The sequence below is a fragment of the Populus trichocarpa genome, chromosome 16 (assembly GCF_000002775.5).
Source record: "Populus trichocarpa isolate Nisqually-1 chromosome 16, P.trichocarpa_v4.1, whole genome shotgun sequence".
NCBI classification, from domain to species: domain Eukaryota; kingdom Viridiplantae; phylum Streptophyta; class Magnoliopsida; order Malpighiales; family Salicaceae; genus Populus; species Populus trichocarpa.
This window is the reverse complement of record NC_037300.2, coordinates 13,819,705-13,958,242: the sequence shown is the minus strand read 5'-3', so window position 1 is coordinate 13,958,242 and position 138,538 is coordinate 13,819,705. Positions and strand designations below refer to the sequence as shown.

Sequence of the window (138,538 nt, the reverse complement as noted above, 5' to 3'; positions counted from 1 at the left end):
TAATTAATATGTTTGGTATGGTGTGGTTATTGTTTTATGATAGAAAGAATGATAGAAATAACAGATAAAGTGAAGATAGAAATATGTTAAATAAAAAAGATAGAGATTCAGATAAACGTAAAAATATAAAAAAAAATATGTCTACAAAACTTTTTGAGTAAATTTAAGTATTTTCAAAACAGGATGTGCAAAGATAATATATCTATAAAAACAGTACTTTTTATTTTTTATTCTTAATATATCTTTGTAAAGAACTCTCAATTATAAATTTGTCAAACTAAAATATAAAAAAATAAAAATAATTATTATTATAATTTTAAAATTCAACTCGATGGTTGATCCAGGGCAAAGCCCGAATCACTGATAGAGTTGACCATTGACATTAGTCAATATAAAAAAAAAAATTATTACTATCGTAGATTTAAAACCTGACTTGAGGGTCAAGTCGGGGTAAGGTCCGGGTCATGAGTGAGGAAAATCAACCTGAGTCGACCTAGGTCAATATAAAATAAAAGTGGTTATTATAATAGTTATAAAACTTGATTCGGGAGTCAATTCGAGACAAGATCCTAGTCACAAATCAGGAGGGTCAACCCGGGTTGACCCATGTCAAAGTAAGGATAAAGTGATTCTTATCATAATTTTAAAACCTGACTCAAAAGTCGACCCGAAATAAGGTTCAGGTCACAAGTCGAGAGGGTCAACACTGGTGGACACGAGTCAATGTGTAGATAAAAGTTGTTAATTTAATATTTTTAAAACCCAACTTAAAAATCGATCCGAGACAAGATATGGATCATGGGTCGGGAGGGTCAACTCGGCTGACCCAAGATTTTGTTTTTCAAAAATTCAACTAGTTTTGACTCATGTTTTATCCCAAGTTGACTTGGGTTTTTGACCGGATCAGGTCAAGTCAATCCTTCCTCAATTGTTTCTTAAACTTGAACCAATTAAAATATCAATTTTTTTTTTAATATGCAAGTTTGATAACAATACATATTAAAAGTAAAATATATTTTTTCACCGTAACCAAAGAAGATACGAAGACAATCACTTTATTTTGTATATTATTACCAAATATAATTTTATTTCAGTCTCAATTTTTATTCTATCCTTTTTTATTTTCATTATCTTTATCTTTTCTGTCTCAATAATCAAACTCTAACTTATAATGTTTTTTAAAAAATATATAGTGATTATTTAGTTAATCGTGAAGTACAATCATTAATTAAATCAATTAATTTTATTTAAAAAGTGTTTTAATGAGGTTATATTGAGTTTTATGCTCATTAACAGGTGTTCAAAAATATTTATTAGCAACACCCTAAAAAATAAATAATTGTGGTATTTGGGATGGAGATTGTAGATGATAAAGCTAACGGGTGACCAAATAACACCCATTAATGAACATTAAATGGAACTGGCTAAGTTTTTTGCCTCGCTCTTCTGGGTCTTATTCTTATTATTTTTAACCTGTAAGAAATATAAAGATGCTAGAAACTCAAATTTTTTATTCATCCAAGCCAAGAAAAACTTTTTAAATGCTTCAAAAGTGATATATTGCATAATATATTTTAAAAAAACAAATATTGAGATGGTGGCACCCTTGATTGACTTGGTCTAACTATGATTACTATGATTATCTTGCAAAACTCATAATGTGAGTATGAGATTGTGATAAAATCATGAAACTTATATAGAAGTAAAATAAAAAGCCCAATAATAACTGGCAAAAAAAATATTGAAAGCTGAAAGTGCAAAAAATAATTAATTTTAAAAAAAACTTGAGTAGACCTATATTAATGGTTTGCACAGAGTAATGAGATGGGTCAAATTTTTTTGTTTGTAAGAAGATAAAAGTTAAGGCGACTCTAAGATTTTCAGATAACTGTAATAATATATATAAAAAAACCAAACTCGGGCAAATATTTTAAATTAGGGTTATTCTTGCAAAATCATAACCCGTAAAATCTTAAACGCGGACTCAATCAAAGAGTCTAATTCCCAATCAATTTCATTTTAAAAGATGGAATTGAAAAAAAAATAGCAATAAAAGGAACGGAGGCCACACATTAAAAAAAAAAAGGATGAGGATGAAATCGCAAAAAATAAATAAAATTTATAAACCATTTAAATTTTTTAAAAATAACAATAAAAAAATAAGAATAAGAACCAAATTTAAGAGATGAGAAACTAAAGGAGGATAAAATTAAAAGAAATTCCTAATATGAAGTGATTTTCTTAAATAAAACAATTGTTATTTAAATAATAAGCACTAAATCTGAAGGAAAAGAAATTAAAAGGCTACTGTGATTTTTTTCATGGGTAGTGTGGAAATCAAAGTAAAGAGGAGAGAAACAAAGAGGGAAAAAACAGAAAATTGAATTGTGTCAAACCGGGCAGATTCACCATATACACGCCGTCCAAATAGGAAGAGAATGTTAAGACACATTAAATAACACACTATAACAAACCTTTCCACCAATAGAGTCAGCCGCACTCGTTGCGGTTGACACATGCCACATACTTGTTAGTAATTTTTTATTTATTTTATTTTATATATCAAAAGATAACATAATTGAAGGATTAAATTGTAAATTGTGATTGTTGAAAAAACATAATGAAATGACGAGACAATCTCTTAAACATGCTTTTGAGAATTTTGATTTCAAGGGGGATTGTATCATTACATTGTGTATTAAAAAATAAAAATCCAAGAATACTCTTAGTTATAATTAAGTGATTTTTTGCTTTTAAGTATATCAAAGTAATTTTATTGGTTTAAAAATTTTAAAAAAAACTTAAATACCTCTAAATAATTCTAAAATGACAAGTGAATCATATAAAAATACAATTCTATCCCTGTAAGTCAATTCAATGATATTTTTTAAGGGTAACAATATAAATCCATTGCTATAGTCCACAGTTATTTACTCTTACTTTGGCCATGCGCGTTTAGGTTCTTTTAATTACGTGGAAAAATTGTCTTAATCCAAGTTTTTTTTTAAAGGTTCTTTTCCTTTTTAGTTTCTACCTGTTTTTGGATAAAAAATAAATTGATAGTCATTATTTTTTATACTTTTCAACCTGCTTTTTAATAATAAAAAAGGGATAATACTAAAAAATAAGGCAAAGTTTCCGTAAAAAGATGCTAAAATGTTTGACAACGTAGTGTAAATCATGTTTTTAAAAAATTAAATTTTTTTTATTAAAATTTAATTTTTTTATATGTTTTGAATTGTTTTAATACGTAATAATTTTGTTATTAAAAAAATTATTTTAATATATTTCACCATGAAAATTACTTTAAAAAATAATTATACCAACACTCCCAAACAAAGAAAAACCTAGATCCATGGCAGGAGAGAAACAAGATCACATGAAAATCCCAAAATTGCAAAACAATTATAAGCTACCCATTCAAATGTCCGACACTTACAAAAGTTTATATATGTAAATCAGAAGGCAGTGCCATCACTTTCTATTCGAACACAGAAGCAAGAAGCAAGCAAGATAAATCAAGTGTTTTTATTTTTTAACATTTTAAAAATATTTTTAAAAAATTTATTTTTTTTTCTTTAAATTAATATTTTTTAAATATCAAAAATAATTTTTTTAAAATAAAAAAAATTATTTTAATATATTTTAAAACAAAAAATTCTTTTAAAAAAATCATAATCAGCGAATACCCTATCCCTGTATCAAGCAATTATTTTCACGGATTGAACACCTACTCCTAGCAGGAGCGTGGCATTGTCAACCATAATTTCGAGCGACTAGCAATGAATGCAAGCAAATTCGATTCACCAAGTAGCTGACATGCCCACAGTACAGCCATGAAAATGGAGGCAAAGTTAGGTCCCAGGCTCTGCTTCTCGGTGCCTCATTCATGAGTTTTGGACCCTTTTGTCAACTGCGGTTCGGTGTGTTACTGGCCGCTCATTTTTAATTATTTTTTATCTACATTTAATATTTTCTCAGATATTTCTACCTCTTCACTGTTTTTTAAATACTTTTTAATAATGCTAGTATCAAATAAGAAGTATACACAAAATATATTATTTTAATTAAGAATTATTTTTGAGAAGTACAATGGGCATTACCAAATATACCGGTCTTTATTAATGGCCTTCGAGACCTCGAAATCTGTGCCAATAGAAATGGGACACGGCAGCCGATGCGACAGTGTAACCCAACAAAAAAAGTGTACGTGTGTGTGTCCCATGGGTGGCAGCGTGGGTCAAATGCCTCGAGTCAGATAGGGAGGCACTAGCCAGCTGATAGCAATTAATCACTAGGCGGCACCGATTTTGACAATCGTAGCTCTACATTTTCTGTGGTGAAGTTATTTTTTATTTTAAAAATATATCAAAATAAATTATTTTATATTTTACAACAGCACCTCAAAATTATTAAGAAATATTAATTTCATGTTTTTCTATTCTTAAAAAATCTCAAAAACAAATTTAAAAGCGCTCTCATTAACTCCAGCAAATCTAATAATAATTGTAAGAAAAAAAAAAAAGAACCAGTAAAGTTCAATATATAACTTGATGCTTTTCTTTAACACATCCACCTCTCTATTATTTTTATCTTAAATTATAATAAACAAAGAACAATTTTTTTGAAAAAATCAAATACAAAAACTCTAATAGTGTCGGTGATGAAATCAAATGAAGATCTTGCACCTGACTCTCTGTCTGTCTCTCTCTCTCCCCGCCTCCCTGATCAGTGATAAGTTCAATCAAATCCTATTTGGCTTCTTCTTTCACAGGTCTCATAATTCTTAGGGCAATAAATTGATTGCCGACTTCTTGCAGAAGCAAATGAGCTGGTTCAAGTTCAGAAGTCTATGGCGCATGGGAATTGGTCGTTAGCAGTGACTGTAAATTCTTTGATTGAAAACAACCACACAAGATTGCATCTCATAAGTATAATAAGCCAGGATTGGTATATTAAGGTTTCGGGTTTTTTCTCTCCAACAATGTCCAAATCATGAGGGCTCGAAGGTGTCCTAGAGTACTTGATCTCTAGAGATAAAATTGGATGCGAAGATTGTTGTTTGAAGTTTCTATTCTACGTGAGAATTGCAAAAAATTGTCACAAATAGAATTAAATTTCAATCTCAGTCAAGTTTATAGAAATGCTAAGAAAGCCGCTCATGTTTTATAATCTGGTGTGTCATAATTGTTTTTTTGTTGGAGTCCGCCTCTACTATTATTGTATGAACTACTTTTTAGTAAAGTTTAATGAAGCTTTTTTTTTTAAAAAAAAAAAAAAGGAAGAAGAAGAAAAGAGATTGCTGTATAAATTTGGTGTGTTAGCCATATGTAAAGTTGAAAGAATTAGAGAAAACAAGAGACTAACTGCTGTAAGATTATATATCTCACCATAATGTTATAGTAACAGTACATTCCATGAATCTTTATTAATACTGTGACAAAAACCACTAGAGCATGATAATACTAAGGAAACCAGTCTAATGACGTTGATCATAATACTGTGACAAACCCACATAAAAAAAAATTATAAAGTCAATTTTTTAGTCAACTCAAAGTTTAAAGATTAAATTAAAAAAAAAAATCAAATGAAAATACAATAAAAAAATAATTCAGGTCAGCCCGGATTAACCTGTCAAACCCAGAACAGGAAATCGAAATAACTTCATAGTTAGAAAATAAAAAAAATTATAAAGTTTAATTTCCAATCAACATATTAAATGATGAAATTAAAAAAATTAAATTGAAAAAAAAATCAAAAAAATCCAAGTCAAACATAGCTAATTCGCAAAACACGCAACCTTAATTATGAGACTGTGAAAACTTTATAAAAAAATAAAATAAAAATTATAAAATAAAATTCAAAACCAACCTTAAAATTTGGTAATTTATCTGATCGAGACTGATCCTTTAACTTAAGTTTTCATGCGAGTCCCGCGTCAATAAGACAGGCTTATATGGTTACATGAAAGAAATAGGTTCATTGTACACTGTTAAGTCCTGCAACTAAGCTTTTGATTCAAGGGCATGCAGTACGTACCTAATGTTTGGAAACCAATAGCCTCTAGAACTCCAAAGGCGGAATTTCTCACTTGGCTTGCGGTCCAAAACAGGTTAATTAGCAAATTTCTTACAGCAACGAGCTAGCTAGGGGTTAATTACTGTTGCTGGGAAAACTCAATGCTGCTTCGATCTGTCGCAATACTGGTGGAATCTGGAATATTGCATTAAGGATGTTAATTTAGAGACAAGTGCTAGTTTTATGTAATTCTCTTTCAAGGTTCCGTATGGAAGCTATTGTATTTTTTTTTTCCCAGCCAATGTACCTAATAACTGGCCTTAATATATATATATATATATGATAATCGTTTTACCATTAAAAAAAAGGTCTTAATTTTGAAGAATTGATGTTAATTTGGATACTAAGGAACAGTAATTTTGGCCAGAATTCGATGATCGTATTGTGATTAATCTGACCATGCGTATGTAAAAGAGCACGAGTGTATTAATTAGGATAGCTTGGAGCTTATCCTCTCTTTGATGTTTTCATGAGTATTAAATATCACAAGAACTCTGTCTCCATCTTTAACACACAATCAGCAGCTATGAATATTCACTCCTTTTCCTACCTTTACATCATGCATGCACAAACTTGGAAGGTTTTGGTTCCTATTTATTGAGCTAGCAAGAGAGAGAGAGGACAAACCACCAACCCTAATCGGTGCGGTGGACAAGCCACCAAGCCTTTGAAAAAGTGGAAATGTTTCAATTATTATATCAATCATTTAAAATCAAGAAAATGTTTATGATTACCAAAGAAATTAGATGTATTCTTCACGCCATTAATGGCTAAAATATATGGCTAAATGTTTATGATTACCAAAGAAATTAGTTAAAAATGTGGTGTTGTTGTTTTTTATTCAACCTTAAAGTCAACATGTAAGAGAATTTTTTAAATTTATTTGAATGTGTCAGATCAATGTGGAGGATGAGTCAGTAAACATAGGAAAAGTCGTGTAGGAAACAATTAATTTTTAAAAAAAACTCTTGCGAGACCTTCTCCCCTTTTTTTAATTTCCATTTTAATTTTTATATTTTTGAGATATTGAAGCTTTTGTTAGATCACGATCAACACTCTGTTATATTAATGTAGAGTGTTATTATAAATTGATATAGTGTAGTTATTAATACTTACAACTATAATTATTAGATAATTAATAAAAAAGAACATTCTTATAAACTTAAATTCCTAGGTAAAATTGGTTTTTTTTTCATCTTACTATAATTTTAATAATAAAACAATAATGAGTTTTTAGACAAATAAATTTAGTTGTATACTAGAACTTTTTTATTCAAAGACTTTTTAAATATGATTATGAAGAAGTTTTGTTTATATTGTTAGTAACTGTTTGTTTTTGCGGCAACTACTGATATTTTACTGAACCTTAATTGTACGGTGTTTAGTTATAAAATGAACCTATGATTTGGTTTATGGAACCCATCAATAAATGAAGTATTTGGTGAAGTAACTTTTACATGCTTGTAATGAATCACTTATCCTGTGTTTTTTTTTCACGTACTTCTTTTTTATTGTTAAAAAAACACACGGACCAAAACAAATTTGTAAATTTTCCTTAATTCAAGAAATAACTGTATGAATAAAAGAGCTATAAATTGTCTCTAAGAGTTTGGAGAGTCTGCATTTGCACAATATCAACCGCAAAAGACCAATTTTTTTCATGAGTTTTAATTAATTTCTTTATAAGATATAGATAATCACAAAGTTTAGATTGCAATATGAGAAACTATTTTCTTTTCAGCTTCAAAATTGTTTCTCAACTTAAAAAATTTATGGGTTTTGTTTTATTAGCCTATGGTTCTTGATTTGTGAACAAGAAAGGCATCAATTTTTTGTTTGATAATCATTGCTTTTTAAAAAGTTATATCAATATCATTTTCATATTAATATTAATTTATTAAATGATAAAGTAGAATGAAACAGATATATGAATTTAATTGCTTTTGTTTTTATAATTAAGTAATAATTAACAAGTACATTACAATGAAATACATAATCCTTCTTATATAAATTATGTTCGTGATAAAATTACAGTAAGTTTAATGAGATAATAAAACCAACATTGTAATTATAATTCATATTGTTGTTTTTATAATGGATTAATAATCAAATGCACATAAATATAATTGTAAAATAAAAAATTATTATATGTATTTTATTTTATTTTATTATCAATATCAATTTCAACCACAGTTTTAACAAAACATATATTTTAATTAAACCAATCACAAATAAAAATGATTTTTCTAAACTTATTTTTTTCAAACCATAACTATAAAAACTACTATAATATCAAACACACCCTTACTAAAAGTAATTGTATTACATGTTGGCTAATGTAACAAATGGATTTGCACATTATATAGTTTTATTATATAAATGGACATGAATATACTTGATGAACAATTTTCTAGTAAATACCAAGTTGGAAATTATCTCCGGCTTATTTGATAACTTAGCTAAAAGTGTTTTAGATAATGTGATTTAACTTGTTATTTAAAATGTTTTTAAACTATTTAAAAAAAACATTAAAATAATATCTTTTTAAGATTTGTTTATTATTATAATGTAATTATATAAAAAAATAAAAAAATTATTTTGATGAGTTTTAAATTTAAAAAAACACTCTACATCATATTTTCAAATAGACACTAAATAAATACATGTTTGGAACGTTCTCTTATCATCGTTTTTCTTCAATAAACTATTTATTAAACTTTTTTATTTTTAAAAGGTGAACTAAAAGAGGTATAATATAAAACTTACAAGAACAATCAAATAAAATAAAACTAGAGACTGATCCCATTATAATTACATTATCCTTCGGTGCCGTGACTTTTTGGTTTCTTCTTCCACAACCTGAAGTGACTATTACTTTAATTACAATTATTTCATTTTCTGTAATTAAATTACATGAACAGAAATAAAATTTTATAAAATTCAGTTAAAAATATATATATATAAAAACTGATTTATAAAAAATATATTTCAAACTTAATTTTTTAACGAAATTCGTGGTATAAAACATAATTTTATATATTACCAAACATTTAATTATATTTTTTACATTGAAAACACAGAAGCTAATGATAAACAAACACACCGAAGTAACCACGACGCTCTCGAGTCTCAATCACACCACCAGTCACCGGCCTACCATTCCACTAACAACATCGAAGAAATAGACAAAGAAATTCGTGTCCAAGGAATAGCTAGGCTGCTGTCTCATCCATGGAAGGGCCAAGTTTTTCTTCAACACGATTTCCAACACATAATTGCGAGAGAGATGAGGGGAGAAGATGCACGGCACCGGCTCCGAGGCCAGAAGGAGTAAAGGAAAGTGGCACACGTAACATCAGCCTGATACGTGTCAAGAATTTATTGCATCATGCACATGCAGCAAGAGGGAGATCAGATCAGTACGTGGTCATCTCTTCTAGTCTCGTCCTTAACTGAGTCTTCAGGCTTTTCTGCCATAAAACCTCCCTACCCAGAGTAGTGCTCCTAGACCATAGTACTACTGCTAGGGCCACAGGGTTATAGTGTACGCAAAGTAAATGTGCTGTGATTTTTTTTTTGTTAATATCTTTCGGGGCTCTGAAAAAGCGTTTCTGAGAAATTACTTTTTAATTTTTTTTATGTTTGTTTCCATTAAAAAAATTAATCAATAAAAAAATATTTTTCAATAAAAAATTTATTATAATTAATATATATTATAGTTTTGCATTAGACCATTTTATTTTTTCTAGCGCATGGTTCGGAGATGAAGAACACGTAATTGACACACAAACTTCTCTGATGATTTTATGAGAAATTCCAATTTTAATTTCTCATACAAAGGGTGGGTTTCTCTCTTCGAAGATGTTGTTGTTTGATCATCTCTCCTGAGCCCAGAAAAGGACTGCCATGAACATCATTTGATTAAAAGTAACAAGGCCCCATGAAGAAGACTTTGAATAGAAATTCCAGTTTTTATTTCTCTCTTTTTAGTTTTATATAATCTGATTTGATACCGACAACTTTGAAAATCTCACAACTAATTAAAAGATTGGAGTGGAAACGAATATGCCATAAAAAATCTCGGCTTGTCATGGCCTTCTCCTCCTTCTACTTCCTCCCGCAGCTTTAAGTGTTTTTTTTAATTTAAAAGTATATTAAAATAATATTTTTTTATTTTTTTAAATTTATTTTTAATATTAATATGTCTAAAAATAATTAAAAAATAAAATAAATAACATTTTCTATGTTGATGTTACTGATTAGATAGTACAGCTGAGGGCCATGGCCAGAGTTTTAAAACCCGGACCGGCCTGGCGGGTCGACCCGGGACCCGGCCGACCCGGGTCTGGGACCGGTCCGGGTGGAGGCAAAAACCCGCTTGGGAATTGGCCCGGCAAAACCCGGTCGACCCGGGTAAACCCGGATGAAACCTAGCTGTTTTTTTTATATATGTATAAATAAAACGTCACCGTTTTATCTTTTGACTGTCAAATTATCAAACCATTTGCATTACAATGTGAAGACCGAATCACAAATTCACAATTCACATAAACCTAATCTCTTCAAAGTTCAAGCCATATCAGTTGCAGAGGAATCTCCACCCACAAAAAATCTCAAGGCAAGCCATAGCTGGTAAGTTCCCGTCTCTCTTTTGGTCATAATAACAAGAAGAGGCCCTAAACAAACTCTAACTTTTATTGTTTCTCTTCAGTTTTCTTCTCTCTCAAATTTTTGTTCTTTACTGATTAATGAAGCAAACCAGTAACTATACACTTGGAGAACCGCGTTTTGCAAGTAAACTATATATCCTTTTTTTCTTTACCATTTTTTCTCCATTGTGGCTTTTTGGCTTTTCTAGTTTCTGGGTTTTCTGGTTTTTAATTCGTTGTATTTAATTACATAGGTAATTCATGTTTTCCTTTTTGTATTTGAAAATTAAGAAGATGATCCACTATACTATTTGATGTTGATCCATACCTGTTTAAAATGAGTTTTCCTTTTTGTATTCACTGGTTTCGTTTCTCTTCATGGATGTAAGTTCTATGTCAATCCTTTTGTTACAAACCAGGAGACATGATGAAGGCTGGAAGGAGAGCAACAAGAAGCAACAATAGCACTGAAGGCTTGAATATAGTTACAGTCAGTAGAAGAATAAAAGCTTGTATATAAACTAGTGTATGGAAACATGTGAGGGGAAAGAAAAATACAGAATATTATTCTCGATCTCTGCTTACCCCTTTGTTCTCCTTTCTCTTCTCAATTCTCTGCTCATTCTCCTCTGCTCTCTCTTGTTCTGTTCTTTCTCAATTGTTGTTCTCTTTTCTTTCTATTCTTTCTAATCTTGTTAAGCTGAGCTTAACACCTTTTCTGTTTCTTGCCAGCATTTTGCTTGAATCCGGGCTCTGTTTCTTGCCCTGTTTTTGTTTATGTTAACAACAAATTGAGAGAAAATTAAACTATACCCATAAACAACAGATTTTTTGGGTTGACCCGGGTCAACCCATCTGACCCGGGTTGGCCCGAGTCAACCCATCTGGCCCGTGACCCTGTCATTGTACCGGGTCGACTGCCGGGTCGGGTTTAAAAACTATGGCCATGGCAATGGTCATGGGAATGGCAATAGAGGGCGTCCTGGGTTCTTACATGGGTCAAACTTAATAATAAAAAGGAGCTGGCAGATGACCATCCCACTGTGTTTTTGGCTTAACACATTTAAAATATAACGTAACATGTGAAAGAATTATCAACCTTTACTGACCATCTTTAGTTCATGCACCAGTTATTCCCCATGCTATTGTTTTCGATTGTATCAAAACTTTTTTTAATATAAAATAATATTTAGAACATCGAAATTTTTTCAGTATTTTCATTAAATCTGGTATAGTAGTTCAAATATTAAATTAAATAATATGAAAGTTGTTCCCATATGAACCTATTGACAATGCAAGTTCAAAGAAAAATTCAAAGGAAAAAAAAAATTAAACAAGTCATGTTAGCTCTAGTTAACCCATTAAACTTATATCTCGGATTATGAACTCCACTAGGTTGAATTATTATTTTTTATTTTATTATATGATAAAAAAATTTAAAAATTAATATACAATTAATCTAATATTGAAGGATTAAATTTAGTATATAAAAAAAACTCAACATTACAAGAAGGAATTCGAGAAAAAAAAGATAAAAATATGGGGCAAAAAAACTTAAAGGGCCAATAAAAAAAGCACAAATATGTGGGCTTGAGTGGCCCAACACGGCTGAGACTATTACAAAAAAGGCAAGGCTTTTGGGCTTGATTTAGGCCCACGTGCCTAGGCCAATTTACTTTTTTTTTTTAATATAATGGGAGAATGACTTGTCATCTGCCCCTTCTTTTTTTTAAGGAAAAAAACAATATACGACAGGTTATTTAGCGTTTCAAAGATAATAGGGTTCCTAGCGTCACTTGAACCCTTTACCTTTAAGCTGAAACTCGCGTGCTAACCAACTGAGCTATAAAACAAATATGTTATAAAATAATTTTAAAATATATATTAACCTAGTTCAGTAGCCCAAGACCCAATTCTTGCTAGATAACCCAATACATAGACTTTCAAAAATACTAGTGTTACTAAGTCTTTAAAAAATACTCACTAGTCTTATCTCAACAAGAGAAAGGGAAAAAATAAATAACTTTCCCAGTTTGACCTAAAAAAAAGCTAGGGTTTTAGGTTGTCAGGTGAACTCGAGTCTATCATTTTTGTTCAAAATGTTATCTTTTTTATTTAAAAAAATCATTAGTGTTGACTCAACCACCTTTGGACCATAGTTTTTAGACCTGGCCCGGTAGCCGGCTCGGTCCAAGGCCCGGGCTCCAGGTTTTGACTGGGTCATCGGGTCGCCCGGGTCAATTTTTTTTTTTTAAATCAAAACAACATCGTTTTAGTAAAAAACAAAACAAAAGTCAACGGGTTGCAGCCATGGTTTTTGACCAGGTCGCCAGGTCACATCGGGTTTTTTCTTCCCCTGTTTTTTCTTCAACCCGACCCGGCTCTAGCCCCGGGTCGACCCGCTGACCGGATTTTAAAACTATGCTTTGGACCATATTTGGTTGGGTCAATCGAGTAACAAGTCAACCAAGTTTGGTAGAGTCAATGTCAAAATTGGTTTAACTTGAAGCTTGACTTGTGTCAAAATTGGTTTAGCATTTTTGGTTTTTGGTGAATTTTGTAAAGTTAGCCTTTGTATTATCACCGATTGAATATAGATGATACGGGCATATCTATGCTCAATTTTGAAGGCGTGACATAGTGATATCAAAGCAATGGTTAGTACCATTTGGATTAGTCATTAAACCAAAGGTTATTAAATTTTAGGCTAGTTATTAAAGTTTAAACTTGTTACTAAAGTTAAGGCAAAGTTCTAGGAACATGTGTAGACTATGATAGATTAGGTAACAATGATATGACTATATTGGATTGCGTAGTGTAAATTTATAGTGCATATCATTTTATGAGTATAGTTATGACCTATCAAAGTTATATAATTTTAAGCACTATATTTATATAATTTTCTTATCATCAAAGTTATACAATATGCATAACTGTGTTCTATGTATCTTTATAGAGGAATTATGTTCCTGATCTAAGTCATATGGTGAAGTACAACCCATTGCATCTAATTTAAAAAAAGTTATCCATTCAGATTATAAACCGAATGGACCTAGTATTAAGGCACCATATTATTTCATTTGTGAAGGTGCAATGAACTAATCATTCATAAAAAATGCAATTAGGAAAAAAAAAGAAGGAAGATATATGAGCAAAGTGTCCTTATCTATTTGAGAATAAAGGTGTGTCAAGTTTCGAGGATGAAATGTTTATAGAAGAGGAGAATGTAATATCACAACCTAAATATTTTAGGCTAGAGTATTATAAAGACCAAATTTATATATAATTTTATTTAGGGCTAAGTAGAAAAACAAAATAGGTCCATATAGTCCTATATCTATATAAAAGAAAAGATGGAACCATAAAGTTTATTAACACTAGTTTTACAAACTTCACGATGGTTTAGAGAGAAAAAAATCATGAGAGGCAATTATTCTTTTATAGGTGCAGAGAAAAGGAGTGAAGTGAATTTACCTTGAAGGATTGAATTTCCATTTTATTTTACTTCATTTCAACGTAAGAAATATGAATCTTTTTTATTTATAAAGGTTTTGGATTGATTAAAGTTTTTTTCTATAAAAAAAGGTGCATAAAATTAAGGAACTTAAATGTTATTTGTATGAATGATTATAATGAATATGATACATTCTATGATATTGTAATATGGATTAAGAGTGTTTAATGACTATTTAATAGTATGAAAGTGTTATGTTAACAATTAGATATAAAAGTGAGATGTTGCAAGTTTAAGTGTTTGTCAAAAGCTTACCCGAAAATATATTGAATTGATATAGTTTTTTACCCAAATTTTATATTTAGAAAAAAAACTTATTATTTCTAGTTTCTTATACCATAAACGGTGCATTAATATAATTTTTGTAGAGATAGTTATGGTGAAAATAATAATGATACGTATGTTATCTAACAACAGTGCCCAAGAATAATTTGAGGGCTTTTTTTTTATAAATTATGAAAAAATAATTACTAGGTGAATCATATATAAGTGAAAAGATAATTAAAGCTAGTTTACAATCGAAAAAGCAGAGTGAAATTTGAATTTTTTAGGAGTTATGGTTAGTTTATTAGGTAGTGTACAATTAACAAATTATTGTAATTGATGTTTTAAAGACTTTAACGAGTTATATGCTTTTGAATAGTTTGTTTGAGCTAAGATTTTGGACTTTGATTATTTAAGTAAGGGAGGTAAGTAAATCTTCACATACTCTATTATTTTTAAACATAATAAATATATTTTTTAATTATATATCTTTCCTCTACTATATACATTACATCTTTAAAAAAAGATTAATAATTTGCTATATTCAAATGGTTGCATAATGGCTCACAAATGAAATAATAACCTCTGGCAAGTGGGGTTGTCGATCGTAGAACTAGTTCTAATGGCTCGCCAATGGGTTATAGTAATTGACAATGATCATTACTAATGGGTTACAATAGTTATTCAGGAATAGTTTATTAATAACCTAGGTACGAGTATAATGTGACCGTCATAATTTGATATGAGAGTAAGATAATGTTTATGGAATTGAATGTGAAGTAGAAGAGTGTATTGATGACTTGTTTTCTAGCATATTTTATGAACTATGAATTATTAACTTGTTTTTAATTATTTTAAGATGATGTTTTATTATTGTCAATGCAATGTATTTGTGTGTGTGTGTGAGAGAGAGAGACTTGTGTTTGGTCTGGTAGTGTGTGGAACTTTACTTGCAAAGTTGTGGTTAATTGACCTCTCTTCTTTTCCCTCACTAGATAGATAAATGATTAAAGTAGAGGTGTTAGTGGGTTTTGGGACCATATCAATTAGTAGATTGTCATTCAAACTTTTGACTAGATATTATCGTTCTCGAAAGGTTTTCTAGAGAATCGTCTTAAATTTGTACCCTTTTTTCACATGTACTTGTAGTTTAGATCCCAAAAGGACTCATTCAAATGAGTCTGCTTGTTTTTCTATTTTTTTTAAAAAAAAAACATTCAAGTAGTTTTTAGGACCAAATTAATTTAGATTGTTCTTCAAACTTTTGACGAGGCAGTATCTTTCTCAACAAGGTTTCTAGTAGATCATATGTATTCATGTTTAAGCTCGAGCCCTTCCCTTCACATGTGAATATATTTGTAGATTAAAATCAAAAAACATAAAGAAGAGAAAAAAAATTGACATTGTACTATTTTAAATTATAATTATTAAATCTTACCCGAGTTTGACCGAGTGCAAAGTCTAGATCATGAGTCAGATTATTTTATTTAAAATAATATTTATTTAAAATATATATATTTTTTAAAAAATCACCAGGTTTTAACTAAGAAGACCAAATCATAAGATTAATCCAAGATTTTTTTTATCTAGCTAACTCCTCTTTATATTTTATGAAATTTAAGCTAGAAGACAAAAAAATTGATACTGTAATATTTCAAATCATAATCATTAAACCTTATCCGGGTTTGATCAAGTACAAAGTCTAGATCACGAGTCAGGTTAATATATTTAAAAATATATTAAAATTATGTAAATATTACATGCACAACATTTGATTTTTCATAAAAATTGCGCTTGTTTTTTAAATTATTTTTTATAAATTTAAAGGTCATGCATAACTTGACGAAGTAATTATGCTATTTTATAAAAAAAATATATCATTGTGATATTTAAAAAAAAAAAAAAACTTCAATTATTTAATACAAAATCTAATTAATACAGCCCAGCATTGACATGTCACTTATTCAATCGGCCAGCATGTCAACCTAATCCCAACAACCAGTTGACATGTCAACCAGATTGATCGCACGTGGCCAGCCCTCCAACAACTAGTTGACGTGTCAACCTGATCTTCTCTTCTTCTTCTTCTTCTTCTTCTTCTTCTGGACTGGATACACTTGTCTTAGGTTGATTCAGGCCGCCGTCCCCGTGACTCTACTAAACCTGATCTATCATGACTGCGTCAGGATCATTTGGTTGCCTTTTGCTCACAATCTAACCTTCCCTTGGTTGTCAATGAGTTGTTCTTTGATTTTTTTTCTTGGTGCAAAAAAGAAAGCATGCATGTTATCCTACACTATAGGTAATATACGTGGACATATTTAAGGAAATCTCTTCGCATCTACATTAAATTGTTACAACTCAAACTCTCTTTTTTTAATGGATTAATTTTGAATTCAATGATTTTGCATATTAAAAAAAAAAACAAAAAGATTAAAAAAAATTCCATTACTAATCCCGGTCAAGTGAGGGGCGTTCTTAATAAACTTTAAACAATAATTTTAAGTTTCTTTTATATGACAAACGTTGTGGTATTTATTGGTTTTTTTCTCATCCTTGTGGTACGATGAATCTTGTTTTTATTAAATAATTAATTCAATGTGAGGTTTTAAAATATAATCTGTATTATTATTTAATATTTTTTTAAGTAAAAGTTCTTCGAATTTAAAATTTACACAGACTCATATTATTTTATTTTTAATTTTTATTAAATAAATAAAGATGTTGAGATTCGAACTCGTGACCGCTTAGTCAACCAAGCTCTGATATCATGTTAAAAAACCAATTTAACCCAAAAACTTTAATTGTTAGGTAAAATTTCAAGATATGATTTATATTATTTTTTAACAGTTTTTTTTTAAACGGAACTCTATATATCATGGTCAGTAAAGATTAAGTTTTTATTTATAGGATTGAAATCCAAATTCTTACTAATCCTTGGGGGTTAATTCTGTGTTTCTTTAACAAAGAAACTTTCAACAAGGCAGCCATTGTTAATATTCTGAAATTTGTTATGAGAGAAGGGATGATGTGTGTAAGTAACATGCATCCCCCAGAAAGGCTTTGCCATTTGACGACAGTCCCATGGAATTCATCAAAGATCGAATGAACTTCATCTAAAAGAGACTTACAGACAAACTCACAATTCATTTGATCTGCATGCAGAGATGACAACCACAGCCACTATAAAAATAAAAAAAATAATAATAAAAGAAGAAGAAGAAGAAGAAATCGAAATGCCAAAAACTGTACTTAGAAGGTTGACATTTGAGATGGTGCACACGTTGTAGTTGACACATCCGTACTATTCATTTTAGAAAGTTAGATGGTGTGTTTGTATGTTAGTATGATGCATGATGTTTATATAAAATAATTTTTAATTAAAATAGTTTTTTGATGTTTTTTCAGATGTAAAATAGTTTTAAAAATACTTTGAAATGCAGTAGCAAATACAATGCAAATATAATAAATAATAAATATCAAGATAATTAAACATTATAATTAATCCTAGGTGATATATATATTCTCTCTTGAATTCTAGTTTTTTAAGTTTAAATTTTGGAACAAAACAGAATTTATTTTCTTAAATATATTTGCAGGCAGAAGTAAAGATGCAGTCTTAAAACTATTTGGGAAAAAAAGAGAGGCTTAATCTTGATTTGATTGATTGGTATATAAATTAATAGAAAAAATACTTGAAACCGTAACATAAAAAAATAATTAAACAACATATTCATGTGGGGCTAACAATGAGCTAAATGTGAGGATAATTAAGAGAATGCATGAGATGAGCCGAAGGGCCATGTACGTTATTGGAGAAGAGGACAAAAATTGTTGAATTCAAAGGCATGTGTGTATGCTAAATGTCCCAGCATCTTTGGCAGGTAGGTCGGTTCTAATTATAGTTCTAACGTGATTGCCTCTAACTTGCAGGTTGTAATAATAAACGAAGTCTACTCTCTGGGCTGCTAATTGGGTCACTAGCTAAATCCCCTCTGGTATAAATAGCCAACCAACACGATTTCTCCTACTAACACTCAAGCCTTTTGCTCTGATCAGGCCAGCTACCCCGATATCTTCTACTACTTGTTTCTTAGTAACGACACAAGAACGTAATGGCAATTAAAGCAATGCAAGATTTTGTATTTGTTCAGCTGTATCTTGTATTGAGCTTTCTTCTCCATGGCATTTATGGAGATTATGGTGGATGGCAGGTTGGTCATGCCACATTCTACGGCGGTAGCGACGCGTCTGGCACAATGGGTAAGCTAAAAACAATAGAGTGTTGTTATCGTGTAATTTCAGTTGTACGTGTATGACAAGTATAAAGTCTTGAATGCTTTAGGTCTAGTGTTTCTTACAAGATGTGGCGATGGTTGCAGGGGGTGCTTGTGGATATGGAAACCTGTATAGCCAAGGGTACGGGACAAGCACTGCAGCTCTAAGCACTGCCCTTTTCAATAATGGCTTGAGCTGTGGTGCATGCTTCCAGATACGCTGCAACAATGATCCTAAATGGTGCCATTCCGGTACCATTACTGTGACAGCCACCAACTTTTGCCCTCCTAATTATGCGTTGTCTAATGACAATGGTGGCTGGTGCAATCCCCCTCTCAAACATTTTGATTTGGCACAGCCTGCTTTCTTGCAAATTGCACAATATCGAGCTGGAATTGTTCCTGTACTCTTCAGAAGGTAATTTCAAAACGTCCTTGGTGACATGGTCATGGTATCAGCCATGACTGTACCTTAGTCTAGACCACCCAGAAGCTCTACTACTGTAATTACTTAATGCTTGACTAGCTGGAACAGCATCATTTTAGTTTGTTTGTGTTTTTTTACAGGGTCCCATGTGTGAAGAAAGGAGGCATAAGGTTCACCATTAATGGTCATTCTTACTTCAACTTGGTCTTGATAACCAATGTTGCAGGTGCAGGGGATGTTCATGCTGTGTCTATCAAAGGATCTAGGACTGGTTGGCAAACCATGTCAAGAAATTGGGGCCAAAATTGGCAGAGCAACTCATATCTCAATGGCCAAAGACTCTCCTTCAGAGTCACAACCAGCGATGGCAAGACAGTTACCTGGTACAATGTTGTGCCTGCAAATTGGCAATTTGGACAAACTTTTGCGGGAGGGCAACTCTAGTAAAGCTAAATTAATGTCCCTGGAGATTTGTTTCAAGTTGGAAAAAATCTGTAGTTATATATATGTGTGTGTGGCCGGTTATGCTGAGGTAGCCGCCCAAGGCACCGAGGCTTTCAAGTGCTAGTATGTTTGTTTAGTTCCCAACTTTGTCAGCAACAAATGGCATGGGATGGAATAAGAGCACCTTTTCTACCCTAAATATTTTTTGTCTAGTTTAAAAACAGAAGTGTTTGATAAAGAAATTGCTTTTGAAAAAACTAACGTTATCTCTGGAAAATATGAAAGATGCATGCCTCCTCTAGTTAAAAGAGTGTTTCACTCCTAAACACGGCGATGCCAAACAGACCTTTAAATATTGCAGGCATCATGATGAATCACAGGGGCAACCCAGCACACTGGTTCAGAAGATTAAAAGATAGAAGACTCGGCAAGCAAAAGAATTCGGAGTACTATTATACTGCAGGCATATGAACAATCACATTAAGAAGCCACTCCTACATCTCTTCATATCATTTATAAATGAGAACTTAGCATCTCTACAAAATTCACAGCTTAACGAGAAAACAGACTTGACCTTTGACATTGGGAAGAAACCCTAACCAAAAACCATTCAACTCAGCTCATCATGTTTCAGGAGTTTACACACTTGATGAACACTAGTTCTTCTGCATGAAAAAACACCGCCTCTATAGTGCATCAGCATATACACCGTAATTCTAAGCTCAATAATTCAGCAAGGAGTATTTCACTCTCAAAACTATTCTGCCTTTCTCTACACCAAGCTTTCCGCCTGTAACTAGCCAATGTCCTGGGGGATCTTGTGGCCCTTTGCTCATCTCAGACATATCAACAAACTTTGCCAGCTTGTTCCCTGCAACATTTTCTCTTGAGGCTGAACTTGAGTCACCAGAGTTAGTATTATTTACAGCGGGGACTTTCTTTGACTTATCATTTGGCATGTGGTCCCACAAGGATCTTCGTATCGTGCAGCCCGGTAGCCTAGAATACAAAAGTTTCATGTATAAGACATTTCTTGAACCGAAATCCCACACTCCAAGCTGAGCCCCAGTGACAATGTAGACACAAGATTGGTCACCAATAAAGGTTTCAGGGTTCTCAACTGGAGCAGAGCTCACATGAGAGAAATTCTTCCATTTCACTGGTTCAAACCATCGACTATCCTGCTCCTCAGGTCCCAGCCACTTGGGAGCACCAATTGCAACATGGGTGTCCCAGTATGGCAAAAGGATTTTCGGAAGAGATGCCAAGTGTTGAAGATGGATACGCAGGCGATTCTGCTTGGCTCCTTCCAAACATAATCGCAAACCTGTGACGGGCTTGCGCCCTACTGATATCTGCAGCCAATTTTAAGCAAAAATAAAAAACCAAGTTTTGTCAAGGTTAACCCTTTGCATTAGCTAGTCAAATTGTCTTTTGGTTCAATTAGATAGTTACAACTGAAGAATCATGACTGCTTTACAGAGAATCCAATTAACAGTAATAAGTTGTTTGGTGGTAGAACACTCTCTACAAATCTCAGTTGCTACATATATTTTATGAGATACAACACCAGGCATTAAACTCTTTAATCCTGTTTCCCCCAAAAAAATGTTAATAGTTGAGCCATCTTTCACTTGGGACAAAAAGTACAGTAAGGTAAGAATGTATACCTGCTCCTGACTCACATAAAGCTTTTGCCCCATCATGCTGAACTGCAAAGAAGGGCAAACAGGTTCCTTTCTTTGGTGACCTGGAATATTGTCCTGTACAGGAGCCCAAATTCGAGGAATCTGGAACTCCAAAAAATATCTCAGCTCTTCAATCTGAGGTTTGTCTGGGCACAATTGTTAAAAAAATAAGTTTCACAGTTAAGAGTAGCACTACCTACTAGAAAAAGAGCACATAGGAGGGAAAGGATTCTAACTAGACAGTCATCTACTTGTCTTACATTCAAGATATAGAGCAATTGCACGACTCAGATGCTCCTTTCCAGGCACCCCAACAAGGAGATCTGCGATAGGAACAAAAGTCATCTCAATGACATCTGGAGATGACTCTACAGTTCTTGCCCATCGGATATGATTTTGCTCCAGATCATCTCCTCCCCTCCTGCGGAAAATGACAGTAACATCCTGCATATAGAAGAATAACAGAACAAATTTTTAGACCTGCCGATAAATTTATCGGAGCAAGTTCTAGAACATAAGCCTTACACATTATTTAACTGTATGTAAAGTTCTAGAACATAAGCCTTACACATTATTTAACTGTATGTAAATAATCTATTGACAAAAAGAGAATGCAGACTGCATTCATGCAAATACAAGAGTTAGCCACCCGTGGCAACTTCTTAAATGCAATAAACTGAGATAGAATACGAGTGATCCTTTTTTTCCTGATAAAATCATGACAACAATAGCAAGAAAACGTTTTTGACAAAAACATCAAAACCCATTGTTAATTCATTCCAGATCCAACTGATTCGTACAGGAAAACATCGTTGCAATGGGATTGCTATGAAAAGGCAAAATCCAAACAAGGAACAAATATGGAAAATACAAGACATATTGGCAAGCAAAACTTTTCAAAGAAAAATGATAACAACATGAAATTTATTCCAATTTCAACTAATCAATAATAGAAAACATAGTTACAATACACAGAGCAAATTTAAAGAAGGAACTGGACTGGGAACTACAAGACCAACAGATGGAGTAAAACCTCGAATGCTCAGTTGTTGCATTTGGTTAACATGTTCAGGGAAATTATGTTTGGATGTAGATACTTTGCATCGTCATATAAAGAAATCTTGAATTCATTAAAATGACAACAAAAGGCATCATAAAACAGTTCAACAAAGAGAACATTTAACATCAAAATTTCAGTGAGATAAAAGGGCAATTCTAAGAAAAGAAAAGGAAAAGAAAAGAGAAAGATTGGCTTCTACATACTTCTTTCCCAGTAAGATACGGCGCACTAGTTGGCTGAGGGTATATCCCTTGGCTGTTAAATATACCTGAATCACCACCCTGCTAAATCAAGAATAATCTGGTATAAGTCACAGGTGATCAAGAAGTAAGGGCATGTTAACGAAGGTGGACAAAGAAATAAGGAGAAATCATGGGACTAGCCTTATCCTTGAGTTTCATTGGACCTGAGCTCATATGGCCCTCTGTGTCAGAGAACCTCTGATTTCCAATATCCTGCACGTAGTGTTTAATCTCCATGGTTGACAAAGGCGATGACTGGTGTTGTTTAACATATATCACATCCTTACCACCAATAGTTACAGAAGTGATAACATGCGTCCCAAAATTTTCAATGAAGCTGTCAAAAAAAGGATGCAGTTGTTATGGACAATTTAAAGCTTTGATGCCAATATATTCCTTCAGAGAATTAAAAATTCACACCTTGCCAAGGATGGAGGATCCCAGAAAGTTGGCACGGCCCTTATAACATTTTCATGCAGCACTAAGGGGGATCTCTTAAGTTGGACCTTGGCAAGTGGGATATAATATCCATCCATCGAGAGGGTCTTCGTAGCTGCAGCATCAATATGTTTTGAACCGGTAAAACTAAATGCAGAATTGAAGCTACCAAGAGGAAGACCTCCTGATAGATTAGCCTTTTGATTAAAGTACTCCACCATCTGCATTATTTGTTGTGAGAAGTGCATTAGAGCAACTACAGCAATCTCGTTCATTAAAACAGCTTGTATCAGTATTTCAAGAAGGGAAAATATAGAAAATGCTAGTTTAGCAGTCAGTTCTTAACACCAAGGAATTTTGGCTAGTGCTATTTCATCTCAATCAATTTTAAGATTAAAAACAAAAAATCCTAGTCGAGCAACAGAGCTAATGTGTTAACTTGCAGTTTGCATTTTGAAACTCTGGACATCATTCACTGCTCACACTCAAACACTCAAAGATGATTAAAGTCCTCTGGCAAGATACAATCCAAAAGTTCAAGCATGGGTCTTGACCCATCCTCTCAAGCACAATAATTAAACACTATTAAGAAAAAAAATCCAAGAAAGTATCAAATAACTAGGCTTGAGACACATGCAACAACCCAGTGACAATAAAATGCAGACGTAATGCAAGAGACAAGTTAAATTCTCCACCCACTTGGTACTGGTGGCAAAACCAAACCAATCCAATCCTAATCGGCGTCTTAAGCAACTAAATTGATCAATATCAATTCAAGCTATCATCAATACCACCCACTATAACCTAGTCCTCAAAGCATGGATTCTTACAACACAGGAAAACAACATCACTTTCAAATCAAAACAACAAAAATTCAAAAACCCACCTCATGAAAGGTGCAAACACCTGAACTCTGGCGGCCAATTGGGTCCAAAGAGCTCCTGATGTCCCTGGAAACATTAGGCAATAGAATCCCACCAGCTAACAAAAGATCTCTAGTATGTTCACCATCAATCTCCACCACTTTAGACCCAGCAACTCCTTTACAATACAACAACCTTTTATCATAGTTCACATCAAATCCTCTCCCAAGAGCTTGCACAGCGTTCATGGCTGTGTGCATTGCTGCAGCATTAACGCTTCCTCTCTCTCCCATTTTAGCTAAATACCCAATTCTTTGACAATCATTTAGACCCTAAAAAACTTATCTTTTCCTCCATTCCCTTGATGGGTTTTCCAAAAAACCTGAAAGATCAAACTCCTATCTCAAAAACTCATAAAAACAGATTTTTCCTCCATTTCTTGCTTCAATTGACAAAGATGAAGTCTTCACAGAAATCTCATTGATCGGTATCTTCCTCTAGATCTTGAATCAATCCAAAGAAACCAGACTAAAAATCTAATCTTGAATGCATCCACTAGCTAGTACTCAACTTTCTTTCTTTTTCTCTCTCGGTATTGGTAAAAAATCTATTTTCTTGTTCCTAGTTTTTCTACTTTCTACTATGTTATCCTGCCATGTAAGAGAAGAAAGCATTGACTTCAAGTCTTTAATTTTTACGGAAATGGTTTCAATGTTAGCTAGCGTGTTGGTTTGCCTAAGAAATTGACTGCTAAAACTTCTTTTCATTCTGACATGTAAGTGGTAATTACTTATTGGAAAATTGAAAAAACGAAAAATAAAAATAAAAATAGTTTTTTTGTTACTAAATTGATTTTGATTTTATTTTATCTTGCTGAATTTATAAATAAAACACTTGATTTCTTTTAAATGATTATAAGACAATGATTTACGACCTTTTTTTAATTTATCTATTTTTTATACAGTACTCTATTTCAAATCTTGATTCTAAATTGTTTAAATTATAAACTCATGCATTTTTTAGAGAATCATTTTGTTTAAATTATGTTATTGATGAAGATTTTATTTTATTTTTATATTTAAATCCAAATTAATAATGTGTGATGCAAATCCAATAATGATGAAAGGATTACATACTCATTAGTGGAATGGATTTTTCGCAATTTTTTTTTGTTGACTTTGCCTTGATAGCTTCCCCGTGAGAGTGATAGAATCCATGCCGTCTTGTTTAGATTCGTTGATTATTAGATATAGACTTGAATTCCAAGTTATTGAATTTTCAATTATCACTTTAATTATCCTAGAAAGAAAATTCCGATTAGCACATCCTACACGGTTGATTTCACGTCTAGAGATTTAAATGATGATTTTAACCATTTGATCGGGTAGGAGACATACCATCAATGCATTTTGCAATTGTCATCATCAATGTCTAAGGACTATCGTCCACATATTTATGCTAATTGCATGAAAAGATTGCTTTTTTGAAATTATTTCCTCAAGAATTTACAATATTTTAGATGTTCTGAAGTCAAAGTTTAAGAATGAGTTTACAAAGACTTTTAGGTGTTTTGAAAGGTAAGAACAAATTTAAAAATAAGGTTTGGAATCCGAAAGCCTTAGCCTTGATTTTTCGAGAAACCAGAAAGAAGAATAATCAAATGATATTTACATGAATTGGATGGATGTTGTTGTGATTCAATTTCAAACCCTTTTGGCTCGTTTCGTTGTGTGGTGGTTGGGATTTGTTCTCCGCCCTCGCCTGCTGCCATCCACATGTCAAATGCTGTAGTAAATGCAGTGGGACATGGTTTTACTTTTGATATCCACAAAATCACGAAGAACTATTCAGCTGATTGCATCTCATGGAATCCAACAAAACACAAGGAAGGGGGGGATGATGGATCATGGACTGTACAAAAGGGGATGTCGCAAGAGATAAACCTTACTGAAATAACTCATGAGCTGCCTGGCAAAGGAATGGGCATGTATCTGTTCAGAACAGGAAGAAGATGATGGATTCTTTCCATATTGCCAGCCAAGTCATGGCCACTTGAGCAGAGCAATGGCATCTCCTATTTGGACCATGATGAAACAGTGACCTTTCACAGGACAGTGAGTGCATTGCTGACCTTCATCGTTATCCTCCCCACCTCTCAAAAATGGCACCAGCCCTCGCACAGCAGTCCAGCCAGCGTGCTCGTTCTGGGTGCGCACAGTTGCATTACAGGCTAAATAGATGAAGGCACCATGTAGGGAATGGCAGGTCCATTTATTTGTCAGGGAGTCCAGGCGACATGGTCCATGGCTGATGCTTCACCAGCTAAAAGACAGCCCCGACTTTATAAGTTTTCCCTATCACAATCAACCTCTATATAGTTGTTTCGTCAGTAACTTTGTCAGTAAAGAAAAGATGTACATTATTGACACAAATAATGGATAGCAGTAGGTCTTCGTGTGATGCGGAACGCCTGTCAACAAGTGCTAGTACAGGAGATTCTGCCATGATAATTTAATGATTTTTAAAGTGTTTTTTTTTTAAAAAAATATATTAGAATAATATTTATTTTATTTTTTACATTGATATATAAAAATATTTTTTCACCATAAATATATATAGATAAGCCAAACAAGTTTTCTCATTAAAACAAGCATAATTTTTTATTTGATTTTCAGATCAATTGAGATTTGGTTGACGTGTTCTACATGTTCAGTTTTATAACGAATCGGTTGGCTATAATAGCTAAGATGGAGATAACATTCAAATCATATTATATTCAAATCCGATCTAAAAATATCTAAAAAAATAATAATTTAAAATTAAAAAAAATTCAAAATTTTCAGAAACATGGTTCAACCAATAATCATGCAGGCAAAAGCTATAAGACAGTTTGCATAAGCATGCTAACAACCTGCATTGAGGAAATCTGCAGGTCTTGGCAACCAGTGCTCCATATCACATACACCATACACAAATCCTGTCTGTTTTACCATGCCAGCAGCAAAGAATGAAGAAGCCACCATCTAGAATCGATCCAGCTTAATCTAAAAATAGTTCTTAGCAACTGGATTAGTGAAAAGACACCCTCCCCCTTCTCTGCGAATTGCATCTGTGGGAACTAACTGCAATTAGAGGCCAGATGAACCATCGGTGACTGCAGCTATTGCCGGAGTCAAAAAGATCTTATAAATTCAAAGCTATTCTCCAGTAAGCATTGGCGTACCACAAGAACTTGGTAAAATGCATGCCATCATAAAATCTACAAGTAAATAATGAACCGTGATCATTTAACTCGTTAGCTACTATTAATCTTTGCAGAGAAGCATTGTAAATACCATAGTGGTTTCACCTCCGACTGTAAGTCCAAAACTGTGAAGCCAGATTGAAGTATGGAAACCATATTCGAAAAAGAAAAAACGATATGAACATAATTGCTAAACCCATGTATTTCCTTTACAAAAAGATCCACAGACCATCTAAACAGTCTAATCGTCGTTTTATTTTCCGACCAAGTTTCCTCATTAAGTCATTTCTGTTCAGCATTTGTTTCAATCCTACACTAATCACCATCATCTAAGCAGTTAATAAAATTCTTCTATGACAGGACAAGTTTCTGTGAGCTGGTTCAAAAGGAAAAATTTTGAAAAATTTAGCCAGTCAATGAGTGTTCCTGGTCTTTTTAGCTGTGAATAGTTGGCGAAGGAAAGCAAACTTTCCTCTTGTGCGAGAAGAAAACTCGGTTATGGTGCCATTACTTGATGATGCTGCCTCATTGGTGTCAGATTCTGGTAAGGATGGTGTGGGTGAAGGTGGTGAGAGTGTGAAGAGAAATGCATTGAGCATCCGGATGATCTGGTTGAAGCTAGGCCTCAAGTTGGGGTCTTCAACCCAACATGACTGCATGATAAATGCGAGGTCAGGGGATACATCCTCTGGAAGAGCAGGCCTCTCTTGCTGTATCCATTAAAAACCAGGTTAGTTGTCTCCGAAAACAAATAAATACCAGGTTAGAAGATTTGATAGCAATAATGCAGAATAACATCTGCAAAGATGGTCCTAAAGTGGCACACATCAGAAGCGCACAAGGAAAAAACAGCAGACTGCATTTGGATTGCCCTTGAAGTTGCAATCCAATATTAATATAACACACACAGAGAGACTTGTTTGCAATCAATTCTTCACCTTAAAAGCAGCAGCATAGGCAGCTTGCAAATTTGACATGCCTTCAAATGGCATGCGGTTGGTCAACAACTCCCATAACACAATTCCAAAGCTGTAGACATCAACTTTGTTATTGTAATGCTTCTTTTCTCCCTGACGCAGTGTCACGGTGCTGTACAACTGCAAAGGAGCTGTTAGTAAAACAGATGGAAAACTGAAAAGGATTTGTATCCTACAAGCAAATCAATATAATATTCTGAAGCGGAAAGCGGAATGCGGTATGCTGATAACATATGATGTATGCAACCTAAAAACTGTGTAAACCTCATGCTTATGAAAACCAGATATCAACTAAAACTACAGAGTAAAGAACCACACTGCTTATGAAAACCTCATGCTTCTATTTGTCAAGCAAATGCCAAAAACTGTGTTTATGTGATCCATCTGGAGCAACAAACAAATAAAATTGATGAAACAAAATGAATCAAAAATAGCACTAAAGCATACAGTACATTCGTTGTTGAAGGGTGGTGAAATTCAGAATAAGATCTTCTATGTAGTTTCTCTGCATGTCACTCTTGATGAAAATCTACAAAATGATGAACTAATGGCAAAAAATGGAAGAGGAAAAGACTCTTGATATAAAAGACACGTTCCCAACCATCAATATTGGTTTCTGTTGTTTCCCAGCAGTTACATGACTGATGTGTAACCATCACCTCTGTTTTAACAGAAGAATATTGACGCACTGCGGGGCTTCTTATGCTGCTAATATCAGGTGATAGTAAACCAAAATCAAACTATGTTAGCAAGAAGGCACAAACCTCAGGAGCCATCCAACGGTATGTTCCAGTTTCTGCAGTCATCATCTCAGTCACAGTTTCTTCTCTTGCAAGACCAAAATCTGCGAGCTTCACAGACTTCTGATTTGCCGTAAGCAACAAATTGTCTGCATCAGGAAAAAGGCTTTCCAATCATTTTGGTGAAAGGGATAGACAGTGATTATAAATTACTTGAGGGGTGCAATGTGGTCCAGGAAAACAACATTCTTTTTTGACAGCACAAACAACATGAAAGTCACAAGCATCATTAACCCTGACTCAAGATGCAAAGGTCAATTACAGAACAATTTAGAAGACCTAAAAAGGAACTGGACTCAAATATCATGCAGTGCCCATGGCCTAATTGAATTAAACGCAGAACAAAGTCATAAGACTAAAAAACAGCAATCAAGATGACATTATCCCAAAAATTTAAAATCACAGACCTTAATAGAATGTCACTTTCCCAATCGCAGAATCATAGAGGTGATAAATAAAGGTTGCATGATTCCAAATACATGCTCTTTTTGATAAAAGGCTAGTGCAAGGCCTGATCATAGTAATATTCAAATGTATCCACATTATAATGCTAACCATAAATGAACTTTGAACTCTAAATTTTGACACCAACATAAACGTTAAAAAGTAAATCCTTGAACATATTCTTACAATACCTGGCTTAAGATCTCTGTGTATAATCCCATTAGCATGCAAACAATCCATAGCTCGCGCAACATCAAGAGCAAAATTTATGGCCACATAGAGGTCTAACTGTTTCGGACGAATACTAACCAAGTACTTCCGGAGTGACATCCCTGGTAACAACTCTGTAACAATCACCATAAATGGATCCTTACAAGCCCCAATAAACTGCAAAATCAACAAACAAAAGCACTGTCCTGACTGATACATACATAAAAATTACATTACATTACCCAAAAATTAATCATAATCACACACTTTACCTTGACAAGATTCTCATGTTTAACTCGAGACATCATATTAACCTCTCTTGCAAACCGATCCTCAAGCGCAGCTCTTTCCTCCGACGTGGTCCCTGGATGAAGAACCTTAATGGCCACAATCAGATCACCGTACCTAGAAACACACAAACAAACATTTTCAGCAATCACCTACTACGTAACTAACAATAACTAGAAATAGAAACTACTCTCTATTCAGTAACTACAACATATTTTTTTCTCAATAAAATAGGAACCTACACAATCTTTTATAAAAAATTAAAAAAGAAAAATCAAGTTTCAGCTGTCATCAGCAACACTAACCTTCCTTTATAAACTTCACCATGGGCTCCTTCGCCGATTTTATTTCCGATAAACAACAATTTAGGGTCAATTAGCAGATTCTGATCAATAGAGCCGTTTTCCTCAACGGAAGTTCTCTGCTCGTAAATTTCCACTCCTCCTCTCCTTCTCTCGCAACTCATGTTGCTCAAAAGCTTACGAAATTGTCAAACTATCCCTGAATTCCTCATTTCTTGAACAAAATATCTCTCTGTTTTTCCATATATATATTTTCTGATTTCACCTTTACCAAATTATACATCCAGGTATTTCTACACGGCAAGATTGGGTTAAAATTAATTAATTTTTCTCTCCTTTTAGCTTCGGAGAGAAGTAAAAGAACAACTTGAAATCTTTTTCACAAAAAAAATAAGAAGGAGAAGAGAAGAAGCGTCGTGAGATGGAGTGACGAAGAAGAGTTGAGCTCCGGCGATATTTTCCGACGGAGATGGTGATTTTCCGAGGCGATGAGGAGGGTTTGTTTGCTTGTTTACTAAAGTTTTTGAAAGTGGAAGGTGAGAGAGGAGGGAGAGAAAGAGGGGAAAAAGCAGCGAGAGAGGAGGGGGAGTGGGGAGGTATTCTTGAGAGAAATGTGAAGAACCACTGAGAGGAGAGCACGTGGAGAGCAAAGAAATCAGGCGCCTTTGAGGTAGGTCAGCACAGCAGCAATTCGGACGTTGCTGGTCCAGCAGCCGCTCAGATATGGTCGCAGTCACGTACTCGTAGTGACAAAACCAGGCCTATTCAGCTCGGCTTACTTCCTAACTTGGCTTGGCTCGCTGCATCAGCCAGTCGAGTCTCTTTCTTTTCCACATTTGTCTCGTGCTGATATAAAAGTTAAAACTACAAAATTAATTTATAATTTAGCCTCTTTATTTTTAGTGATTTTTTATGTTAATCCTGTTTTATTTATTAAGTTTATATCTAGTACCTCCGTCCCTTCATCCTTGTATAATTAATTAATTAATTAATTGGATCTTAACTATTAATAAAGCAGTCAAACTTTCTTCACCTAACAAAATAACTTGATTTAGAATCTCTTTTTTTAAAAAACATCTCGTGAGCAAGCGGTTTTCATTATAGAAGAGACATTTAGCGATAAGTTTCCGAGGGGAAAAGAAAAGCAAAGTGATTTAAGTGAATAAATAAATAAATAAATCATTTGCTTTTCTGCTAGGGGATAAATTATAATGGAGAAAGTATGGGAGACAAGTGGATTTGGGACCAGAGAGTCTCCATCAATCTCAGTTCTAATGATCTATGATTTCCATTAACCATTCAATGGTGGTGTCCTCGTGGCCCTGTGTGTTTCCCGTCACCTTCTACACAGGAGACGACGGTGAAGCTCAAAAATACACACAGCAGGCCCAGAAAGCTGCCTTGCAAATGGGTTTTGTTCTTGTTTCTCTTGTTCTATTCTTTTATTTTGATCTTCTTGGAGGGATTGTCTAGGGCTCTGCTAATTTGTTGTTTATTAGGAGATATATTTTATTTGGTATTTAATTTATGATATTTTGATAATTAATATTTCTATTATGAATTTGATATTTGATATATATATATAAGATAATAACTATTTTTAATGCCCTAAAGTTTCCCTGTCCTTCCTTTTCGCTATCACATGGAAAACTGTCACGACTCACAAAGCCCTTGAACTCCTCCTCCACGCTTTCCTTGATGAAGGCAGCACCAAGCCACCAACCCTTGCCGCGTAAGTTTATTACAATTTGGTGCAGTATCATAGAAGGCAAAGACGTGCAAATTTGTAAGGGTAATTATAGACTTGTTCTTGGTGGTTATTAAAACCATAACTATAGTTACAAACACCCTTAGGATGGTCAATCCTGGGATGATTATTTTTATTCAATTCGGTTTTACATATTATTCTATTTGTATTTTTTTGTTACAAAAACATTTTTAAAAGAATTTAAACTTTTTTATTTAAAAAAAAGAAACCGGCCGGTTTCGGTTCAGTTCGGTTTTTTAGAACAAAAACCGATTTGACTCGATTTTTTTCGGTTTGGCTTGGTTTTTCGGTTTGGGTTCGGTTTGGTTTTAGGTTTATAAAACCAAAACCGAACCGAACGGTTTTTTCAAAATTTTAATTGGTTTAATCGGGTTTTTTTCACGGTTCGGTTTTTTTAGTTATTTTTTTTCTGGTTTTCTTGGTTTTTCAGTTTTTTTGCTCATCCCTAGTTAATTTATTGGTTAATAAATTGATAAATATTAATGATTTTTTTTTAATTTTTATAAAAAATAATGTTATTTAAAAAAATAATTAATTAAGCCTAGAAGTTTTCGAAGTGACTCATAAGAATTAAAAGCAGGCACGGTGCTTAAGACTAAGGAAGAGGAAAGGTTTTCAAAATAAAATAAAGGCAAACTGGCATTCCACGCTAATCCATTTGCCTTGGAATTTTTGAAAGTTGGACAAGTTTAAAAACTTTCTGACATAAAAGAGAGAAGCAAAAAAGTTGGAAGTTAATGGTTATCACTTTGGTGGGTGTGCCTACTAGCCCCTCATGATTTCCTCAGCTTTATTGGCCTGATTTTCTAGTACGGATTGTTTTTAAAATTTTTATTTAAAAATATTTTGAAATAATTTTTTAAAATTAACTTATAAAAAAATTTATTTTAAAAAAAAATACTTGTGTAACCCAAAAAAAAACCCTCCACGTAAACTCTTATTGCAAAGACCCATGCTGTGTCGTTATAGCGAATTGGGAAACTCTCAGGTACGAACGGTACCTCCTCCTCAGGCTCAGGCTTTCTTTCATTAAATGCTTTGTTCTGGGGAGCATGATTTCTTTATTTTGATGGACTGTTCGGCAGTGAGGAGCCAGTCATGGAGGAATTGCAGAGGAGTTGAGTTGTCAACCACGTCTTCGAATTCGAAAACAAGTTAAAAAAGAAAGCTACAGGATAAATTGATGATAGCAGCAGAGCTGTCTGTTGCTCAGGATTTCTTTGGAGTGATGCTATGAATTGCAAGTGTCCAAGCTAGAGTTTGTTGCCCAATGGGTACTTGGCTCTCTAATTAGCATGGAATCTAACTTACTTATTTGACCCGTTTTGCTGTATGTGAATATATATATATATATATAAAATTTTCAATCTTTTTCTTGGTGTTTTTTAAAAAATAAGAAAAACCTGAAAGTGGAGTAAAACTTTGATTAATTTAATAATATGATAAAAATAAATAACAAAAAAAATATTAGATCGAGTCAAGCTGGTTTAACACGTGAAACATGTAACCTGACACTTGATATTGAGATAATCTCATAGAATGATGAAATCATAAAAAATAAACTGTAAAAAAAGACCTAAGCAAATCTAGTTCAATCTTTCAAACTCGTGATTCGAAAAAGTTAATAAAATCCTAATATATAAAATGTTGAAGGAAGAAATCGAGAAAGAAAGTTCCAATAAAAAAAACTAAAAACAAAACAAATAATTATAAAAAAAATAAAGGTTAAATCTGAAAAAAAAAATGAACTACAATATTGAGAGATAAAATTAAAAAAATAAATCAATTAAAAGGATGATATAAAATATTAAGGAATGTAATTGTAAGGATAATTTAATCAAGAAAATAATTAAATCAAAACTTAATAATCATAAGAATAAGAACTAAATGTGAAAGATAAAACAATCAAATAAGGGTTAAATTAAAAAACAACCAAAAAAACAAAAAAAAAAAACAACTCTTGAACAAAAGCAAAAACAATTTTAATATAAAGATATTTTGATAATTTTATTGTGCATTTAAAATATAAAGAGTAGAAAGTGTCCCTTCCTGCAGTTAATTATTTTTTAATCCAAAGAGAACACTACTCATTTAACTGTGCAAATAAATAGAAAAAAACTAATACACCCTGCTTCCTATCCCATATGTGTTCTGTTATTAAGGAAAAAATCATTGTTTTACTATTCAATTTACAATGCCAATAAGCTTAGAGCAACGGTAAAAAATACACTATAATATCATTACCCCTTTTATTTTATTTTTAATATTAGGAATTTATATTTTGCTTTAATAATATATTTTGAGCCTTGGATTATCCATAATTTGTTTTTATTAACATAAGTGTCCGGGCCAGCTTGTGCGTACCTCGACTAATTCCACGGGCCCTAAAATTTACGATCATATAAGTCTCCAATAGCTATTATATTAACAATCACACAACTCAAATTTAAAAACACAAAAAAAAATAATTTTTTTAATCCCGAGCTCTTTACGATGCTATATGGTTAATTTTCTACGGCTTGTGAAAAAATCAGTATTGAAGTAAGTATACACTTTACAATAATGAGCTAGCTCCTCTAAGAAAGTTTTCTAGGTAGAGAACTTAAATCCTTCTTGTATTGGTCAACACACAAAATCATGAAAGAAATATACGATTGCCTAAGCAAGTAGGTAGGCCATATTTTTCATGTAGCTCTCATGTCCGTGGGCTTTATTATACCAACCCCATAAAAAGAAAAAAAAAAGAAAAAGAAAACAAAAAACAATTAAGCAACGTCAATGCCTTGCTCCATGAATAATGACTTTTCGCCATAGTTTTAAAATCTTATACATTATAATGTCCGGGTCATGTTCATAAGAGTTTACGCCGATCAACGCTAATTTATTTTTTAAAAAATAAAATAAAATATTTTTAATAAAATTTATTTTTTAAAAATCAACTAGTTAATAACCGAGTTTTAATTAAATCAATTTAATTTTTTTAATTTTTTTAATTCAGACCAACCAAAACCCATACTCAAGATGGATTGTAGAAGTTTTTTAAAAAATACTTTTAGCCCAAACATGGTTATGGTACAAGATTTGAAATTGGATTAGATGAAAAATACCAAAGTTAAATATTAATCTTGCAAGCTAGTTAGATACTTTATATAATAGAGTGTGTTTGGAGTGATGTTGTGGTTGCTTTTAAAAGTACTTTTCACTCAAAAATATATTAAAATAATATGTTTTTTTTTAAAAAAATTATTTTTGATATAAACACATCAAAATGATCTGAAACACAAAAAAAATATTAATTTAAATAAAAAAAATTTAATTTTTTTAAAAACATTTTCAAAACACAGAAATAAACAATACCTCATGAAAATTTTCACTGCTTTTTATCTCATTACCCAATAATCTACAAGTATTCATCTCTGTTATTTTAATTAAACTGCAATCATCTAAAGCACAATAGTATCAATTTTGGAGTACGTAAGAGATCAAGGCATATCTATGATCAAATTCATTACAAGCCCCACGTATCAAATGGCATTATATATATATATATATATATGGATCGGCCGGTTCTCTATGAAGATCTTGATTATACCGAAATTAAATCTAGAAAATGTTGTTCCAAGTCTTCTCTGTTTAAGTTTTTGTATATTATTTTTTATAAGAAATAATTTAAGATTTTTGACTTTTAGAAATTGAACAAGGATAAATAAACAAGAAAGAGAGAAAAACAAGACGAAAAAACATTAGCTTTTCCGGCCTTCCTCTTATAAGAATTAAGTTGTCAAAAACCATATGCCATAAAATATTATAATCTTCTAGCATCTTGTTTATTTAATCTTGTTACGTGGAACCCATCAAAGTAATGATTCCTTTCATAAATCATTGATGGCCCCCATCATCACCCCTATAAAATGGCTAGACTCCATTGATGATATCTTCTAGTTGCTTCAATAATGCATAGATGACGATGTTTCATGTCTCTCTCTACAGACAAACCCTTTGATGGACTACTGGTGGTGGGAGCTGGAGATGGGATAAGGTAGTTATTTTCTGGTATCTTCCAAACTGACCAAAGACAAGAGACTTTGGGGGGTTTGTGTTGTGTTGGGGTCTCTTCGAGTGGACGCCATGTCGGCAGCCATACTCCTTTCCTTCCTCCTACTTACTGTTCGTGTATTATTTTTTGCAGGAGAATTATTTATATAATATTAAAATACTCTTGACTGCTACTGTATACCTAACCCCAAGACGTGACAATTTCATCAGCTATCAGCGGAGAAAAACGTGAACAATTCTGTAATCTTTTCTATGGATACATCCAAATCAGTCCCCGACCTATATAAATGTTAATAGATCAGTCCTCAACCTTCGAAATCTTGTTAATTACCTTAGCTTATCCCTATAACTCTCTGGTCTATTAAGTTTAACCCCTTCAATTATTTTATTAAAAGATTATGATGTTATAGTTAAGAGTATACGACCATGTAAAGAAGTTTAAAAATAATTTTTTTAAAAAATATCATGATTGTACAATATTTGTATTTGTGTGATGATACTTGTCTTTTTTTATTATTATTAACGTGGATATCCAGGCCAGCTTGCGCGCACCTCGACTAATCTTATGGGCCCTGAAGTTAACGGCCATATAAGCCTCCAGTGACCATCATATTAGCAATCATAGGGCTCGAACGATGATACTTGTCTCTTGAATGATATGCAACTAGCTATTGGATAAATTTTGTTATAAAGATAAGTTAACAGTTTATAATAAATAAAATAAAATAAAATAAAATATTTTCTTTTACTTGACAATGGAGAGTTGTGATAGGAATAAATCTTTTGAAATTTAACATTTTATATTTGCTACGAGAACATTTCATGTTAATTAATTACAAAAAAATCAAAATAGAACTACTATATCATACAGTTGTGATTCTCAATTTATAAATTTTCTTACCCATATACTTGAAGATAGAAAATCTCTCTATAAATCAACTATACGATAAAAAAAATGATGGGGGTGACCTTGTTAGATCAAATAAAGTACAGAGAGAGTTGAGCAAGATCTTGGATTTCGAGGGCTGAAATCTTGGTGAGCATACAATTGAGTATTGATTTGTAGTCATCCCTTTTGTTTTTTTTTTTTTTTGGTGACATGGTCAATAAAACATCAAGTTGCAATGGGTCCAAGAAAATCATAGACGTTCGAGGACAGTGATGGGAAGCCATGGTCAATGGCTATAAAACTATCTATGCTACAAACTATGGGGATGAAAGTCACCTACCCGGGTTTCACGTGCTTCGATCCAACTTGTTTCCCTCGAGGAATTCTGGTCGAGTGGCTTGGTTTTTTTTGGAGATTAATGGGAAGAAAAAGACAGAATTTGGGGAGCATTAATTGTAGGGTTTGAAGATTAATTTGTTTTTGTTAGAAAGCGACTATTGTGTTTGGAAGTGTAGTTTTAGTTGTTTTTTAAAGTATTTTTTATTAAAAAATACATTAAAATAATATTACGATTGTTTTTTAAAGTATTTTTCACTAAGAAATACATTAAAATAATTTTTTTTATTTTTAAAAAATTATTTTTAATATCAACACATTAAAATGATATGAAAACACTAAAAAATATTAATTTAAAGTAAAGAAAAAATAAAAAAAATTCAATTTTTTTCAAAAATACTTTTGAAACATAAAATCAAATAAGTTTTCAACGACTCCTATTCCATTTTGTTTCTTTAACTTTTGGAAATCCCATTTTAATAATTCCTATTTGCATAAAATTGATAAATTATATTATATTCAGATCATTTTATGCATTCATTTGTAACTTTATTGTAATTAGATAATTCGATTTAGTTGAAATTAGTTCTCAATAGATATCCACTTGATATATATATGTATATATATGTATATATATATGTGTATGTGTATATATATATATCCAGGCCAGTTTGTGCGCACCTCGATTAATCCCACGAGCCATAAAGTTAACGACCATGTAAATCTTCAGTGGACCTAAAGTTTGTGGGACTCGAACTAGTAACCTCTAGAAAACAAATCCAGGATCTTACTAGTTGAGCTACACCCCTCATTATTTATCCGCTTGCTATATTAAAGCTTAGAAAGGTGGAAAATATGAAGTTGACTAGTTTTGATTTAAGTCTGCTTTCTATGAAAGTATTTTCATAACTTTTTCACATTTAACATATTATTTTAATAATTTTTATAGATAATCTCGATTTTGACTCTAAATTATTTTGTTTTATAATATTCATCCTTAAACTAACATGAATCTTCAATTAAAAACTTTCATCCAATTTCTAAGATTTTCATTTGTATTTCTATCTTAATTGTACTTTTCCTTTTGAGTAAAAAACAATATTATTTCATAAGAAAATCAACATTTTTTCATTAAGTTATTTTGTAATCGATTTATCAAAATAATAAAGGGGGAAATCGATAAAAAGAAAATTAGTTTGAAGGTAAATCAACACTATCCTATAATTTGGGGGATATTTGAGATTTTTCTGTTATAAGTGTAATATCCCTTAATTTCTTAATCGACGTAGGATTGAGCATCATCAACTTCAGTCTGCAATTAATTATTAACAAACCATGTGAATAGCATTAATTTAGTTAAATAATGAGTTTTTTTATAATGAAAAATCGAGTTTTTAATTCTTTATTTGGTTAAAAAAAGATGGGCTCACGTGTACGACACCTGAGGGGTGTGGGAGGCACCCTCACCCTTGGACGGTGCAAGCGGTGTCTTCCAACATCTAAAAATGCCCTTCCATATTTTTGTTGGAAGCACCTCCATGTTCTTTTTCTATTGGTGTGGTGTGTATCACTGTTGGTGGTTCGGTTAGGTGCCTATAGGCTTTGTTTTTGTTTCTTCTCTCTCTCCTCCCCTAAGAATCATAGCTTGACCTTCTTAGTTGTTGGCATTTCAACTTTAGTTCTTATTCTTTTGATTTTTAATTTTTGATCTTGGCTTTTTTGTATAATTTTTATTTATTTTCAATTTCATCATTCAATCCCGATTTATAAAATATTATATTCTCCAATGAGGTCCTTATTCTTTGGATTTTTTATTTTTTTCCTTGGCTTTATTGTAAGAGTTTTAGTGATTTTCAATTTTATCATTCAATTTAAATTGATGGTATTATTTTTTTCAATTTGGTCCTCATTCTTTTCAATTTCACCCTTCAATTATAACATTATTTTATTTTTATGTCAATTTTGATCCTTATTATTTTTATTTTTTTGTCATTTTACTAAATTGATTTTTTTTTCAATTTTACCCTTCAATTAAATATAACATTTATTTTGTATTTTAATTTTCATTCTTATTTTTTCAATTGCTATTTTTTAAAATCCTTTTGTATAATTAATTATTTTTAATTTCATCCTTTAACATTTGATTGATTGAGAATTGAACTTCATGATTTTTCCAGATTAGATCCTTTAGGTTTAATGACTCGGATAATGAGTTTGAAAAGTTAGCATGATTTTTTTTAAAAGGCTTTATAATCCTTTTTATTTTTTTACCAGGTTATTTGAAACTCATGATTTAGACCGTGAGTTTGACGGGACATCATGGGTTGATCTGGCTCTGATTATCAAGGTTACAAATTTTTCATTACCAGTTTTTTTATATCATTTTTTACCTCATTTCAGCACCTGAACATTATTTTTGGCAAAATAAATAAATAACCTGACCTCACGACGAACATGGGCACCAAAGATAGTACATAAAAACAAGCACAAAGAATAACAAATGGTTGAAGTGATAACACAAGCCTAAAGTAGGAATAAGGATCTAAACCCTCTTACATATCATTGTACCCAATAAAAATATCTTATCCGTAAAACTCACCTTAAAAAAAGCACTTGTCATTGACTTGATCCTCAAATATTCTTGGTCATCGACTTTTTTTGTGGATCATGTTTCCTATCTATGTTGAGCTTCCACTTTCTATATATATAAAAAGGATTGTCTCAATGATGAAAGAATTTTACTCTATAATTAAATTTAAATATCAAGATCAATACCTAAAAAAAATTAATTACTTAAAGATGCTAGATTGATGTAGATAAAAGAACGACCCTTAGTAAAGTTTAGGGTGTTTGTTATTATAGTGTAAGGTGTTCAAAAGTACTTCTGATTTAAAAATATATTAAAATATATTTTTTTTCATATTTGTTTTGACATTAACACATCAAAATTATCGAAAAGTACTAAAAAACATCAATTTGATGCTTTTAAAGTGAAACACACTCTTAAAACACATTTAAAATTAGAAGCTACCGCACTCCTAAACTTAGTATTGTTGTAGCTTTTATAATCATGGTTTCAAAAAGCAAGTTAAAGAAAAACTATAAATTATCGATTCTCTCAAACCCAAGTTTTACTACAATTTAGGATAAAAAACATGTTTAAGCAATGCAAATTAAATAATTTTTGAAGTTGTGGTTAGCTTGAAAGCATTTCTAACCATACAATGTCAAATGCAACCTTAATTAAATTAGTTCAGAAATACTCTTTATGGATAATTAAGTTGATATCTAACTAGATTTTGACATTGCTATTATTTATTTACATATTTTATAATTTACTTATCATATATAATTAAATCTCGCCAAGGTGGAGATTTATGGGAGTTTGTCTAGATTCTTCCTATAATTATGTCTTTATAATTGTGCCTATCTTCAACTACTTACTTACAAGTTACAACCTCCGCTTTATCTCTCTAGCTCCCAATCTTCATTCACTATCATAATGGATTCATTTATATATAAGAAGGCTCCCTCCATTATTGTATAGATAAAAGAGAGGAAAAGAGCACATAGTGTAAAGAAAATGTGTACTGAGTGCAAGTGAGCTGAGAGTGAGGAAAAAAAAAACAAATTTGAGAGAAGTACTGAGTGTAAAAATGAAACACTGGATTTTTAGGATTTTATTGTGGTTGAGTTGAGTGTTTGTATCATTCCTCTAATAATATACAACATGCTGCCTTCGTGGATGTACCTGATTTAGAGAACCACGTAAATCTACTTGTTTTTTTTTTGTTAGCTTTTGGTCTAGTATACACAATAAATTGGCATCAGAGCATCAAATAAGCTAGAACACTAGAAAAACATGTTTTTTAGCTCTTGGTTCAAAGTTGTAGAATTTTCAAAGTCCTCAGATCTGAATTTTGTTCACACCCATACTCTTTTTATTGATACAATTCTGACAATATAAAATTCATTAAATTGAATTTAAAACGAGCCTTATAAAGCTCGCTGAAGTTTCACCGAAAAACTTATTAGAAAAACTAGTTAGTGCTGAAATTCTAGCCTCAAAAGATGCTGAAATGTAAATAGACATGTTGGCACTGAGTCATCTCCCACATCATCAACAAAGAGGTCCTATAATGCCACATCAGCATCCATGTCATTTAATAGTGTGGAATATTCTTTCAGAAGTTAATAGAATATTCCATTTACAAAGATATAATATTCTTTTCTTGAGTCTACTTAGTTAGATTTGGCCAAATAAATGATTTTTTTGGCTCGTTCTGGGCCGAGTCAAACTCGTTCCTAGAACTTTCAATCATTTTGGACATAAATGTGGTGTTTGTTTTGTAAAATAGCGCACCAAAGTTACTATTTTGGCTCTTTTAAACATTAACGTGTGTGTTTTAACAATTTCAGGAGTCCATTTATAATTCAAATACGTTCTAATTGTTGATATTCTAGAAGAAGAGGTAGAGGAAAATGCTAGTATCCCTCCACAATATATCTCGGTATCGAATACTAAATTTGAGGTGGAGAAGTTTGATGGAATAGACAATTTTGACATGTGGAAATGTAAAGTTATGAATATGTGTGTCCAAATGATTTTTAATCTCATTCTAGAAGATAAAACCGAAAAATCTAGATGAGAAAAGATGGGAAATGATAGGAAGGATGGGAATAAGCATTTTCTTAAAGACCCTCAAAGAATACACAACATCCATTGAAACCTTCCTAAAGCTTTCCAACTATGTTAATAACTCCGACTCGAAAATACAAATGAATTGGTTGGCCTGCAGTTCCATCCAACTTCATCTGGTAAAGGATTGAAAGCACACCTTTTTAGAATGAAACTAGCAAGCACTAGAGGATAAGTTTATAAAGAATAATATAAAGAATCATCTCTAATTGAAGAAGAAGATCTTTAATTTCCAACACAAGAATGATACTTTCATGAATAAGCATCTTAATGATTTTAATAAAATAATAGCTGATTTGAAAAATTTGGTTATGGAAATCGATGATGAAGATAAAGCCCTGCTGTTATTGAATTCCTTGCCTGACATATATTGACATCTTGTTGCCATTTTACTATATGGTAAATAAAATATTAAATTCATTGATGTGTCTAATGCTTTGATGAACAATGAGTATTGAAAGAATGACTAAATTGTTCATAAGTAGTCAACATTAGAAGCATTAATATTTAAAACCAAGATAAACACCTGAAGGTTTAGAGGACAAGGGAAATCTCGCTCAAAATCAAGGAGAGAATCATCAAATATAAGATATCTTATAAAAGATGAGTGGGTGTTTTATATATATTGAAAAACACTTGAAGAAAGATTGTCTAAACAAGGGCAACAAGAACAAGGATGAACCAACTATGAAAGTTGAATGAGGTGAAGATGAATAAGACTTTACATTCATGATCTCATCAATAAAAAATCATTTAGTGAATATGTTCTTTATTCTGGATGTTTTTATCACATGTGCCCTAACAAACACTTGTTCTCGAGACTCGAGGAGTTTGATGGAGGAATTGATGGGTAATGATGATGTTTGTGAGATAAAAGGTATTGAGACTTTCTATCTTAAAATGTATAATGGTGTAGTCAAGACACTCATAGAGGTAGGGTATGTACCTGACTTAAAAGATAAATCTCTTTTCACTTAGAGTTATAGAATCCAATGGTTACAAGATTATCATACATGGTAGAATTGTAAGAGCAATCATTGGTGTATTAGTTGCTTTAAGAGGCACGAGGAAATAAACTTATATTTTCTAGATGGGTCTATAGTTACTGGTAGAGAAGTCGTCTCCAAGAGTTTATAAGATGATGATGCAAATAATTCTAGATTTTAACACATATGTTTAGAGCATGTTAGTGAAAAGGGCTTTACAAGCAAGGTCTATTAAAAGACACCAAGACTGGGAAGCATTTATGATTTCTCAAGACGAGTATAGATGTACATGATGAAACACAATGACGAGGTCATTGATATCTTTTTGAAATGGAAAAAAATGGCGGAGACTTAAACTAGAAGGAGAATTAAAACTCTTTGATAAGATAATAATGATGAGTACATTTAGGGCGAACAATAAAATCCATTATGTTGTGGTGTTTTGCGAACAAATATTAAAATCTTTTTTTTGAAGTTTGTCAGAATAAAGGGATTAAATGAGATTTTATTGTTCGCAAAACACCATAACATCTCCAAGAGCTTATAAGATGATGATGCAAATAATTCTTGATTTTAACACATATATTTAGAGCATGTTAGTGAAAAAGGCTTTACAAGCAAGGTCTATTAAAAGACACTAAGACTGGGAACCATTTATGATTTCTCAAGACGAGTATGGGTGTACATGATGAAACACAATGACGAGGTCATTTATATCTTTTTGAAATGGAAAAAAATGGCGGAGACTTAAACTGGAAGGAGAATTAAAACTCTTTAATAAGATAATAATGATGAGTACATTTAGGGCGAACAATAAAATCTATTATGTTGTGGTGTTTTGCGAACAAATAATAATTTTTTTTTAAAGTTTGTCAGAATAAAGGGATTAAATGAGATTTTATTGTTCGCAAAACACCATAACATCTCCAAGAGCTTATAAGATGATGATGCAAATAATTCTAGATTTTAACACATATGTTTAGAGCATGTTAGTGAAAAAGGCTTTACAAGCAAGGTCTATTAAAAGACACCAAGACTGGGAAACATTTATGATTTCTCAAGACGAGTATGGGCGTACATTATGAAACACAATGACGAGGTCATTGATATCTTTTTGAAATGGAAAAAAATGGCGGAGACTTAAACTGGAAGGAGAATTAAAACTCTTTGATAAGATAATAATGATGAGTACATTTAGGGCGAACAATAAAATCCATTATGTTGTGGTGTTTTGCGAACAAATAATAAAATCTTTTTTTTGAAGTTTGTCAGAATAAAGGGATTAAATGAGATTTTATTGTTCGCAAAACACCATAACATAATGGATTAGCAAAACGCATGAACCAAACAATGGTGGAGAAAATCCAATGTATGCTATCACATTCGAGACTAAGCGAAACATTTTGGGGCGAGGCATTAAGCTATGCTCGTCATATTATTGATCGGTTGCCTTCAACAACATTAAATGGAGAGAACCCCTTTGGAGGCATGGTCAGACTCTCCTACAAATGATTATGACTCCATGCGTGTATTTGGATGCTTAACATATTATCATGTTAGTTAGTCCAAACTAGATCCTAGAGCTAAGAAAGCTGTATTTTTAGGCTTTAGTGAAGAAGTAAAGGGATACAGACTCGGGTATTCTGAATAAAAAAAATGATTTTGAGTAGAGATGCCAGTTTTGACGAGTTTGGCATGCTACAATAAGAGAAATCACATGATAAGAAGAAACAACCAAGTGATGCACAATAAATGGAGTTTGAGACTTCAACCATTCTTATAAAAGACTGTTAAGACAATCCCTACTAAAAGAGATTTAGATGAAAGTTCAAATGAAGAGAAAATTATAACTCAAGCAACCACACAAAAACAAGAACCTATTGCAACAAGTAAACTGAAAAAGGCTTTCAAGAAACCTGCTCGATATTATAACATGGTGGCCTATGCATTTCTAGTGATTGATGATGGAATACCCTGCACCTATAAAGAAGCAGTACAAAGTGTAGAAAATGCATAATAAAAAAAGGAAATGGATGAAGAGATGAATTTTTTTTTACAAAAATCAGACTTGGGACAACTTCCTAAAAAAAAAGACAATTGGTTACAAGTGGGTCTATGCCAAAAAGGAAGGCAATCCTGAAAAAGACAATATCCAATTCAAGGAAAAATTAGTAGTAAAATGCTATGCTCAGAAGGAGAGGATATATTATAATAAGGTATTCTCTCCAGTTATCAAGCATTCATCAATTCGTATTTTGTTAGCTTGGTTGCATAGTTTGATCTTAAGTTAGCCCAACTTGATGTGAAAACTGCCTTATTACATGAAGATTTGGAAGAGAAAATTTATATGTTCCATCTAGATGGTTTCAAAGTCATTGGGAAAGAGAATTAGGCTTGTAAATTGAAGAAGTAATTGTATAGATTAAAACAGTCTTCGCGCTAGTGGTACAAACAATTTAACAAGTTCATGGAAGAACATGGATACACACGAAGTGAATTTGATCATTGTGTATATTTTCGCAAGCTTCTTGATGGTTATTTCATCTATTTGCTCTTATATGTTGATGATATATTAATTGCATCTAAGAGGAAGATGAAGATTGATAAACTAAAAGCTTAATTGAGGGAGTGAGTTTGAAATAAAGGTCCTGGAGTAGCTAATAAGATTCTTAGCATGGAAATTCAGAGAGATAAAAGGAAAGACAGAGTCTGCTTGACACAAAGTCAATATTTGAAGAAAATTCTACAGAGATTCGGGGTAAATGGTAAGACTAAACCCGTTAGCACACTTTTAGCTATTCTTTTTAAGCTAAGTGCTTCAATGTCTTTGTGCACAGGGGATGAACACAAATATATGACTCAAACTCCTTATGCAAATGCAGTTGGTGCATTAATATATGCTATGATTTGTACAAGACCAGATATTTAACATGAGTGAGTAGGTATATGCATGATTCAGAAAAGGGTCACTGATAGACAGTAAAGTGGATTCTACAACACATTCATGACATAACTGACATTGATTTGAAGTTTGAGAGAGATGATAGGCTCGAGCAGAATTTAGTTAGTTATGTGGACTCAGATTATGTTGGTGACTTAAACAAACGTTGTTCCATAACAGGCTATATATGTTTATACTTGCTAAAGGGCTTGTAAGCTGAAGGTCAACGTTACAGTCAATGATAGCTTTTTCAACAACTAATACAAAATACATAGCAGTAATGGAAGTCTTTAAAGAAGCTATTTGATTATATGGGTTAACTGAAGACTTGAGAATTGTTCAAGAGCACATGGATCTCCATTGTGATAGTCAAAATGTTTTTTTTTCTTGTAAAGAACCAAGTTCATCATTCCCACACCAAGCACATCAATGTTTGATTTCATTTTGTTCGAGAAATTATAGAAAAAGGGAATATTTTGCTACTAAAGATTGACACTGCAAATAATCACACCGACATGCTCACAAAAGTTGTCTCATGGATCAAGTTCCAACACTGTTTGGACTTGGTCAATATCTCTTAGTGTTAAACACCCTCGAGGTGTATGGCTCATTAAAGGCAACATTAATGACCACTAGGATTAGATGGATAAATTTAGCCATGGTGGTGATTTGTGGGAGTTTGTCCAGATTTTTCCTATAATTATGTCTCTATAATTATACCAACCTCCAACCTCCAACTTATAACCACGACTTTAACTCTTCATCTCCGAACTTTCAACTATTATCATAATGGTTCATATAAATAGACTCTCTCCATTGTTGTATAGATAAAAGAGAGGAGAAGAGCACACAATGTAAAGAAAGTGTGCAATGAGCTCAAAGTGAGAGAAAAAAATAATTAAGAGAAGCACTAAGTGTAAGAGTGAAATACTGAGTTTTTAAGATTGCACTGGAGTTGAGTTAAGTATTTTTACTATTTCTCTTATAATATATAATCTGTTGTTCTCCATGATCGTACTCAATTTGAGGAACCATATAAATATACTTGTTTGTGTGTTTTTTATGTTAGCTTTGAATAACATAACTCAATACTACATTAAACATAAAAACATAAGCATATTAAAATTTGGGCCCCTGGATGTAGGTCGTAGGTCGATTTGATGTACTCAATTTGAGTAACCACATAAATGTGTGTATTTTTGTGTTAGCTTTTGGTCCAGAATACGGAACACAACTCAAAACTACATTAACCTTAAAATCATAAGCAAACTAAAATCTGGGCCCCTCGATGTAGGCCATAGGTCGATGTGGTCCAAATAAGATGTCGTGCCATGACGTGTCGTTAGTTAAAGGAGAGTGACCGCCGTTCCCACATACAAACGATCTGTCTCCTAAAAGAGGACTGGAAGTTCGGGACACTGCCACTATGAACGGTAGGAGTTCGAAGACTAGTACAGATCCAAGGCAGTCAATTTCACGCTAATTATATCTGCTTTCTCGTAATTTCCTAGATTTGAACTTATAATCAGCCAATGTATGTTAACATAGTCAATAGACTTGATTGAGGATTTTAATACTAAAATTTGCACCTTTCTTCTTTACATTTAACAAAATGGTTTTGGAGCAATTAAAGGAGTTTTGGGTATCATTCACCGTTCTGTTTTCTATTTTTGTTTTCAAAACCTCGAGGCTTTTTCCCTTGTTCGTTTGGACCATGAATGTGACATGCGATAGGTAATTCGTGGAATCTAGCAGCTGTAGGTTTCTGCTTTTACATGTACAAATGTATCAGTTAAGAAGTAAATGATGTTCCTGTTTCTAAGACATGATTCAATATATCATTCAATCAATTTTAACAGAGAAGTTCTTTGCTTTTCTCCAGTATCAAAAACATGGATCACCCTGCAGTAGTTTCTGAACACAATAATATGTTTTTAGCTCATTTTGTATGTTATAATCTAGCCTGACTCTCTTTGTTAGATGTTGCCTGCTCACCAACTTGATTTTGGGGAATCAATTAACAGTTGCAAGCAATCCTGTTTCCAAATCATCCCCCATCTCGTCGTCGTCATCATCATCATTATCTTCCATAGCTGCAGTTAGCTCCTCAGCCCTTTTAGCCTGGTGCCTCCAATCTGTTTGAACCACAGTATACAGCATCATGCATAGACAGCAAATCTGTGCTGCTAGTAGCCCAAACCATAGCCCCGGAAAACCAATTTTACATTTGAAAGTTAGGAGAATTGCAGCCGGCAATCCGACCAAGTAGAAGGAATATAAGTTTATTCGTGCGCCATCTTTAGGACGGGCAGTGCCTGTTAGAACTCCGCAGGCAGCTGTTTGCGGAGAGTTGGCAAGCTCACATAACCCGAGTAGTGGAAGTCCGGTTGAGATCAAGTCAAGAATCTGTGGCTCGTCGGTGTACAGCTTCCCCCACACTGATCTCAGGGCTGCTGTGATAACAGATGCAGATAGGCCGAATGTGAACGCGAGACAGATACCGATTATTGTTGTCCATTGCGCACGAGACGGTTGTCCAGCGCCCAATGCATGGCCAACTCGCGTAGATACACCGATGCTCAGGGAAAATGGAAACGAGTAGATTATACCCGCTGTTTGAATGAGGATGCCTGTAGCTGCCACACTTGCTTTCGGGTTGCGGAGTAAGCCACAAAGAAACAGCATGATCTCATACCACCACCACTCCAAGCATACAGAGATGACACTAGGTAATGCTAGTGATAGCAATGGCCACCAGCTGTGGAAGATTGAGAGAGCTGTAACCCCATGCCAAGGTTTCAATGGTGTTTTGGAAACTGTGACATAAATCAGCAAGCCTAAGTTTAAATTTAACGTGTTACAAGAAAGGGCTAATCCAACCCCTTTTACCCCCATCTTCAAGTATATTACCAAAAAGTAGTTGATTGGAGCGTGGAGGATCAATGCAACTACTGCTGCTACAGTAAGAGGAGCTGTCAAACCTTGAGTTCTAAGGAAGGATCTCATAGGGTGAAGAACAGCTTGACCTATTAATTCAGGAATGCAGGAGGACAGATAAATTTTCGCAACATGAGTGATATCTGGATCCTGACCTAGGCGTATAAAGACTGGTTCCACATTTAGCCATAATAAGGAGATGGGAATACAAACAAGAATCAGAAGACAGAGAGTTTTCTGGTAGGTTTGGCCAAGAACTGACCATCTCTTGGCCCCATACGCTTGTCCACAGATAGGATCCATTCCCATGGCTAAGCCTTTCAGCACCGAGAGGCCAGTGATGTTTGCAAACCCAAGTGCTAGTGACCCTCCTGCTAATTCATTTTTCCCAAGATGACCCAAGAAGAGCATAGATATAATAGACCTTGAGAAAATAAGCAGAGTTGTCATTATTATAGGGCATGCTATCTTGGCTAGAGACACCACCTCTTCTCCCACCTGCATAGAATCCATAATGTTCATGTCAAGGAATTATCCCTCGTCTGTTGGCATAGTCCCACTACAATACCAAGGAGGTTTCTACAATATATTCAGATTTGGTATTAAGCCATCATGATCATGTTGTGTATGATATGATTAAATCTATATCACTGAAAATGAAAACTGAATGAAGTATGGATGGACAACATATTTACTGGGTGTTTGAGAGTGTGGTAGATGTTATTTTTCAAAGTGTTTTTTGCTTGTAAATGCATCAAAATAATATTTTTTTAAATTTATTTTTGATATCAGCACATTAAAACGATCTAAAAATACTAAAAAAACTTAAAATTTAATTAACCAATAACATATTCTATATACGAAATTAATATTCTGATCAATCAAGTGAATTTAAAAATTAAATGACAAGGACCTAAAAAAAGGTAACGAGCCATTTTACAATATGAAATTGGTGGAATTTCTACTTCTTGTCCATAAAGCATGTAAGCTAGCTGCATTAAAGGTACCTTAGTGTCCCTTATAAAGTGCATGCCTCAATTATGCAACCTTAACCCCAAATTATATTTTCTTAAAAAAAAAATGTTGTGTTATGAAATATAAATATAAATATAAATACCATAGTTAAGCATATTTTCATAATAAAGCTTTGATTGAACTTTCCATTATAAAATCTTTTATGTTACTTTTTATAATCTTACTTGCAATATCATAAGATCTGTGTAATGATGAAAAGTGTGATTAAGGAATTTCTTTCCACATAGGATATTAAATATATATAAAAAAGAATTATAGGGATAAGAAAAAGCTATAAATTTAATAAAAAAAAATAGTAGAAGCTACTTTTGACATTACTTGAAACAAAATCAAATGAATAAAGAGAGGGGGATATCAGCAAAGTTGTTCTTCAATGTCATTTTTCTTGAGATTTAGGGCAGTCCATTGGTCATGGTCTCTTTAAAAGTTAAAAAAGGAAAATTCTATATGATTTCTTATTTCACAATTATATCATATGTTACATAAAAAAAATATTAAATCTAACTTGGCTCACGGCTCGACCCAAGATTTAATTATAAATTGGATGGATTGACCGGGATTAATGAAACAAAGTAGTTTTTTATTTTAAAAAAAATATTCGTTTTTTTTAAAAGTCAAATTAAATTTTGAATGAGTAAAATCTATAATAAATCAACTTATAATGTCGATAAAATCGTACTAAATTCACTCCTGTTCATTTATATTTTAAATCCAGCTCAAATCAGGTCAGGCCTGGGTTTAATAACAGTCTCTAGCCGTACGTATTATAAGCCTATATTGATATTCGCCACCTACCAGAAAATGCGGTTGTGCTGCATTGTATGCGTATCTTCTTAGTCTTATGATGACAAAACAAAATCGGTGGCAACATGGTTTTGGTTTCTAAAAAGTAACTGAGCAAATCTCTGTTTCTAAAGTGTCAGCCCAAAATTTGAAGCACTGAAAAGTAAGGTAAGGTCTATTTTTTGAGGTTTTTTTCGTGTCCGCAAATGATCATACAACTTCAAAAACCCATGTCCTAAGTACTTTGTTCAGTTAAAAAAAGAAGAAGGTTCTCTACTCTTCACATCCATTGATAAAGACAGACAAAACCGAGAAAGAACACGACATTAGAGCGTCCAAACATAGACGATGACAGCCAAGATTGAGGATTGGAAAGTGGTAACGATGACAGCCAAGATTGAGGATTGGAAAGTGGTAACGATGACAGCCAAGATTGAGGATTGGAAAGTGGTAAAGTTAACCTTTTTTTGACACCTATTTCAATGAGGAGGAGGAGGATGAGGAGGAGGAGGAGGAGGAGGAGGCTTGCTACCTTGTTTAGAAACAAGTATGTCCCCCAATTGAATTTCACTAATGTCATTAAGACGAAGACATTACTTCTTGAAAAGGAGAAATGCATACACAAGCAAGACCCACACACACATAAATAAAGAGAGAGAGAGAGATGGAGAGGGAGAGAGGGGAAAACTTGCCTCTTGCAGTGGCAAACTTTCTACATTTCCATTGACACTAAACCGTCTGAGAAGACCATGTACAAACTTGACCTCTCCTCTTACTCTCATTGTATCTTCATTCTTGTAGTCTCCTCCTCCTCCATTTTTTGAAATCAAATCATCACAAATTATAACCCCTCGAGATTCTGTATCAGTACTGCCACCACTACCAGGGCACATGTTTGCTTGCTAGCTATAGAGGCAAGATCAGTAAACAAATTAACCTAATAACACAAAAAACAGACCAGTTCCAAAGATGGGTCCTTCAGTCTTCGCTGCTTACACAAACAACTGCAATGCCAAAAAAGAAACAACACCACAAGAAAAATATAAGCAGCGAAATCTGTGTTTGTTTTCATTATACGTAAGCATATATATGCCTAAGAATATTGCATATAGCTAGTATACATTACAGAGTAAATGAAAAACAGACAAAATACCTTAATAATATTCACAAATTCCAAAGCTGTGTACAGTCATGGTGAAGAGGTTGTTGGTCAGGGATCCTCGGCCATGGCATTGGAACTATTGCTTTGCAGGGAGGATGGAATTAGAGCAGAGAAAATGGTTGCATTGGGACATGAAAAAAAACAATGGATCTAAAAAGCATGGACCTACAGATCCCTAGGTCTTGAATGATTTATGACACTGCTCCAACTACAGCTTCAATGTATGTATAGTAATAGTAGATGAGGAATGCTATGTCCACTTCATTTTTTGCTATCTCCACGAATGGTGATTGTCAAATCCAGTCCTCCTCCATGTAAAGTCAATGACCCTAGAAATAAATTATTAATTAGAGTATATATACAACACAGTGATTAGTGAAACCAAGGACAATTTTCTTACCTTTTCTTTTCTATTGTGCCTCAGCAAGTTAGGACATCTTTGTTCTCTTATGTGAATAAAGGTTTCTCTAATAAAATATGGGCACTAAGGTACATTGCCTACATTATGGATGCCTCATGAAATAGTACTATCTTTGATTTTAGTATATGTAGTTGCTATTTTTTTTTAAGAATCGAAACTCATAAGAGGAATGTTTTAGGTTGTCATATTCATGTTCATGAGGAGATGTTTATGATCATGCATCTTGAGGCTTTGTGTGATGGGCAAATTTAATACAATTGATATATATGTACGATTTGCCATCATATTTTGCGCACCCCGATCGCCATTCTATGAGTTTTTTTCTGCAAAGCCCTAGGTAAGTAGTAGTTAGTATTTTTATACTATTTAAGCCTCTCTTTTTTTTGCATAAAATGTACTCCAATGTGGCCATATTTATTGTAATTTGAGTTGTTCTTGTTGTTACTCCTTGCTTTGATGGGCCTGGTTTTTAAATATATATATATATATAAAACATGTAAAAAAAACAAAAATTAATTTATAGTACTTGTTAACAAATATAGATATATATAAATATAGGCAAGAATCAATCCTTTAACTTTTAAATAATTTATTGCCTATTGATTGCAATATTGTTTTTTAAACTTATTTTATTTTTTTATTCCTAGTAGCATATACAAGAATAAACAACGAACCAGAATTTATACATTATTCCCTACAAAAAAGTTTGTAAAAGAAAAAAGTTATTGAAAAAAACAAAAGTTTTCTTCATTATAAAAATCTTGTCAGAATTCTCTCCATATATAAAGATAATTTTAATTTTCTGTTTTACAAAATCATTATATATAACTCTTTAAAGAGTACACAATTCTTGTTTAAAATGACATAACTCTATTTTAAATAAATTTTTAAAGAGATATAATTATCCAAAAAAAAAAAAACACAAATTTCCGTTAACTCTAATAAATACTTAACAAGAGGAATGGGCTTGTGGAGTTGGCTCTTCTTTACTGAAATGGTAAACTATGATTTGTAAATGTTCCAAGCTGGTTGAATATATATATATATATATGTTAATCATGGTCAAGGGTTTACTATATGCATGTCCAGCCAGCCCGGACCACTGAACCTTATTTAGTTATTTTAAGTCATGCCATTTAAATTAGGTCCAATTAAGGAAGACCCACCTTGAAGTTCCTCGAGTAAATAAATAAACAAGAATCCTTTTGAATTCTCAAGGAATAAATTAAAAATCCCACTTACGAGGATGAGAAAAGCTTGAGATGACTCTAATGGTGTGTGCTGCGCGCGCGGTCCCCTCGGTTAAACTTATCGGTGCCTTTAAATAAGAAAAAGAAGTAATCAACGAATAATCACAAAGTGGAAGAGAAGGTATTCAAGTGTTTCCAGCTTCCAGAGTTAAACTTTTACGAAGACAAAAAAAAGCAGAAACTAAGTAGCTTTTGGAATCTATGAGCGGCTTTGATGCAATTTTTTTTGGGGGGTTAAAGCCAAGATTAATACATGCAAGGCGGTGTTGGGAGCTTTAGGACACACTCCGATTGTGTCCAAGAGGGAATCCAAATCGTTCACTAACTAACACATGAAGCCATGAAAGAAATAATTTCAAAGGACTTCCTTCCATCATCATGCCTTTAATCTTTCTTTTTTTCTTAATGGCTAAGATTTAATATAGGGTTTGCAATTCTTCTTCTGCAATGATCTCACTTCAAATCTTCTCCTAATTAATAGCTTTAATGCCACATTATAAGGAGAAAAGATGATCCTTTTGTCGGGGACATAAATTTGTGTATCATGTATTTTTTTTAATTTAGTTTTTGCCAATGGAAATTAGATTTGATTTGTTTGGAAAAATCATTAGATTTTGTGAAACATAAAACATAGGGGCATAATTTTAGAAATAATCGTACATTTTATTTTATTTCCTGTAAGTGAGGTTTTCATAATTTTAAGTGATAAACTCAAATTTAATGAGTTCCAAATCCCTCCCAGAAGATCAGTCCTCTAAAAAAAAGTCTAAAAACATTACTATGGACTCATGTTACCATATTTGAGCTTAACTTCTATCAAGATACATAGATATGGAAGCTCGAGCCCCCCAGGAACGTACACCCACTATTACGTACATGGACGCCCAACCTTGCTAGGTGTGCTGCCCAACACCCCTATGAACCCGGGCTACCACAACCGAGCCCAACATGTTGCCTAGATGGTGGTGGGAGTATTGCCCAGCACCTCAACACCTTTGTGGGCTTAGGCTACGTGTTTGAACTTATTTTCACCTATAATAAGCTCATGTATTTTGCACAAGCTTAACACTTATTTGAATACTTTTTCAGAATTCCATGTAGGTCACTCGATATTTTATACTGATGCAATACATATTATTTTAAATATAATACAACTCAAAATATATATCATGGGGATAAAATTACACTTCAGCCTCTCTTCTTCACAAAATAATAAAACTTATAGGCTATAAATACATAATGAATCATTCAAACTCAAAATTCACAATCTCTTTATTCTTAATAATTGGTGCTTAATCTAATTAATTGGTATTTCAAGTGATTTAAATTATTGATCGGAGGTCAAGTTCCAGGATTCAATTTTTGTACAACCCACCATATGTGTTTGTCCTATTTCATTGTAGCATAAAGTTCGATTTTTTATGTCAACGATGAAGGAGAAGGATTATGTTAAATAGACTTCAAGACCAAGTGATTTTATGGTGCTTAGTCTTCTAATTAGGGAAAACATATTGTAGTTGTATGGGTGCATATACTATTGTTTAGATTTTTTGGCATTAATTTGTGTAGAAAAAAAGGAAAATTTTGTTAAGACTTATAAGACATATTCTTTAAAAACATGTGTTTAGATCTATATTTTTTTTTTAAGAATTAGTGATCTTGTATGCTAAAAAACATAGCTCACAAGAAAAATTCATAGTATGTGATGAGGACTGAATGAATTTAAAATTTGGGTTTGAGAGTTTCGAAAAAACTTGTATTGATTTCTACTATATATTGTAAATTTTTATTTTTCGTTAATTAATATAAACATACTCGAATAATGAAAAGTCATTATATTATGTAATTATTTATTTATAATATTCTTTATCTTTAAATATTTCAATATCCTTAACAATTTTTCATAAAATGTCTACTTTCTCTCTAAATTTTTTTATTAAGATTTGTTCCTCATTATTTTAATAAACTTGAAAAAAATAAAACATTAATAAGTTATTTTTCAGCTCATTTTCCATAACATAACCAAACACTGGAAAATGTTTTCCAATTTATTTTTCATTACACTACCAAATATCGAAAAATTACTTTTTCGGAATTCACTTTCCCCGAAATTTACTTTAAAAAAAAACTACTTTCCAGCAAATAAACGAGTGCTAAAAGGTTGAAATCATTTCCAAAAGTCTTATTTATGTTGATTTATGAGACTCATCAACGACGTTCATTCATCCTTTTTTTTTCTTTTTTTTTTCTATTCCAACGTACAAGATATATTCTCGAATAACTTTTACATATCAAAATTGTATATCTTATTTCTGATTGGAGGACGAATCTGTTTGCCATTACAAGCACTTGCATAAATACACACACACACATACATGCACACACTCATACATACACATACACATATACATATACATGAATACATGTATATGTATGTCCGTACTATTTTGGTACTTGTGCAAGTTGAGAAAGGAAAATTAACGAGGTCACGTGGTTATTAGCTAGATAGCCACAAAGAACGATGACTCTTTAATGTGCTAAAAGAGGTGTAAACCATGCCAGGATTAGCATTTTAATTTATTGCATCATGGGCAAAAAATTACTCTAATAATACGTACATTCTTGGCTTTAATTTTTTCCCCTAATTAATTTTTTTACATTACTAACTAAAAAGAAAGGTGTGATTCTCCCCAACACGCATAGATCGAGTCTTTTTTGGTTGTTTTAATCTTTTAACCCTTGTCCTATGCTACGTGACTATGTACTTTAAGGCTAAATAAAAAGAAAACCTCAAGATTTTTGGTTTAATTTAAACTCATGAGGTTATGGGTTTATAGTGTTGTTTATGCTCACGAATGTTCAGTTTTATTGTACTTGTAGGAATATATATAGTTCCTTATTGGACTAATTAATTAATTAAGAGTGAGCGCCGGTGATATTTTGGACAATGGTTAAGAGTCTATTTATTTTTACATTTTAAAAATATTTTTGAATTTTTTTTTTGCTTCAAATATTTTTTTTGTGTTTTTAGATTTTTTTAATATGCTATACTAAACATAAATTTAAAAATAAAAAATATTATTTTAATATATTTTAAAATAAAAAATATTTTAAAAAACAACCACTGCCACAATATTAAACAATATCCTGGACATCTGGAACATTTAACTAATGAGACACCTAGTGATAGATTGCAAGAGTTGCTTGCTGAAAGAATATATATTTTTCTTTTACCAAGGATCTCTAATTAATTTATTAGTTTTTTTGCGGTTGTTATTATAATAATTTGATATTTAAAAAATTTAAAAAATATTTTAAAAAATCACTACTATAATACCAATCAGTTTCTACAACATCCAAAACATTCAACTATTGAGACAGCTAGCGGTCGATTGTAAGAGTTGCTCGCTGTAAATAAACATTTCTCTTAGTAATTACTAAGGTTGTCCTTGTTCATGCCTCCAATTAATTTGTGTTGATTTTTTTACACTAGTTATTTTAATAATTTGATACTTAAAATACTTTTCTTTTTTTCTTTCTTTTATTAGTGGGTTTGTTATTCACATTTATTTTTGTTAGTTTCAAATCTAAATCTAAGGGAGACAATAAGAACGAAATATTTAATAGGCTCCAAAATGATATATTGCTCAATCTACAAGGGCCAAAGCTGTATTTATCTTTTATTAGTGCGTTTTACCACGAAGATCTCACAAGGGAAACAAAAAACCAAGCCAACATCGACAAGTCCTCCTCACGTTGGGCAGTTGAATGGAGGATAAATCGTATTTTATATCATTTTTGGAAAAATTATATATTGCCTGAATTAATTACTTGGATTTTTCCATATGCGTATGTTAAATTATTTTATATTAAAATTCAAAATCGTATCTTAGGAGTGGGATAGCACTGTAAAGAAGATTTATTGGCAACTTTGTTTCTCAGCAAGTGGGTTTTTTATTAGGTCAAAAAAGTGAGTCCTAAATAAGAGTTGACTGATAATTATTTTTAAAAAATTTAAATTGTTCTGTCTAATGGATTTTTGATTAATTTATAGTAGATAAGTTTGAAAATACTGAATAGAAATAAAGGATGTTTTTAAGAAAAAAAAAACAATGATATTAAGAAATTTTATTTGACTAACATACGATGCTAAGAAAAACAAATAATAAGATCTTCATATAAAAACTAGGGATCTGGAATGAATATTTAAAATATAAAAATTATTTTATAAGTGGACAAATAAATATATAACACATTTTTTTTTCAACAGTCCATTAATTATAACTCTAATCTTTCACTTGATTTTTTCTCTATACGAAGAATGATTACAAAATTCAATTTTGGGTTTTTGAACTACCAATTATTAATGGCAAGCTTGGCCAAACCCTAATTTCTAACAGTAACCTGCATTATATGTATCGCTATCTTTTTCAGTGTCTGCTTCACCATTTTATTTGCAAAATGGCTGCATACTTACCATCAAATCATGCTCCATTGGCAATTTACCTAACTTGATGAGTGCTTACTCTAGAATTTTGCAAAAAGAGAGGGTAAAAACAACAATAATTTAAAAGGGAGTACAGGTAACGGCCCATGGCACACCATGATACTACTGCTTTCTCGAAAAAAAAATTGGCTTAAAACAGCAAGAATCCAAAAGAAACGAACTCCAAATTGATCACATATCTTTTTAGTTATAAATTTAATCAGTACTCCATATGGTCTGCCCATCAAGCTTGAACTAAGGTAGCTCTTGAGCCTCTATTAATTTCATTTAATCGTGCCTTTGGTAGCTAGAAACTTTTGCAGGTTGCCTCTTGCATAACACCACGGGTTTCGATTCCCATTCATGCTTAAAGGAGATTTAGTCTTAGCTGTGCCTAAGTACGGAGTTTCTTTCCATGGTAGATGATGGAGGGTTTGATTGACTCGTTGACTAGAATTGGAAGGGAATATTTCTTCTTTTAAACCCTTTGCTGTCTTTTTTTGACTTGCATAGTGTTCCTAATTATCTTCGACGTTAAACATTATGCTATGATGACATATAGCACAAGATGATGATTTGATTAGCGCCTTTTTTAGTCTTTAAAAATATTGATTAAGACGTTCCATTCATGTGATTGGGCTAGCTTTATACTTAGATTATTAATTATACCTAGCTAACAAGATATGTTTGTTGCTAATCACTTTTGTTCTTTACACCTAGGAGAGGCTGCTTTTAGAAGAGCGCGCATTATGTGTTAATGGCATTTTGTGTTAGCAGGAATGGTGCTTGAGAGACTGTAAATGGCTAAGCACCGGTTTTTCTTGGTCATGGGCACTAATAAAATAGAAACAAGAAAAGGGTTTATCATCATGTCTAATTATTCACTTAGTTACCTTTTTCCTATTGCTTCTTTGCACTTCAATTATATGGGTTTGCAAAAAGCACAATGATAATGATCATGTTAATGTCTCCTTTTCCACCCACAATTGTCCCTAATTATTAGTTTTTATCAGGCTTAAACGACGACAGCTTCTATTATTTTTTCTACCTGGTCTGTGTAGCCTCATCATAGCCTAATGTAGGGGGGTTTCCCTCCACATAGCAGCCAATGAGAATTCAACGAACTCAATTACTCGAACATTCTGCGTCTATAGATTAATTGTGGGGATCTTTCTTTAAGCATCACCGTCAGAAAAGCAAGCTAATTGGATCATCGATGTAATTAATGCAATGTTCCTTATTTATAAAAATGGGCAAGACTCGATATTAGTCCCCCAACTATATATAGTTTCTTAAATCGAACACTTCTAGGGTTTCTTCACTTCTTCCAAGACTTGAGAAAACTAGGGTTTGTTAGAAAAGAAATGATAAGCGCGAGTACTACTTAGCGACGTCGATCTCCGATTACTTTGATATGAGTATTCAAAAGAAGAAATGTATATAGATGGAGGATCCAATTTATAATTTGGTAGTTAGTTGACTCAATCAAGAATATTTATGTAATGTTAGAGGACTGATTCTAGGTTAATTTGCCCTCCAATAATTGTTGCATGGAGGATCATGCCGAGTTTAAACGAGAGCAAGAACCATGATTCGCATCCTTTTAAGCAAAGTGGGTGGGTGCGTATGTTTGATATCATAGTAGTTTTTATGGGATGACTACAATTTATTTAGTTATTATTAGCTATTAGACCAGATATTTTTATTGAAGAAAAAATTATATATGCAGGTTTTTTAATGTATTTGTTTTTACATTATATATATATATATAAATTATAAATACATGTAATTAAATAAATAAAGAACTATATGTGTTAATAAATTAAAAAAATTATTAATGATAAATGAAGATGAAAATAGAAAAATCAAGAGACATATATAGATTAAAATATTTGATCACGCAACATGAACTTTTGACTCGGATGTGTTTAATGACTTTATTTACTAAAATGAAATTTTTATTAATCAAACGGTAATAAAAATAAACACACATGAAATTAATTGAATAAGATAAAAGGGGAAAAAGCTTCATGTAAGGTTGTACATATTAAAAATATTATTCAAAAATAAATATTTTTATTTGTATAAAACATAGAAAGAAAAAACCATAAATGAATGAAAATAATCTCTTCAAAAATTAAATGCATATAAAATAACTAAAAAATAATTGCTATTTAAAAGAGGCTAAATAAACAAAATAAAGGAGAAAAGGAGAATTTAAATATAAATTAAAAGATTATTTTGAAAAAAACATATAAATAAGGCATCAATTAAAAAAAAAGATCATGCGTTATTGGGCATGACAAGCTAGGCCAACGCGCCTGACCTCTTTAGTAAGGGCCTGCATGCTTGGGCTCTTAATTTTTTTATTGCACACGGGACAAACAACCCACCCCAATTCGTTTTTAAAAAATTAAGTCAGACAATGTGTCGTCTGATTTGCCTATATCTCAGCTACTATAGTGGCAGAAAAATCAGGATTGAAGTTTTTTTTTATCTAAAAACTTATTTTTCAACTCATTTTGACCCAAACCACCTAGAAAATACTTTATGCATCTTAATAAACCCATCAATGGTCTCAAAAGGCCCAAAAAAAAAATTCCAAAAACCTGAAATTAATCCGAAATTATTTCTAAGCTTAGATCTATTTTTTATGCACTTTCAAGATAAAAAAAACACCTAAGTTAATCTCCCTTCATCAAAGGAAACCATTTTACACAAAGATCGATTGTTTTGTGGCTAGATTCAGTGTCAACCATATTTTTTTTCTTTGCCGTCAGAATTCAATGATTTTCTTTCTTCTTTCTCAAACTAGGGACTAAAAAATTAAGAATAAATAAAATTTTGGATCAAAATTAATTTTTGTTGAAACTTTAAAAATTGGAAGGACCTAATTCTTATAATTAGTAAAGAATGAATATTAAGTTGAACTTTTCACAAAACATTTCAAAAACACCACTCATCTTCTCCGTGTGATTCATTTTAGTTGTGTCTTTTAATTTCATCATTCCTTAATAATTTTAGCTAAATTAGTCTCTAATTAGGCCCTTAAAGGAATTTTATAAAAAAAATTACTCATAGACACTGTGAGTTCACAGTGCCCATGAGTGTGAGTCTACAATGTGTGCGGGAAAACTATTTTTCCACACCTTTTAGAATTTTGTATAATTTAATTAGAGAGAGTTATCTCCTATTAAATAGCCAAAACCTAATGAGCCTCCGAGAAAAAATCAAATGGATCAATTTAGCACATATCAATCCATATTATTATTTATAATGAAAAAATCAATATTTTTCCATGCATTAGAAATGTTACATTGAAACATAAGGGAAAAGAGATTTCAAAATACCTATAAATTATTAACGAAGCATTGAAGAGAGAGGAACAAGAAGAGGTTTATTTAACCAAATACTTTGAGTAAAGATTCTTAAAATATGTTTGTTATTTATAATTTTTACTTTTAATGTACTGCATATTGTATTATATATATAAGATCAAGAAAATGAAGCTAATATCAAGTCAATGTGTTTCAAATTATTTGAAAGATCATTGTATTGTAATATAATAGTACTTGAATTATGCTTTAATTACTCATTAATCACTGATCAAACCATGTGTTTCCATGTCATTATTATCTATGGAACCTCTGTTTCAGGAACTCCTACAGCTTCTTCATATTGATTGAGTGCTTCGTCCTTGACGTTTTTACAGAGAAGGCAACTGCTTCACTAACTAGTTAGTTAATCAAGGACTTTTTTCTGCTATTGGTGGGCATTTTCTTGATTTCTTTCCTACAAGAATTTATGTCATTCTATATCAGGATATGAATAGGGTAACTATATCCCTCCTATAATCTATAGTTTTTGTTTTGGATTTTAAACCCCTTCATTTATCAAAATAAATAACAAATCATCTCACGCAAACTCTTTCTCAAAGACATAGACACTAAAAAATCTTCAAGAATTAATGGTTTTCGTGACTAATGTTCGGGTGTCTTGCAATGAATTCGGGCTATTCTGATTTTTGGTTTGGTTGTGATTTGATGAAGGGTTGGGATAGCTTTTTTTTCTTGTTGATGAAGCATGTACTTAGCAAGAACAATAGACTTATTTTCAGAAACTGTTTGTTCAAGGAAATATTCATAATTAGGTGATTGTTTACAATGTTAGAAATGAGATTGAAAGAATTGGAAAGGGTTTTTTTTTTTTCCTTCATGAAAAACACAAATTTGGAGATAGCTCAATGCTTAAATAAAGAAAAAATGTTGAAGGGACTAGTTTATAAACAAATTTAAAAACAAAAAGTACTGAATATATGATTTTTTAAATTAAAAGCACTTGTTAATTTATTTTTTGTATTTATCTTTTGATTCACAAAACAATTATACATGTGTATGTGTTTGGGTGCGCGCGCGCGTGTGAAGTAATTTTCATATATACCCCCTAACAATTTTCCCAATAAAGTATCATAAAATTAAGAACACTCGGTCTCCAATCATCAAGTTGAGGTCAAATAAATTAAACAATCCAAAGCAAAATGGACAATGTGGTAGCAGGCAGCATACTTCCATTAAATACCGACACAACTAAGTCTAAACCATACGTTGTACAAAGTACCCTACCTCTTTAATATGTCTACAACTGACCATTTGCAATGTCTCCATTCTGTCTTTTGGATTTATTACTTTCTTTAATTTTGTTGGATTAACAAAGACACAAGCATGGATTCATGGGATTTACTTTTACATCATTTTTGCAGGGCGTGCATCAGTGCATATAAATCAGTATTTGGGACCAGCCAGCAAAAGGGATCCCAACCCCTTCAATATTTGTACGAAAGATACCAAATTTAACCAACCAAATTTAAAGCATATGCGGTCTGCAGTTGTGAAACAGTGCCAAGTCTCAACTTGTTAATCTTTTTTATAATTTTAATCAAAGCAGTTTGGAGGTTTTTCAAAACCCGTCCTGATAGGTTGAATCATGATCCAGGTGGCCTAGAGATTCGATCAGGTTAGGTTTCAACAAATATAAAAAGAGAATTTACCTAGCATCATCGGATGAAAAACCCTGAGTTAACCAGTCATCCAATTAGCCCGGAAAAAAATATATCAAAACTCGTTGATTTTTTTTGTTTTTAAAATAATATCATATTCATTTTTTAGAAAACAAAAATTCAGGTCAACTCAATTAACTTGGAACTTACCCGACATCACCCCGGGTCTCTTTTAAAAACTATGGTATATATTTGGAGTGCATTAATTCTAACATGGGGGTTACACACTACTAGTGTTGTTTGATTGTCTACCCGAATGTCAATTTCCTTGAGAATACCACTCTCCTTACATTGTGGGAGAGGGAATTGATTTAATTTAATGTAGACATTAGTTTATAATATCTCATTTGATGATTAATTGAAATTAATTCAATGAGTGAACTAGGATTTGTCATATTCTTCGTTCTTTATATTTATGTTCGAATGATATTTGCTATCAATTTGACATTAACATTAATGAGTCTTGGAGTTTTCTGTTGGGATAATGTTTTTTTTCCTTTCTCCAGTGATAATGCCAAGAAGATTACAATGACATTAATTAAAACCAAGTGCGGCTCAATATTCAAAATGAACTATGGAAATGGTTTCATAAATGGCCATCACATGGCTAGTAGCCCATGGCACCGTAGCCAGATTGAGATCTTATTTTATTTTTATGTTGAAAGATGAACAGCATATTAACCTGCAGGGAGGTTACAAGGAACTCATGATTTTTTGTGAGGAGCTAGGGTTTCAATTCGAATATCATCCTGACTTGCAAGCTACAAGTATATCTTCAAGTGTTGACTTGGATGATGATTGACATACAGCTAGCGTGGATATAGTTTTTCGATTATGAAAGTTTTACATTTGTTAACTTAAAAAAAAAAGAAAAAGAAATTAAGGATTTGAAACTCTAAAGTTACAACGCTTTACTATAGAAAAAACTCTGAAAATTCTGATAGTTTCTAAAATGTGTTTTTCCCCCCAAAACAATTCTCCTAGAAAAAAAAATACTAATTAGAAAAATTCTAATAAAATGTAAACCTTTAATTTAAGTGGAAAAAAGAATCCAAAAATAATAAGAAAAATAAATAAAATTTCAAAACAGTGGCTTTCGAGCCTATAATTAATTTGACTTGAAAAAAAAGATAATGAAAATAAACTTACAATGAAGCATATAAAATAATCTGATAAAATTTCAATTTAATTTAATGATAAGATCTAAAATTATATTTATTTTTATTAAATTGCATATTGAATTCATTCGTAAGTCCTTAAGACTTAAAAAAATCTTAATAATTAAGAAAAAAAATACTAATTAGAAAAATTCTAATAAAATGTAAACCTTTAATGTAAGTGGAAAAAAGAATCCAAAAATAATAAGAAAAATAAATAAAATTTTATTGATAAATGAGTGCAGAATGCAGTAGATCTCTTAGGTTTATATATATCACAACTTTACATCGATCTTATTAAAATATTTTTCTTGAAATCTTAATTACAAAAAAAAATATAATTTATAATCCTTTTTAAACATATTTTGAAGTATTATAACAACAAAAATTATCACAACAGTGAACACACACTTCGAGGTTTCAGGTATACTTCCACCGAATAAGTATGAGTTAATGTAGAAGTAGTAATGTACACATGTTGCTATTCGGAGAGTACAATGTACCAGTACGCTGATGAACTTGTTGAGGCCAAGAAAGAATAAAAAGAAGGGAAGAACAGTAATGGGGACCAACCAACTCTCCAATGTCTTTCCACTTTATGTCACCCATGTAATATAATTTTGTAACTAGTGGGTTATCACTTTTATGCTCTAAAAAGAAATATATATATATTTTTTATTTTTTTTATATTTTATCTTGAAAAAATATAAGGTCCTGTGAGCTACTCATGATATGACAAATAGCACTTTTCCTTTTGTCAACCCTAAGGGCTCCTGCCTGCCTTGAATTCTCACAGCAGCACCCGTACGTGTCAAAAATCGGGTAGCAAACAAGCAACTGCTAGTCAGTTAGGGTTAAGTCGAGCACTGTTCCATGATACCAATCCTTTTATTTCTTGGAGGAAAACATAAATGGAGTTTGTCCTTTGCACTTTAATGATAGCTTTAGACTCTTCACTTAACAGCGAAAGTTTTCTTGTGACTTGTGGTTAGGGGGTCGAATGATGATTACTATAAGCTAATCTCAACCAATTAGACAAGAAATATATGCTTAGAGATTTGATTAGTGGAGAATCATTGAATTCTCTATCTTGGTCACTAATTAACTAGCATCATTGACTTGCAATCACCTAGGAATTGGAAGCATCTATAGGAAAAAGAAAAACATGAAATATGAAAATTTTAATATTCTTTGAGATCAGTTCTCATTTTGTTACCTTAAAAAAAGATCAAGAAAAAAAAAAAAAAAAACTTAGTGAGACATTTTGAAACATGTTGTTCAACGGAAGGTCTGCCGGCCCAAACACAACAAGCACAACCATGGAGGCCCTTGAGCCCGATGATGTTGATGCTTCCGATAGGTCTGAGCTACTATTGCTGCTAAAAGTGATTATGACCTACCAGCTGAAGATCGGACTCGGTGAATTAGCTTGATGACCTACCCAGCCTAGCACAGTAGATCAATCTGGTAGACCTACTAGCCCAGCTTGATGACCCACCAACAACCCTGGTCTATGCCTAGTCAATGAGAGAACTTGATTCTTTAAAACTTAAATAATGCGTTTCTGGGTTTTTTTTAAAGAAAAAACGAAACTTGATTTCATTTGATGATGATGGAAGATCTGTATTGTTGAAGTAACCAAGATTTAATGGCTACCAGAAGTTATGGACTGCATGCAGCAATCGGAGTACGGTGATGAAATGCATCCCCCCTACCATAAAACTCAACCATGGATATAGTGCATACATTCATTTTGGAAATCTATGAAAGTGTAGCCTGTATTTTCTACGCATAATACAATTTTCCGGCTATTCAACAACAGATGATCTTATCTGATAATGTAAGCAATTTGTTAGTTGTTACATGACTATCAGCACTTTCATCACCTTTTTGATACCTTCAAATTCTGGAGGATTTCAATCTCATAAGTCACTCTACCAGGTTCAATGCGGATGTTCACGTTCCAAATGATATGGTCTGAGTCAAACACAACCACCACCTTGCAGCTTTTTGGGTCAGCACGTATTGAAACTTTTTGAGGTCCCTCATTCAACCTTTGCAACTCCTCCCGCAGGAATGCTGCTTTCTGCAACAGTCTCCCTTACAAACCTAGAAACAATTGCAGATGAAACAATAAAGCTCCTAGGCCATTTTAAGTACACTGCCGAGAAGCTCAGACTCCATCATTTAGAAGGAAAATGTGCTTTCAAATGACGATGAGAGAAAACAATATACCTTGCTAATTTGTCCCGTGATGACTGCAGGATGTAGATTGAGAGAATAAACGACAGCATCAAACCTGTTTGCTTGTACATACTATATTAGATATAGTTTGTGTATATGTGCTCTTCTAAAAAAAAAAAATCAACCCGTGGAAATAATGGAATGTAAAACCTAAAAGCACAACCACAACAGATCTACTGACTGAATGGCAAACAATTACCCGATCCAAACAAAACGTAGAATCCAGAACTCACATCTATCTCTGATTGTTCCTTCCTGCCATCCCAGAACAAAAACATAACCTATGTTATTTGAGATCAGAAGTTGCTTATAGTTTTTACTAAATTGCAAGAAATGATGAACTTTCCAAGGCACCTCCATACATGTCAGTCAGTTGAATCAAAGAAGGAAAGACTTTCTATTATGTGCTTCAAATAGGATAATACCATTAAATGTGAACTTTAGGACACAGGATATGTTACTCCTGAAAAACTATAACTTTAGTCAAGTTTTAACATCGACAAGTACTGGGAGATGAAAAGAAAATTGGATTTGAGAACTAAATTTTTTGCCTGTGTGCAAACAAATCTAGGAATGCAGATAAAACCAAATCCCGAATTATATTTTCCACCTAACCTAGCTGGCAGAAGAACAACTGTGGAAGTATTAGCTGGGTTGCTCAGTAATTAGTGGGTATGCATAACCAATAAGTAGAAAAGTGTGCTACACAGAAAATCACTAGGTGAATGTTTGACCCAATTTAAACAGGGAAGATGGCCCACGGATTGAAGATTAGTACATCTTTAGATACGTTAGTATCATCTTCACACAAAAACTCAAAGAGTGCATGCAAAATTCTGACATGATACAACAAAGCAGGAAATGATAGAAACAGAAATGGTTCCCACACTTCAAAGTAATTAAACTTACATAATCATTACTTATTAAGTCAAGATGTTCAAAATATAGAATAAACCAAATACACGCCTATCAGCCAATGGAGATAATAATAAAGAAGTTAACTTCTGGAGAACCGATACTAACCATGTGTATCTTACGAGAATGTGTTTAGGCCAAAGTTCGGCATCCCAGAATTTCTGATGAATATCTGGATGGATTTCAACATCTGTTCAAGAAAAAGATAATAAAGTGCTGTGAGAGAACCTATCAGGAAAGAATTGGATGGCATTACAACAAGTTACCCAAACCAAAAACTATTGAGAAGGCTCTCAAAGACTTGGAGCCCGTTTTGCATTGTGGTAACGGTTTCTTTTCAAAGTGTTTTTTACTTGGAAATACATCGAAATAATGTTTTTTTATTTGTTAAAATTCATTTTTGATATCAGCACATCAAAAAAATCTAAAAATACCAAAAAAATTATTTGAAGAACAAAAAATCATTTTTTTTGTAAACGCGCTTTCCAACCGCAAAAACAAACGAGGCCTATAGACTCCGTTTGGAATTGAGGTTGAACTTGCTTTTCGTCAAAATTTGAATGTTTTTTGCTTCAAATTATTTTTTTAATGTTTTTGGATCGTTTTGATGTGTTGATGTCAAAAATAATTTTTCTTTTTTTTTAAAAAACATTATTTTGATGCATTTCCAAACGAAAAGCACTTTGAAAAACAACCTCTACTATACTCCCAAACACCCCCTTAATCAAACAGTATGAAACAAGCATAGTAAAGTACAGAAAATATAATAGCGAGATTAAGAAACTGAACAACAAGCATAATAAGGAGCAGTAAATTAAATCATCAAGAGCAAATTGGAGACAATGTGCACAAAACAGTGTTCGAACTGGGAAACATTTCCAATCTATCGAAAGTTAACATTTGACATGAATCAGTGCCGGGAAAAAACTTCTTGATCGATATATTCAAGATTGCTCATATGAACTGGGAAAACATTTTCAATGCACCAGAAGTTAACATTTGACACAACATAGTGCTGGGAAGAAATATTTTGCACAAAATCTAGGAATAACTTGACTTGAAAAAAAAAAAAACAACTTTGTGGATGGCATCAATGATATTCAAGAAGGCTTATAGGAAAAAAGGGAAATAATGCAAGAATGATGAAAACAAAGTGATTTAATTGAGGGTTAAATGATCTTAGTCATTTATGATGAGAATCCATGTCGTACTAAATGTTCTGTGGATTGTGTTGAGAAGCTGGAAAAAAAAAAAAAAAAAAACCACAACTGAGAGCCTCATAAGCACTTTTCTGGGGAAAGAGACAATTTAAATGGCCTCTATTATATCTAAAAATGCATACTGAATGAGGATGCAGCCCAGATACTAGATACATAGCCATATTATACACTATACAGAAAACAACAAAAAATCTTGCAGAGAACAGCAATCTCTTTGATGTTCAGCAGACTCAAAAAGAAGCACAATGTAAGTAAAACTATAACACATACAGTGGTGAGGCATATCTATAACTTTAGCCATGACCCCATGCAGATCACTCCCTGAATACCTCTGCATCACAAAAAGCCGACAGCCATCAAAACTTAGTAGATACTCTTCATGAAGCATACCATTCTGTGCAGTTGCAATGCGCAATAAAACCCAGTGACCATGAAAAAAAGAAAAAAAATAACGAAATGCAATTTTTACCAAATGCACATCAATCATTGGAACCTCAGAACTTTTTCGATGTATAACAAAAAGCCAAGGAATCAAAAACTTCTCTTTTCCAACTTGAAAAGATCTGCATTAGCCAAAAAAATCAAACATTCAACTCTAAATCATATCACCTCAAAGCTAACAAAAGCACACTTAACCTCCAATTCAACATAGCAAAAAACAACCTAATCCAAAATTACACATTTAATACTAAATCACCAACCTTAATTAAAACAAATGAAAAACCATTTCCTCAACATCAAATCAGTTCCCAACAGACCAAAATAACCAACTACAATAAAAAATTCACTCACAATTTATAGGGATCAGAGCCTGTATAACCAGTTGGCTTTGCTATAGGAATCAACACCTATAAAAATAAAATAAAACACCCATTACTCTTTCAAAAGAATAAAATCCATAAAACCTTTGATTTAAACTCAAAAATCTTAATTAAAAAATTAAAAAGAAGAAAAAGTACCTCGCGATTTACAGCAAAAATGGGACAGTGTTTACCGATCATGTCATGCCACACAGTTCTTGACTGGAACCATAAATAAATCAAAGATTAATAGTTAAGAGAAAATTAAAACATGAAAATCTTAAAAGATAGATAGAGAGGGAGAGAGATCGGACCGAGTGGTATTGACCCATTTTGCTCATAGGCACGATGTCTCCAGGCCGGTAAGCAAAAGAAACAGAGGGTAGTGAAATTAGAAAGAAGAATACTGAAGCGATTCGTGATTTTCTGTTAGTTTCCATCTTCCAATTTCTTCTGCTTCAGGGAAGTGCAAAGAGAGGAGACGACAGCAGCAGCCAGCAGCTCTTGTGGCTTTTCCTCGTTCTGGTGTTGGGTTGTGAGTTTGGGCCGTTTGAATGGGCTATAGGTGGTGGGTACTGAGAAGGTTAGTTCCACTTTAGGCACCGCTTGATATTCAGTTTCGAATTATTTTTAAATATTTTTTATCTAAAAAGATATTAAATTAATATTTTGTAAAAATATTTTCTTATGGTTTTATCTTAATTTGATAAAAATCTTTGAGATCACAAAAATGATAGTTAATTTGGTATTATTTTAGATAAAAACATTTTTAATTGTATTTAAGGTAGCTTTTTAGTCCTTGCTTGGGCTAGCCCAATGATTTTCAATTTTTGCATTTGGATATAGTAGCTTTCAGGCCTGTTGTTTGGGGCTAAGACAACCCGTTACTTATTAGGCCCTTACCATATTTTGTAATACTTCATTCAATTTTCAAACAATGTAATTTAATAATTAGATTATGAGTTTGTTCCAGAGATCTCGAGTATGATAAATTTTAAAGCTATTAAAAATTTATATAATTGTTAATTTTAGAATTTTAAGGGATTAATAAAAAAAAAACAATTTCCAGCTGCAGCCTAACTTCTTCTTATAATTTCTTTAAAAGATTGCAGGTACACCGTCCTACTATACTATTGCTTTGCTAGGTAATAAAGTAATTATTTATTTTTGTAGTATTTTTAGAGCTTGAATTTTATTTGGAATTCAATTATTAATACTTATTCCAAACATGAAATTATTTATTTATTTTTGTAATATTTTTAGAGTTTGAATTTTTGAATTGAATTGAATTCAAAGAATTCTAAATATTCAAAGACTATATATATATATATATATATATATATATATATAAAAGGGTGAGAAGAAACTCCTTGAGTCCATAAGACCCACACCTGATGATGAACACAAATTGGCCACATTTGCTAGCTTCCCAGCCAATGTCCGGCAAAATGTTAATTAGTTGAATATGAACAAACTTCTTAATTTTCTTATTAAGAAAAAAATTAAATACTTTGTGATGAAGTTTGAGGGAAAGGAAGCCCAATCAATTAGGAGTGTGGTTGCAGTTACTTTTCAAAGTGTTTTTTTATCTAAAAATACATTAAAATAATATATTTTTTTATTTTTTAAAAATAATCTTTTACATCAGTACATTAAAATAATCTGAAAACACGGAAAGAAATATTAATTTTAAAATAAAATAAATTTAAATTTTTTAAAAAACTTTTTAAAATGAAAAAACAAACTTCCAAAAACACGTCGTGCTTACGATTACAATTAACAAATAAAATGTCTCTCTCTAGTCTTCTGCCTTCGCCATTCAACTATTTTGTACTAAATTACTTATGATCTACAGAATCAATGCCCTTTTTAAAATAATTATTGCCAATTGCTCAAAGCCACACGACATGGGAGGAAAAAAAAAAGGGAAGGAATACCACAAAATTGTTTTCTAAAAAATTAATAATATTATCTGATCCACAAAAACCAATCCACAATATATCGACGTGCAATGTCAACTCTTACACATAATAAAACCAGAGAATGTGACAAATTATATGATGTCAAGTAATTGCTCAAGTCAATTGAAAAATAATTAAAGTTTTTGTATAATTAAAGGATAAGAATAAAATAGGCAGTGGGGCTACTAAAATTAAAAAATATATATATTTTTTATATTAAATGGGAAAAAATTAAAGAGGAAAAGTTCGTAACATGTAAACTGATTACTCAGTAACTTTTGCAGGGAGTCAATATTTCCACAGTGGCAAATTTAATATGTGTTTTGGATTGGTTCAACATGTTTTTTAAAATAATATTTTATTTAAAAATATATTAAAATAATTTTTTTAAATTTTATTTATTTATTTATTTCTAATATCACACCATCAAAATTATAAAAAAATATTAAAAAATATTAATTTAATATATTTTTAAGTTAAAAATACCCCAAAGAAAAAACAGTACTCCCGAAACAAAAAATTTTTTGGCTTTTCAAGCCAAGCAAGAACTCTTTTTACTAATTATATAAAATGATATGGTAGAGACTTGTTGTGATAGTTGTTTATTTAACATGTCAGTATATTTGATTTAACTGCAACATATTTAATCTCGACAGATATAGTTCAACTTGTTAGGTTTTGGGTTTGTTCCCTAAAGATTATCAGTTCGAGTTCTACAAACCTCAGAGTCACTGGAAACTTATATGGTCATTAACTTCAGAGCCCGTGGGATTAGTCGAGGTGCACGCAAGTTGACCCGGACATCCACGTTAATAAAAAAAACAAGAAGAAAAATTATAAACCCTGAGAGGTATAGCTTAACTGGTCAGGTTCTGAGTTTACTTCCCAGAGATCACTAGTTCGAGTGCCATAAATCTCAGGGTCACTAGAGGATTACCTGGTCGTTAACTTCAGGGTCTCAGGGGATTCGTCGAGGTATGCATAAGCTGGTCCGGACATTCACGATTAAAAAAAAAAAAGAAGAATTGTGGGATTTCTCTCTTTAATTTTTATGTGGTCTTAATCCTTTTTAAAAAAAATTAATTGACGAGATATTTGAGCAGAATTGTTTTTTCTTTGATGTGCAATGAATAGACGAGTGGCCCTTTTCGGACCTCCAAAATAATATATTCATTTATTAATTTGTTTCTTGTGTGATTAATTCCACAATGGCAATAAAATGGTGACTATGGTGATATGTTTGTTTTTGTATTTAAAAAATATTTAAAAAATATTTTAAATTTATTTCTGTTTTAAATTATTTTTGTATAATTTTATGATGTTTTGATATGTTGATGATAAAAATAAATTTTAAAAAATAAAAAATATATTATTTTAATATATTTACAAATAAAATATATTTTAAAATATAACCATTAAACAAGCACTAAATGATTTTAATTATGTGTGGATGACAAGAATGGGCAGATGGCTTGCAACAACAAAGCTAATGTCTTTTTCTTTCTTTCTTTTTGTATCTTCCTCTTCTGGACAGCCATGTAGTTGCTTATTATCAACAGTTAATGACAATTTGCCATAATTTAATCGGATAAACTGGATCATTCCTCTGTTAAGAAGATTTCCAGCCATTAAATTTAATATTCTTTGTTAGATTATCAGCTGATGCCAGATTCTTTCGATTCCCAATCAAGGTCTCTTTTCAAGACAATTTACAAAAATTTAACCAAACTTAAATATTTCGCGATCGGATTCTCAGTGGGTCATCATCAACCTTAAATCCATACACATTCATGAAAAAATATGAATAATATATATCTCAATTAAATAATATCTCAATTAATAAATAAATCTTCATGCTACCAGTAATAAAGGTTTAAGTACTGTATTTATTTTTGATCATCTGCATAGCGGCATGCATGATTCTGAAACATTAGCTGAAACCCTGATGCTCTACAGCATCTAGAGCCAATGCATGTGTTATAGTCACAGGCTGCATGCAGGTGTTGGAATCTGAAAAATAAAATCACTTATAATTAAAAAGTATGGAACAGTAAACATTTAAATGCACAGACATGCTGGGATAGGGCAAGCCACAGGCCACCAGACCAGACTTCTCTTCCCAGTACACACCCAGAATGACTTCAACTTGTATTAAGAAAGCTAATCGCCATTAATTTTCTCATTTGGACTTCGTCAAATGGTGTCAGCTCCTCTTTTCCATCGGGGACCGCAGAGCTATGATCTCTACAATCAGGGGCGGAACCAGGGGAGGCAAGCAGAGGTCTGGAAACTGCAAAATATTTTAATTTTTTTTATTATTTAATGTTTATATATAGAATAATATAGTATTATTTTATTTTAAATAAATAAATTTTCTAATAATAAATTATATCTTGAGTTTTCACCCGCCCTCCCTCCCCCTGTTAACTAATCCCAGCTCCGCCCCAGTCTCCAATAGTTTTATTGTCTTTATAATCCAATATGTTATCTATTATTATTGTATTATTATTGTCGAGAAAACAAAATCAGTATATTTTAGATTATAATCCAATTAATATAATTACTAATTATGAAAAAAACCAAATACTGGATAATATATATATATATATATATATATATATATATATATATATATAATTAATTAAGAATTGTAATTTATTGATTGTATTCCTATATATATTTTTTAATTGGTTGATTGTAATCCCATGTTTTATTAATAAAAAAATTTCATTTTTAGCATCTATATTATTAATTGGTTGGTGAGTGAATTTATATTCGTATTATTGTATAAAGGGTGGTTGATTGTGGGATGGGGTTTTTTTTATAAACACACTAGTTTCGATAACGGGTTGTTTATTTAAGACTTAGCTAAGAAAAGAAGTTAACCTCGCAGTTAAAACAGGAGATTTCACTATGAAGAAAGACTATTCTCATTATTTACTTCAAAGTCGGATAAACCATAAAAATAAAAATAAAAAACTTAGACTTGAAATATAAAACTAACAAGAAAATACCTCCTTAAAACAATAATTAAAAAGCAAACATTACAGGGCACCATCTATGTAGGAGGATTTTTAAGAAAAAAATATTTTTCTTAGTTGTTATTATTATTATTTATTTAGTTTAAAAAAGTATTTTTATGGTGATTTAATTTTTTTCTATTTAGTTTATAAAATTAAATATTGAGATTGGTAATTTTATTTTTACTAGTTTGTTCATGATTGTTTTTTGAGTTTTCTATTTTGTTCAGGTTGGTTTTTGAGCTTATTTAAGAGGTTGTAAACCTCTTAAAAAGACAAACCATAATTATGTTTTCTCTCCAACAATAAAACTAAGAATTAAGGTTCTTGTGTTCTATCATATTTAAGTCATTAATATCTTTTCTCTTACTATTGCTCTATTTTTTGTGCTTCTATCCGTGTCAGTTGGTATTAAAGCCCAACAATCCTAGGTTATTGTTTGTTGTGTGTTGTAATTACATGGTTATTTGTTTATTTTTTATGTGCTACTAACAACTATGGTTGGAATAGGTTGTAGAGCAGGGTGTGGTCAAATAGAAGAGGATGAGGAGATTCTCCTTCAATAGAGAAATGTCCAAGAGCTCATGATAAAGGACATGCAAAGACAAATCATAAAGTTAACTCATCGCTTTGAATAGAAGGACCTACGAGAATATGAGCAGGACGAGAGTTATCATAAGTTATTATGTAGTACTATAAACTCGTTCTAGAAGCAAAATTAAATGAGGTAGCTTCTTGATTGGGAAGAAGATAGAACTGGAGATTTTTTACTTCGTATTAAAATCCCTAAAGTTGTTGGAACTTTACAAACAAAAGAATTCAAAGATTGAATGAAGAAAGTTGAAAGAATTTTTTAGTATAAGGAAGTTCTAAAATAAATGAGGGAGAAAGTGATTGCGATAAGATTGAAGTGTCAGGTTTCTGCCTAATGGAAACAATTAAAGAGTTCACGAGAAAGGCAAAGGAAGCCAAAAATTAGTGACTGGGATAGAATGAAGAAGAAGATAAAAGAACACTTCATTCCTTTTGGCTATGCTAAAACCCTATACCAATGGCTCTACTTGTTGAGATAAAGAGGTGAATTTATCAATGATTATAATGATGAGTTCTATCAATTAGTGGCCTGGAATTACTTGGCAAAAATAAAAGAGCAATTAGTGGCGAGATATATGAGTGATTAATGGCAGTCCATTTAGGACGTGTTGTACTTACTGTCTTTGTGAACAATTTCAAAGGCATATCAGAGGACTTTGATAGTTGAGAAACAACAAGTTGTTAAGGAAGTTAGTAGGGTTTTCCAAATAGATCATTATAATAGAGGAGGACCCAACAATAATTAAAGGCCAAACACCCTCCTGATCTAGACCTACTTAGCAAACTAAGTAGACAACAAATCAATGTTTTGGTTAAACTTTTTGAATTTGTTTTTATAAATACAGTGAATTGAGGCATTGGGCTAATGAGTGTAGCAAATCAAAAAGTTATCCAAGTAAGAATGTGTTAATGGAGGAGCCTGTAGTTGATGCAATTAATTATGTTTATGATGACTCGGATAATAGTGAGGAGATTATATATGAAGATGGTGGTGCTAACCTGGTCATCAAAAAAAGTTTGCTGACTCCTAAAGGTGATTCAAATGAAGATTATCGACACATTAGCTTTTTCCGCTCAATATGCACCGTGAAAGATAAGGTTTGCAACTTAATAATAGGGTACAATGGTAGCTGCAAGAATATGGTGTCCACTGAGATAGTAAATAAGCTCTAACTAAAAATCGAGACACCCTAAGCTTTAGAAACTGACCTAAATAAAGACATTGAGATAATTGTGAATACACACTGTCTTGTTTTGTTTTCTATAGGCAAAAGATATTTTGATGGTGTTCGATGTAATGTGGTGTCTATGAATGCGTGTCATTTACGATTGGACAAGCCATGACAATATAATAGGAATGCCATATATGATGGACGATATCATATATATACCCCTAGTAAAAAAAAAACAGAAACGTATTGTATTAGCGCCCAAAAGAGAGGAGGTGGTTGCTAAAAGAAAGGGTAAAAGTATGTTGTTTTTATCTAGAATTATAGAGAAGGGAAAATAAAAAGAAAGAAAAAACGTTGAAAGAAAAGAAGGTGGAGACTGAATAACATGAATAAGGGTAAAGTGTGGAACACGTCATTCACAATTAATAATGATTTTATCAAGATTAAGAGTATTTTAAGAATTGATTCTTAGCCTACTTTATTTGAGTATGTGTGGAATAAATAAAGGGAACATAAAGGCACAAACATCGTTTTAAGTTGTTGACAACAACAACAACAATGTGATGATCGAAACTCAAGAATGAGTTCTCTTTAACCTAGGAAAACTGATGCAGGAGGATTTTTTGGGATTTTTTTTAGTTGTTATCATTTCTTATTTAGTTTAGTAAAATAATTTCTTTTATGGTGATTTTATCTCTTTCCTATTTGATTTTCCTATTTGGTTTAGGAAATCAAATATTAAGATTGATAATTTTATTTTTTCTAGTTTGTTTAGCACTTTTATTATCTTTCCTTTATTTTCGGTTTCCTGGCTTGTTAATGTTGGTTTTTGATCTTATTTAAAGAGTTATAAACCTCTTAAAGAGACACCAACACCATTTTAAATGGTTGACAACAATGACAACATGATTACAAGAACTTGAGGAGAGTTTTTTCTGGTTAAGGGAGGCTAATATAGGAGGATTTTTTAGGGAAAATTATTTTTTTTAGCTATTATTATTTTCTACTTAGTTTAGAAAAATATTTTTTTTTATGATCATTTTATTTTTTTCAATTTAGTTTAGAAAATCAGATATTAAGTTTGATAATTTTATTTTTCCAAATTTGTTTAGGATTTATTATTATTATTTTCTTTATTTTTTGAGTTTTTTTTATTTTGTTTAGATTAATTTAAGAAATTACATATTAGTTAAGTTTGATAATTTTATTTTTCCAAATTTGTTTAGGAATTATTATTATTATTTTCTTTATTTTTTGAGTTTTTTTATTTTGTTTAGATTAATTTTTAGATTTATTTAAGAAATTACATATTAGCTACAATGTTCTACCCTCTTGCTATTGTCGTTTTTTTAATTTTCGCTTTCACACGCGTCACAAGCACTACCACCTTCTTAATCTTCTATATTATTCATTAGCATACTGTTGTTGTTTGCCTTTACATCTATCAAAGATAACTCTCCAAAACTTTCAAGTCTCTCTCAAATCTCTTGAAAATTTTGTCCTTCCAGATTCCTTGTTTCCATCTTTCAATCCTGGGTTGCTTCGTATCCACAAATGGTGCTATCAAAGCGTGGCCACAGGTTTTTCAAGTTTAGGGGCCCTGTTAACTCATCATTCTCAAGTCCCATTTATCATGATCTTTTGAATTTCTAAACATTTCCTTCTTGAAAGTAATCTAAAACACAGTTCTCTCCACAATCACATAGTCTTAGCTCTTCATTCTCTCACCAAACAACCAAGAAAAAGTTGTTCTTATTCGTTGACGGAAACTGTTCTCTCCCCTACATGACAGCATAGCTAGAAACCTACCATAGATTCAATCTCAAAATCAAATTATCTGCATCTATATATCAAGCTTTCTCCATCTCTACATCCCAAGACAGATGTTTCCCTGGGTCTACTACGAGTATTCATGCGAAGTTGTTGGAATGGCTTGGATTTTGCTGAAAGTGGACTATTCAAGGCTGTTCTGGTTATTATTTGGTGTCTTTTCGTATCAAAATCTAGGAAAACCTCGGATCATCTAGCAACTAGCTAACCTCTCGCAATCCCCACTTCCATAACCATTATATTCTGTAGTGTGTGTTTAGTATTAAGAACTACTACGTGCTATATTTACAGCAAATAAACTACTATAACAAATCAGCTTGAAAAAGAATCAACTGGGGTCTTGTTTTTAGGGTAATTCATTGATTTCTGAACCATGTATAAGACTCGAGTTAGAGCATGTGTTGATGGAGCTAAGGCACAGCTTGGATATGTTGAGACCGACCCTTCTGGTCGGTATGGACGTGTAAGTCAATTTCTTGCTTAATCTTCTTTCTGAGATTTTATGTAGTTTGATCTTCAATTTCAATGATTTGCTAGATATATATATATAACTATAGCTTCAAGTAAAATAAAATTCTAAGCAAATTAAGATCCAACGATCATATATTCTCTAACATGCAATTGAATGATCTATTAATTACAATTTCCTTCTTCACATGCATGGTTTCTTCAACAATTTTTGCAAGTATCAATGGTTAGTGGCCTGTAACATTAATTTTTCTTCGCACGAGAGAATAGGAATAAGATATGATCAAAACCCTTTTGGCTTGAATAATCTTCTTTCATTTTCAAGAAAACAAAATTGTGAAGGTGGTAAATTTTGTCCGTCTCAATTTTTGCACATGCCAAAGTAAATTTCAAATAAAGCAGTCCAATAAAGAATCATATAACTATTGATCATTTCCCTCAATAAATGATTATTTTAATATTTAATTAATTAATTAAACATAAAACATCAACTTGGGGTGACAGAGAATTCTAAACCCACATAATTAATTACTCTCAGTATTTGTTTTTAGTCAATGGCCTATAGATTCTCTGGCCCTCCTCCCATAGGATGATGAAACATCCCACACCAACCCACTAGACAATCTTATTTCTAAACCAACCCTGTCTCGCCAATATGCTGAAGAGCCTCCCAATTTTAGTTAACCCCAACACCCCTTTTATTTACCACTAAATAAAAGATAATAATTATTAAATAGTGTTGACTTCTATTTTCTGCTTGTTCTTCTATACCGACTAGTATTCCAAAATATAGTCAACTTGTTGGATGAAACAAAAACGGGAGGAATAGTTATTGAAAGCAGAATTTTAATATAATCAAACCGCAACATTGGATTTTTCAGTCCCTTTTATAAAATTCAAAACCTTAGAATCCTATCCAATATTTAACATATATATGAGCTAAGCATCTAATATATATATATATATATATATATATATATATATATATATATATATATATATATATATATCTAATATTTCTGTTTCTTTTATTATGATATAATAACTAAACGGTACTGTAATGCTATACAACATGAAATATATATTAGATTAGTGGGATTTATTTGTAGGATCCGTTAATATAATAATCTATATGGATTTTTTATTTTATTTTATTAATATTTAGTATTACTAGATTGTGCCAGCAACCATGAGGACTGGAGATATCATTATGATAATATTAACTTTGATTTCATAGACTGCATCATATGCTCTAAGAATTAGACATAAAACGACCACACTTAACCAAGTCAACAAATATCTTCAAGTGTTCTGCACCCTCTAGGAACAAAATGCAGAGTTGTGAAGAGAATGCCTTGTCACAATTATTAATTTCTATGGCATGTCGAATACTATCTGATTAATTCACTAATTGTGACTGATCCATAATTTTTTACATAATTAATAGTTGAAGTCATTGATGCAAAAGTATAGAACAAATGGAAGCTGTGACGATGGTTCATATTGATATACTTAAAGGCCATAATCAATACTAGTTTTATGCAGTTCAGAGAAGTTCTTGGCAAAGGAGCCATGAAGACTGTGTACAAGGCATTTGATGAGGTTCTTGGAATGGAGGTGGCATGGAATCAAGTGAAGCTTCACGACGTCTTCCGCTCACCGGAGGAGTTGCAGCGGTTATACTCAGAAGTTCACCTCCTTAAGAACCTCAATCATGACTCCATCATCAAATTCTACACATCTTGGATTGACATTGATAGAAGAGCCTTCAACTTCATCACTGAAATGTTCACCTCCGGCACCTTAAGAGCGTAATGAAACCAAAGCCTTAACATTTGCCAGATTTTAAAATCAAAATTTGTTTGAATGTAATCCTAATATGTGATTGAATCTGTTAATAGGTATAGGAAAAAGTACCAGCGTGTAGATATTCGAGCAATCAAGAACTGGTCGCGCCAAATCCTGCGCGGTCTTGCTTTTCTGCATGGCCATGATCCTCCTGTGATACATAGAGACCTCAAGTGTGACAACATCTTTATCAATGGACATCTTGGACATGTAAAGATTGGAGATCTAGGCTTAGCTGCTGTTCTTCAGGGCTCACAACATGCCCACAGTGTCATAGGTAATTTCTTTCTCAATTTCAGTTCCTGGTTATATCCAAGTAATTTTTAATCTTTATCGAATGTTTAGTTTCTGTTTTTGGATTGGATATCAGGTACACCTGAATTTATGGCACCAGAATTATATGAAGAGGATTATGATGAGCTGGTTGACATATATTCCTTTGGCATGTGTGTCTTAGAGATGCTCACTTTTGAGTATCCATATAGCGAGTGCTCCAATCCTGCTCAAATATACAAGAAAGTGACTTCTGTAAGTCTTGAATCTTCAATTCCATGAACTCTAAATTTGATCATTTATGACAAGAACAGTCTCTGAAAATTATTATGTGATGCTCCCTGACTTAACAGGGAAAGTTGCCAGAGGCATTCTATCGGATTGAAGACGTCGAAGCTCAAGAATTTATAGGGAAATGTTTGGCGACTGCTTCAAAGAGGTTGCCAGCTCGAGAACTTTTGTTGGATCCATTTCTGGCTTCTGATGAAGCAGAATTGGGGACTATCCCCAAAGTTCCAAGTCCATGGTCAAGTCCTAAAGTAACAGAAGAGAAGATCATGCCATCTCTTTTGGCTGATCCAACAAAGGCCACAGAGATGACTGTCACAGGGACAATGAATCCGCAAGATGATACAATTTTTCTCAAAGTGAAAATTTCTGAGAAGGATGGTAAATAACATCACTCCTGCACGCCTGGTTATGATTTTAAGAGCTTTTCGTGTTTCATATCTTATTAGATTTATATCAATTTGATGTTTTTGGTTGGTTAGTTTTTTCTAATTAGCTAAAATGCCACTCTTTTTTCATAATTCAGGTCAGACCAGGAACATATACTTTCCCTTTGACATCATGAATGACACTGCAATTGATGTTGCAATGGAGATGGTGAAAGAACTGGAGATCACTGACTGGGAGCCGTTCGAAATTGCTGATATGATAGAGGAGCAGATATCATCTTTAATTCCCGGTTGGAAACAATGCAGCTCATCTCAAATCCATCATCCACAGCACTGCTTTAGCTATGAAGATGATGATGATGATGACCACAACGACGGACCTCGCCATCCTTTCTTTGCCAGTTCTTCTCATTCCTCTTCACAGGCTTCTCTTTTGGCTTTCAACTGTTCCTTTCAGACAAAACCTTGTCAAGGAAGAAATATGACTTCTGCCCATGACTGGTTTGAAGGTAGAACTAGTTATTGACTAGCAATAGATAGTGGTTAATTTTCTTCCTTGGAGGAATTAAAGAATGTATTGAGCATATAGATAACATAAATTGTGATATGTAATTGCTAATGCAGGCGAGCTGTTTATCGATGATGATGCAAGTTCTCAAAGTTCTTTGAACTCTTTCAAGTACTCCACTTTGAATTACAGCTCAGGAAATGAAGATGATTATGATGCAAGTTTAAGAGAAGTGCCCTTAGGCTTTGGAAAGATACACAAGTCTACAAGATTCTGTCCTGCAGACAGCTTGAGTGCAAAACAATATAAACATCGAAATGCGCGATTGGATTCAGGGGGATGTTGTAGCTCCAATCCACAGCGGAAGCTAAGCCGGATTCGCTCCCAAGTCGACGTGCGCAGCCAGTTGTTGCACCGGTCACTACTTGAGGAGATAAACAAGAGGCGCTTGTTCAAGACAGTTGGAGCTGTTGAAAATATTGGATATCATGAGCCTGGTCTTCAAGATGATGATGAAAAGAAGAGATTTAAATGGTGAAGCATCATGCTATTGATCTCTTTAGTTGTTGATGATTAATGCTTTTTGGTGTGTTTTTTTATGTTAAAAATGTACCAATTATGAAGCTTCAAAGGTTTTGGTTTTAATAAAAGAACTGCCAATGCATGTGGCATGTCCAGGGCTGAAAACGTTATGGTGTGAAATAAAAGGTTTGATTCCATGCAATGCCTCAATAACCAGAACTGGGATTTTACCCCAGCTCCTTCACTGTTGATATGAACAGTTAAGGAGCGCTACTTTCTTCTTCTTCTTCTTGTTTTTTTTTGGCGATTGAATTCTTCTTAGTTTTTTTTTTTCTTTTCAATTTTATGATTTAATATTTCATTAATTTTAAATTATTTTTTATAATTTATTTGTGTTTACTTTTTATGATGTTATCATTGACTCAAACAAATGTCACTACCAAAACTTTTAGATTTATCGACAGAATTTTCTATCGGTATTTATACTCACAGTCTGTCGGCACAAAACTTACCAGCAGGCTCATGGACAGAAATAATCAATCAAAAAAACTCTCATTGGTAATTTTTGGTATGTCGGTGAGTTCGTTGGTAATAATTTTACAGATAGATTTACTAACGGACAAAGTACGCAAAAAAAAAAACTTTACTCGCTTCATTCCATCAATATTTCCATTGTTGAATATAACATATCATCGATAGAAAAATCATGTCATTCCATCAGTGATTTTTTTTGTTTATTGGTATGCCTGTCAGTGAATTTGACATATAACCATAAAAAAACTGTTTGTTATTCCATCAGTAAGTAAACAATGACAGTGATATTTGCAATAATTCTTTTTCAACTCTCTGAAATATACCGACAGACTATGTCAGTTGATAACCCCTTCAATAATAATTTAAAAATATATATATTTAAAAAAAGTATTAAAAAAATAGAAAAAAATTAAATTAATATAAAATACAAATATTTATTACAAATTTAAACATTTATAAGTTCAAATACAATTAATCTAGAATAAAGGTGATGGAGGAGGAGGAGGAGGAGGCGGGTCTTCGCTAGACCGTGAGGCGAATAAGAGGGAGCACATATATCATCCATCTGTGATCTCATCTTCATTACCAATCGATGGAGTTTGGTTGTCTCAATACTAAGTCGTTCATAATTAGCAATAAGATGGGTTATTCAATCTTTAACTCACTGGTCTAAAGTCACCCTGAACTCTGGATTTTGAGTGCTTGAAACCGATTACGAGCATACAAGATTGAAACACCACGGGTTGTCCGCAAGTCCTTGGTTATAGTGTTAGAGAGACTGTATACTCGATTTTTATCAGGTCCACCAGACGATTTTGCCTCCAACCACAAATCCGAATCGAGATCTGAATGGGTCGAAGGATCGTCACCGTATCTCTCCTTTAACCGGGTGTTATATGTATCTTGAAAAAAAAAAAGAGTCAGCAAATTCAAAAAAATAATAATAACTTAAGAAAAAAATGGTTGAAAACAACATACCACAAAGTGCTAAGCTCAGCTATCCACGAGCTGTTGCATCCCTTTTTGGCGGTCATCAATCTGCACGTGTGTTTCCACAAAGCCTCAGATGACCACAACTATTTCAACTCATCAATCAACGGACAAAAACAAATATCGATATTCTGACTTGGACTATTAGAACCGGGTATAATTGTAGATAAAAACATGAACTTCAGCCTCATACACATCCTTGGTGACATGTTGTAAATTATGAGTATCACCATCCAACAGGAATAAGGAGCAACAAATGACCTGAATGAATTGAATCTGTCTAAACATAACCCAAGAAACACATTCATTGATTCCATTGAAAACTGAGGATGCACCCTATTAAAATGTTTCCAAGCTTCACTATCAAAAGGGTGCACCATCACTCTATCTACCGCATCATGTGAATAATATCATGTGATGTGTTCAATAGTCTTTGGTGACATGAATAACTTTTGCAATCTAGGTATAATTAGGAAGCATTTAAGTTTTCTATGTAAGATAAGAATCATTCACTTGCCAATTTTGGGTTTATAACGAGCATGCCCACATGTTTTGCACTCGGTTAACTCTGTATTTTCAAGTTAGTACAACATGCAGAAGTTTGGACACATGTCAACTTTCTAGTATCCTAAGCCAAGAGATTTCATGATGGATTTAACAGCATAAAATTTATCTTTCAGTCTATTCTCTTCAGGTAAAATGCTTTTCACTCATTTAACAATCTTGTTGTAACCAGCCTCACCTAACCCATGGTTTGACTTGATAGTGAACACATGTGCAATGACTAATAATTTATTGTGATTTGTGCATCCATCCCATAATAATTCGTCTTAGTCTTTCAAAAGATGAAAAAACCCGGCCGCGTCTGCATTAGGTTCTTTATCTACTATTGGACATTGACCGGCACAACCCTGATTCATTCTCATCGCATCCATAACTATATTCCTATAAGGATTACTATTGTTATCTACAACTTTATTCATATTACTAGAACTAGAAGTTAACCCAACCATCCTTTCTACCATGGTCTCATGATGAACATATAGTTCTCCGTGTGTAAACCAACATAAATATCTCTCCATGAACTATTTTTGTAGAAGATGCATTGTTACAACATTTAAATCGATAATTTTTTTTTTACAGCTTTTACATGGACATCTAATATTTTCTCCACTAATATTTCTTGGATTAGATAGTGTGTAATTAATAAAACCTTGAACCCCATTATAATAATTCATTTTACACAACCTTTCAGGTGAATCTCGATACATCCATGAACGATCATCCATTACTTATGTCAAACCTATATAGAATATTGATGACAACATGTATTAATTAATTACATAAACTAAATAAATAATAGAACATTAGTTTAACTCAAACTTATTCAAATTATTTTAATAGTACAACTAATTCATTATCAATTATCTATATAAATTCAAAATTTCAACTCAACAATAAAATTGATAAAATATAAAACGGACTCGTTAAATAAGCCATTATTTATTTCATCACAAAACACCTAAGTCGCAAATGCAAATTATATTTCATCAATTTACAAATAAATATAATTTTACAAAATCTTAAATAAACTCTAACATGTACAAATCATACATTTAAACAACAAATTTCTATAGAAAAAAGCTATAAAATAAGTAAATATACAAACAAAATACATATAATATAAAAATATGCAACAAAAATTAACTTTTTAAAATTAAGTTTAAATAAAAAAAATAGGTAGTTTTGCTTACTTAAAGTGAGAAATCCTCAATAAAATTTAAATTAGAACATGGATGCTAATAAACTGAGTATTGGGGTGGTCAAATTTGTAGTGGAAGGTTGATTTGGGATAAAATTAGGGGAGGGTGTGTTGTTATTGCAGAGAAAAATTAAGGAAAAAGGAGAAATGAGGGGGTGGGGATAGAGTAGGGTCACTCATCAGGTCATAAATTAAATATTACAGATGAATTTTCTAACGGAATTAATCAATGAATTTAAATTCGTTAGTAATTTTGTTTGTAAAAATGACATGTTATCATACTTGTTGGCATTTTTTTTATTCCTTCTTTTCCCACTATATTTCTCTCGATATATACCAAGAGAATATTTCCATCGGTATTTACCGATGACATATTTTACGGATGTCTATTTTTGTTTTCATATCATTAAGTAAAAAATAGTTTAAAAAACAAAATCAAAGTTGTTAAACTCGGTCGAATGCATGATCCGGGTCGTGGGTTTGACGGGTTAAGTTATGAAATTTGAGTCTATCCAATATGTTATTGTCTTAATATTAAAATAAAAATTACTTCAACTTTGATTTTTTTTTTAAGTCAAACCACACAATTTACTAATTATCTGTGTTCTTTTAGGCTTGACAAGTCGACTGAGTTATATTAAGGCAACTCCTATATGAGTTGATTTTAAACTCGATTTAGGCAAGAAGTCGGGTCGAGAGGTTTCAAAGTTAACTTGCTGAGTTAGGTTTAATAGCAATATCAAATAGTTTTCTACAGTTTGTACGTTTTTTTTTTTTGTGTTCAAATTTTTTTTTTATCCTACCTGTAGTGTAGCGTGAGTCGACAAACTAGTGCAAGCTTAAATGGTCTAGTCAAGTTAAAAATATTTAGACATGCATGTAATTTTATATATTCATTTATTAGTATTTATTTCTATCGTTAATTTGATCCTGAAATGAGTGGAAAACTCTGCTTAGAGAATAATTAGTGGTATTCTATTAGTTACTTTTAAGAACTTACTTTGAAAAAAAAAACAGACAAAAAGGAGAGAGAATATAAAATCCATGACTAATTTTTCTACTTAGAATTTTTCTCTCATAGTTGTAACTCTATTTTTTTAAAAATGGATCTAAGAAGTAACTAAAAAGATATGACTAATTACTTCCTTAGCATAATGATCTAAAAACCTACACTAATCCTTGTTCCGACCTCGCATTCACACAAATGTAAGATACTCTTCTAAAATTTATAATGAATTATAAGTAGTGTTATAAAATCTTGGCTGAATTTCATATTAAGCTGGTATGAATTGACTCGATCAAATTTAATTGATCCAATAGGTTAACCTATGCCTTAATTGACAAAATTAATACCTAGATAAAAGCTTAAATTGACTATTTTTAAATAAAAAAATCCAAAACAATATCATTTGTATTAATTCGAGTTGACCCACCTATGGTATAATTTTACAAGTTAAGTATAAGTATGACTATAACTGGAGATAAAATAATGGGCTTATATAATGCGTTTGATTTCAATCTCGGGGTCAAAGGTTCCTTTTGTACATTCACTTAAAGCAATCTGGAAAAGATTAGCTTCACTTTTGCTCTTTTGATTACTTGCGCTGATTGATTAGCTAGGAAAAGTTGAAAGGAATTTGGGCCGTGGGGCATGCAATTGAATTGTAAACATAGAAACCAATATCTATTCGGCTTTATTTCTCTGTGGGCTCATTACTCATCATGATTCCTTGCTTTTTAGCCTAATTCCTGCTATCCACTATAGTGCAAATTCAAAAGGCACTTCTGACTATGCTTGGAGGTGAATCCGCAAGCATAAACGACCTAGATTTTTAGTTTTAGATTGAATATTTTTACTTAATTTTATATTATTAATTTGGATAATATAATAGTTTTAAATTTGATTCAAAACTGACAAGCGAGAGAGCTTGTATAACTGGATTATTGTGCCATTACATGAGTCATTCGTCAATTTGAATTAATTATTTTTAGTATAATAATGTTATCTTGTTTTGTTTTTTAATTTTCTTGATATTAATCCTGTAGGATTTGGATTAGATTTGACTAGCTCAATCAAATCACTAAAAACTTGATTGAATCAATCGAGTTCCTTCGAGTTAATGTTTAATTTGTTCAACTAGAAACTCAATATCCTATTTTTTTTTTTTGAGATAATCCACTAGGTCGTGTTTAACTATTATAGATAATACATCTTAATAATATTGAGAACTTTGGTATTGTTGAAATTTTATTTAAATAACAAGATTTAAATAAATTATGGGTTAATGAGAAATTAATCTTAAAAAATCCTTGATTTTTCTAGATTTAATTATTGATTTATGGTTGTTAATAAAAGGTTGATAATGGTGAAAATTATTTCTTATTAATTTTTTAATCTTTTAGCTTCTAAAACTCACTATAAAAAAAGGGATGAAAGAATAGCTTCTAACTTTAGATTTTTATATACTTTTACTCACCTTATATTTTAATATTTTATTCTTATTTTAAGCTTTGATTTTCCTGTCAAATCTAGAGTTTAGGTTCATCTTGTTGAGAGATATTTTAGTTTTATATTCTTTTGTTCAAATATCTTATTTAGAAGTGTATCCAAACTAAAGTAATATTGTTGGAATCTAGGGAGACATATACAAATATCCTAATTGCACAAATAATGATTAATAAATCTTTAAGGACAAATGACTCATTCTTGACAACAACAAAAGTTTCATTCATTTAAAGTGCTTCAACAAATAAATACATTTTTTTATTTTAATTTAAGTATTTTTATTTTTATTATTATTATACATGCTAGGACTTTGATCTTATATATATTGCGAGTTTAAATAAATTCTTAGTATACATACTAGTATTCTTTTTATTATATTTATGTTGAAAGCATGCTTGTCTTGAATTTTATTTTGCATGTTTATAAATTTAAAATTATATACACTCTAGACTTACCTTGAACAATTTTTTATATTTTGTATGTTATTGTTATGATAAACTAAAAATTCTTGCTCACTAATATAATATAATATATTTTGACAACAATCTTGTTGATATAATCATGCATTTATCTTTATTGTTTAAACATATTGTTTTGACATAATGCATGTTTAATCTGAATTAAAATAAGCAAAAGTGTTTGTTTTTTTTATATCTTGCATAATTTAAATATTTGTTTTTATCAAGTTGTTTTATTACAAGTTTTTTTGTAACATCCTCCATAATTACATGCAATCATTACTTAATTTCTCATGAATATTATAATTTTTAGAGTGAAAAACACACACACACACACACATATGAAATTTTAGATTTGAAAATCTACTGAAATTTCGACAAAATTTTTCTTATAACGAGAGATTCCAAGTTATCGACTAAAAACCTATTACACTTCAATATTCAAGCAATTCATATTCCGTTCATTGTCCAATCATCCTGTACATATCATATTACAACACATCACATCCATCAAATTTCATTATAGATCACTACATACATATACTTATTAATATAAAATGTTCAAATCTTCAAAATATAAGAAGCATAATCACACACTAATTATCTAAGACACAATAAAAGAAACTAATACGACATCATAAAATTACATAATTGAGCCGAGTTCAAATTACATAATCTTTAGGACAATTAATATTTGAATACAAAACCCATTACAATACATAAGAGGCATCTAATACAAGTTCAATCAAAATTATCAAAAAATATCTTGCATATCTATCATTCAGCTTGTGGTTGTTAGGTACTTATAATTAATTTATAAAAACAATTAATTATATAACATGAAAAAGCTTAAACAAACAGAACATATGTAATAATGCATTTAGAATGTAAGTCATCATTGTCAATAATTCGCCAATTATTAATCAACATAATCATTCATTTCTTGACATTTACTCTCTAAAAACTCAATATTACCAAGTAATACTCAACACCAGGTAATTCCCTTCTTAGCCTATGTCCAGGCGTTATTCCAACTTCCAGAAATCTAGATTTGTTCTCCTATTATCAGGTATTATTTTCACTTTTAGGGATCTAGATCCATTACTTAGTATCTAGATCCATTACTTAGTATTAGGCGTTAGTCCCAACACCAGGAAAACTAACTCTTTATGCTCATTACTAGGTATTAGTCTCATCATTGAAAAACTAATTCATTCACCCTTTATAGGGCATTAGCCCATTACCGGGAAACTAATTCCTTCGTTATAAACCATTATTTAAATACGTTATAATTTGAAATTTCCAATATGCTACTATGATAAACTAAGTAAGAAAATGGCAATGTGTATGACACGTACTTGTTGTCGAAGCTCGAGTGGTACCTCCCTACTGTTGCACAGCTCTCGCGGCCTCTCATGTATTAACATGCATACCATATTATTCTTCCATTGTATGTTCATTCCACATAATATTATCCTAAGTTTACTTTCATTAATTTAACCTTCATTTTCAATTAAATTCTCGTTTTACTCATTTGTTTTTTCTTTTTCTATTCATTTTCCTTGGTTTTCTTAACAAGAGCAAATTTTATAACTCACCCACACATGTATGCACATTCAAATTTCTTTCTTATAAGCACCACTATATCAAGTCTCGCATCAAAACAACTTTTCAAATAAGGTAGAAATTTGCCAATTTCAGTCAATTTAGTCTATTCATTCAAGAATATTGTCTCTCATTTAAATCATAATTATTATCGCACGTGGACGCGCAATGTTGAGGGGTCGTGGGAGTCGTCATCTAGTTGTTTGGTTTAGGGTTGCTATGAAACTCATGTGTACTGGTCTTATTAGAAATTCAAAGGGTAAATGACTAGTTATGGTTAAAGAAGGTATTAGCACCCCTAGCGCATCCTACCTGAGGTAAGCTGCATTGCGTGGTTTGAATGTGATTTAAAGGTTTTGTTGGGTTTCTAATCGGTGGTTTGTATATGGCTTAGGATGAGGATTTATTCATGTGAATGAATTTGATTTTTTCAAATTCTAATGGGCTTGTGTACCCGAATAAATTCTTATGAAAAAGATCCATGTAGGTTCCCTGACAAGGTTCACCTATCCTGAAAAGCAGAAAGGTTTTTCACAACTCGTGTGTTGTGGTGAAAAATACTCTCAATTAAAATTGGTGAATATTTAGAATAATTTTGAGAATTTCTTAGTCAATTCCTGATATTTAGATATCAGCCTCACTTGTAAGTCCAGTATTTACACCAGAATATTGACCATTAATTCTCATGAATTAAGATTTGTAGGGGTTATTGAAATATTGACTAAGTTCTCATGGATGTTATAAGCTGGACTATTAAATCTAAAATGTATGCTAATATATATATTATATATATAAAAAAGCTAAAACATAACTTATATTTTTATATATCCATATTTTAAGTGAAAACATATTTTTTTGTATTTTTTAGAGACTTGGCTGATATTTCAATAACCTCTATAAATTTTGAATTTGTGTTTAATATGCATGCTAATAATTTTTTATTATATTTATGTTAAAAGTATGTTTGTCTTAAATTTTATTTTGTATATTTATAGATTTAAAATTATATACACCTTAGACTTACCTTTTATATTTTATATGCTTTTAATATGATAAAATAACATAAAATATTCTTATATATTCACAAACTTTGATTTACATGTGTACGCATCATATTTTTTAATTCCAAAACTAACGATGGACAATAACAATATTGATTCACTCTCCAAATACACCAAACTCCTAATCTTTTCCAAGTCATTCTCTGGACCCGTCATGATCCCACCCTGATAAGTGAAAATTTATCTGACAGGAATGATCAATCGTGGCTACTACTCCAAACGTGCAGACGCAACAGACCCCACGAACCAAAAATCCTTTTGAACTAACAAAACCAAGAAAGCCCACCACCTTAACACCTTCTCATTCTTTCTTCTTCATTCATCCTTTCGTTTTGACCGTACACAGCTATGCCTATAACACGATGCACAAGCGAACTAAACCTCCCAGCACCACCTCCTTCACCGATCCCCACAGGCAGAGGTACACGTTCTGCTGCCAATGACATCTTGATAGATTACCTCGAAAAGTCCTTAAACGTCCCTGACCTTACCTTGCCTGGACCATATATTCCTCTTAACAAACATCAAAATATTCCTGCCGCAATCAGTTACCGATTGTTGAAATCCAGAGATTATGAGAGTCAAGATCGGCTTTTGAAGTCGGTTAAGGAATTCAGGGCGTTTAAGGTTCTTGATCATGGGATTTCGGACGAGGAGTTGGGGTTCTTGGTCAAAGAAGCCGACCTGGTTTTCCGTGTTTTGGAGCCGACAAATGTGGGATTTCGGAGAAATTATCAACAGGAGATAGTGTGGGTTTTGTCTGGCAATGAAAGAATGTCATTGGCGCGAGAGTTTGCAGGAGCTGAAAGATTTCGTGATTTTAGGTAATCTCTTTCTTCCAATCCTTGCATTTGACCCGAGATATCGGCTTTGTTGGTTAGAAGGTATTCAACATGGTGGCACTTGAGTCTATGATGAATGCAGCCCATAAGTGAATGTGATTTTTATACTTAGCCCAAGGTGATTTATCCAGTAGCCTATTTAAGGACATTTATCTATGCGGACAACCGCGTTTCAAATTGCGGTTGGTAGAAAAAAAATAAAAAATCACTGCTTATTTTAACACACCATATCTAGCTATGGCAGAACATTCACATTCTTCTTCTTTTTTCTTTTGCAGCGAAAAGATGGACAATGTAGCAAGTAAACTTGATGCAATTGCACAAGAACTGTGTAAAGTTTTAGTCGAAAACACAGGCAAACAGCATTTTGGGAAGACAGTGACAACGCAAGGGAAAGAGTCCATCCTTAGCTTGTTCAGATACAACCACAAAAATGAAACCAGATCGAAACCAACCTTGCTCAATGACGAAAACAGGAAATCTTCTGATCATGCCTTGTGTCTCCATTTTCCCACGATGCAATCTCAATTTTCAGTCCAGTCAGACCAAGGTCCTCTGTCTTTTGATGCAGGGCCAGACAGTATTGTTGTCACTGTTGGAAAACATTTAGAGGTAATTAACTAGAGCATTTCATTGTTTATTTTTCCTTCTCCGAGGTCATTTAATAATCAAAATAGTTAAGTTTTTCACTCATGAAACCAGGAATGGAGCCAGGGAGATTCCGAAAGTGTTTCTGGGGAAATAATCTGTGAGCCACACCTACAAGATGGTCAAGCTTCTTTCTTGATAGAGCTCCAGTGTTTAACTTCAAATTTGGATATCAGTACAAAGAGAGATTATGACACAATTTCTCTAAGGGATCAGATTCTAATTGGGTTAATCATAGCTTTCTTGTACAATGTTTATGCGTTTTTATGGTCATGATTTGCAAGAATGGAAGTCTGTGCAGAAATTGTACAAAGAGAGATTATGACACAGTATGGTAATGCTCAAGTTTGGTTGTAGTTAGATGGGATTATTCTTTCACACAGGCCTGTTGATGTACAGCTTGGGAGTTGGGATAGATGGTTTGGATTTTTGAAGGGTTTGAAGTTTGATGTGAGGGTTTCTTGTGCTCAGATTTCTTTTATTTTTTTATTTTATTTGTGTGCAGAAATAAAAAGCTTGTAGTGCTGCTTGATTTGAATAAAAGTGGCATTTTCTTGGTGTCAGTATGCAGATTTTGTTTATCAAATTGGTTTTTTGTTGGATTTTTTTTTTATTTTTTTTTTAAAATCAACAATTAGGTGTTTGCACTGCCTTATAAGTTGCCTTGTTTGTTTATGCAAAATTAGTGAGCAAAACATTTTAGCTAAATTTTGTTTCAATAATTTTAAGTACTACTAGTTTGCGTGTATTTAAAATAAATACACCTCTTCCAAGATAAATTCTTTTTATAATATTAGGTTTTTGAAATAAAAAATATTTTAAAAAAACAGGTTATTATAAATTGCTAAAGTGTAATGTAATATGGTAAATACTTTAAATATTTTCACTCAATATTTATATTCTAATCTTATCATAAATGGAATGGAAATTAACAACAACTTTGCTTCTCAACGATTACATATAATAAAATATATTAAATTTTAACTCATCCATGTCCAACACCAAAAATAGAAATGAAAAATATAATAGTTATCTGGTCTAAGTGGGTAATGGAGGCCCAGAGTATTACACAGGACAATATTTGATAAGGGGAGGAAGCCTCTAAGATCCTAAAAGACTTTCTGTGAGAAGCCCTGCTCCTTACAAGTTTGAAATTGGGCTGCACATTTTATTGGCAAATCATGTCATTTGCGCCCATGATATGACAAAAAGGCTCAAAGCAATAAACATTATTATTATTATTATTATTATTATTATCTAAAAAAACTAAATGAAATGGGTGTTCTACTGTAACTCAATTCACACTAAAATAACTATAGTAAAATTATCTTTGTATTCTTTGATCCAAAAAAATTAGGTCTCTTGAGTGGGGGTGTTAATATCTTTTTCTTTTTCTTTTTTGTACAATATAAATACTTTTTTGTTTCCAGGATCATTTTGGATGGGTGGTGTTCGCCCCATTTAAATGACGAGTGTGACGTCTTCTGGTGGACATAACAGGTCTTTTGTTATCTCTCTAGATATGCCGTCATGTCATCTTTTTTTTAGAGTGGTTGACGCCAGCTTACAATAGTTGAATTATTGTCGGTAGTTGTTTGATTTTTTTTCCCTTTTTTTTTTCTCTATCTTGACAAGTAATGTATACCATTGTCCTTTATTTTCATACTTTTCAATTTCAGTCCTTATTCTATTAATGTCTTATTTCGTTCCTTTTTCGTTTATAGTTTTTATTCTTTTCAATTTAATCTTTTATTTATAATTTCTCATATATTAGATTTTTCATTTCAGTCCTCAATTTTTAAAGTTTCTAATTTTTCCTTGGCACTTTTGTTAAAGTTTTTCTTTATTTCAATTTCATCTTTCAATCAAATTTTTTGTTGTTTCATTTTTTTCAGTTTGACCCTCATTCTTTTAATTTTTTTTCTTTTATTAAAGCTATTTTTCAATTCAATTAAACCTTCAAATTGAAAATTTTTATCCCACTAATTAATGTTTTTTCTCACCCTAGTTGTTTTCGATCCTTTTGTATAGTTAATTTTTTTTTCTGGTTTCATTCTTTGACATTTAATTTGTTGAAAATTCAGCTTCATACGATCTTATTGTTCAACATTATTTTTTTTAATATTGGTTTTGTTATTATCTTCAAGTTTTTTCTATGATTTTATCTTGCTCTCGTGATATAGGTCATGATTTTTGCATGCCATTTTTTAATATGAGTTTTTTAGTTGTTTTGTTTCTATTTTATTTTCAAGATATTATTCTAATTCATCTATAAATTATTTTATACAAATAAAATTTATTTTTCTAAATAAACAATATTTGTTTTTAAATTATATTGCTAATGTGTTCGACCTTGTGTAATATTGTTTATGGCGTGGGTTTATTCAGTCAGTTTCATTTGTGTTTATCTTTTAAGTCATAGGTTTTTTAAGGTGTGGATTTATCTTTTATTTATTTAAATTAATAAGTTCAACAAAACTCAATCAGATGTATGTTTCATTTTATGTTATGGAATATCTTTATCTTCCTTACATAGGCTTTTCAATTATTTTTTGAATTTTTTTATGTAAAAAAACACATTGAAGCAACATAAATGAACAATTATTTTCTACCTGATATTTTTTTGAAAAAACAATTATAACTCGTGGCGAAGCGCAGGTTAAATAGCTAGTATAACTATAAATGGTGTGGCATTTTCACTGTTCATCATCTCACATATTACTATGCATTACAATTGTTCATTTTTTCAAAATTTTCACTTTGGTCCTCTAACTTTTTTTTTGCACAATTGAGCCGTTTTGAGCTCAAATTACAGTCTAATTGCATTTTTTTAGGTGAGAGTTGAATCGAAAGACAGAGGATTGAAGTGAAAATATTAGGTAAAATAGGTGGCAGGTCTGCAATTCATTTAAAAAGTTCATTTGCGTCCATCATCTTTTTAAGCTATTAGTTAATTGGTCCCTATATTTTTTTTAAAATATATTTTGGTACCAAACTTCATTTTCCTTTTTTTTTAGTTTTTCTTTTAGTGGAGGAGAGAGGAGGGGTTGCTGGATTCCGGCTTAGAGAGAGAAGTTGGCTTGGGGAAACTTTAGCCACTAGAATGATAGATTTTTGCGTGAAATGATTCCATATGATGAGAGGGATTACCATTAAATGTTCTTTTACCTTGAAAACACATTAAAAAAAAAACAAATCTAAGTTCAGGAAGAATTTTTGTTTCGGATTGATTTCAGGTTTTGGACCGATATTTGTTTTTTGTGTTTTTAAAGGCTATTGATTGGTTTAACAAGATTTCTAAGGTATTTCCTCAATGTTTTGGGTAAAAAATGAGTTTTTAGGTAAAAATAATAACCTTGTTTTTCCAGCAACACCAATGGCCAAATTATGAGATTTCTAGACGACGTATCGTCTAGGAAAGCCAATGACGCGTCATCTGTTTTTTTTTTTCAAAGAAACTAGGGTGGACCATTAATTTTTTTTAAAATTATATGCTTGCTCGTATGGGTCTTTTCTTGATTGGGCTAGGCGCAAGCCAAGTCCAGCATGGCTTCATTTCTTTCTTTCTTTCAAGTTTTTTTTTTATATTAATGGGTTTTTTATATGTGTTTTTAAATAATTTTTATAACTTTTAAATTTTAATTAATACCCCTTCTCTATGATTTGTTTTTGGATTTTTTAGCCTTTTTTGAATAGCGATTATTTTTTAATTATATTGGGTGTGTTTAGTTTTTCAAAGGTTAGTATGATTCATCAATATTTTTTAATATTTTATATAGATTAAGTATTTTTTTATAATATTTTTAATATGTATAACCTTGCATAATATTATTTTTTTACTTTTATTTTGTTTAATAAATTTTATATGTGGCAATCTCTATTAAAAATTGATTTTCATAAACAAATTCATTGGACACAAGTAATTAAATGGTTTATGTTGTGATATTAAATATCTTTATCTACATTGGTATCTTAATTTTTTCAATTATATTTTAATTTATCATTGATTATTTTTTTCCATTTATTTACACAATGGTTAGTGGTTTGTTTAATTGGATGCGTGCATAAGTTTTTCAATTTACATTTATAATTTTTTATGTAAAAAACCGCATTGAAAAATTTAACATATTCAAGTTTATTTGATCATGTAATGATGTTTTCAATTTGATCCTTATTTTTATGATTTTTTTAAACTCTTTTATAAAAGTTTTTTTTTTTAATTTCATCCTTCAATCCAAGTTGATAGAGTATTGTTTTTTTTTTTTGTCCTCATTGATCGTTTTTTTTTTATATCTATGTTTTCTCGTTTTCTATTGTTTCCTCTTTCTTTTTTTCCTATATGATTCAAATAAAACCAATTTATTTAGTTTGTTTGGACTAAAATATGTTTGCGACGTTGAAATATTTTACTGGAAAAATAATACAAACTTGCAATGTAGCGTGAGCACCAATAACTAGTTTGATTATATATTTATTGATGCATGGATTCGATCCTACACCTTTCCAAATGAAGAAAGTTATACTAGTTTACAAGCCATGCACTATGTTGCAAGTCAAATTAATTTTTTTTAAACATAATAAAAAATATTCACGCCATCATAAAAAACTTTTTAGTATTTTTATTAAATTTAGTTTTGTGGGTTAATTTTAAAATATCTCGATCCAACTTTTTGTCTATTCCAAACTTATAATTAAACTATGTGAGGATAAAAGAAAATGAGGATAAAATTAAGAAGAAAAAAAAGAAAAAATTGACAGAAAAACTATCTTGTTCTGATTCCTTGTCTAAACAATGTTTAAAATTAAATCACATGAAAGTTACCCGAACGTGCTCTAATTAACTTAACCTTGGGTAAAAAAAAAACCCAAAATGAGTATTAAAAAATAGGCAAAATTGAAATAAAAAGAAACCATAGAACTCTGTAGTGCTAAAATTAATACTCTACCCACCCCCCACCCACCCACCCCTTTCTTTGGTTATTTCTATTTGAAAGGGTGAAATAAGTGATGTTGTTGCATGAAAAGAAAGAAGATCAATCAAGTGCGCACACAGAGGCACCTAAAAAGCACTCTACACCCCCATCTTCGCCTGCCTAACACCCTTCAATCTATGAGATGTAATCAATCGAGGGACCATCCGTATTAGACAACACTATCTTCTAAAAGATTTGTAATTGACAAAGTCATTAGATTCATTTTATTTTAAATGTAAGAAGTTTCATTTGCCATAACATTGTCTTCATACATTAACAGTTTTTTCACCAAGGATGCAAGGAAAAAGATTTTAGGCAGTTGAGAGTTGAGACGTCCCATTTTATATATTAGACCCGTCATCAATCCAATGATTAAACAACTTAAGATCCCATTTGATTGCTTGGTTTAGATCATGGCTGCTAATACAAAAACAAACACGGGAAGTACCTTGTACTCAAGGAAAAAGAAAGAAAGAACCGTAAAAAATACAAAAGTCTACCAAAATTAATGTCAGAGATTTAAATGTGGTCGGGTGGCTTTTATTTGTGTCGCGTCTTGATCAATACTTTGGACATTATTTGGTACGGTCCGTAAAAAATCATCAATTATTATTGAACTATATGTTATACAGTACCGTTGATTGTGAGATAAGGAGTGTCTGTAATAAATGTTTGTTTGGTGTTATATATGGTGAAAACTTTTCTTTATTCTTTGTAATTTCGCCTAGTCACATCAACTATTCCACCAGCCACCCCCTCACTTTTTCTAGCTCATTAATGATATTTAAAGCCTGTTAATATTTTTTAAGTGTAATTCTTATATAGTTTGTCAAGATTTCCGCGTTGGAATTCTTAATTTGTTCCTATGTCAACTTTACTATTTAAAAAACTTAATAAACAAATATTGAATATTAATATACAAAAATAGTTTTTTTTTTATATAAAAAAAAAGCGAAGTAATTATTGCAATATTACAACGGATGAGGACGGGTTATACATCCTCATCTCTCAGCCACATATTTTTCCTATGAAAAAGAAAAAGAAAAAACTCTCCATTGGATTCTGAGATTGTTCATGAATAAAAATACATGTTCTTCTGCAATCACGGTATATAAAACACAAAACAAAATATGAAGTCCTAATAAATATTTACTCTACCATAATTTGGTATATAATATATAAATTATTAAAAAATAAATCCACCGATATTTGCCCCCCTCTTTTGTGCATGTGGTGGTGTTTGGTCAGAATTAAGAAAGAAAGAAACTCGTGATGTGGAGAAATTATGGACGCAAATGTTTTTTTTTGTCTTTAGTTCTGGCGTTTGGCTGGAACGTGTGCATGTATGGTTACAAAACTGGAAAAGACATGCCCACATGAGAAGGAGAGTCAGCCATGTTTTACTATACTGTCCACCATTGAACATCCTACACAGAGAACTTCCCCCACCATGTTAGATTTTCCTATGATTTTTGTCTCCCATTCGTGCACTGAATTATCTCTATCGATCCATCTCTTTCGTTCTTTCTCCGTAGCCCTCATCCCATTTCTTCATCTAATGGTAAGGGCTAGGTGTACGTTGCAACAGAAGAAAAAAAAGAAGAAAAAAGAAAAGGTTTTGAAAAAGCTCAATAAGAGATCTAGTAACCCTATACCAGTAGTTTAGTAATAAAAAAGTTATAGCTTTTTTATCTAACCGTTGAGTTTGATTCGAATTTCTGAAGAGATTTTAAAGGTCTTGTTATATAAAGGATTGGACACCAGTTGCGCTCTTAAAGCCCCACAAATTAGATTTTGAAAATGTAGTTTGTGTCAGTTTTGTTATTTTTTTAGTCTTGAATTTTCTATTAATTTTAGATTTTCTGTTTTTTTTTTGTTTTAGAATTCTAATTTTTTCATTTTATAAGGATTGTTTTTCATTTATTTAAAAAAGTGTAAATCTCGTAGAGAATTGAAATACATCATAACAATATTTCAGGATAAGACTACGACACAGGTTCCTTGTATGCAAACCATATTTGACCAAAACTTTGTCTTTCTTCTTTACTGTTTTTCTTTTATTTGTTCTTTTGTCTGCATCATTTGACCAAGACATTGTTAGATAGTACTGTGTTTTGGACAATGTTTTTACCGTGTGAGTTACCTAGCCCATTAAATAATTAATACTTTATTTCGAATAAGAAAGAAAAAATTATGCCAACGAGAATTATTCTATAGAGAGAGAGGGAGAGAGATAAAGGGGTCTAGCGTCCAAAAAGTAAGATTATAAGCAACAATGTCATGAAATAGAAATCTTGACTGCATTCTGAAATAAAATGTTCATAATTTTCATATAGAGAGAATAAAAATAGTGCATTTCAGGAATAAATATATAATAGTTGCTGATCGCTAATCAATTATCTACACAACAATTGTTTACAAGCCCCCACCGAAAGGAGAATCAATTTTGAAATTTGTACATGATTAGAAAATATATGTATATATCGAAAATTGTAGCGTGTAAAAGATACTGTGGCTCTCTCCAGTCTCCATGACCCAAAATAATTGTGACTCTCTTTTACTCCTTACCACTCGAAATTATTACATATATTTCTTCATGTTACATCAAATCGATTTAAAAACGAACTTTGACGCATGGATTGTGACAATTCAGATGTCTAAGTCCATCAAAGATTCGAAGTTGTAATTGATGTGGGGTGAAATATGGTAAGGATTGAAAACAAAAGAAGCTGTCAATGCCCTAGAGCTTCATGCATCTTAAAACAAAATGGCATAAACACTGGTCACACACGTGCATAGATTTAGTTAAACTTCGTAAAAGTCCTTGAAATAATTGGCATCCATGTAGGTTAGTAGTAGCCTGTAGGCTCTAGTATGCCCTATCTGATGTCATAGGTAAAAACTTTGTGGGTGCAAGAGGCAAATATTCAAAATACTCCAAACCCAGAATCTGCGGATAGATGTTGGTCGTTTGGCCTTTAATCACTCTCCTAGCTATTCATTGCTTTGTATCGATATCTGCTGTTCTAGACTTCGCTTGCCGACACACTCGTGAAACTGCACCCATTCTCTTGTATTTTACAATCATTCTGTGATCAATTATGTACTGGGTTTGGACAGATTGAAACCACTCTTCCCAATTAGATTGACCCTCATCAGCATCTGGCCTAACAGCTTGTGTGCCCATTTTGACATGTCACATAGGGCAAGATGTGGGGATTTTTTTTTCAAACAAAGGTAAGATATTGGATGCTTGAAGGAGAAGAAGCCTCTCATCATAATAATTTTTCATAACCCATGCCGCTAGTTTGAATATATTTTGAAGGGTTGTATAGATGCATGCATAGGTGGGTTTTTAATGGGTAGTCTTGATTCCTGTGTTACTTGCTTATTTGTTTATGTTTTGGTTCATGTTTATTACATGCTTAAAGTTTTGTTGTTTTTATAAGGTATTTTAATTAAATAAAGAAGAAAATGAATTTATTATGAGTGTAAAAAAGTATGTTGTCTTTTGTTCATATACATACTTGTTAATGTTTGTTTATCTATATGTATGATCTATATTAATAAAATATATTTGTTGTGGAAGAGTTTCAGTGAATGAACCTACCCAATTAAATATTATACCCAATTAAATATTATAGGTTGTGTGCTATGTAGTATTTAAAATATATTGATGATGTTTAAAAACAATTCAAATAGTTTAGGGGCAAGATTTATGTGTCTTGTATAATTGATCAGTCTCTTGGTTTTGATAATCTGATTTATTTTTCTATATCAAGGTGACTAGTGCTTAGTGTCTGGTGTTTGGGAAACCAAGGTGGTTGGTGCCTGATGTTTGATAAGCTAGCTAAGGTGGTTGGTGCTTGTAAAAAGTCTTCTTTAGTGAATTTATAGACTTTTTAATGCTTAAGTAAGTATTTTTTTTTAGAGAAAAGACAATGATATTTTAGAGAAAAACTCTGGAAATAAATATGCAATAAAGAATAAAGATTGAAAACCTTTTTCTTTGAAGGATTCATATTATTTTTATATCCCGTGAACCTTGTCATTTTTTTTTTGTAGAAGAAGGGTTGAAATGTCATCTTACTCTGATAGCATTAAAAAGGGATAAAATATCTCTTACACATAATTAATAAGGGATAAATATATCTTACATATCATTAATGAGGGATAAATATCAGGTCCCTCTAAAGACTTTTATACATTTAGGGATATAGAGAGATGAATATCTTTGACCTTAACTTTCTATGTTAAAGGTTATAATAAAAACAAATAGAGTCTTGTGACCCAATAAAATGCCTAGAAAGATCATCAGTTTTACATATATCTAGGCTCGACAAGATGTTGAGCCGAAGGATGTTAGGTCTGATAATTTTTTAAACCCGCATGTACTTGGACTTAACGTGTAATTAAACCTAGGGATGTTGGGTCTGGTGGATTGCTAGACCTATATGTACTTGGGCTCAACACGTAGCTGAGCCTAAGAATATTGGGTCTGAAGGATTGGCAGACTTATATGTACATGAGCTTAGCGCTTAGCCAGACCCATATATACATGGGCTCAACGCGTAGCTGAGCCTAAGAATATTGGGTTTGATGGATCGCCAGACCCATATATACTTGAGCTCAAAGCATAGCTGAGCCTAAGGATGTTGGGTCTGACGGATAGCCAGACTCATATATATATACTTGGGTCTGACATGTAGCTAAACCTAGAGATGTTAGGTCATTACCTTGCATTTGGTCCTTTTTTTAACATGGTTTTAAGAAAAAATAACATGTCTAAAACACATTGATCCATCAGTAGCCCCCCGAAGTCTTTGAGTATTTGTTACACAATGATTTTGAAAGGTTATCAGCCTTAAAGAAAGTTCTTTTACTTGAGAGTTGTTTGTCTTATTAATGAGAGCCTTTTTATCTTTCCTATGAGATTTGTCTTTGTAGAACTGTTGGGATTGTTTGTGTCCATGTGTCTCATTCTTTTACGAAAGAGATGATCAAGTGACTTATTTTTTATAAGAGGTGTCCATTGAGAAATAAAATGATAGTGTGCATTCAATGCAATAATTAAGTAGAACTATGGAGATATGAGATGACATAAAAAATCATTCATCCAACGGTGAGAGTGAAAAGATGTTTTCTCTATAACCCTAGTCATTCTATCTTTTCTTTTACTTTCTGAAAAACTACTTTGTTTAAAAAAACCGTGAACTAATTTTGCTCTAATTGAAGGAAAAAAACTCTCATTCTAGGTATTTTCATCAAAAGTTTGTTTTTCCTTTTCTACTTTAAGTAAAAAAATAGATAAAAAAAAAAGTCAGATATGTTTATAGAAAAAAGGATATCGCTACCTCTAAAGAGGAGCACAAGTTTCAACCTGAAAGCAAAGGAAACAACAGGAGATATAGGTCCATCAAACTAGGTCCTAGAATTAGAAGGAATAAAGCCTCAACACCCACCCACCCTAGGCAGGGGGAGAGCAATTATCCCCACAGGAAGAGTCCTTCTCTAACCACTACTAGAGAACCTCAAGAGAGATGAAGGCTACCTTAGGCTCCTGAAGATGATGCCCCTAGTACTCTAGGTGTAAAGGACATTGAATTCATTAATATTTGACAGATAGAAGAGTACACAACTCAAATGCATGTTAAGGCTGAGCGTATCAACCAATCGACCTTAAGCTCTACTCAAGGTCATTTGGAAATTACAACCTCTTTCTACATGTATACATTAGGGTACACCTTCCCTCTCCAATGATTTATGAGGGAGGTTTTTAGATATTATCAATTGGATCCAAGCCAGCTGCATCTCAATAGGTGAATAATTTTATATGTATTTGATAAAAAATTTAGGCTTGTCAAAATTGAGCCTACAATTAGCATCTTTAAGACCTATTATCATCTAGTTGTTGGTACCGATTGTAATAATGACATGCATTGGTTTTTTACATTTTACAATAGACCCCCTGGATTTATGAAGGAAACCCTATGGGGAAAACCTACCCATGTCAAAATATAAAAGGAAAGGTGGTTGATACTGAGGTATAACAAGTCAGTCAGCCCTAGAGATTAGATGCAACAGATTTGGAGTTGCTCTCACTATTAAAGGATACCTCCCACTAATATCAACAATAAACCTCGTTTGAGCTTGGGATGAGGAGAAGATATATGTTGTATTTGTATCGATCTCAGCCGAGTACGAAGTCAATAAAATGGTCAGATGACACTACCACACCCTGTTGCAAAGTATGCACCTTACCCTTTTAGTTTTTGTTACATCTAAGTTCATTACTGACTTTGTTTTTATCCAGGATTGATAGTTGAAGGAGAAGGAGAAACTTCAACAAGTTCTATAAAAGAGAGTTCACGAAAAGGGTATTCGTCTCTTTTCTTGAATAAAAAAATACTAGAAAAAGATGGAAGATGACCACATCATTGCCGATGAACTCCCTGTACTTGAGGATGTAATGGCGAGAACCAGAATTCCCATGGAAACAAAAGCTAGAGATAATCATACTCCTCTGTCTGGGAGTCAAATATATTTGACTCTTCCTGAAGTGATTACGAGCACTACTGCCCACTTTAAGAGAAGGAGGGTCTTCACCCCTATAGAGAACGATGTGCTAGCCTTAATCATTGAGGTTCATGTGGTGGCATTTCCTTTGCCTCGACTTCCAGTTTTGTCTGTAGAGGTTGCAACAACTAGGACCTTTACTTGGGATATTTTTGAAAAAGCTGAGTTCGAGGATGCTTTTTCCAACATCATTCTTGATTGAGCTCCCTTCAGCTTCCCCGCCATGACTGAGGAAGAGAGGCAACTTATGAAGGTTGTTGTTGGTGGAAGGTCGGGCCTTGAGAAGGTTGGCCTTAAGGTGGTGAGAATGTTGAAAAAGATTCTCACCATTCCATCAGACATCTCGATGATGTCTAATGAGACCTACAACCACTATTTGATTTTAACCAGTCAAATGACCTTTAATGTAAGGAACTTTCTCATTTCACCTTTTAGTTTGGTTTTATAACCATTGTTCCTAACACTTATTCTTGACAGACTTTCATAATGCGTGCCCATTCTAAGAGGTGCTAGATAGGGCAAACCAGGCTGCCTTCGAACAGCTAAAAAAGGAAAAGGTTATTGTGATAGCCGAACTGATGAGCCTTAAGGTGGCCTATTCATCGCTAAAAGAACAACTCAATGTGGTTTATTCATCACTGAAGGAACAAATACAAAGCTTTGTTCTCCAGTTAAGCTCCAATGATAAACTACTTCAAGCCAATTATAACCAAGTAGATACCTTGAAACGGGAGATCCTTGAGGCGAAAACCACCCAAGATGGTCTAAGGGTTGAGCTTCTCACTTTTAGAGAAGAAGCCTAAAGTTCTTAAGCTCTGCTGGAGGCTTTGAGGAACTCTCTTAGGGAGTTCCAAGAATTTTTCAAGGGGGTCTATAATTTTAACTAAGATGGTTGGGGACAAGATCTTTCTTACCATGTTCAACCTGTATTTCTTCAATCAATTAATAGGAATGCAGATGGACTTCGACACTGCCTTTTATTCAGTCAATATGCTTGATTTTACAGATGTGTTCCCATCAATAGAGAAATACACAATTGCACTAAGGGGACTATATCGATCCTTTTTCAAGGTATATTATGCAATCGCATTAGAGAAACTAAGTTCATCCCATTCATAGAAGGTTATGGGGATGTTGCCCTGTATAGATCATGTTCATTCCCGTTGTTGAGGTAATGTTTATCCCATCATTGGAGAAATGTGTAATTGCATTAGAGAGACCACGTTGATCCCTTCCAAGATAGATTATGTAATCGCACTGAGGAGATGATGATCCCTTATAAGGTAAATTGTGCAATCGCACTAGGTAGACTAAGTTCATCCCATCTTTGAAAGGTTGTGGGGTTGTTGCCTTAGAGAGATCATGTCTTTCCTCGTTGCTGAGGTAGTCTATCTCATCCATGAAGAAGTGTGAAACCACACTAGGGAGACCACGTTGGTCCTTTCTAAGGTAGATTGTGCAATCGCAATAGGGAGACTTTGATCCCTTCCAAGGTAAATTATGCAATCGCACTAGAAAAATTGAGTTCATCCCATCCCTGGAAGGTTATGTGGAGTCTTTCAAGCATCACCTGGAGAAAAATAAAAAGTCATTTTAAATAAGTCATTCATATATAAAAACTTACATTCTTATTCTCATTGGCTACGATAAATGTTTATTTGATCAGAGTGCCAAACGTGAGGGAGGCTCTTCCCTTTCACTTGGATGGTTGCCAAAGATACTTCACATATTTTATGGTTTGAAACAACATTCCACTTATACTTATTGAAGGCTTTCCAAAATATCGAGGCTCTAACTGCATTCGTGAAGTTGATAAATGCATAACCTAAATTTTCTCGCCTCACTAAGTCCATGGGCAAGTAGAAGAAATTATACTCGAACTTAGAGCAATCAAATTATTGCATTGCCTTTCCTACTTCTTATTGAAGAGTTGTTGAAGTTATGATGGAGCGGATGTACCAACAATTATAGAGAGGTTTGTGACATGTCTCATTCTATGAGTGTATTGATTATTCCTTTAATGGTGATTAAGGATGTCAATAAACTAGTTTTGAAAGAATAATCGATGACTTTTTTATCATTTCCCCACAGACGATACCAATTGATGATGTTCCAAAAATTTCAAGTAGTTTGGGGGCAAGGCTTATGTCTTAGATAATCAATTAATCTCTTGGTTCTTGTAATATGATCCATTCTCCCTAACCAAGGTGGCTGGTGCCTAGTGCCTAGTGTTTGGTAAGCCAAGATGGTTGGTGATAGGTAATTGCAAAAGGTTCTCTTTGGTGAATTTAAGTACTCTCCGATACTTAAGTAAATATCTTTCTAAGAGAAAAGACAATAATATTTTGGAGACTCTAAAAATAAATATGCAGTAGAGAATAAAAATTGAGAACCTTTTTTCTTTGAATGATTCATAGTATTTTTAAAGCTCGTGAACCTTGTCATTTTTTTTGGAGATGAGGGGTTGGAATGTTATCTTGCTCTTATAGCATTTAAGAGGGATAAAATATCTCTTACACATTATTAATGAGGGATAAATATAAAGTCCCTCTAAAAAATTTATACATGTAAAGATATAGAGAGATGATTATCTTTGATCTTAACTTTCTAGGGATATAGAAAGATAATCGGTTTTACATTTATCTAGGCTCAGCGAGATGTTAAGGGAGTGTTTGGAAACGCCGTGCAAACCATGTTCCAAAAAATTTTGAAATTTTGTTTTTAGCTTAAAATAATTTTTTTATGTTTTCGTATCGTTTTGATGTGTTGATGTCAAAAATGATTTTTAAAAAATGAAAAAACTTCATTTTGATGCATTTTATAAGCGAAAATCACTTTGAAATGTCACCGCTATCACAGTCTCAAACAGGCCCTAAGCCTAGAAATGTTAGGTTTGATAGTTTTTCAAACTCGCATGTACTTCAGCTCGACGCGTAGCTAAACTCATGGATGTTAGGTCTTACGGATTATCAGACCTAAATATACTTAGGTTTAATGCATAGGTAAACCCAGGGATGTTGGGTCTAACGGATTGTCAGGTCCATATATATGTAGGCTCAACGTGTGGTCAGATCTATATGTACTTGGGCTTAGCGCGTAATTGAGCTCAAGGAAGTTGGGTCAGACCCATATATACTTGGGCTCAACGCGTAGCTGAGCCTAACAATATTAGGTCATCACCTTGCCTTTGGTCTTTTTTTTAACATGGATTTTAGACAAAAAAAAAAAATAGCGTGTATAAAACACGCCGATCCATCATACACACACAAACATTTCCTCCAAGTAGGTTTGGTTCAAGTATCTGTTATGCATAATTACATGATTTTGATGTGGGATTTGAACTAGTAAGTAGTTTGGTTATTGAGTCATTAGATCAACTCAATTTTTTTTTTGTCAAATTGATATCTTTTTATTTTTTAAAAGAAATTCCTTGGTTTTGACTAAACCAAGTTTAAACTGAGTTTGACATGATCAACTAGGTTGTAAATTAACTCGTTTGGTCACTTAAATTTAGCTAGGTTAATATTAAAATTATTTCAAATTAAAATCCAATTTATATTAGGTTATGAGTTAGGAATTTGCTGATCCACAAGCATACAAAGATAAGCATTTAGTATCATGCTAATCATATTAATCCAAACTATGTTTGTGTTTTTTTTTTTATTATTATTATGGACACCATTGTTCATGTAGTAGTTTTTAATTTGATGCCAGTTTCTTTACGGGGAGTTGTTCTGAAAGAGCACAGAAAGCAAGAAACTGAAGTCCAAGGCATTAAATGTAATGTAAAGCCTTTTTTTTTTTTTTTTTTTTGGGGGGGGGGGGGGGGGGGGGTTGGGGGTAAACTATGGAGTATTTTACTCTTCATCGATTAACAACATTTCCATTTCAATCCATATATGTTCGGAAAAGTTTCAATCTAACCCCTAGCCTAAAAAGCTAATAGAATCTGAAGGAGTGCCTGTTTTTATCACTTACCTTTTCTGCTACTTTCTCATAGTTATCTCTCACCTTTTCCCTTCAAATTTATGTGTAAGTGCTAGTATATATGTCATAAAAACTCTTTACAGTTTAAAAAATTATTCAAACTGCATTCGGAATTTGTTTCCTTTAAGTATTTGAGGGCCAATGGATACATTGGAAAATAAATTAGGTTACAAATATAAATTTAATTTAACTCCTTTCATATTAAATAAGTAAATATATGTGGGTCACTCATATCATCAAATAAAATTAGAGTGACTTTATCATTAATCACCTTGCTGAGCATTCATAATATTAATTAACCTTTTAATCAAAGTGCAATTATTTTTATTTTCGATGATGTTATTTCAACTTCATCAATTGTCAAATATTTCCCTTTATTAATATTGTAAAAAAATTCCACTTTATAATTCTATAAAGTGACCACCCCCACTACTTTATTTTAACATTAATTAATTGTGCCTTAATTTGCTTACATATAAACGCACTTCTAAATTATTTCTTAAGTTACTTCACTCGTGATGAAAGTTGGATTAGCAATTGTGAGTCTTGTCCTCACCCTCTCGTACAATGAGACAACTTCATAGGAAATTTTATGGCGCATAGTTGTAGTTATAGAAAAGAAATAAGCATAAAAAGATGAGAGAAAATCATGTATAATCCCACCAAAAATAATGAGAATTCTCTTTTTTATTAAAAATATATATTTTTTTGTCTATCTTTTTTCTATACCGTAAATATTCAATACTTACAGTTTAAATACGTAAAATTTAACATATAATTTCTCGAGTTATGCATGCGAAATTAAAGATTAGAGAGGTGGTAGACAAACACAAATCCACCCTCCACTTTGACAAAATTAAAACATGAAAGTCAATGGCTTACATATTTCTAATTAAACAGTTGAATCCGCAAAATTAGGGACCTTTAACTGCGGATTTTGAAGTGAAATATTTATTTATTTTCCCTTTTGTTTGGTATGACAATCAAGCATGGAACTCCTTGTCCCACAAAGATCCAACACTCAGCCTTGGTGCTTTCTAATCAAATAATGAACAATTAGTTTTTTTTTTTTTTTCACTTTTAAAATGGTAAACTAGTTTTTCTTTTTTCCGTCAGTGACTGTGGACTTGCGCATGCTTTAACCCTAATGTCTTTGAGCCATTGAAAGTGAATTCAGCTTTTGACATCTCCCATGCATCTTTAACTTTTCAAGTGAGCAAATTTTCAACTTTAAGGCAAAGCTGTGAAGATTTTGAAAGCTTCTTGTGATAGTATACCATATATAGTGCTCATCAAAAGTTGTTTTGGTTTCATACTATGTGTAGAAATTTGAATTTAGTACTCTTTCCTTTCCTTCTTTATTAATTGTTGATCATCTTTAAGTATTTTGAATTTGCAGCTTTTGTTTTCTTTCTTTAGTGTTCATCTCTAGAAATGGGAGTGTATGAAAGCTGAATATTCTGCCCAGAGAGAGAGAGGGAGAGAGGGAGGGAGGGAAAGGGCTTCTAGATTTTAAAGAAACAATAGAAACTGAATCTTGTCCTTAAAGGGTGTCTTCTTTTGGGTGAAAAAACTGAAGTTTTGAGTCAGTATTGTATCCAAGGGGGTCCCTTGTATCCATTCGCATACCTATAATTTACAATGCTGTCATTTGTTCATGTCCATAGATGCATTGAGAAAGCAAAATTTCTTGTCACGAGGCCTCTTTGGGATTTACAATTTAGGACTTAAGAGGCCTAAACCTTAAGCCACTCTTAAAAAGGATGTTAATTACCTTTAATTTTCTGTAGCTTCACATGCACAAAATTTTAGTAACAGATCTACTGAAAAGATGCAGAATCAAGAGGAAATGAACAATATTAGGCTGCTTTTGGGACTGTAATATCTAATAATTAAATTGTTGGTTTGTTGGCAATTAGTCAATTGAGGTTGTTGTTAGCTAGCATGCATGATTTAGCAGGGCAATCTTGCATTTAACTTTCTTGTCCCCTTTGGAAAGTTAAAGGAGCCAAAAATCAAAATAAAGAAAAACCATGGCACTGCAGTCATGCACTTTCCCAAAGTTAGCAAAATGCAACAGTTTCTGGTTTTTTTTTATTATTTTAATTAAATAGTCCAAGTCTAATATCATGAACAGCCTTATATTCTGTTTTTTCAGAACAAAAGCTTGATAATCTCTCCAAGATTTACTATAATATAAGTATATTAAAAATTACAGAAGACCAGCTCTTTATAAATTGGACCTAATTAACTTATTTCTGCTAATATGAAGAACTGCTAGCTCATGATAAGAAATTATATCATAATAACAAGATGGTTATTCGGAGAAATTAAAAAAAAAAGAAAAAAAGGGGTAATAATATACAATGGAAAGATTTCACTGCAACTTGATGTCAGAGAGATCAAACCAGATTTGCTTGAACACCTTAATAATAAGGTCATGATATTCATCAGAATTGAGTGAAAGATAACAAGCAAGAAGGTCTTCTAAGTCCTTTGATGCCTTGATATTGTTCTCCACTATCATCTCCATCATTGATTCCCTGAAATCTTTCTGAGGATCAAAAGAAGATTTCACAACTGCCAAGCTATCCGAAAGGCTTCTTCGCGACCGAGACAATGAACTTGTAGTTGATGACACACTCTTTCGACCATTATTGTATGCCTGGATTTTCCTATTTGAGATTCTTGGAGAATTGACTCTTAGCCTAACTCCTGGTGAAGTGACAGAATTTCTCCTGACAGTAGTATTAGTCTTATGTTCTTTCATTGCAGTAATGCTCCCTTCTTTGACAACCTTAACAGATAAAGAAGCATTAGCGTTTGTTTCCTCATATTTAGCTGAACTCCTTCTATACTTGACTGGTTCCAGGGTGTCTTTCTTCTTGAAATCTTCCACTTGATCATCAAATTTAGGGGGCTTTGTTATGATGGGAGGGAGATCAAGATCAGATATTTTGTGAAACACGTCCACATCATCTGATCTCCTAGCAATATATTTCTCATCCATGTTGATAACAATATCATCATAGTTATTAGAATCTAGTTTGCAGTCACAATTAGAACTTGACCAAGACAACATTTTATCAAATGAGTCAGTAGCAAGAACACAGTCAGACCTGAATTCTGGTGGAAATGAGTCAGAGAAATCCGTCTCCTGATCAAGAGAACTATCAGAAAGAGAAGCTGAGTAGTCTGGAGGAGAATTTGGTTTAGTCCATAGGGTAGCACGGCAGTTGCAAACGGCAGAGACAGAAGAGGTGGCTAGCTTAGGAGAGGAGGACTTGATGGTCCTTTTCCTAGCCCTTTGTTTCGATGATCTTCTTGGTGGGTCAGGAAAAAGGGTGTCTGTGGATTTTGAGTTTCTTGGGGAGGTGTGAAATTTTTGGTCACTTGAGATAAGCTCCCTGGTGTTGTAGTATGATTTTCTCGGACAAGAATTGTAGTGAGGATGTTTTGGCTTGGACGGTGGTTGCTGAGATTCAGCTACAGCTGCTGCTGCTGCTGATGTAGCTTGTTTTTTCTTTGTGGAATGAGTGGTGGTGTTGTGGTTCCTTGTTTTGCCCATGTCTTTGAGCTTGTAAAACCAAGCATTGGGCATCATATCTGATAATCTAAACCTATTGTTGCCCATCAAAAACACCACCCTTCCCTTCCCCTCACCCTCTTTTTCTGTGTATTTGTGAGTGAAAATAGTGGCTAGCGGAACAGAAAAAATTGTTGGATTGTCTATGTCAAAAGCTTTGGCTGAGCCTTGAGAGTGTTGAGAGGATAACTAGAGGGACAAATTGGAATTGGAGAGAAGGGAGGTGTGGTCCATAAAGGGAGAAAAAGGTAGCATCAAAGAAATGGGGATGGGGCCAAGTGTAAATGACTTTCTGTGGCCACGACTCCTAATTCACCTAAGCAAAACATAAAATCTGGTCTCTTATAATCATCACAGTTTTTTATTACTTTAATTTATTAAAAGAACCAAGCTCTTCAATTTGTTATCCCATGTGACAAAGCCTCTGTGATTTTTTTTACTGCGAAATGCCAATCAATGTCTTCCATGATTTTCAGCTTTTTTGTCCGATTTGCTGGCATGCAAATTACCCCCACACGGAGTTCATGATAGGTTGAGCAGTGTGTCGAGTGTTTGTTTCCGATAATTTTAATGTGTTGATATATATATATATCAATTAAAAAGTATTTTTGTAAAATACTCTCTCATAATATTAAATATACATACTCTTGTACCGAGGCTTGTGGCCCAACAGCAGAGGTAAGGTTTTCTTGCCTCTGTCACCTGGGTTCGAGCCTCAGCGTGCACGCCTGTCACCCCCGCGGTGTCTTACCTGCCTGCTGGGCTTGCAGGGTGTTCAGTGGGTCCGGGGATTAGTTGTGGTGCGCGTAAGCTAGTCCAGATACCCCGGGTTACCAAAAAATATATATATACATACTCTTCATTATAATATCAAATATGTCAAATACACATTGATGAAAAACATGTGTTAGTTATTCTTTTCTTTTTAATGTACCAAAAAAAATCATTTTAAATGAATAAAAATAAGTATTTTGAATTTTTTTTATATAATTATAATATTCTTGATTTTCAATGACTTTGACTTCTAACAAAACTTGCGTTCCCAGCAATTTACTTTCTTCATTATACATACATAGCCCGACCATATAACGCAATAAAGTTCATGTACTTGAATATTTTTGGCATTATAATTCGATGGAATTTTAACTATATATAATTTAATTCAATAAAGAAACTGTTGCATGCATTTTTGCACAAATAAATTATCTCTTCATCTTTTTTTATTCTTAAAATTTAACCTTGGAGAGCTGCAATTGATCTATCTTATTATTATTATTATTATTATTATTAAACGTCACATAGAAAAGTGAGCATACATATATTTAGTTTATAATCATTTAATATATAAGATCATGGTATCATTACTATAAAATATATAAACTTGCATAAAAAATTAAAATGCAATCACAACATGCATATTAATTAAAATAATGCATAAGAAAATAAAATTAACTAATAGCATACATTCTAACAATATATTGAAAATATACTTAAATAAAAAAAATAAAAAATACTTATTGAAGAACTTAGTATATAATCAATCTGAAATTTAATATTGTTGTCAAGAATCAAACATTTGTTTTTAAAGTTTTATTATTTTTTAGTTGGTGTAAAAGGATTAGCTTTAATAAATTTCCTAAGATTTCAATAACTCCTCCTCCTTGATTATGTACACTTTTAAATAAGGTCCAACAAACTCAAAAAAATTATATTCAATGTCTCTCTATAAAGGCTGAACCTAAGCTTTAGATTATGAGGGGGGGGGGAATAGAGCTTTAAAAAACCATAAGAGTTAAGATGGAAAAATAGATAAAGAAGAGTGTCAAATTCTGCAGAAAAAATCTATCCAAACAGTGCAAAAAATCAACCACACAACATTCTTCTTCAACCCCTTTTGTAGAACTTAACTTGATGAAATTTCTCTATTATCAACTTTGATTACCCTCCATAAAATTAGAATTAAACCTTAACGTTTTTTTTCTTTAAATCATATGTATTTTGAGTTGAGAAAATTATTCAAGCTTGTAGAAAATCCTTCTTGATAGAAATTGATTAGTTCTACTATTCATGGGCTGGACTAGATAGTGCTGTGGGTTGGAAGAAATAATTCTTCAAGGAGTAGATCAAAGCTCTAATTTAAATTGGCAAAAAATAATTTTTTATAGTCTAAAATATCATTTTACAATAAACTCAAATCTCAAACTTTTTCATTAACTAATTTTCTAGTAAAATATTTTAGAGGAAACAAACATAAAAATATATTTCTGAAAAATATTTTTTCTAAAACAAACAAGAAAAAATCTAGAAAATACACAAAATAAACAAACCTAATAAAATGAGATAGTTGCGGAATTGATCTCAAGTAAATCATTCTGAGAACTGAAAGTAGTTGCAATTTTAGTGCAAAGAAAAAAATCAACTTTTTTCTATCTTGTTAGTGAAATGTATCCCAAATAAAATAAAATATAAATATTAAAATATAAAATTTAGAAATAGTCACCAACTTCAATACTTAAATATTTTAAATAAAACATAAAATCAATTATCAAGTTTAATATGATAATGGAGTCATTAAAATTTAACTATATATGTAATATCTTTGAGTTCAATTTGTTAAACAATCCAAAAAAACAAGTTCATAGTGAAGGACAATATTAATCTCAATTTATAATATCTTTGGTCTAATTGTTAAAGATATTTTTTTTCTTCATTTTTTAGATTCATTTCATGTTGGGATATTATCTAGAGAAATTTGTTAAATACTTCTAAATACAATAACGGTTATAGGGGTGTTTTCTTAAGATTATTTTAAAAAATATTTATTAATATATAAACTACATAAAAAATTATTAATTATCATCGAGTCAGAAAAAAAAAAGTGATCACATATGCATTAAATAAAGAAAATGACACGAAAATAATAAAAAACATTAAATCACATTTAATGACATTTGATGATTAGCTCACAGCCTCACACTAGATTCATCGCCCGTGTTACATCACAGACTTGACTAGGTTTTTCTCAACACAGAAAAAGATGTTGAGCCTACGTTAAGTTCTTTAAAAAAGTACAAGTCTGAGATTTAAGTAATTGACTCGACTTGGCACAATAAATAAATTTAATCTAACAATGTGATTTTAAAAAATTAATGATAGTAAATAAACCAAACTAAAAAAAATACAATGATCAACTTAAAAATAAATATTTACTAATATTATTGAAATATATTCTCCTAATATTTGATAATGAAGTAAAAATCAAATGAGTACATGATAACTCACAGAAAGCAAAATGAAAAGAAAAAAAGAGCTTAATTTTTAACAAATCAAATATCAAATGATGAAATTAAAAACAATGAAAAAAAAACCAATACAGGTCCACCCGAGTAAGCTTGGCAAATACACAACTTAGTTGTGAGATCGGGATAACCCTGTAGAAATTAGATTTAGTAAAACAACAAAGCTCGAATATCAAACAACTCAATGTTGAAGGGCAAAAGTAAAAAAAAATCTAGTATAGAAAAAAAAAACAACAAATTTTTTTTTATTCAACTTAGGTTAACCCGTTAAGCTTGCGAGTTGGGACATGAAACCAAGATAACCCTTTAAAGAGAAAAGTGAAAACAAAATCATGAATCTCAATCCCCAAGTCAACTCAAGTTAATCTTTAAAATATGTGACTCGGGTCATAAGGCTGAGACTAACATCTTAAAAGGCAAATCTGAAAAAATTATGAAGCGATATCCTTTATTAACTAAATATCAAGGGATGAAATTGAAAAAAAATTAAAATTAAAAAAATATTAAAAATAAAAATAAATAGTAGTAAAAAAATAAGGAGCAAATTTCAAATAAAAAATAAAATGAAAAAAAAATATTAAAAGATAAAATTGAAAAAAAATAATTAAGAAAATGATAAAAATAAATAAATAAATAAAAATTAAATCTGATTAAAAATCAAATGAAAACAAATGCTAAGAAAAGAAATTAAAAAAAAATCAATAAAAAAACAAAAAACAAAATCAATCTAATTAAAAATCAAATGAAAATGAAATGGCTATTGTGGAAGCCACCGTTCTCTTCTGTTTTTTACAGTCGCTAATTGCAATAATGAAATTCACAAGTAATTGAGGAGCATTCTTCAGTATAAAGTATCAAAGTATCCAGCTAAATATCTATTAAATTAATGAATTTGAATAAAAAAATAAAACATATTATTAAAATCAATTAGGATATTGTTACTGATATTTGCATCGTACATGTAGATGACGTGTATTTATGCAACCACCGTATTCTAATTTATGAAAAATAGTATCCATGTGAAAGGAAATAACGTGAAGACAGAACACTTAAAGGAACTCTTGGGAGTGCAAATCTTGTTTGGACCCTCCCTCGCATTGTATCAATTATCACGTGTGCGTGTGCGTGTGCGTGTGCGTGTGCGTGTGCGTGTGCGTGTGCGCTTGCGACATACAAAATTATAGGTGGTCCATCAGAGTTAAGCCTCAGACTGACAATTGACAACGTGTCTAATGCATGAGCATCGCTTTCCTTCGGCTATTTTGTTTGTAGCCATGCCCTAACGGCGTGGTCCTCCCCGGCCCCTTTTTTTTCATTTTAAAGATATTTTAGTCTATACCTTATGCTACAAAAATAAAAAATATATATTTTTCTCGTCAATAAACTCTCAATCACCAACATTTTCATAATATCATGGGAGCAAGATAAGGCATCTACTACAACTCTACTCTCCACTCATAATAATAAGACGCTAGCTGCAATATCACTCTCCATCCATAAGATGAGCATCAATCTCTACATCCACTTACCATGAGGATCTCCATCATTTCTCCATTCTTGGTAAGCTACACACCACCGGATAACTGTAACTATTCCATGTTTTTTACTCTCTTGTACAATGATTCCCTCGTATATTTTTACTAATTTAAGTATTGAAGGATTTTTTATTTTGACAAGCAACTTGTTTTGTAGAAAAACTCGTAAATCAATGATTTAAGCCTAACCACTCAACCAACCTAAAATCGTTACCGTGAAAAGCCTAATCTAAGCTAAAATTTACATGACTTCAACGGGTATGATCCCAAACCTAAATCCCGCCCAGGCAAAACACATTTGCACCCTTGAAAATCATGGTTGTAAATTCTTAACAATTAATTTAAATAACTTCATTCATATGTAGTAATAATTATAAAAACAACTAAATTATAGAATTGTCCAGGTAATTTTCCCCTTCTAGATTGTTAGTCAGACCATGTCCTGAACTGCACCATGTTGAGAGGATGGACCAAACACTTCTGTTTGTAGTTTTCCTTGTTGGTTTGCTGAGTTCAATTACGCACAAAGTATGTTTCTATGCTCAGGTGCCCCCCCTTCACGGCATTCTGCATGTTTCTTGAAATAAGGAATTGTCCCATGCCCTTTACAAGCATTACTGGTCCTACACTTGAAGACAACATGACCTACAAACTTTCGGTAGGAAGGGCCTAACATTTATAGATTTAGCAAATTCTCACGATGCTCTTCCGAATCAGGGTAGTTTCTAGCTACCGAAAGCATTATAGATCACTATCGAGGGGCATCTGTCACTCGCAGGCATGCAAATTTTTCATGTGGGGATGGTAATTATTGTCTCATTTTTCTAAATTGGAGCAAAACATTACATGGTAGCCCACAAGAAATGATTGCTCATATAGGATGTTTGACAACTAGAACAATATGCTTTTCATGCTATCGATCAGGATTTAACCTTTAAGAAAGAATGAATAATAATCTACTTAAGATGTGATTAGAAAATAAATCAGTCTTTTCGTATCAAAACTAACTTAAAAATACGTTTAGTTTTAAGAGGAAAAATACTGTCCATATCAAGTTCAGAAAAAGAAAGATTACTTATTGGACTTTTAGTACTTAATTTTCTCCTTGTAATACTTTGCTAAAATAAAAGCTAATGCCTTGTTGGGTAACATAAAACTTTTTATTTATTTATCATTATTTGAGAGAAGTATTTTTCATCTGATTAAATTGAATGAGATGCAAGTATAAGCATAACAATAATAGATGATTTTCAAAACATGTAAGGTAATTTAACTGATCAGATTTTGAACTTGCTTTTCAATTGTTATAAGTTCGAGTTCCCTTAGGGCTACTAGAGGTTTACATGGTCGTTAACTTCAGGGTCTGTCGGATTAGTCGAGGTGCACGCAAGATGGCCTGGACACCCACGTTAATCAAAAAATTCTAATAATAATAGATGATTTTGACTATTAAAATGTATTAATAATGAAATTTCATTTCATTTTTATATTATATTAATAATATATTAATTAAGATTCAATAAAATTCTTAATAAATATTAGAATGATTATTATACAAGTGGAATCTACATTCCAAACTGAAAATACATATAAAACTTGTAACAATTAATAACCCAAAAGCACTGCATTATTTGACACACAAAAAAAGGCAGAAATTGGTGATGGATTCACAATTAAAAAAAAAAAACTTGATAAGTCACAACTCAAGACCATTGAAGGAAGTGTCATAAACTAGCTGGCCTTAAACGATGTCGTAATTCCAGAAAGTTTCAAGTATCTATCAAGCAACACCTTTTCTTTTCGGGTACACTCATACCTTATATCAATGACTCCATATATTGCAATGTCAAATACTGCATCAATGGAGAGGAGAAGAATGACTGTACAGAAAAAATATATAGATGGTATAATTGTAATCAGATGAAGAATGTAAGGTTATTTTTGTCCGAAAAGTTCTTACTAAGGTGGAAAAAGTTGGAGAAGCGCCTTTTCCAGCATCAAGTTTTGTCTTGGGAAAATGGAGAAACTTGTTTTCTTTTTTCCTTTGTAAAAAGACATCATTTAAACAAAAATTACTTTTTAAATGTTAATTTTTCTATTTTTCTTGAAACAAATGGAGTAATATTTTATTATTGAATTTAACAAGTTAAACAACCTTATTTATACTAGTACTAGGTCTATATTTTAAAGAGAAAAATTATAATAAATAATTATAGAGTTATAATAGGAATTTCTAAACTAAATAGAAAAAATAAAATTATCAAGCACAATATTTGATTTTCTAAACTAAATAAAAAAAATAAAAATAACTAAGAAAATAAATATTTTTTCTAAAAATCCTTCTACATTAATCTCTCTAGTTAGAAAGAACTATTCCTTGAATTTTGGTCTTTAAATCATTGTTCTTGAATGAATTACAATGTTATTGATGATGATAATATATTAGAGCTATAAGATTGGAAACACCTTTATTTATGATCCTTAGAAGAAGAGTTATTTCAATGTCTTTCCATGAATGCGACATGTAATTATATGAGTTGAAGAGTACTTTCATTGAAAGTTGTGTTAGCACTTTTGAACTCTATTGACCTTTATTGTGTTATTATATATGGTTACTCAACTCATATAAAATAGGCCAAGTATCAATTCCTATAACACTCTTAATTTCTATAGAATCATTAATAATAGTTAGGGTATATGTGTTACATCACCTGTTATGTATGACCTTTCTATCATATTGTTATGGTTTACCTAACAGTAGATGACATATATCCATAAACACCACATCATACCAAATATTATCAAAACATCTTACCATAAAAATAATGAGATAGTATTTATTCACAATTACCTTGTTATATTATTTTAGCCAGTTTAGTTTGTAGAACTTTAGAATATTTTCTATCATGAATTGCTACTTATCTATTGCCTCAATCGATACCACATGCTCACAGCTACCTTTATCAATTATCATATCGTATACCTTATCCTTGATTATACAAGTAGAATGGAAGAGGCTAGTAGATAGACAATCCATACTTGAATCACCTTTACGAGCAAGCAAGCTCTTTTAAATGACAAAGGTAGTATTGTTATCTCCTTGCAAAATCTTATCACTACCATCCGAATCATCATAAACAAGATCACTTACTTTCTTCTCAGGTTTTTCTATCAACAAATTTTTGTTCAAATAACTCTCTGACTTATAGAAATCAAAAGATTGATGCTCATGTTCACCATACATGAAACATCAAATTTTATAGCCAAATTCAAAACCTTGATATGTAGTTTGTTAAGTTGCTTATTCAAGTCGAGCAGATGATTTATGTTAGTTAGTGTGCACCTCTTTATTGTTTTTTGTCAAACCAAAAGCCGTATTTGTTAGTTAACCTAATAACCTATTATTTTTTTATAGCCAAATCCCTCTAATATGGTTCTAAAGTTGTCCATAAAGACTATAAACATAGCATATCCTATATGAATTGTTATGATCTACTTAGATACCTGAAAATTAGCTATTATTCTATCTCTGACAAATTCTTCCTAGCCATCAGTTGGTAAAAATTATCAATGCATTCATCAATAGTCCTCCTCTTTATCTTAATATATGGAGTCATTGATATAAGGTATGAGTGTACCCAAAAAGAAAATGTGTTCTTTCATTTTTTACAAATCATTAATTTTTTATTTTCCCCATGTTTTCTAAGACCTTTTCATTTTCTTCCATTAAGTAGAAGCTCGCGCTTTAATCTAATAGTGATTAGTTCACCCTCATCTGTTTTGTTATTTTCTTACACTGAAAAAATCATTTCTACTTCATTCAACCAATTGATAAATTTCTTTGTCCATAAGGTGTTTGTGTGTGTGTGTGTGTGAAAACCCGCTAAATTATAATCTGAGTAAAATAAATAAAGTACCGAATAGATTAAATAAAAGGATTCCAAGTATTGTAATTAGATACAATAGAATAAAATATAAGATGTTAAGGTGAGAATTAAGTAAAAAGAAGAGTTGAGTGGCAAAAATAGAAATGAGAAGAAATGAGGGCCAATGTGTAAATAAGTAAAAGTTAGACTATAAATGCTCCATTTTTTTCTCTTTTAGCCGTGAGCTTCAAAGAAAGAGAGGGGGAAGAATGGTGTGATTTTTCTACTTAAATGCTCATTGATTTCACTAATTAAAGTGAGTAATTAGAGTGAGTAACTTAATTAAACATAAAGAGGGGGTTGATTTTAAGGTGGTGAATGCATTGAAGGAAGGATTTCAAGATAGGGTTTGAAGAGGGAGAAGAAGAAAACTTGATTTTTCTTGCATTCTTTTCTTAAATCCTTATCAAAGTGAGGTAAATAACATGCTCCAAATGATTAGTTCCTTTAATTTTATGTTTGATGAAGGATTATGCAAAATTATGATTATGTGAAATTGTGGATTTATGTTATAATTTATAGGAATGATGCAAATTATGTTTGAACCATGTTAGAAAGCATGAATTATGATTGGGTAAGTGTTTAATTTTAAGTAAAAGAAACAAAAATTATTTTTCCTCATTTTAATTGAATATTTGGCCAAAAGAGGAATAATTTGGGGGAATTGAGGTTAAATACAATTGTTTGGAAAATAAGGGAAGATGAAGGTTTATAAGTGTTGTTATATGAATGAAGTAAGAATTTTTCAAAGAGAAAAGAAAAATCTTCACTTCCTTCCCTAGGTTGTTTTTGGCTAAATAGAGAAGAAAAATTAGAGAATGAAGTTTATATGATATTATTGAGGAGTTTTTGGCTAAATAGAAAAGAAAAATTAGAGAATGAAGTTTAAATGATATTATTGAGGAGTTTTTGGCTAAATGAAGAAGAAAAATTAGAGAATGGAGTTTAAATAATATTATTGAGGAATCTTACCAAATTGAAGACAATTGATGTTGATAGATTAAATTGTATAGGGACTTTTGTGAGAAAAAAAAGAGTAAATGTTTCATAAAGGAGGGTTTTGTCCTCCTTGAATTAAAAGTCAATTAAACTTAATTAAGGGTGTTGGATTTAATCAAAGAATATGTAATGGGTATTAGAATTTTTACCGGTTCGAATGAATGAACAATGACAAAGTAATTTTTATTGGTACAGAGGAGGCCGCAGGACCTAATCAGCAACAAGGGACATCTTCACGCGCACAGACACCAGGTAGGTGTTCGACACCTTTGAGTAATTAATTAGTTTAAAATTTTTTATTATTATTGTAGAATGAATTTTTATAGATTGTAAATTCTAGTGCTAGTTACTGGAAATAATGCCCTGGTGAATGGGCAAGCCTTGAAAAATTATTTCCTGGTTACTGGAAATAATGCCCTGGTGAATGGGCAGTTACTGGAAATAATGCTCTGGTGAATGGACAAGCCTTGAAAAATTATTTTCTGGTTATTGGAAATAATGCCTTGGTGAATGGGCAATTACTGGAAATAATATTCTGTTGAATGGGCAAGCCTTGAAGATCATTTCCTGATTTCTGGAATTTATGCCTGATTGCATGGCCATGTTAAGAAAATTAATTTACAAATTAATGGGAAAGTCACTTTAATGTATATGAATAATTAGTCCTTAATCAATTACTTATTGAAATGTGCAATTATTTTAATCATGTTTTATGCGATAATGTTTTTAGGTACATCGCACCCTCGATCTGGAAAGTAGATGCTTTGATAAATAATTTTGTTATGTGATTAATGTAATTGGAAGAACTAATATTTTGTTGTAATATACTTCAATATCTAAAAATGTAATGTTTAACTTATTATCTTATGTATGATGTAATTTATAATGTTATTATTATTATTAAGTTGAATTATGGTTGGTTGTGTATATATTTGAGCACAAATACAAAAAAAAAAAAAAAAAGAGACGATGCATGTTAAGAATTTATTAGTTTTATTATAATGTTCTATAGAAAATAGATTTGAGATATTGAAATATGCTTGAATTTTTTTTAAGTCCAAATAATGGGACGAATATTGTGATTGATGTTACAGGTTGAGAAATGATTGAGTCGATAACTTGGTATCTAAAGAATACAAAGGAAACTCTGCCGAAATTTCAGGAAAATTGTATATATATATATAAAAAAAATTGTAGCTACGAATATATATCATATATTTTGAGTTTATAATTTGAGACTGTTACAGTATGTGTGAAATCCTAAACCTCTACAATATTCATCTCAATCCAAAGGTTATTTCCTCTACTCCCACCTCTAAAACGAGTTCTTTAAATCCGATCATGTATCCATGATAACTCTCCTCACGATCCGCAAAGGTTTTCAGCTCCGCTTAATATCAGGTCAATTCTATAATCTTTATATACATGTTCTTTATCACCAGTTTTTTAATTTCCTTTTCTTATGGGAAAATCACCTCATCCTCTATTATAGAAGCATGTCCTGTTTTGTATCATCTTTAAACCATGGTTATACCAACACAATACTAACCACCAAAAATTGTTAGACTCCACTATTAACCAACAGAAATAAAAACAATACAATAAATATATTAAGCATAAATAAAAACATAATTCTATCAAAAAATATCTCAAAGCATAAGAATTCTTATTGGACTTTATTACTCAATTTTCTCTTTGTAATGCTTACTGAAATACAAGTAAAGCAACTTGTTTTTACCAATGCTAAGTTTATTTTAAAGAGGAAAAAAAATTGTAATAAATAATTATAAAATTGTTATATAAATTTCTAAGGGTGTTCAAAAAATCGAGGTATCTAAAATATTTGCATTAACCCATTAAAGTCAGATAATATGAATATTAAAAATGTTAGTGGGTTAAAAAAACTAAATGAATGAATATCATGAGTCGGGTGACGAGTTGGGATATTTGAAACCCACTCATTCCGACCCAACCCGTCCATTCCGACCCAACCCGCCAATTTAGTTAGTAATAACCCTAGAAAGTCTTTAATATAAATAGTATTTTTTCTACTCTTTAATTTTTTTTTTTCTTTTGTCTTTATCCCGTAACGCGTTGCACAACTATACCACACCCATAACTCTCATTCTCCTTTTATTCTCATTGTTTCTCTTTTATTTAGCCACACCCACAACCTCACTCTTTCTAGTTTCTTCAATTCTTGTTTTGTAGGTTAGTAATTTTTTCTTATAATAGAACAGCTTTGATTTTGTGTTCATTGGTATTTAAAAACAAATTATGTTAAAGATGAGGTCGATTGAATCCTCGGGAAAAAGGGATAAATAGGACTTGGTAATGTCTTCAGCAAGTATTGCCCAATCTAATTGTAATGCCTTGCTTTTTTCAATTAACAATTCAATTTCTCTTTCATTTTCCAGAAGAATTTTGTCAATTGATGTCTCATAGTGGTTGAATTTTAGGATTACATAAAAGAACATACTAGCCTTTCCTTTTGGTGATGGGAGGTGGGGGTGTTGGTGGGGATTTCAAGTGATTATATTTGAGTAGGCCCACTTCATTTTCTTTTTACTTAGATGAATTGTCTTACTAAAACATAATTACAATAATTAATCATGCATAAAGAAGAAGTCTTTTCCTGGGAGGACTATAAATCTATTAGAATTTTCTATTATATATTTGGCATCTCCCTTCATCACTAATTTGTCTAGAAAAATATAGTAGTAATTTTTTTTTCTTCTAAATATCTCTAAATTTGGTTTTCTATACAAATCAATTAGTGCCTTAATTTTTATTCTCGCTCGGTATCCTCCCTATCAAACTTTACTAGGAAAAGGTTACAGAGGTTTGTATTTCTTACTAAATATATGTTCATACAATTATATTTGTTCTCATTATAAACAACTATTAAACATCAATCCAAACTTGTTGGCATCAGCTATATGGATCTTTTTGCACCGTTCAACTTGATCATACATTTTCTCATTATATTTCAAATATTTTAAACCAGAAAAGAAATTCATTATATTTATGCTAAACATCAATCCAAACTTATTGGCATCAACTAAGTTATTAAATAATTTATTTATATTATTAATAAATGAAAAGGATAAATTATATCAACTAAATTCTCTACTAGATGTGATTTGAGGTATTAAGCATTTTTCCTCTTGTATTGTATTTTATTATGTACAAAGGCCAACTCGTGAATATGTGTAATATCCATAAAAGTTTATCACAACCTAATATATCTAACTCGCTCGAGTCCAGGCAAAATTTGAATGGGTCGGGTTTAAAATTTGTAAAATATCAGAAGTTAGGTTTGATACAATTATAAGCCTAAACCCAATCCAACTATATCCATGAATACCTCTATAAATTTCTAAACTAAATAGAAAAAATAAGATTATCAAACATGATATTTAATTTCTTAAACAAAACAAATAAAAATAACTAACATATAAAATATTTGGCTTTTCACTGTAGCAATGAACAATAAAATGCCAAACATTTTTTCACTAGGATTTTTTTTTTCAATTTCATCCTCAAATATTGAGTTTACTGGATATAGGGCTCCAAAGTTGGGCTTGCTAGGTATAAGGCTTCATAATTTATTTTGATTTATTTTCTATAAAGTTATTCTGGTCTCGTGACCTGAGTCACAAATTTTACGAGTTAGCCATATTAACTTGGGTTATTTTTTGTTTTTTTTGTTTTTTTATTTCATGTTTCAACATTAGGTTGATTAGGAAGTAGGATTATAATTTTTTTTATTTGTTTTTTATAGGGCTATCATGAACTTATGACCTAAGTTGCGGGTTAGGCTGGTTGATCTGGATTTTTTTTTATCCTTTTTTAGTTATTTTTTTAAGTTCATCGTTTAATATTAGGTTGATTGGAAAGTAAGCTTCATAACTTTTTTTTATTTGTATTTTATGAGGTTATTTCGGTCTCATGACCCGGTCACAGGTCTGATTGGTTGACTCGGGTAATTTTTTTTGTCCTTTTTTAATTGATCTTTTTTTTTAATTTCACCCATCAACATTGAGTTTATTGGGAATTAAGTTTCATAATTTGTTTTGATTTTTTTTCTATGTGGTTATCCCGGTCTTATGACCAATATTTAGCAGGTTAATTCGAGTTAACTTGACTCATTTCTTTAGTTGATTTTTGTTATCAATTTCAACATTTAATATTGGGTTGATTGAGAATTAGGTATAATAATATTTTTTTTATTTGCTTTTTATAGGGTTATCAAGGTCTCATGACCCGGGTAGCGGATTCGACAGGTTAATTCTAGTTGACCTGAGTCGATCTAATATGTATTCATTTCAATCTTTTTTTAAAAAAAAAATATTGTCCTGATTTTTTTAAATCAAACTATACTTTTATTGGTCGTTAGGGTTATTTTTTTATCTATCAAGTTAACCAGGTCACATCAAATCAATCTCTATATATTTTAATTTATTATTTTTTATCCAAGAATACATTAACAACACCTAACTTTTCTTACGTTAAAAAAAAAATTTCAATCGCGCAAAGATCTAGTTGTTTTCTAAAAACGTTGTTGCCTCAGGTTTTAGCGATAATATAGGTCCAGGTCAGGTGCCTATTCATGGATATTTGTAAGAATATTGGAGATGCAGCCCATATCGTCTAGCCCATGATATAATGAAGCTTTGGCAAGCGGCACAATTTTGATGTGGGCCGTCAATAACTTTATATTATAAATATGATGTCCGGGTGTCTTCCTCTACAACGTTGGATATTGTCTAATTTTAGTCCTAAAAGAAAACTTCCAAAAACTAATTTAATAAAACAGCAATTCGTTGTTGCTATTTACGATTCCATAATATTAATTAATTCAATTATTAATTTCAAAACCTAAATCTTATTCACTCCCGCAAAAATCTTTCCTGAATAATAAAATGGAATGTTAACATCTCATTTGCTAGAGCAAGCAACTTCATTTAAATTTTTAATTTTTTTAGTTTATATATATATATATATATATATATGATGCTACTGACCTATGAGGATATTTTTAAATTAAATAAACAAAATGGAAAAAATAGCCCATTGGAACTCACGGCAGTAGGCTTGTTTAGAAAGCAGCAATTAAAATTGCTATGCTGAGGAGACCATCGGCCTAGCTCCATGGGCTATGCAGCTCAAATTCTGCTAGTTTATGGACAAGAATTCTGGAAAGGCATTTTAGGTAGAGAATTACATCAATATATTGCACACAAGTATCAATATTCACTCCCATTTGTCACGCTTACAATGGCACATCAGCAATTTCTTGTTCAGAAATTCTACTGTTCTTGAGTTATTGCTAGTAGCTGTATCTTACACCAGCTAGCCTAAGAATTTATAGGCATGTTGAATTAAAGAAAGAAAGAAAGAATTAATGAAGAGCATGAAAAAATAAAAATATGAAATATCGCTAGAATCTGATGACATACATCGACAAAAATTAGTTAACGACATTGTTGGTGCGCTTGCTAGGGCCAGATGGGGGTAAGGGACCCTTCGGAAGGAGATTAAGCAGCAAGGGCCTGTACTTGTTAACTTCCTCCCCTTCTGAGACATCATTTCCTCCCGAGAAAGCTAGGTCTGGTCCTTGCTGGATAGCATCGACGTTGTGCAGTAGAGAGCCACCTAAGAGCCTGGCATGTGCAGGTTGAGACATAGCCATGACAAGCAAGAGTATCAAGATAGCACCATTGATTTTATTAAATCCAACCATGTTGCAAAGCTGAATCTGCTCACAGAAGCAATGAGAGGATTGTGAAAACACGAAGAGGTAGGGAGGAAGAAGAGGCTATAATGGTATCAAAAGGTGAGGAATGGACTTGAGTTTTGCTTGTTGCTGAAGACCATAAGCTCTTATAGAGAAAAGTCAGCATTTGAAGGTTCTTCGTAGAAACAATAAGTCAATAACGTGTTTCTGACATGGGATTTTGACTTTTCAGACTCGTTCTTTCCCTTTGAATGCTATCTGCTACGTTGACATTGAAAAAACTCACAAGCCGCAAATCTAACACGTTTTCAAGTCGGTGCATGGCTCTTTGCACATTTGTCCCTGTAGAAGACTGGCCAATTGAGGGTAGTAGAACTGTTCAAGTCTCCCAGGAGGACCCTTGATGCTGGTGCCGAACTGGTGAATTTCAGCATCATTTGGCTTGGCAATTCAATCAATTTCTAGATCACTTTCTGGGTTTGGTCCACAGAGGCATCAAATTTGTTTGTTTTTTTCTACTTCACCAGATGCAGAAAGGCTTGTTTATAAATGACTAGACAGCAGATGTTAATGAACATGAAATTCTCAATGAATCTTGTAAGCAAAAATCTACAAATGTCTAAGATTTACTTACAATTTATAAACAAATAACAAACAGAGATGTGTTAAACTGATATGACCACTCTTGATGAGGAACTACTCGAAGTTGCAACCGTACTATGACCCTCCAAAAAATCACCATCCAAACCAGCTGCCCATCTTTTTACAGTCCTCAACAAACTAGAGGCCTTTCTTCTTGCTCTCATTGTCCCTGATCCCATTAATTCCCATATAATCCTTTCGATTCCAGTTATCGTTGCAAGCTCTGCCACCATCTCTGCTCCCCCTTTTCGACAGATGGTGACGAGTGTTGCCACCGCGCTTTCGCGAGCTGTCTCCGATCCTTCCCTCATCAATGTGCCCAACTTCTTTATCGTGTTATGCGCGGCTGCAACCGCCATTATCCCTCCTCTCTTTACCACCATTTCGAGTATCGCCGCGGCTTCTACCGGCAGAACATTGATCATTTCTTTAACCACATCAACCACTCCTTCCTCAACTAACCTCCGAGCTGCCTCTCTATCCCCCGCCAAATTCAAAATTGCCACCAATGCATCCCTCTTGGGACCCGGGGGCCCGCTTTTGGCTAAATCCATCAACCCCTTAATGACACGTGTCTTCCTCCCAAGCAGTTTCCTATGGGAGTGCACACAAGATAGGCTGAATATAGTTGCAGCTGCATTCCCCTTCGCCTCCCACGTGGCACCCGTGCGTAACACCTCGATAACGCCGTTCAAAGCCTTGCCGTTTTCCATGATCTTTGTTTTGTTCGCTTCAAGAATGGAAAGATTTAACATAGCTGTAACGGCGTTAACTTGTAAGTTCAGAGACCCCACACCTACATCCGAACCTAAATATCTCGCGAGCACTGGGATGGCCCCAGCCTCAGCGATGCAGGCTCGGGAATCCGAATTACTCTTTGCAAGTGTACGAAGCTCATAAATAACTCCGTTAACCGCTTCCATTGACTGCGAGGCCGACATTTTGTTCACCAAAAACGACGCCGTCATCTTAGTAGCCTCAAGCGCTGCCTTGTTTTTTATAACGCCGTTAGTTCTGTTATTATCTCCCGCCGTTTCAAACGGTATTTTCAGCTCTCGGCACCACATGGCTATCAAATTCTTCAAAGCTTGGTTGGGTATCAAGCTGGTGTGGACCAGGGCCTGACCTGTCTTCGGACACGTGTTGTGCCCTGATTCAATCCAGAGAGCAATACTCTCTCGATCGTACGTCTGACCTGTGGCCATCACAACTGGGTCCCGCATTAAATCCAGGCTTATCGGACACCGGAAATCGGCCGGGATGTTCGCATCCGATGCTAGTTTTTTCGTCTTGCTATCAGACCCTGGTGTCAATGGCTCGAACAGCACGCATTTCGCGTACCGAACGAGTCCTATCAAAGCAATCATGTCGGACTTCGCTTTCTCATCTTTTTGGTTTTGAACTTCATCTTCAAGATTCTCAATTTCTTCTTTGCAAGATAAAGAATTGGGTAACCCCAGGAAATCAAAAATCTCTGCCAGCTTTGAGTTATCAGGGACAATCTCCTTCTGAATCCGATCAAGCATTGTTAACACGTCGAGCCGCAAACTGGAATCTCTTTTATCGACAAAGACTTTTGCCTGGGAGCATTGTTTCCTTAACAGCAAAAACAATTCTTCAACGTCTTCGCTAACCTCGACTTCCTTGACAGAAAAAATATCCAAAAGTGTTGCTAATTCTACCGTCAGCTCATGGAAATTATTAGCAACCGAATCGCTTTGCATCAATAGCCACATCTTGCTTCCATTCACGCAGTCTTCAAGCAAGGTCTTGATTCTTTGAAGAACTAAGTACATTTCTTCGAAGCATAAGAGAGTTGGAGATAAAACTAGAATTGGTTTTTTCAAAAGTTCCTCGAATAAGATTGCGAGGATCTTCGCTTTACGTATGATGGACAAAGAGTTACGTTTCAGAAGAAACGGAAGAGGTTTGAGAGAAGATATTTCTTGGGAGAGTAGAAAGAGAGATTGGAGAAGCCTCTGGTCAGAAAATTTTGGTGGAATAAATGCTCCGGCTGATGGCCTCCGTTTTCTTGGCGGGAAAACTTGAGGAGGAATTATTGCCATGAAGTATTATAACAGGGAGTTTTCTTTCAGAAACAAAGAGAAATGATTTCAAGGGATGATGATGAAGATGGTAGGGTTTTCTTGGCTTTTGATTGAAGGAGAAGATTATGGGTTTGGTTTTCTTAGTTGAAGGACAAGCTGTTTCTTACAACGTTGGGCACTTCTTCTTTTTTACACTTCTCCTAATTTGTTTTTTGGCATTTGTTTTATATAAGCTGAAAAATGAGGGAGAGGTCAGCTGTGATGAATTGCGATTCAATTACAATTGATATAGCTGGTTTTTGACTGCTTTTGCTTGTTCTTGTTAATAATAAAATGGATTAATATTGTGTTTAATTGAGCCTGCAGCTGCAGGTCGTTTACTTGGTAATTAGCAAGATTTTTTCAACCTTTTTTTTTTGTTTTTTTTATTGAAGTTAATAGTAAAACGAACTTGATCAAAGAAGGCTGTGATGTTCTGGATTGAGTCGACCAAACATAGATGGTTTTATTTTGTTTCTTTAATTGCGAGCCGTCAGATTTTTTTAGATTAAAGATAATTAAGTACATATTTAAAATTAATTTTTAAAATATTTGTGGATTAATTAAGAAAAACTCGAATTAAGAATATAAAAATAAATAAGAAAATGAATTAAACCATTTTTTTCAATCCAAAGATATTTTTAAGTAAATATCACCATGTTATAATGAGATATTTAATACATGTATGGTAATATACTGTATTGTATTTTTTAATTGAAAAATCATTAAAATAGAATTTTTTTCATAATTTTTTTACATCAAAATCATAAAAAAAAATACCTAAAAAACATTAATTTTATATTTATTTTTTTCAATTACAGGCAATTATAACAAAAAAGAGAAAAATAAATATAGAAAGAAGAGACAAACACACACTAAATTCTTTCTTAAACACAAAATACAAAATAGTATATAGTTGCGGGCAAGTACATGTACATTAATTAATTTGCACATACAATTGTGAACTGGTATGCACTTACTTATCATATCATATAATATTGTATACAATAAGTTGTAATGTAGGCGTAGGGTGGCTGTGGACCAGTTCTGTATCGACCGTCACCTATCCACTATTTGTCAATAAATGAATAATTCATGCATTGTTTGCTGCTTCCTTTATCATGCATTGCTGGCTAGGGCTAGCTTTTTAAGATACTTTTACTTTCTTTTCTTTTCTTTTCTTTTTTTTTTTATCTTTTTAAAAAGATAAAGATATAAATGTCTAAAAGAATGTGTGTTCCATAACTAAACTTCAATGATTAGACCATTGGGTTGCCAGCTTCTTGGGTTAAGAATATTTAATATTGTTATGATTTGAAAAAAATTATATTTAATAAAAGTTATAAATTGTTGTTTTTTTCTTAACAATTGTTTTAATATAAAGTTTTCAATGTAAAATTATGATGTATGCTTATTAACTAAACAATTTCAAATTTATATTTAAGTTAATTAAAACATAAATTAAACAACCCTACACCACATAACATAAACAAATAGAGTTTTTGACCAACTTTATGCTGATGTGCTTTGAACAAGCTAATGTCAATATGGTGAGATCCTTTCTAATAGCTAACAAGAACCAGTCCTATAATTAATGAATGTGTTTTATTAATAACAAATACACTAAAATGACGATTTTCTCTTATTTTACTATTCACTACAAAAATAGAGTGACATATATCATCATGTAACAAATATATTAAAAAAGAAGGTGATTTTCAGGTTCGAGTCATGTGGTTGCTCATATGATAGCCACTGGAGATTTACATGGTCGTTAACTTCAGGGTCCGTGGGATTAGTCGAGGTGTGCGCAAACTGGCCCGGACACCCACGTTAAACTAAAAAAAAAAAAAGTGATTTTCCTGTAACGCACTTTACTATTGACCAAAATAGTATCGTGACATTTATAGCCTTGACCAAAATATTTGGTTAGCTTTTGAACCAAGAGTGTTTTGATATTTTCACATGATGCATTTGTCATTATTGATTTATTTAAAGATATATTTTTATATTTAATATTTTAATGAATAGTGAAATAACCAAAATACCTCCAAGAGTCAAAAAAAATTCAATTATTTAAGGTAGGGGTATTTAGATATTTTTATTTTTTAATACATAGTACAATTAAACATGTACCCTTATATCTAAAAAATTTAATTCATTAGGGGCAGGGGTATTAGCGTCCTTTTGTCTCGATCTTTTTTTGTTAATTGTTAGTTTGGTTGAGTGTAGCGATATAATTTAACATTAAAATAATATTTTTTTAATTAGAAAACGTTGATAGCTCGTGCACGGCACGCGCTAACGCGTGGGAGCTTAATAATAATAAAATTAGATTTAATTTATTGGGAATTACTAGATTTCGTGGTTTTTCTAGATTGTGTGCTTCAGGTCTAATAACTCGGGTAACGAGTTTAAAAATTTAACAATTTAAAAAAAAATACTTTATGATTCTCTTTATTTCTTTATCGGGTTGTTATAGTCATATAATTTAGGTCGCGGGTTTAGTGAGATATCTCATGCTGACTTAACTTTAATTAGCATTGTTACACATTTATTTATCATGAATAGTTTTTTATATTTTTTTAACTCCATTTCAATACTTAAAAATTATTTTTTATACAAAATATATAATAGTTTACCCTCGCAGCAAAGCGCGATCAATTGTTAGTGGGTGTCTATATTACAATTGATGAGATAGTAGTTATTGTTGGTTAATGTTAATTAAATATTGTGATGATTATATAATATTGAATTTCATGATTTTTATTTAATTACTTCACAAATCCAAATATTGATGCCTAGATATAAGCTGTTAGTCGATGACCGATTAGGTAAAAAACAAATTAAATAAAATCACTAATTATTTCAACATTTAACTGCCCCTAATCACCAATATCTAGCCCTCTCTAAGCACATTGACTTTTACATTTTCTACGAAATATTTTTTCATTTGATTTTAAAATTTAGCAATCAGGATAAGGTTGATTTAAGTTTTAAATGTTTTTTCATGGGTGTTTTTAATTATTGGATTACTCTTAGCACTTCCACAGAAATTGATTGACGTTTACTGTGTAATGGTGCCAAATCAAACTAAGCCAATTAATTAGTTTTAAAATTAGTTGTGACAAATTCAATTCAATTCTATATATATATATATATATATATATATATATATATATATATATATATAATGTAAAAAAAGGAAAGATAGAGTATTGTGCTTGAAGAATTCAAAATACAAATAGAAGATAAGCTCCGTTGGCTTGATGTTCTTTGCTTCTGTTTGACTCATTAGCTTTATTTGAGCTTATGATTGGTCAATATCATTTCCTTAGGCTAAACCAGCCATGAAATTGCCTAGTTGCAGGAACAGGCACAGGCACAGGCACAGGCAGGCACACTTACAAATGAGCTAAGGGCTCAAGGCTCGATTATGCTTTATCAATCCACGTAACTGCGTCAGCATGTTCTCGTCCAGGATAGGAAAGAAATTATGATGACGTGCAAGAAAAAAAATAAAATAGAGGGTGAGAAATGAGCATGATCCATTCTGCTTGTTCTGGTGGACTTCTCTAATTTAGCTTGTTTGGTGATTACGTGTTTTAAAGAAGATTATGTTCTTAAAGAATAAAAGATATTCTATAATATCATTAAATATGGATTAATTTAATAATATAATAAAAAAATAACAATAATAAATAAATAAAATATATTACCTTGAGCAAAGCTGAACTAACAAGTGAAACCCGTGATCTAAACAAGAAATATATTTAAATTACATGTTTATTGTGCATTCTAGCTCATAAAATTGAGATAATTCAATAGAAAACGAAATTGACGATAATTCATTAGATTTAGGCTTTGTTTAGTAATGTAGTTCAACATATTTCTTATTGAATTAATTAATCAACTTGCTATCGAACATTAATTTTGAACTTGAAAATTTTTGAAAAAACAAATTTGACCTATTTTTATTTTTATTTATTATTATTTATTATTATGAGAATCAATCCTACTACTTCTGGTCCTGGAGTTTCCACGCTTGAAAAAAAGAACCTGGGACATATCACTCAAATCATTGGCCCAGATGTAGTTTTTCTCCTGGCAAGATGCCTAATATTTACAATGCTCTGGTAAAATTCTTTTTATTTTTTTAAATAATAACAAATTAATTTTTTTAAGTGATTTTGATATATATAAAAAAATCTAAAGCATTTTCAATCGAAAAATACTTTGGTAAAATTAAAGTGCAAGATGAGTCTCATCTTCCATTTGGAGTGCTTTCCCAATTCAATGATCAAATAGTAAGAGGGTGTTTGAGATAGTGGTAGATATTGTTTTTCAAAGTGCTTTTTATTTGAAAATACATTAAAATATATCTATATCATATTATTTAACAATGAAACTAAATATCTATATCATATTATTTTTAGATTCAATCTAGTTTGACGGGACAATTTGGTGACTTGTTAATATAAAATCTATCTCAATTCAAGTTTGTTTTGGACATCCACATAATTAAACTCGAATGACTTTACATGGTTAGATTTGAGTGAAATCCGGTTGGGTAACTTCAAAAAACTTTTTAAAAAAACCCTATTTAAAAGAATAATATTTTGAATTATCCTAGGTTTACTCAATGACTCACATGTTGACCCAATAACTCAAAACTCAGGCCTTTAACCTCCGATCGATCCGATAATTACGTAAGTGATTGAGTTCTAAACGTAATGTATACTTCTAAACGCGCGCACCGACGGAATTGTCTTAAACCACTGACTGCATGTTCTCTCTAAACGCACACCCCGACGGTATTGTCTGAAACCACTTTAGTGTTCTCTCTAATTTTTACTGAGTGTACCGTGAAGGGTACTACTTCTATAAACTGATAATTGTGTGATATTTACGTCTTCTTTTGCTTCTAAAGAGAAGATATCTATGTCGGCACCTCGCAATCATTAGCGATCATGTATAGCAGAAAATAGGGATGGTGACACGGTATCCAATCCTCCTATAAAAACAAAATACTGCCTTTAAATATTTCCAATTTTTACTTCACATACTGCGTCGATTGTGTGCCGGGAATCATCATCTTCATCATCATCCTGATGAATGCAGCCACGAAATCAATTTAACTATATATGCAAGGGGTGATGACCGACAGATTAGTCCGATGGAACCAAAAACTGGCATTGGATAGTACTGTTAGACACAACCACCTCCATGAATGATGAGGGACACGCGGGTCCTAGAACAGGTGGAATATGCTCCCTTGTAATATTGATCACCATCTATCTACCAACCAAACAAGAATAATATAAGCTTCCACTACTTGAACTATGAGTTTATGTACTTGGTAATTTAAATTTAAAGCATTTTCAATTAATATAGTTATGTTCTTATTACAGTAGAAGAGATCTGATTGATCAATCGGAAGATTGGTTCCTTAGCACCAAAGTTTAGATCAATCATGCGTAGGGTTAGTTAAGGTGCATTTGTCAAGAGGAAAAAAAAAGGGTCTGGACCTATCCCGATCTTGAAGACAATCCAAGAAGAGTCATAAAATTTTGTTTCTAGTCCAAATCATTGCCCACTTATAAATTTCTAATCATGGATGCAATGAAGTGGTACTAGCTAGAGAGGTTCCACCAGCAATGACAAATTTATAGTTTCAGTATTCCTTCTAATTGTATTTTTTGTTTTCATAGAAGAACTGATGAAGAAGAAGAAGAAGAAGAAGGATTAGTTGATTCTGGCATTAACAGACTTGGAGCTAAAACAACGAACACGTCCTATTTCTGATTTTGTATTTATAATTTCCCCATCAATACCAGAAAGTATGAAACATAAAATTGACATCTAATTTGCTTATAGGCAAGCATGCTTATAACAAGGCTATTTGGGCTATTGGTCAATTAATCCTCAATCCTCCGAGATATAGTTATATAACTCAATTTGAAAACCAACCCGACCCAATACGAGGTCTGAGTCATATGTCGATTCTAAGTTAGGAATAGATTAATCAAGTTCCAGGTCGATCCGTCAACAATATTACTTCAGGGTTAAGACTCCATTGTACCTGTACCCAATCCTTGTGATCAAAGCATATGGCTATAATAAGGATCTTAAAATTGGATGAGTTAGTTCCCATTTTTGATAAAATTGAAACTTGAACATGAGACCTCAACCCTTCTATCTATGCAAGAGAATCTTGGAGCTCCAACTTAAAATTTACATGTTGGTTAATTGGGCATGGATCTAACCTACAACTCAAGGGAAACATGCCAAGGCAGCTTGATTTCTGATTTGGGGATCGATGCATGAATATTCAGCTAATTTATTACAAACTCAGGATCTGCATGTGCTTCAAGTTCTGGACCGCATCTGTTGTCCTCGGACTAATAATCCAACAGTACCACAGACAAAATTGTATACTTTGACAAAGTGGGCTAGTTTTAGGTTGCAAAGACTTCAATTCATGCTCAGACTCCAATAATAAGGGGAAATAAAGCCTAGTTTATTTAGGCTTCTAAGACTTTGTTTGCCGCTGAAACTTCATTTCAAAAGCATCAATTAACATCAAATTAATGCTTTTCATGCTATGAAACGTTGTTATGATCGTTTGATTATTGTATTAATATTTGTTTTTTAAAATAATTTTCTTTCTTTTCCACTTGATATGTAAAAATAAATATTGTGACATTTCTTTTCTAACAATATTTCTAAATTGATTGTTTTTTATATATCAAAATCGAAGATTTCACAACAAAACAATTTAAAAATACAAAAGAAAAACACTAATTTAAAGAAAAAAAATTAAAAAAAAAAACGTTTTTCCACTGCAGAAAAAAAAACAGATTGTTTTAACTAATCAAAGTCTAAGCAGCCGCAATTAGTATGGATTTAGGCCCAGCTATAACTTCATACATCCCTTTCCTTCTAGGCTCTCATACTGTATAGAACACTGTATGGACTTTTCCTTGCAGATACAAAAATACAATGCACTGGGCTCTTCGGCTCAAGCCCAACTAAGGTGGACCGATTAGATTTTGGGCCTGTCCAGGTACACGTAAACCTGGGCCTTATGTATTTTATGGAGGCTGTCATTTTTTGTCCAATGGAGGACCATTGGATCTAAGCTGATCCATTCCTCCCATAATTCCTTGTTGCAAGGTTCAACCTTTATACTAATTTTTTTTTTTTTTTTTAAAGGAGGGCTTAAAACAAATTATAAGACCTAGTCGGAGGTTGACCCAGCTTATGAGTCCAGAGGTCAATCCAAGCTATAGCTTTTTTAATTTTCAAAACAATTTTTTTTTAGTTAAAAAAAAAAAAAAGCCTAGGGGAGTAGCAATTGTCTTTTCATTTCCTTGTGTAAGAGACCCTCCAAGACAATTTTGTAGTAGTGGCTTCTACTCTCAAGGAATTGGCTCATGGTTTCTTCGTACAGTCATTTGATCATATCAATCTAGGTCTCGAACCCTGGTCTAATAAAATAAAATAAAATATTTAAAATAAGCTGTTGATTCAGTAAATTATATGTACAAATAAAGTGTCTTCTCCGGAATACTATATGGCTGTTTTGAGCTATGAAGGGCTAACATACATAGAAACCATATTTAATGTGAATTGCTGATCCTTTATTATATAGTTTTATTTAATTAATCAAGAAAAAACTGGCCCTTTCAGAAATTCCTAGGTCATTTGGGGCTGCATTTGCACAGAAGTTTCAGTAAATTTTGAATTTTTTTTTAAAAATAATATATTTTATGTTACTAGATCGTTTTAATATATATCTACAAATAAAAAATACTTAAAATAAATAACCTTGACCGCACTCTTTGGCTCTCTATGAGCACTGCATGCTTGCCACCGCCTTCTTCTGTCTAAAGTGATTGTTGCCCCTACACAACCTGCCATGACGTGCCCACCACAACCTAATTTTGTGCCACCAGACAACAACTTTTATGGAAATGGATTTATTTTCTTGTTCAAACAGACCCGACCCAGACCTGGATTTTGCGTTGGATGTATTAGCCTCGTTTTTGTCACTAAAACGAAGTCATTTCACGTTTTTTTAAATGAAACAACTTTATTTTAATCACCATTCTTCCTGTTCAAAATTAAACCCGGTCCGAGTAAGATTTTGAGTAGAAGAACTATAATTTAAATGGAGTCACCATTCTTCCTATAATGTTTGTTGTCCTCCTTTATGAGATGGTTCTTAGTATCAATATCAATATCAATATTAATACCGGTAAAATATCACGACAATTAAGGCTTGTTTTCAAATGAAAATCACTTTGAAATCACAGTCCAAATATTATTTTAAAATAAAAAGCATTTTGAAAAATAATCATTATCACACTTTCAGACACCCCTGAATTATAGAATCTGAATAAAAAAATAACCTCTAAATAAGAAACTAAAAATATTTTAATATATCATCTAATCTAATGGTTTATGTTTTTGGATTTACTTTTTTATTTAGTAACAGTTTGGTGGAAATTTTCGTGCTTCCTGGACAAGAAGGTTTGTTTTATGTTATAATTAGAA

The 138,538-nt window shown here is 32.1% G+C and overlaps 9 protein-coding genes across 10 annotated transcripts; 3 read left to right on the top strand and 6 right to left on the bottom strand.

Annotated features, from left to right (window-relative positions):
• The first annotated feature begins 18,498 nt into the window (after nt 1-18,498).
• On the top strand, nt 18,499-19,852 carry LOC7482584 (expansin-A8). Its single transcript, XM_002323629.4, has 3 exons — nt 18,499-18,768; nt 18,888-19,200; nt 19,350-19,852. Exons 1-3 carry the CDS (start codon nt 18,621-18,623, stop codon nt 19,651-19,653), a joined length of 765 nt encoding a protein of 254 aa, XP_002323665.1. The 5' UTR covers nt 18,499-18,620; the 3' UTR covers nt 19,654-19,852.
• A 281-nt stretch (nt 19,853-20,133) lies between these two features.
• On the bottom strand, nt 20,134-24,654 carry LOC7482583 (MACPF domain-containing protein CAD1). Its single transcript, XM_024587209.2, has 7 exons — nt 23,968-24,654; nt 23,064-23,302; nt 22,785-22,980; nt 22,605-22,682; nt 21,602-21,785; nt 21,324-21,487; nt 20,134-21,008 (listed from the first exon to the last, which is right to left on the bottom strand). The coding sequence occupies exons 1-7, from the start codon at nt 24,235-24,237 to the stop codon at nt 20,376-20,378; spliced, it is 1,764 nt and encodes a 587-aa protein (XP_024442977.1). The 5' UTR covers nt 24,238-24,654; the 3' UTR covers nt 20,134-20,375.
• A 2,712-nt stretch (nt 24,655-27,366) lies between these two features.
• LOC7482582 (serine/threonine-protein kinase STY13) lies at nt 27,367-30,888 on the bottom strand. Its single transcript, XM_002323031.4, has 6 exons — nt 30,213-30,888; nt 29,892-30,024; nt 29,601-29,796; nt 28,930-29,054; nt 28,127-28,285; nt 27,367-27,898 (listed from the first exon to the last, which is right to left on the bottom strand). The coding sequence occupies exons 1-6, from the start codon at nt 30,371-30,373 to the stop codon at nt 27,602-27,604; spliced, it is 1,071 nt and encodes a 356-aa protein (XP_002323067.1). The 5' UTR covers nt 30,374-30,888; the 3' UTR covers nt 27,367-27,601.
• A 16,811-nt stretch (nt 30,889-47,699) lies between these two features.
• LOC7482581 (protein DETOXIFICATION 53) lies at nt 47,700-52,044 on the bottom strand. Its single transcript, XM_002323030.4, has 3 exons — nt 51,793-52,044; nt 51,332-51,643; nt 47,700-49,319 (listed from the first exon to the last, which is right to left on the bottom strand). Exons 2-3 carry the CDS (start codon nt 51,530-51,532, stop codon nt 47,898-47,900), a joined length of 1,623 nt encoding a protein of 540 aa, XP_002323066.3. The 5' UTR covers nt 51,533-51,643; nt 51,793-52,044; the 3' UTR covers nt 47,700-47,897.
• Nucleotides 52,045-65,864: 13,820 nt separating this feature from the next.
• LOC7466251 (uncharacterized) lies at nt 65,865-69,883 on the bottom strand. The gene is made up of 9 exons (XM_002323029.4): nt 69,665-69,883; nt 69,510-69,572; nt 69,343-69,398; nt 69,020-69,113; nt 68,821-68,881; nt 67,439-67,520; nt 66,615-66,670; nt 66,407-66,470; nt 65,865-66,280 (listed from the first exon to the last, which is right to left on the bottom strand). Exons 1-9 carry the CDS (start codon nt 69,788-69,790, stop codon nt 66,217-66,219), a joined length of 666 nt encoding a protein of 221 aa, XP_002323065.1. The 5' UTR covers nt 69,791-69,883; the 3' UTR covers nt 65,865-66,216.
• Nucleotides 69,884-77,519: 7,636 nt separating this feature from the next.
• Nucleotides 77,520-82,425, top strand: LOC7466250 (probable serine/threonine-protein kinase WNK5). 2 transcript variants are annotated; one of them, XM_024587874.2, is made up of 7 exons: nt 77,520-78,390; nt 79,941-80,206; nt 80,297-80,520; nt 80,614-80,771; nt 80,870-81,185; nt 81,331-81,702; nt 81,818-82,425. In XM_024587874.2, exons 1-7 carry the CDS (start codon nt 78,301-78,303, stop codon nt 82,237-82,239), a joined length of 1,848 nt encoding a protein of 615 aa, XP_024443642.2. In that variant the 5' UTR covers nt 77,520-78,300; the 3' UTR covers nt 82,240-82,425. The 2 variants fall into 2 exon arrangements, with proteins under 2 accessions (XP_024443642.2, XP_052303962.1); XM_052448002.1 differs by having other exon boundaries at nt 79,931-80,206.
• Nucleotides 82,426-91,348: 8,923 nt separating this feature from the next.
• LOC7488777 (uncharacterized) lies at nt 91,349-93,192 on the top strand. The gene is made up of 3 exons (XM_024587500.2): nt 91,349-91,963; nt 92,260-92,593; nt 92,684-93,192. Exons 1-3 carry the CDS (start codon nt 91,488-91,490, stop codon nt 92,903-92,905), a joined length of 1,032 nt encoding a protein of 343 aa, XP_024443268.1. The 5' UTR covers nt 91,349-91,487; the 3' UTR covers nt 92,906-93,192.
• A 17,140-nt stretch (nt 93,193-110,332) lies between these two features.
• LOC7488776 (transcription repressor OFP2) lies at nt 110,333-112,040 on the bottom strand. Its single transcript, XM_002323027.4, has one exon. It carries the CDS (start codon nt 111,797-111,799, stop codon nt 110,543-110,545), a length of 1,257 nt encoding a protein of 418 aa, XP_002323063.2. The 5' UTR covers nt 111,800-112,040; the 3' UTR covers nt 110,333-110,542.
• Nucleotides 112,041-127,215: 15,175 nt separating this feature from the next.
• Nucleotides 127,216-130,201, bottom strand: LOC7488775 (U-box domain-containing protein 16). The gene is made up of 2 exons (XM_002323025.4): nt 127,885-130,201; nt 127,216-127,602 (listed from the first exon to the last, which is right to left on the bottom strand). Exon 1 carries the CDS (start codon nt 129,956-129,958, stop codon nt 127,916-127,918), a length of 2,043 nt encoding a protein of 680 aa, XP_002323061.2. The 5' UTR covers nt 129,959-130,201; the 3' UTR covers nt 127,216-127,602; nt 127,885-127,915.
• Between the last annotated feature and the right edge of the window lie 8,337 nt (nt 130,202-138,538).

Excerpts from the sequence above, each read along its gene's own strand:
- LOC7488775 (XM_002323025.4), bottom strand. The coding sequence starts at position 129,958 with ATGGCAATAATTCCTCCTCAAGTTTTCCCGCCAAGAAAACGGAGGCCA.
- LOC7488776 (XM_002323027.4), bottom strand. The coding sequence starts at position 111,799 with ATGGGCAACAATAGGTTTAGATTATCAGATATGATGCCCAATGCTTGG.
- LOC7482581 (XM_002323030.4), bottom strand. The coding sequence starts at position 51,532 with ATGTGCCCTGGTAGTGGTGGCAGTACTGATACAGAATCTCGAGGGGTT. Across the intron at positions 49,320-51,331 it reads AAAGTTTGCCACTGCAAGAG|GTGGGAGAAGAGGTGGTGTC; the intron begins GCAAGTTTTCCC and ends GATTCTATGCAG.
- LOC7466251 (XM_002323029.4), bottom strand. The coding sequence starts at position 69,790 with ATGGAAACTAACAGAAAATCACGAATCGCTTCAGTATTCTTCTTTCTA. Across the intron at positions 68,882-69,019 it reads CAATGATTGATGTGCATTTG|AGGTATTCAGGGAGTGATCT; the intron begins GTAAAAATTGCA and ends TTTGTGATGCAG. Across the intron at positions 66,671-67,438 it reads ATTCTCGTAAGATACACATG|GAAGGAACAATCAGAGATAG; the intron begins GTTAGTATCGGT and ends CTGGGATGGCAG.
- LOC7488777 (XM_024587500.2), top strand. The coding sequence starts at position 91,488 with ATGCCTATAACACGATGCACAAGCGAACTAAACCTCCCAGCACCACCT. Across the intron at positions 91,964-92,259 it reads GAAAGATTTCGTGATTTTAG|CGAAAAGATGGACAATGTAG; the intron begins GTAATCTCTTTC and ends TTTCTTTTGCAG. Across the intron at positions 92,594-92,683 it reads CTGTTGGAAAACATTTAGAG|GAATGGAGCCAGGGAGATTC; the intron begins GTAATTAACTAG and ends TCATGAAACCAG.
- LOC7482584 (XM_002323629.4), top strand. The coding sequence starts at position 18,621 with ATGGCAATTAAAGCAATGCAAGATTTTGTATTTGTTCAGCTGTATCTT. Across the intron at positions 18,769-18,887 it reads CGACGCGTCTGGCACAATGG|GGGGTGCTTGTGGATATGGA; the intron begins GTAAGCTAAAAA and ends CGATGGTTGCAG. Across the intron at positions 19,201-19,349 it reads GTTCCTGTACTCTTCAGAAG|GGTCCCATGTGTGAAGAAAG; the intron begins GTAATTTCAAAA and ends GTTTTTTTACAG.
- LOC7482582 (XM_002323031.4), bottom strand. The coding sequence starts at position 30,373 with ATGAGTTGCGAGAGAAGGAGAGGAGGAGTGGAAATTTACGAGCAGAGA. Across the intron at positions 28,286-28,929 it reads ACCGTTGGATGGCTCCTGAG|TTGTACAGCACCGTGACACT; the intron begins GTTTGTGCCTTC and ends GCTCCTTTGCAG. Across the intron at positions 27,899-28,126 it reads CCTATGCTGCTGCTTTTAAG|CAAGAGAGGCCTGCTCTTCC; the intron begins GTGAAGAATTGA and ends TAATGGATACAG.
- LOC7482583 (XM_024587209.2), bottom strand. The coding sequence starts at position 24,237 with ATGGGAGAGAGAGGAAGCGTTAATGCTGCAGCAATGCACACAGCCATG. Across the intron at positions 22,683-22,784 it reads CAATGAAACTCAAGGATAAG|GGTGGTGATTCAGGTATATT; the intron begins GCTAGTCCCATG and ends TTGATTTAGCAG. Across the intron at positions 21,488-21,601 it reads AATTGCTCTATATCTTGAAT|ACAAACCTCAGATTGAAGAG; the intron begins GTAAGACAAGTA and ends AATTGTGCCCAG.
- LOC7466250 (XM_024587874.2), top strand. The coding sequence starts at position 78,301 with ATGTATAAGACTCGAGTTAGAGCATGTGTTGATGGAGCTAAGGCACAG. Across the intron at positions 80,207-80,296 it reads ACCTCCGGCACCTTAAGAGC|GTATAGGAAAAAGTACCAGC; the intron begins GTAATGAAACCA and ends ATCTGTTAATAG. Across the intron at positions 81,186-81,330 it reads GAAAATTTCTGAGAAGGATG|GTCAGACCAGGAACATATAC; the intron begins GTAAATAACATC and ends TTCATAATTCAG.